Here is a 141,568-nt window from a genome sequence, read left to right on the forward strand (position 1 = left end):
CCCGCGCTGCACAGGGGGCGGGGGAGGCTGCTCGCTCTACTTCCCTTTGGGGGCTTTTTATTTTTTTTGTAATTTTGGCTATTTCGTTTACTTTTTTTTTCTTTTTTTGCTGCTTTCCGCCTTTCCCCCGGGGCTACGCCGCCTGCTGCCGATCCTCGCCCTAACCTTTCGGGGCCTGACCTCCAGCCATCTTTGATTTCCGACTATCTAAAAATAACCGCGGCCCGCGGGAGGGTGCCGGCCGGGGCCCGGGTGGCGGGGGCAGGGTCACCCCCGTCGGAGCGCACCCTCGCTGCTTTACATATGTATATATATTTATTTATTTTGCTCGGATCCTTCGGGCGGCACCGCTCAGCACACGCCCCGGAGGTGAAAGGGGAGAGGTCGGGCTGCGGTTGACCCGGCCCGCGCCTCTGCGAAGTTCAGGACCTCGGCGCGGCCGTGAGCTGCGGGCGAGCACCTTCCCAACCGGCCTCCAGCAGCCCCTCACCCCGGCCCGCCGGACTGTCGCCGGAGAAATTGGGAACGTGGGGGAGGGGGTCCCCCGGGCCTCCCGCCCGACTCCAGCTCTCCGCGCTTGGTGGGCGGTGCGCGGTAGCGGCGGACTCTGCGCGCTCAGCTCGGGACGCTCCCGCTTTCCCGGGACTGCGGTCCTAGTCTTCCGCAACTTCCCGGGTCTATCAAGAGCTCAGTGGCCCTCCACCGTAATGTATTATTTCCCCTCAGGGCAAATGGAAGGTCGTTACTTGGTCCGGGGAGCGGATGTGAGTTTTGGGGCGTCGGAGCATCCCACATCATAGGGCTCTTTGTGCCTAGGCCAGGGGAGCTGGTGTGTGTGTGTGTGGGTGTTGGGGGGGTGAGCCGCGGAGAGGCTGGGTCGCCTGGTCCACCTGGAACAAAAGGGTTAACCCTAAGCCCGCCTGCTTCCTCGGGAGAGGAGGGGCGAGCTCCCGGCCCTGACCCCTCCCCTGGTCCTGTGCTGACCTCCCATCCCCCTCCATTTGGGGTGAGCGCACACTGGTGTGGATTTTTGTTTTTAGACGGTGGTTGACTTTCTCGAGGGCGTGGAGGGGGTAGCATGTTAAAGAAGGGCTTCCGAAATCTCCGCTGCCTGGAGTCGCACTATAACCTGGCTGCGCCCTGACGCCGCTGGGCGCGCGCTGCCACCGCGGTTTGGGAAGCGTTTTCTGCGGATCACCCGCGGTCCGAGCCGGGCTAAGCGCGCTGGCGCCCTCTGGAGACGGGTCATGTGCGGACCCGGGCACACACCTGGTGAGTGAGGCAAGCTGGGCCCGGAGATCCGCACTGGGGGGAATCTCTGCAGGGTTCCCACCTTCCCCATCGCCATTTGTGCGTGGGAGTCTGCGCCAAGAATTCTTAGAATATGTTTGCGGAGTCCTCACTTGTGGCCTTTGGGAAGAACTTTTTTTTTTTTTTTTTTAAGTGACTGTATTTTGGGATCAGTCCCAGTATGGATAGATGATGGTTAGAGTCTTTATCGCGAAGCGTTTGGATCCCTCTTGATCAGTCCGTTGGAGAATGCAGTTTTTGAGCTAGGAAAATGAAATCCGGGCAATAATTAGCAGATCAAAAAATCCGCAGGTGGTCGAGGAGAGGGGGCTCACAGTACTTAAAGGAAAATTAGCATTTTCTCAAAAGAGTTCCAAATGCCCTTTGTGCTAAACTGGATTACAACCTTCAGCTATTACGATTCCCAGGTTTTGAGTAATTTAGCTCCCGTTTCCAGCCTCTATTGACCTGCCTGTGCTGGCTTTAGTTAAGGTTTCAAGCGAATTTAGAGTTTCCCCAAAGGGGTGGGGGCTGTAATTTGCACACGACCTTTTTTATTCATTAAATTGCATGTAAAATGCATTCCCTCACCCTCAGTGGTGCTCAGCCGCCAGTAAACGATACTTTTGTCATTGATGGGCGTGTTTAGCAGGCTCCCATCTAAGTAGGGTTCTGGGGGACCATTTTCGGCGACTGAGGCATGGTTAGTTTCTCGAATTTCTGCCTTTTGGATGTAAAGTGTCAAATGAGAGTTTGGGGAAAAGGATTTTGGCAAGATTTGGTAAGAGGATCAGCAGTACATTCCGGGTGTAAGGTGGTGGATTATCCCCCCCATTCAGCTTTGGGTACTTGTGTACACTGGCATTGAAAACGTGTCCTATAGGAGCATGTTGTACATTGGGAGTGTGATTGGTAACTTTGTTCAAGCTGTTTTTACTAGTTCCAGACATAGGAACATGCTGTGTGCCAGACCCCGGGCTTGGACCTTTTGAGACCTTATCGTTAATTCTCACAACCCAAGTAGGTTTGGAATTTTATTTACCGGAAAGTTAATGGATGCTCCCCGGTGACATGGCCTGGTCCATTTCCCTCCAACTTGACTTTACCCTCCTTGAATCCATGGGGTGTTTGTTGATGGTCCTAGAGCTGTCAGTGATGTTCTCCTTTGTAAGAGGCAGCCGTGGTTGGTGCTTGAAGCTGATTTGGTTTGGTCATTTTCCTTTTTATTTTTCCTCCCACAGGGTCTGTGTGTGTGGCCATGGCAGCTTTTTACCATAACCATCCCAGCCTCCAATGTTTCCATGCTCATGTCTCTGCCTCCAGCTGCTGGGATTGGAAGCATCTGCCAGCATAGCCAGCCCCACTTTTGAGTTTTTCAAATTGTCTTTGGAAGCTGTGGGTGATGGGATCCTGGGAAACAACTCAGAACTAAAATAATTTCAGTTCATTTCTGGGGAGGGAGCACCTGATTTGAAACAAAATGAGTAGGAAATGCATTCAGGATGTTACTAACCATTATCACTTTAATCTGCACTTTTTTTTTTTTTTAAACAAACACACCTGAACATGTTAAAGTCTTGAGACAGGCTGGAGACAGTGAGAAGAGAGCTCTGCCGTGTCTTGGAGTATGCAAGCTTATTCCAGTTGAGGCAAGAGGTGACAGGGCATCCCTTACTTAGACAAGGCTTATTCTGAGCCTTTTGCCCTTCAAATTGATTTTTTTTTTTTTTTAATTTCATGTGCTGCCACAATGTGCATGTGGAGGTCAGAAGCTCTAGCTCAGATGTGGTGGCAAGCATCTTTTACCCACTGAGCCCTTCTGCTCGGTCTCCTTTTCACCCTTTCAAAAACCTTTTCCACGGGGCCCCTGAACTTTGATCCATGACTTTTACTTTTTGTGGGTTTTTTGGTTAAGGAGAGGCTTAATATCAGGTCAAATTTGACCTTTACAGGTAGATTTCAAGGTTTGATATATGAAACTGGTTAAAAAAAAAAAAACAAGCCCTTACAGCTGGGTCAATAATACCAGAAACATAATTCCTTTTTGTTTTTTGGTAAGCACTTATCCTGGAGGTAGGGATGGGCCTAAGATACTGTGTGCCTTAGGTAAGCTGTTCATTGTCATTCTCTTAATACAGGGCCAGTTACAGATAAGCAAAGCCTGAGTCGCCAGGCTTTTATCGAGATATACAGATTTTATTTTATTTTTTAAGTGTTTGAGTGTCTCCGGCTAGGGATTGGCCTCCTGGCTTGATTAGCTTTCTTCCTATACAATAGTAAGCGTGTTTTCCATCCATCTGGCCGAGATTGAATCTAAGACCCCTGCTGGGTTTACTGCATTCTTCCAACTTACTGGATAACTAGATGCTGAAGAGATAACATTCCTAAAATTCGGGGTGGGGGATGGAGGCCCTGCTTGCTGGCGCTATCCCTGTGGACTTTGGCTTTCCTTCCCTTCGGGCTAACTTAAGCATAGCCAGCAATTGTTCTTAACAGGGTCTTCTTACTCCTTGGCAAATACTGGTTCCATTATTTGCCGATGGTGGTGTGGATGAGGTAGTTTTTTTTTTTTTTTTTACTGCCTAAGCAAACAGTGGCTGCAGTTTTAAGTGGGATGTTGCTGGTGCATGAGCAGCCAGGCTGGAAGGAGAGAGGCTGGCTTTGGGGCTTGTGTATACAGTGAAGGCAGTTGGCATCCTGGCTGTAAATCACTTGGAACTGGTGGATCCTTCTGGAGCAGAGGTGCTTAACCTTTTGCGCCATAGATCCCTCCTCTGTCGAATGCTGAGAGTGCACAGAATTCTAGGGAACAAAGTACAGTGACCAGCAAACATTTAGTCCTCCTTATCTTCCCCCAATCCCCCAAGGCTCTTGAAAAATGACAAAGATGAGCCGTGCTGGCCATTGTTTCTGGCAATTTCGCCCCTAAACAATGCAGTCTGAGAACTATTTACATAGTATTTGCATTGCATGTGGGTTTGCTAAATCCCGGAGATTAAAGTTTGGGGGTTGGAGATACCGCTCAGTGGGAGAGCCCTTTCCTAGCTGGTGTGAGGGCTTGGGCTCAATACCCAATGTGGGGGTGGGGGTGATACTAGAGGGTGAACTGCTAATAACAGGAGCCCTCTGAGACTGCAGGGTCCAACACCTTTGCTAGGGGGATATTGATGAAAATGGCAGGTCTGGTATCCTGTCTGCCAGTCAACTGCTCCAATTATCCAGAAAGTAGAAGAGCCATAGCCATAGCACTCCACATAACAGTTGTAGTTTCTGCTGTGAATGTTATTATGTAACATGTCCCTTACATGCCTGGCGTAAATCTTTGGTAAGTTTAATGGATTGCAGGTTAAGACTGCCTTAGAGTCAGTCTGCCAGTACTTGGGAAGCTGAGGCAGGAAGGAGGCTTGCCAGGAATTTGGGGTCAGCCTAAGCTACTTAATGAGTTTGAAGACAGCCAAGGCTACATAACTAGACCTTGTATCAAAACAAAATTTAAGATTGCCTGGTTGAGAATTGGAAGAGTTTGGTTCTTGCTATGTACAAGGTCACTTGATGCTAACATTTCGTGAGGGATGAAGCAATTAAGTGAGAAGAGGAGGAACTCCTGAACCATTTTAAGGAATAACTCTGATTACTTAATTCTTCCTAAGCCTTAGTTCAGTATCTGCATCTGGGAAATGGGTTCAAAGGTACTTTAATTGCCTGACCTCAAAGGAGCCTAGTCAAGTAGTATATGTATAGTGTGCTGTGGGTGGGGTGGTTGGAGAATGCCGTGGCTCTTTTATTTGTTTATATTTTTCCTGAGATAGGGTTTCTCTATAACATTTCTGGCTGTCCTGGAACTCAATTTGTAGCCTAGGCTGCCCTCAAACTCAGAGGTCCCCCGTCTCTGCCTCCCGAGTGTTAGGATCAAAGGTGTGAGCCTTTGGCCTTTAAAGACAGGTGGGATGCGGTCAAATTGGTGGAGTGTTTGCCCAGCATGCATGAGGCTAAGCTTGCGGCCCGTCTTCAGCCCTTCAGAACACTTAACTAGATAGATGTGGTGTAGTTGCTTTCATTCTAGCTTAGCACGAGGGGGCTGGAAGCTGGAGGTCTGGCACGGTCGTCAGGACACAGCTTTGGAGGGCAGACTCGGCCACTTGACTGGGCCTCGGGAGAAGTGTGGTTTCCAGAGTGGGTGAGGTGTGAAGACAGAATGGACACCAACTTTGCTGGAAGCGCGCTTGCACCCAAATTGGTGCCAATTTCAAAGGGACATCCTGGCAGTCGTGCCCAACACCCTTAACCCCAGCACTCAGGAGGCAGACCCAGACCAGACCCAGACCCAGACCCAGACCCAGACCCAGCCCAGACCCAGACCCAGACCGCAGGCAGGGATCTCTGAGTTCCAGGACAGCCAGGTTACACAGTTTCCTATCCCAGGCTCTCAGACCCTGTGTAGGAGGCAATAGTTTCACTTCCCTGTAGACGTTTATGTCTTTACACACCCACACTCTGCCCAGCCTGTTTCCTGCCTTTCATAAAATTCCTTTCTCCTAAAAATTCTTGGGCAAAGGCTGAAATACTCTTATAATCCTGTTTGAGGCCTCCTGGGCTACAGTGAAATCAGGGCCTCCGTGGCCTGTGAGACTCCAGTTCAAACAGCAGTAAAAAGTCTGGTGTAGCCAGGCACTCAGTAGTCAGGGGCAGGTAGATGGGTCTCTGAGGCCAGCCTGGTCTTCAGACTGAGTTCCAAGGCAGCCAGGGCTACTTTTTTTTTTTTTTTTTTTTTTGAAAACTCTTTATTAGTTCTTTGGGTAGCTTTTTCTCTGGTGGTATGGAAGAGTGAGTCTAAACTGTTTTGTTGTTTTTGTTTGTTTGTTTGTTTGTTTGTTTTTTTTTTTTGGTGTACTTTTTATGTAATCGGATTCTTGGTAGACCAAGAGCTGTTGGTGTCGCTGTGTCCAAACACTGGAGTTGCTGAGGCGGAGGGTGCAGTTTAGATAGGCAACGTGCAGGGAAGCTGTGTGTGCCTTCCCATGCGGTTATCCTCCTCCCTGGAAGTGTTCTTCCCAGAGGAGGTTTCTGTTTTAATTATTTATTTGTATTTTATATACAATGGTGTTTTGCCCACATGTGTGAGAGTGTGGGATCCCCTGGAACTAGAGTTACAGACAGCTGTGAGCTGCCATGTGGTTGCTGGGAATTGAACCCAGATCCTCTGGAAGAACAGCCAGTGCTCTTAAGCACTGAACCATCTCTCCAGACCCCCAGAGGAAGTTTTTAAAAAGATTTTTACTTTTTTTTTTTTTTTTTTTCCTGAGATGGGATTCTCCGTGACACAAGGCACAATTTAGCACTTCGTTAGTTTTTCCTTTCATACTGGGTGTCCTGTATCTGGGGCCACCTCACTTTGTAGCCAACAATGACCCTGAACTTCTGTCCTCTGCCTCTTCGGTGTTGGTATTCCAGGAGTGTAGTCACATGACTTTTACTTTGTGCTGGGCTCCTTGTAACCCCCACCCCCAATGCCAACTAAGCCACACTCCAGACCTTTGTTTCCCTCCTTACACTTAGAGAGAGAGAGAGAGACCAGTGTCTCTCTACGTGGCCTTTACTGGCCTGGTGGGCTGGACCTTACAGATGGACCTGCCCCTGCCTATCTTGTTCTGAACTAAAGTGTTGTTGTTCCATGGCTTCCTAGTCAGCAGGAGTCTTTGTCTCCTAGACTTCCCTGTGTGGCTGAAAGAAAAGGGTGTTGCCGTCACGGGACATGCAGGTACCAGGGAAAGACCTAACAGGCAGGGGCGCCGCAGTGCCCCCTTCCCGGGGAAATGGGAACTGCTGAGTCATGCTTGCTTGACTTCAAGTCACTGGTCTGAGGGCCTAGTAGCATCACAGTTTTAAGGGCTTCCTCACACATACGTGTGTATCTATCATGTCCACGCAGTGCCCGAAGGTGGGAGGAGATCCCGGAACTGGAGGTGTAGACAGTTGTGAGCCATCATGTGGGTGCTGGGAATCGAACTTGGGTCCAGTGCTCTTAGCCAATGAGCCATTTCATCAGGCTGGCCTATTTGAGACTCTCAGAAAACAATATTGAAGAGATCCAGTCTAGGCCTGTAGGTTAAGATGCAGTTGACAATGTTCAGTCTCTGGAACCCAGCAGATGGAGGAGAGAACCAACTCGACCTCCCTCAAGTTGTCCTGACCTTTTGAACATGGGGTTACACTAGCAAACCCAAGCATGTGACCACCGATAAATAAGAAAGGACAGACCAAGTAGAGCAGTCCTAACTCCCGAGTCTTCTGAATTTAAATGTCTTGGGCGGAGCCGATTGGTAGCAGATGGAGGAGTAGTGAGGTGTTGGATTCCCATTTCTTTTTTTGGTTTTTCTTTTGTTTGTTTGTTTCTTTTTGTTTTTTTTGAGACAGGGTTTCTCTATATTGTTTTGGAGCCTGTCCTGGAACTGGCTCTGTAGACCAGGTTGGCCTGGAACTCACAGAGATCCGCCTGCCTCTGCCTCCTGAGTGCTGGGATTAAAGGCGTGCGCCACCAACACCCTGCCCTTTTTGGTTTCTTTGTGTAACCTTGGCTGTCTGGACCTTGCTCTGTAGACCAGACTGGATTGATGCCTTGGTGGCACCTTTAAAACTTGGTTCTCTGGGATGGATTAATGTTGTTTTTAAACTTGTCACCCCTGGGTGACAGATACGCATCACCTGGGTTGAATGTGATTTATGATATTCCATTTTGCTTAGGTCATGGAGATCAGGTAAAATTTGACCCAATTCCAATGTCCTTGGCATTGGCTGCCCTCTGGCCTTCATGTCGATCAGTGGGGGCTGCTTTAAAGAACTATCTAGTAGTGGCTCATGGCTATAATCCTAGCACTTGGGAAGCCCAGGTGTGAATTAATTGCTAACCTGGACTACAAAGTAAAATTCTATAATAAAATGAATTGCTGTTTATCCTATATTTCTGCAAATAACTACTACAAGTTGGATAATAGCAGTTGATTGGTTTGCACAGCTGTGGAAGGTCTGAGTTTAGGTGACAGGGTTCCTCATGGAGGCTCTGGGAAACTGATGAGGTTCCCGTGGTTGGTTTTAGCAGATCTTGGTAAAGCCCTTTGACTCCATCTCTGCCTTGGCCTTCAGAAGGCCCCGTTCTCTTGTGACTTGTGTGTCTCACTGGTTTCTGTTCTTCCTCTTAGAGTGATACTAAAGTTTAAGACCCAGCCTAACTTTTGCCAAAGACCCTGTCCAAGCTAGTAACAGACTCCACTAATCTGGAAGTTGAGGCAAGGAGGGTTAGGAGTTCAAAGCCACACTCAGCTACAAAGCGGCCTTAGGGCTGCCTGAGCTAAGTGATGCTCTTTAAGAGACTCCAGGCAAAGTCGTGGGCAAGGCAGGCATAAGTTATGAGGCTTGGTGGTGGATAGTTATAATTCAGGCTGTAGGGACTTTATGTCCCTTACACAGCCTTCTTGAATCAGGACTGGTGTAATGGGGACCTGTCAGTCAGAGTGCTTACCTTTTCCTCTCCTTGCACAGGTGCTCCAGTGAACTCCCCAGGGAATGGCGATGAAGTGACAGAGGACATGGCCCTGGTAAAGCGCCCTCGGCGGGAGGAGACTCACATCTGCGAGAAGTGTTGTGCTGAGTTCTTCAGTCTCTCTGAGTTCGTGGAACACAAGAAAAGTTGCACTAAAAATCCTCCTGTCCTCATTATGAACGACAGTGAGGGGCCAGTGCCTTCAGAGGACTTCCCCAGAGCTGTCCTGAGCCACCAGCCTGACAGCCCAAGCAATAAGGACAGTCACCAGGACAACAGTGGCGGCTCAGGGAGCTCAAAGGAAAAGCTGGGCATGGACTCTATCCTTTACTTAAAGACAGAGGCTTCCCTGCCACCCACATCCCAGAACATAAGCTACTTACCCAAAGGCAAAGTGGCCAACACCAATGTGACTCTGCAGGCGCTCCGTGGCACCAAGGTGGCAGTGAACCAGCGGAGTGTGGATGCCCCTGCAGCCCCTATGTCAGTTGCCCACACTATCCCATGGGTCCTAGAGCAGATTCTATGTCTGCAGCAGCAGCAGCTCCAGCAGATCCAACTCACCGAACAAATCCGTGTCCAGGTGAACTTGTGGGCGGCACACGCCCTCCACTCTGGTATGGCAGGTGCAGACACTCTAAAGGCCTTAAGCAACCATGTGTCTCAGCAGGTGTCCATATCCCAGCAGGTGTCCGCTGCTGTGGCTCTGCTCAACCAGAAGTCCTCAAACCCAGCTCTGTCTCTAGATGCCTTGAAACAAACCAAGCTACCTCATGCCAATGCCCCCTCTACAACAGGCTCACTGTCCTCGGGGTTTACGCCCTTCACCTTGAAGCCTGATGGGACTCGGGTTCTCCCCAACTTCATGTCTCGCCTCCCAAGTGCCCTGCTACCTCAGACCCCGGGCTCTGTGCTCCTTCAGAGTCCCTTCGCTTCTGCGGCACTTGACCCATCCAAGAAAGGGAAAGGGAAGCCCCCAAACGTCTCTGCGACTGCGTTGGATGTCAAGGTCAAGGATGAGACTGTCCTCGGCAAGCACAAGTGTAAGTACTGTAGCAAGGTTTTCGGGACAGATAGCTCTCTGCAGATCCACCTCCGCTCCCACACCGGAGAGAGACCTTACGTGTGCTCTGTCTGTGGTCACCGATTCACCACCAAGGGCAACCTCAAGGTACACTTCTATCGACACCCTCAGGTGAAGGCAAACCCCCAGCTGTTTGCCGAATTCCAGGACAAAGCAGCAGCAGGCACCGGCTCCCCCTATGCACCCTCTGCCCCCATCCCTGTAGATGAATCAAGTCTCTCTGTAGAAACCAAGCCTGCCCATGTCACGGGAACACCTTCCACAGGGCTACCTCAAAAGCTCACATCGGGTCCTAACCCCAAGGACCTCATGGGTGGCTACCTGCCCAACGACACGCAGCCAGGGCCTTCTCCAGAAAGTGAGGTGGGACTCCCACTCCTTGGGGGGGGGCTTGCGAATAATCCCCCAAGGGTTGGGGGCCTCCAGGGGAGTGGGACCCCGGAGTCAGGATCAGAGACCCTGAAACTGCAGCAGCTTGTGGAGAACATCGACAAGGCCACTGCCGACCCCAACGAGTGTTTCATCTGTCATCGAGTACTCAGCTGTCAGAGTTCCCTCAAGATGCATTACCGGACCCACACAGGGGAGAGACCGTACCAGTGCAAGATATGTGGCCGGGCCTTCTCCACCAAAGGCAACCTGAAGACGCACCTCGGGGTTCACCAAACCAACACGGCTGTAAAAACACAGCATTCATGCCCCATCTGTCAGAAGAAGTTCACCAATGCCGTCATGTTACAGCAACATATCCGAATGCACATGGGTGGCCAGATTCCTAACACACCCCTGCCAGAGAGCCCCTGTGACTTTACAGGTCCTGAGCCCATGGTTGTCAGCGAGAATGGCAGTGCCAATGCCGTCTGCCAGGAAGACTCGGTGGAAAGGATGGAAGCAGATGACATCTGCTCACGGGATGTTCCTGGTGGCTCCTCAAAGGTCTCCCAATCAGTTCCCGGTACCCACCTGGTGTCACCCATTCTGGACTTCTCTGTGATGGCTTCCCTGGATACTCAGGGGAAAGGGGCTCCTCCCCCTTTGGGCCTGCAGTGGCAGAGCAGCCGAGAAAATGGCTCAGTAGAGAGGGACAACTGCCTAGTCAATGACTTGTCCTCACTCATGGGTGACCAAGAGTGTCGGAGCCAAAGCCTAGATGGCGAGGAATCCATGTGCTTACAGGCAGTGTCCCCTGCCAATAGCCAAGCAGAAAGTGTCAAGTCCCGGTCTCCTGATGTGAACAAGGCCGAGGGCATCAAGGCCGAGGGCATCAAGGCCGAGGGCATCAAGGCCGAGGGCATCAAGGCCGAGGGCATCAAGGCCGAGGGCGTGGAGAGCTGCCGCATTGACATGGAAGGTGATGAAGCTTTGGATTTCACTTAATGTCCCCTTTGGGCTCAAGGTCACCAGAAAAGGAGCCTGGGTTGAACTTGAGTGTGACTTGAAGCAGTTTCTGTAGGGCAACTAGCTAATTCTGTGCTTGTGTGTAGAGGAAGCTGATAACTGCCTATATGTCCTAAGTACTTGGTAGACTTTCTATTTATCATGGGTCATGCAGGTTGAGTGTGGGTGTTGGTTTTTTTTTTTTTTTTCAAGAATCTTTATTCTCTCTCACACACCTGTTTTTTGTTTTTTATTTGGCCCCATGAGTAGGTAAGTGTGATGGGAAGTAGGCACTGTTTGGGCCACAAAAATCAAGCAATAGTTGCTTGGAACTGAGGTCCTGCTATGAAACATAGTGTTCACATCTGAAAGACAATACCTTATGTTAGATGTATCGATTTGAGCTGTCCACGGCTCCAGAATACCTCGTTAGAATCACAGAAAATGCCTAGGTATGGCGCAAAGGTGACTTTATTGTGGTACTTTTTCTTTTGATAGGGTCTCACTATGTAGACCAGGTTAACTTCAAACTTGATCAGCCTGCCTCCTCACCCCTTAGGTTCTGGGATTGAAGGTGTGTATCACTCACCATATCTGGCTATTTTCCAGGTGGCTGGGGAGGATACCGGCCTGAGTTCATTCTACACGATCCTTGATCTCTCTAGGATCCTCCTGCCTCTACCTCCCAAAGAAGTAGATGATAAGCCTGAACCCTGATGGCGATGAGACGTGGATGTTATGTGCACACATTTCTATGCTACCTGTACTCTAAACCATAAAAAGGCAAATTTTCCTAAGTGTTCAAATTTTATTTTCTGTGTAAAGAAGAACTCAAAGAGATGAGGTTGGTGATTAAACACCTACCTTGTATGTACTCACAATCTGAGTTCAGGTCTCCATGGAAAAGCAGGCATGCGGGAGTGTGCTTGTAACTGGTGTTGGCTGATGGGAGACAGACAGATCTCTAAGCTCTGGCCAGTAGCCTAGCCCACTTGCTGATGATATATCCATGAGAGGACCCACCCCCCCCAAGAGGCAGTTGGTAACAGGTATTCTTCTGGAAGCTACTATTGTTGTGGAGAAATGATTTGCTTCAGACAGTGAGTTGGGTGTTAGATGATAAAAGTTGGTCTCTTTCCCTCCACACTAGCTCGCACTGGCATCCCATCAACATACAGTCATGCACAGCCCACCTACGTCAAAGTCGAAGTTCCTGGCACCTTTGTGGGACCCTCCAGCATGTCCTCAAGCACGACACCTTTGGTGGCAGCACAGCCACGCCGCCAGGCCAAGCAACACTGCTGTACACGGTGTGGAAAGAACTTCTCGTCTGCCAGCGCCGTTCAGATCCATGAGCGGACGCACACGGGAGAAAAGCCTTTTGTCTGCAACGTATGTGGTCGAGCCTTCACCACTAAAGGCAATCTGAAGGTGGGTTCTGATGGGTGTTGATGGCTACTGATTGATTGCTGTGTGGACAGAAAACATCCATCTGTTTATATGGTGTTCTGGAGCTTTGAAGCTCGGCAGTCCCAGGGGTAGAAAGAAGCAGGGGGATTCTCTTGAGTTGGAGGCTGGTTTAAATAGTAAGTTCCAGGCCAACTAAGGCTACATAGAGAGACCCTGTCTCACGGAAAAGGCTGGGCATCTAGGGTGCAGCTAGAGTGTTGGGTTAACACAGGGCTCCAGCCACAGTACCACTAAAAAAGTCCTGCCTTTATACTCCAAGCACCAGGGAGGCAGAGGTAAGTGGATCTTTGAGGCCAGACTAGTCTACACAATGGATCCAAGACAGCCAGGCCTACACAAATCCAGGACTTGCCGCAAAAAAAAAAAAACCTGAAAAGAAGAAGAATCAGAGTTCAATATCTCAGCTAGCTCTTGAAGCTTTTTTTTTGAGACAGGGTTTCTCTCTGTAGACCAGACTGGCCTTGAATATGGAGATTCTCCTGTCTCTGCTGGGATTACAGGCATGCACCACCATGCCCAATGGTTTTGTGTCTCACGTAGCTTAGGCTGGCTTAAGCTGAGAATTCTTCTGACTGCTGGGATTATGGGTGTGAGCCACCTTACCTAGCTCTCTTTTGTGGGTACCAGTGTTTTGCCTGCATGTACATCATCAAGTCTGTGCCTTGTACTAAATGAAGATCAGAGAACATCATCAATCGGGTAATTGATATTTCTGAGCTCCCGTGTGGGTTCTGGAGTCGAACTCAGGCTCTGCAAGGGTAGCAAGTGCTCCTAACCACTCTGCCATCTCTCTAGTCCCAAACTGATGCTTGTGGTCAAATGTGAGTCACAGCTATAATCCCAATACTGTAGATAGCTCAGGGCTAAAGAGCATTTGCTGTTCATGCAGTGAACCCAAGTTTAACTCTCAACACCACTTGGTATTGGAGACACTGGTTTCATTCAGGGGTCTCTGTTTATCTACCAAAAAAGCTCAAGACTTGACTCATTGGTGCTGGGGTGTGGCAACTCTGGAGTGCTTGCCTAGTGTTCACAAAGCTCTTGGGGGGGTCCCTAGTCCCTTCCAAACCAGGCTTGGTGTTTCCAGTTCTTGGGAGATGAGGGTATAGGGGCAGGGAGGGTGAGTATTTAGTATTCAGTGGCAGTCTGAGCTAGAAGAGATTCTGTCTCTTCTGTTACTGTTTTGTTATTTGTGTTTTTTCAGACAGGGTTTCTCTGGCTGTCCTGGAACTCCTTCTGTAGACCAGGCTAGGCTTGATCTGCCCACCTCTGCCTTCCAAGCACTGGGATTAAAGGCGTGTACCACCAAGTCCTTCAAAAAAAATAAATCTTTTGTTTTTTGAGACAGGGTTTCTTTGTGTATCCTTGGTTGTCCTGGAACTTGATCTGTAAACCAGGCTGCTCTGGTATTCAAGATCCACCTACTGCTGCCTCCCTAGTCCTGGGATTAAAGGCATGTGCCCCCACGGCCTGGTTTAAAAGAAATCTTAAAATCACCCAGGTAGAAGAAGCAACAGGTTGCTTAGCATCTTTCTATCAATAGATTCAGTTGGCTCAGTTTTCTCTTTACAGCCTCCAGTGTCTTTGCTAATGAGTTTATTTTTCCTTCAGCTGGGCATCACATTGCCCTATGAAAGCTGAGGCAGGGGAATGGATCTTAAGCTTGCTCAGCAGGGAAAGAAGAAATGGCTGCACCAAGAAAAAGTCTGGCTCGGGGCTGGAGAGATAGCTCAGAGGTTAAGAGCACTGACTAGTCTTCCATGGTTCCTGAGTTCAATTCCCAGCAACCACATGGCAGCTCAGAGCCATCTATAATGAGATCTCATACCCTCTTCTGGAGTGCATAATTAAGTCTTTTTTTCGAGACAGGGTTTCTCTGTGGCTTTGGAGGCTGTCCTGGAACTAGCTCTTGTAGACCAGGCTGGTCTCAAACTCACAGAAATCCACTTGCCTCTGCCTCCCGAGTGCTGGGATTAAAGGCGTGCGCCACCAACGCCCGGCTGCATAATAAGTCTTTAAAAAAAAAAAAAAAAAAAAAAAGTCAGGCTCCTTAACAGTGCTTGCTGGGTATTTATACCAGTCCCCAGCAAGGCAGCAACTCATGTTCCAAAGTCACTTTTGAGGCTGGAGATGGTACATGTGTCCAGCATACTCAAAGCCCCAGCACTACACAAAAAGAAATCACTTGTATGGGGTGTGTATCGGGTACGTATGTGTGTAGAGATAAGCCATGGAGATCAAAAGTTGATGTTGGAATCTTTTCAATACTCTCCACTTTTGTTTATCAAGGCAAGGCCTCTCCAAACACAAGAGCTTGCCTTGCCAACTACTTTTAGTTGAGCTTAGTCTAGCTGACCATATGACCGCTACCTCATGAGTGCTGAGGTCACGGCTGGGCCATCAGACCTGCCCAGCATGTATGTGAGTGCTGACAGGACCACGGGTTGACGAAAGCCCTTTATGTAATGAGCCATCCTTACCCTTTTTGTTGGTTTTTCAAGGCAGTTTTTTTTTTTTTTTTTTTTTTTTGTTCCGTTGTTGAGACAGGGTTTCTCTGTGTAGCCTGGCTGTCCTGGAACTGGCTTTGTAGACCATGCTGGCTTTGAATTCAGAGATCCACCTGCCTCTGCCTCCCAAGTGCTGGGATTGGGTCTAAAGGCATGCGCCACCACTGCCCAGCCTAAATTACCTTTCAAGTAAATGTTTCCATTTGCGTATTTGTGAGATTGACAGGTAGTGAGAAGTACACACCTCCTTTTCCTCACAGTAAGGTTTATAAAAGTAAAAGTAATATGGGGGTGAGAATCTCAGCGTGGACAGTCTGTTTGCTGTTTCACTGGTCTTCAGGGAAGTGTGACATTGTGGCCTGTAACAGGTGAATGCAATGATGTCTGATGTGTCCTAGGCGTTTATGTAAATACGCCCACGAATGGCTAGGTGGATGCTGCTGAAAGAGCAGCCTTTACCCTTATTGACATTAGGGATGTTGGCCAAAGATGGCCAGACTGTCCCCTCTCCTCTCCTCCTTCCCCAATACACCTACAAACATGCTCTCAAATAGTCCCAACACCTGAATTGATTCTTTTCTGGCTTATTGGCACAAGCTCTCACAATGTAGCCTAGGCTACCCTTGAACTCAAGGCCTTGCTACCTCTCCTGAGCTTGTGCATCACCCCAGGTCCAATTTCTAAGAAAAAGGGTGCTTATGAAGGTTGGATGGTGCGCGCCCTTGTGGAGGCAGGAGATTGTGATGACACTCTTTTTGCTGTCCCTGCACAGGTACACTACATGACGCATGGGGCCAACAACAATGCCGCCCGCAGGGGCAGGAAGCTGGCCATGGAGAACCCCATGGCCATCCTGAGTGCAGAGGGAAAGAGAGTGTCTGAGGCCTTTCCCAAGGAACTCCTGTCCCCCACGGTGAGCGTGGACCCCACCACCTGGAACCAGTACACCAGCGTTCTCAATGGGGGTCTGGCCATGAAGACCAATGAGATCTCTGTGATCCAGAGTGGAGGCATCCCCACACTGCCGATGTCCCTGGGGGCCAGCTCTGTCGTGAGCAACGCCACACTTTCCAAGCTCGAAAGTTCTCAGTCTGCTGTGAGCGGGAACATGGAGAAGCCTGCTGTTCCTGACGGTGTGGCCAAGCACCAGTTCCCCCACTTTCTGGAGGAAAACAAGATTGCAGTCAGCTAAGGAGGAAGAGAGGAGTGCAACTGGAGTGAAATCTACTCCATCATTTAGCTTTCTTAACAGTCTCCTGCTCTTTCTCTTCCTTAAACGCAAGTGAACAGAGCCTTGGGCAGTCCTACAATCTTGATTGTTGCTATGCTGCTTTCCAAGAAAATGAAAACAAAGGAAAATAAAAACAAAACAAAACAAAAAACCAAAAAACAAGCAAAAAAAAAAAGCAAAAAAAATCCAAAACAGACTTTGTGGAAAGAAGCGGGTTTTGTTACTTGGGACAAACAGTACACTAGAGGCTTTGTGTGACCTCCTGGCTGTTTCCAAAGACTGTCACCTGTTTCAAAGTGAAACAGTTGGCAAATTGGACCACAGTGGAAGTGACAACTACTTACCTCAATCCAGGGGTGAGGGTACTGTATACTCCCTGGTGACTTTATGCGGGTCAGTGGACATCTTTGTAGGGACCTGGTTTATGCCTTCCGACCCTGTGTTCATCTTCTGTTTTTGAATGTACCTTAAGAGAAAGGAAGAAAAGAAACCTCAGAAAACTAAGGTGGTCCAATCAGCCTACTTCCTTAAACCTCAGATCCTTTGTAGGATGCCCACAAACTGACCCTGGTCCCTAGGGAGCCCACCACTTACCCTGATGCTCATTTAAATGGTTTGGAGCCCCAAAACTGCCACCTGCCCCCCTCCCCCCATCTCCCACAAACCACTTTCTTCACAGACCCTGGAGTGGACGGGCAGCGGAGCTGGTATCTCAGGTGATTTCACCTGGTTCTGCAGTGTTCCCTGCATTGTTGAACTGCGTGCTCCTCCCTAGGGAGAAACTCCTAGCAGGGCCAGGCGAGACTCATTATTGCCGCTCCGAATGTTAAGTGATGTTACCTTCCTGTTGTTACTTCAATTTCCTTATCCCCGAGTGAAGATTTTCACACCACCCTCTGCCATTATGAAGGTTATAGTGTTGAGACAGGCAGGTCTTGGATGTGAGGGCTTATTTATCTACCTCATTTATTTTTATTTTTGTAGCCGCCCCTCCCCCCAAAAAAAGTCTCTATTTTGCTATTTTGTGACCGCAAAGTATTCCCAGGTCTTAAATTTAGGAGTTAATGTGGTGAGAAGGGCCAGATGTTCAAGATATCTCCATGGTTGGTTCTGTGCTTTTTTTCTTTTTTTCTTTTTTCTTTTTTTTTTTTTTTTGATTATGTTTTTGTATGTGTAATCATTTTGAGCAGCTGTTGTAACAGTGTTCTGATGGTTTAATGAGGGAGGAGGGACATACTTCTAGCGCCTGTGTAGAAGATTTCTTCCTGCCCCGTGGGATGCCATTGCCAAAAATGAGGATGGGAACTCATCCACCACTTTCCTTCCTCTTTCTTGTTGCACCTGATTTTAGGATCCAAAACTTTCTTTTTTCTGCCGAGTTGTGCCTTTCCTTCTGGGATTGTAAATGAGCCCTGTGATAAAGTGTTTGCTGGTTTGCCTGTTCAGCTGTTTACACTGTGAAGTGGATATTGTTACAGAGAACACACCAGCCGTGGCTTTTTCACACCCTGTGAATGAATGTGTGAACTACACTGTAGTTTTACCTGCTGATACTGTCTGTCCTAAAATAAACTTTGAATGTTTTTTTTTTTTCCCCCACCAGGTTTGTGTGTAGAAGTTTTTCTGGTATGTTCCGTTTGCATAGCATTCTCCTGCTTCTTAACAGTCAAATACATGTGGTTAGGTCCATCCTGGACCAGGGTGGTGGTGGTGGTGGTGGTGGTGGTGGTGGGGGGGGCTGTTGCTTGGTGCCTTCTTTTCATGGGTGTGTGTGAACCTCCGTTGTCGTTCTTCAGTTACTGTTACCTTGGGTGTAAGTATTCCTTTTGCATTTTGTGTTTGCGTACAAGTGTGTTTGTGGGGGCTGAAATGCCAATTGCCAGTACTCTCTCCATACACTAGTGGGATTGAACTCAGGTCATGAGACTTGTCTTGAATCCATTCTGGCCTAGAACTCAGTAAGTAGGGCCACATTTAGGGTGGTTTTGTTTTTTGAGACAGGGTCTCTTGTAGCACAGATTGGAGGATGATTCGTGATGTATTGATACTTAACTCTTCATCCTGATGGGGAAACCCCTGGTTTTCAGAGCTTTGCAGTCACCCAGTCTAACTTTAAAAGACCTATAGGTGGTGCGCTTTGTGCTTTCTGGATGAATGACGGTTTCGCAGAAGTGAATAAAGCCAGTGAATTGAAGCTTATCCAGGAGGATGGGCAGCTGCTACTTTCTGTTATGAATAAGGTTCTGGGAAAAAGTAGCCCCCAGCATAGCAAACAACAGCAAAGATCTAAAATACTGAAATCTTCATTCTAATGCTAAAATGGGTTTGACCTTTTTTGGGTGAAAAATGAACTTCCCAACTAATGGGACTGGACTAGCCTCTGCCTTATCTCCGGCCCCCACCCTACAGCCCTTAGGCTAAGAACTCTCAAACTGCAGGCTATCTGATATGTTGAAATGAATTTACAGACTGATGAAAAACATAGTTAATATCCACAGGGCCAGCCCTCAGCCGGTGGGGACATCTGCATTTCCATTATGGTCCTTTATATTGTTTAGACAGCTCAAAGCTAATTCAGGTCTAGGTTACCCTGAGGCGTGGATTAGAGCCATATCCAGTCATCTCTCAAGGTCTCCAGTGACCTTCCAAAAGGTCCCCTCCAACAAGCAGTCTGTGTCATGTTGACTAGTATCTCATATCTCAGTTCTTGGACTGTTCAAGCCCTTAGAACTAGTGAGATGGGATCTTCTTTGGTTTCCCTTGCACTTCCTGGAACGTTTCCTGGAAACAGCAATATTACATGCAAGTTTAAAGCCAGGTGTGGGCCCACACCCATAACCCTGGCACTTGGAACTGAAGGGAAAGGATAAATTCAGGGTCAGTCTGGGCTGCGTGATAGCTTTCCATAGTTTTACATGGTGTGGCCCTAGGAAACACTGCTGGGAAAGGGATTGGGTTATTAAAGTTAGATTGACCCTGGGTGTGTTCCAAACCTCAGATCATAGCACTGGGCAAATAGAGACAGAAAGATCAGGAGTTGGAGGCCAACATGGGACCCTGTTTAAAAGAGCCATTCAACCTGGCAGTGGTGCTGCATGAAGAAGCAGGTCTCTGAGCTACACAGAGAAACCAAGAAATAAAAAGAGACATGGCTAGTTTCACCAAGCCTGAGGACCTGAGCTCAATCTCCAGGGTCTACATGGCCTGAGAATCAGCTGCCTTGATTTTTCTCTGAACTGCTCACACACTCCCTCCGATACTCTCAAACAATAAGTGCAACTTATTAAAATGTGGGCTAGGCTTGATGGTGCATGCCTTTAATCCCAGGTTTAGGAGGCAGGCAGATCTCTGAGTTCCAGGGTTACAGCTTGGTGGCAAAGGCCTTTAATTGCTGAGCCATCTAGCCAGCCATCATTTCTATGTTTGTGCATGGGGCGGGTCAGAGGGTACCTTTGCGGAGTCCATTCTCTCAGTCCCACCTTTCTGTGGGCTTGATACGGAATGGCTGCACTCATGTAACCACTAATCCCTTTACCGCAGAGCCTTCTCACCAGCCCACTCCAAAGACTTGATTCTGAGTGCCATCTCCCTGTCTCCTCACACTTAGCTATGCCCAAGCCCCTGATTGGCCAGCACTGCTTATAGAGCTGTAAGCAGCCCACAGCTCAAGGCCCACTGTGAACTTGAGGTCCTGTGGCCTGAACCAATAAACTCGGTATAGTGTGGCCCACACGTGTTTGTATCCACGGAAGATGTCATGTGAACCCCATCATCTGGGTTTCTGGTTTCTGCAAAGTGGGATCTGGGCTGGCTAGGTTGCCTTATTCCAACATCTTTCTAGGCACTCTGGAGTCAAGGGCCTCCTGCACCCAAGTCCTGTTGTATGGATAAGGCTGTCTTGGATCCCCAAAAGGGCTGTGGTGAGAAGGCAGAGCTGGGCCAAGAATGTCCTGTGCTCCTGAAGTGAACCCCAGTACAAGCTACCCACGGCCCTGTGCCGTGATGCTCTCTACCTCTCCCTTAGAAGCTTGGGCCCATTCTGAACATACCAGGGTATATAAAAAGGCTCTCGGGGGATGGGGCTGTAGCTCGCTGGTGTGCCAACCTAGCACGCAGGAACCCAGGGTGGCATCGGCCGTAGTGCATAAGCTAGGCCTGGTGGCACACGCCTGAAAGCCCCGTTAGAAGTAGAAGGACCAGAAGTTCAAGATTGTCTTTAGCTACATCGAAAGTTCAAGACCAGCCTGAGATACGTGAGACCCTGTCTCAAAAAAAACAAAACAAAACAACCCCCCCAACCAAAACAATAAACCCCCCCAAAACAAAAAGCAATCCTGATGTCTATAACCAATCTCTACTTCCTTTTTTTTTTTTTTTTTTTTTTTTTTTGGTTTTTTGAGACAGAGACAGGGTTTCTCTGTGGCTTTGGAGGCTGTCCTGGAACTTGCTCCTGTAGACCAGGCTGGTCTCGCTCGAACTCACAGAGATTCGCCTGCCTCTGCTTCCCAAGTGCTTGGACTAAAGGCGTGCGCCACCAACACCCGCTCCAGTCTCTGCTTCTATGACATGTAGTTATGTGTATTATATGTTTTATATTCTACTGACTGCCTGGAGGATGTCACGGGTTTACTCCTGTCTCATGGAATCATGTGCTCTCTTAAGAGCTAAAAGGCTTTTTGTAGTTATTAGGATAGTTTTTGTTTTTTGAGACAGGGTTTCCACATGTAGCTAAGAATAACCTCCAACTTATGGCAAGCCTCCTGAGTGGGCGTCTTGTGTGCCTACACCACTAGGACCAGTTGATACAGACTTTAAATGTCTTTCTCCATGAGAAATTGTCTTATTGGAAGGAAGCTTTAAAAAAAAAGTGTCTTTTAGGCCAGGCTTGTACTTAATTTCATCAGGAAGATTGGGAATTTGAGGCCAGCCTGGGCTACCTATGGAGACTGTATTTCTTTCTCTTTTTTTAAAGATGTATTATGTATGCAGTATTCTACCTGCACGTATGCCTGCAGGCCAGAAGTGGGCACCAGATCTCCTTATAGATGGTTGTGAGCCACCATGTGGTTACTGGGAATTGAACTCAGGACCTCTGGAAGAGCAGCCAACGCTCTTAACCTCAGCCATTTCTCCAGCCCGCCCCCCCCCTTTTTTTTTAATGGCTCAAACTGTGCTCAAGCTTTAAGAGAAGCACCCTGAGCTGAGGCAGAAAGCTGGAGACTGTATTTCAAACACACCAATACCCCATTGCTGCCTTGAAGCCTTGCCACACAGAGCTTCTGGGTGCACACTGGCCCTTCGAATGCTGCAAGTCAAGTCCTTCCAACACTCCCTGAGGCCTGAACTGCCCTGAGCTCTGTTACAGACAAGGAAATCCATCCCCCCCCACCCTCCAGTGTGGAGCTTGCCAGAAGTTTCTGGGCTGGAAACCCTACAGGATCCTGGATGACCAGCTGTTTTCACTCAGTGCCAGTCCAGGTGGGGGCAGCCATAGGCAGCTCCAGGAAGTCAGGAGAGCTTGAGTGTATGTTGCACCCGAGTGCCTGGCGCTGGTTCTGCTGTAGCCAGAGGCTCTGTGCGTTTCCTGATTGTTCTGAGTGTGAAAGGCCCGGCCTTGGAACCCAGCCCTCCCTGGTGACCTCATGGTTTTGTGCTGGCTACTCTTGTGTTTCTCTACCTCACTCACGAAACGGGTTTAGTGGGCGGGGCTGCTGGGATTCCTGCAAGCTTTAGGCTGTAGCTACAATCAACTAGAAGTCACTTTGGCTGGGTATGGTAGTATAGGTAGTACCTATAATCCCAGCACTCCGGAGGCAGAGGCAGGTGATCTCTGTGTGAGAGTGAGTGAGACCTTGTCTGAGGAGGTGGGGACCTATGGGAAGCAGGATTTGCTCTTTTGTAATGGGTCCACCTAGAAGCACTTACTGAGCCCCAACTTGCCATGCCATATATGGTGTGTGTGTGTGTGTGTGTGTGTGTGTGTGTCTGTCTGTCTGTCTGTCTGTCTGTCTGTCTGTCTGTCTCTCTGTCTGTCTCTCTGTCTCTGGGGATGGAACCTAGGACCTCTTTCTGAAGTACCATTCTGGAAGAGAGCAGGCAGCACAGGACAGGTAGGTCAGTTGGCAGAACAATGCTGTTTCCTCCTCAAAGGTTCTGAGGGACTTGTCTTTGGGACCTTAGTCACCTGTTTTGGTTGGTATCTTCCTGGCTGCTCTTTGCCCAGACACAGAGACATTTGGTGACTCCCTACTGGCCAGAGACAATAATGTAAAAGGCTGGGAGGCCCTGACAGGAAACACCAGTGGGAACTGCTCCTCATATTGTTCTCTAGAGCATAGTGGGTTTATGCTAGTTACATGGTGCTACATCTTGAGGGGCTTGAGACACAGGCTCATTCTTTAAAAAAAAGAAAATGTATTTTTAGTCCATGTGTATGTCTGATCTACATGCAGTACTGACAATGACCAGAAGAGGGCATCAGTTTTCCCTGGACCGGACTACAGACACCGCGCGACGTGGGTGCTGGGAATCGAACCCAGGTAGGTCCTTCGCACGCTCTCTTAACCACTGAACTGCCTCCCCAACTCCCTATATGCTGATCTTTTTTTTTTTCCTTAATTTTTTTTTTTTTGACACTAGGTTTCTCTGTGTAACCCTGGCTGTCCTAGAACTGGCTCTGCAGACAGGCTGGCCTCGAACTCAAATCGCCTGCCTCTGCCTCCAGAGAGGTGGGATTAAAGGAGTGTGCCACCAAGCCTGGCTCCTATATGCCGGTTTTTAAAGAAGGTTTGTTTTTATGATGTTTTAAGTAGCATATGCCTATGTGCGTGTATGCCAGGTGTGTGCAGGTGCCCTGGCAGGCCAGAGAGGGGGTTGGATCCCCTGGGGCCCAAGGGGCAGGTGGGTCGAGCAGCTGTGGCTGCTTTTAAATGCTGAGCCTGTCTCTGCAGCCCTGGGTTTCTTATTTTCACAACCACCTTCTAGAGAGGCAGAGACAGACACACAGACTGACAGACACCCTGTGCGGGCATCAGTGATGGAGCCCGACTGTGTCTGGGGATCTGGCCCGGGCGCACCTTTACGTCTGCGGGATTGAGATGGCAGGAACGCGGGTAGAGAGAGGGGCGTGGGTGGCACCAGAGGGTGTGTATGGGGTGTGTGTCTGACACCCTGTACCTCCTCCGCCCCCGCGGGCCCGAGACCCGGGGGACCCGAGTGCGAGCCGCAGGGTGAAGCCGGGGAGGAGGCCGGCTGTGCGCGCCGGTGGCCGCGGCGTGGAGGTGGGGTGAGCGGGGCGGGGTGTGTGTGTGTGTGCACACGGCTCGGAGCCGGCTGGAGAGAATGCCCGGGTGGGGTGAGTGCGGGCGGGGGGGGGGGGAGGTGTTGCGCGCGCGGGCACGGGCACGGGCGGGCGCGAGCGGGCGGGGGGTGGGCGCGCGGCCGGGTGGGCGCGCGTGGTGGCGGTGGGGCGCGCGCGGCGCGGCGCGGCGGGCCGGGGCGGGGACACTGCGGCGGCCCCGGGGCGGGCGGGCGGGGCGAGCGGGCGCGCGCGCGTGGGCTCGGCGCGGAGCGGGGCCCATGGTGCGGCCGTGTCCGTCGGTCGGGCCGCGCGGGCGCTCCGCGCGTGGCCCGGCGCTCGCGACCTCGCCCCTGCGCTGCGGGCCCGGCCCGCCCGCTGCCGGCGCCTCCTCCCCTGCCCCGGGGTGGCGCGGAGGCCGCGGGGAGCGCAGGGGGCGCGGCGGGCGGCGACATGACGGACAGCATCCCGCTGCAGCCGGTGCGCCACAAGAAGCGGGTGGACAGCAGGCCGCGCGCGGGGTGAGTGGCCGGGCCGCGGGCCGGGAGAGCCAGCTCGGGACGCGGGGGACCCCGGGGCTGCCGGCCCGGGCGGGGCGCGACCCCCCCCCCCCCGGGGACAAGGGTCGCGCCGGTGAGAACGCAGAGCCCCCTGGCCGCGCCGCGACCCGCCAATCGGAGCCCCCGGGGGTGGGACCTGCGAGGTGCGTTGCGTTTCCAGGGGCCGCGCAGGTGAAGCGATGCGGCTGGGCGGGGCCTGCGGCGCCCTCTCCGGGGTTCCCGGTGGCTCGCCCGCCCGCTCGCCCGCTCGCCCGCCGCCCGCGCTGGGTGGGGCTGCTGACCAGGTGTCAGTGTGATCGGGAGACATGCCAGCTGCCATCTTGTGGGCCTTTGTGCCCGGCTTCCCTGAGGCCTCGAGACTGAGGCCCTATTCGGTTTTTACGGAGTGGGAAACGGAAACGGAAGGCGGGGGGGGGGGGAAGGTGCTGGAACGGGGTTCCCATACTTCCTGCCCCACGCTTCCTGCTGGGGGGGTGTTGGTGTTTGTTGGCTTTCTTATTGTTTGGGGGTTTGGTGGTGCTAGGGATCAAACGCAGGTCCTCCAGCCTGCTAGGCAGTCACTGTCCCTGAGCCACACCCCCAGCCCCCCCCCCGAAATGGGTGTTTTCATGAGGACAGTTCCTTAGACCTCTACCTGGACACCCCCAGCCCGCGCCCTCCACAGTAAATATCTTAACGAAGTAGATTAGCAGACTGTAACCTGCAGTGGTTGATTTGTGCAGGGGCTGTACCTCAAATAAACAAGATCTGCCTAATGCGGGCTTCTAGACGGGGCAGGTGCGGGGGTGGGAAGGGGTGGGGGGGCTGGGAAAAGGTAACGCCCATTTAAGACTTTGAAGTGAGAATCTGGGGTCTGCACAGTGGCCACTGTGTCCCCAGGTGCAGCCACCTGCTGATTGATGAAAACATGAAGAATGGAAGTCCCCTGTGTCCTGAACATGTCAGCATGTCCTCCATGGTCCGACGTGGTCCTTCATAGTGTGTTCATCGTGTTGGGCAACCTAGGGAATATAGAGGAGGATGCTATGGGCTCCGGGAATGCCTGAGCACCCTCAGTTCCGATACACTAGAGCTAGCTGTCTGTCTGTCTGTCTGTCTGTCTGTCTCTGTCTTTGTTTCTCAGCAGGCTGGGCTGGGCTCAGGCTCAGCTCTAACACACAGCCTTATATTTGAGTAGGGAACTCACTGAGATTCTCCTCTTGGTTGTGAATGCACCCTGAGCCCAGGAAGAAGTTAAAACTTGTAATGCTTCTCCCTCAGCCACCCTAGTAGATTAGTTGGGATGACAGCTCTGTGCTACCAGGCCTGACTTTTGTGTTTTTTTCAAAGGCCCTCTACGTTTTAAATGGAAGTCCTTGTTGAGAGACCCTGGGTCAGTGCATAACAGAAGAATTCAAGTAGTAATTTAAGAGTCGTAGTTCACAGGATAGAAATATGTTCTGACTTTCAGAGGTCTAGAGGGAGCAGGGCAGGCAATTTTATATTTTACAAAATCAGTTGAGCTGGATGGTGGTGGCAAGCACCTTTAATACCAGCATTTGGGAGGCAGAGGCAGAGGAATCTCTGTGAGTTCGAGGCCAGCCTAGTCTATAGAGCGAGTTCCAGGACAGACAGCCAAGTCTACACAGAGAAACCCTGTCTTAAAAAAAAAAAAAAATCAGTTGGGTGTGATGGCACATGTCTATAACCCCAGCAGAGACAGAGACAAGCAGATCTCTTGTGAGTTCCAGACCAGCCAGGACTGGGTAGTGACACCCAGTGGAGATGGCTCAGCAGGGATTGGCGATTGCTACTGAGCCTGGTGGCCTGAGCTTGACCTCTGTGACATGCAGGTAGGCAAAGAGAACCACCTCCAGCAGGCTGTTCCCTGTCTTCTGTATGCACACTTTGGTGTTACTCTACAACACAGACACAAAGTAAATTGTTTACTTTTTTGTTTTATTTAAAGACTGATTTAGGGGCTAAAGAGACGTCTCAGTGGTTAAGAGCACTTGTTCTTGCAGAGTACCCAGGTTGGAGTCCAATCACCTACATGGTGGTTCACTACTCCATACATAACTCCAGTTCCAGGGGATCTGAAGTCTTTCCCAGACTTCTGTGGGTACTGGGCACATACATACATGCAGGAAAAACATTTGTACACACATACATACACACACATAAAAAAATAAAGATTGAGCCGGGCGTTGGTGGCGCATGCCTTTGATCCCAGCACTCGGGAGGCAGAGGCAGGCAGATCTCTGTGAGTTCGAGACCAGCCTGGTCTACAAGAGCTAGTTCCAGGACAGCCTCCAAAGCCACAGAGAAACCCTGTCTCGAAAAACCAAAAATAAAAAATAAAAAAAGATTGATTTATTTTTATTTTACATGTATGGGTGTTCTGTCTGCATGTATGTATGTGCACTAAGTGTGTGCAGTGCTCTGAGAGGTCAGCAGAGGGCGTCAGATCCCATGGAAGTGGAGTTAGTGATGGCTACGAGCCAGCATATGAGTGCTGGGGATCGAACCTGAGACCCGAGGAAGAGCAATTAGTGCTCTTTACCACTGAGACATCTCTCTAGTTCCCCAAGTAAACAGTCATTAAAGAGTTCACTTGAGTGTGGGATTCCAAGCTGTGGAGTTCATTCACATCTTTGTTCTGTTTTGTTTTTCAAGACACGGTTACTCTATGTAGCTTTGTAGGCCAGGCTAGCCTTGAACTCAGAGATCCATCTGCTTCTGCCTTCCAAGTGCTGGAATTAAAGGCATGTGCTTGTAACATAGATTCAGAGTTGAGTCTTGAATCTGAAAGGCCTTGTGCTGGCATTTTGGGCAGTAGCAATGTCAAGATGAGAATTTTAAGATTTATCTTATCTTAGCATGGCAGTCCATACCTTTAATCCCAGCATTCACAAGGCAGAGGCAAGCAGATCTTTGTGAGTTCCAGGACAGCCAGGTCTCAAAGATTTTTAATTTTTTTTTTTTTTATTTTATGAGTGTTTTCTTGCCTGTATGTATGTGTACAGTGCCTGTGGAGGCCAGGAGATGGCATCAGATTGTCTATAGCTGGAGTTACAGACAATTGTGAGCCACTATGTGGGTGCTGGGGAATTGAACCCTGCTCCTTTGCAAGAGCAGCCAGTGCTCTTACCATTGAGTCATCTCTCCAGCCTAAGGTGAGAATTTTGGTATTTGGAATACTCAGGAAATACAGAGAGACATGACCCCCTAAATCATGACTGGACAGTGGGGTAAGCAGAGAGGAAGCTGATGGGCAGTGGTGACCCCAGTTTCTGCTGGGCCTTGTCTTAACCCCCACAAAAGTGTGCAATTGGGGCCAGAGAGAAGACGGCTCACTGCTTTTGAGTTTGAGGCCTGCCTGGGCTACATGAGACCTTGTCTCAAACAAAGACAGAAACAAGGTGATGGGTCGTAGTGATTTCCCTTGCTTGCTGAGCTTCCGGCGGCCCCAGAGCGATCCTTTCACTGTTAATCACATTCTCAGAAGGGCAAGACTGTTGAAACGGACTAGTCAGGCAACAGGCATTTGCACCATGTGGCTGGAAACCATTTGATGACATCATCACCCTAACTTCTGGTTGAGCAGCATTCCCTTCTAGGTCAAACATGATTGATAGATACCTGGACTCTGGAGTGTAGGAGCTGGATTTACAGCACTTCCCAGCTGTGTGATCTTGGAAAAACTGCTCTAAATTCTCCAGGTCTAGGTTTTTCATCTTTAAAGTGGAGATAGCAAAAATTAAGCCAGGGTGGCGGTGGCACTAGCCTGTAATCCCAGCACTCAGGAGGCAGAGGCAGGCAGATGTCTGTGAGTTTGAGGCCAGCCTGGTCTACAAAGCAAGTTCTAGGGAGATGTTACACCTGTCTCAAAACCAAAACACAAACAACAAAACAAAAAGTATCCGTTGTTGGTTTGTTTTGAGACTTAAGCCATGGAAAGTTTCTAACCATAAGCCCTCAAAAGACTTCAGCTATTGCCTGGATCTGATGGTAGCACACAGGAGTTTGCATGAAGTTTACCTTGGTGTGGCATGTTCAGGACACTCTTCTGACTTATTTATTTATTTATTTATTTATTTATTTATTTATTTATTTATTAATTTTGAGACAGGATCTTACTGTGTAGCTCCACCTGCCCTGGAACTCACTATGTAGAACAGGCTGGTCTTGAAATCACAGAGATTTGCCTGCCTCTGTCTCCCGAGTGCTGGGACTAAAGGTGTGTGCTACTCTTTATGGGGTACTGGAGATGGAGTCCAGGGTTTCCTGCCTGCTAAGCAAACTGAGTTGCATCCCCAGTGTACTGGATGTTCTTTTGAGAGGAGAAGGGGCTTTGATTGTGGGAAATGTAGAAATATGTGGCTTCATTTTTTTAAAAAGATTTATTTATTATGTGTAGTGTTCTGGATGCATGTGTCTGCAGGCCAGATCTCATTATAGATGGTTGTGAGCCACCATGTGGGTGCTGGGAATTGAACTCAGGACCTCTGGAAGAGCAGCCAGTGTTCTTAACCTCCGAGCCATCTCTCCAGCCCCATGACCTCGTTGTTGATATATAAATGTGTCCCATCAGAGAGAGGCCGCATGTGAGAGGAGCTTGGCTCCTGCTAACCTAAGACTGGCTTTGATATTTGAGTATGATTTTGGAGACTAGGATGTTCTGGGTGTGAACTGGTTAAAAAGAAAGGATGATGATACAAATATGCGTGTATTTTATATATATGTATATATTCTAACAGATTTTTTTTTATTTGAAAAAATGAACAGCTGAGGATTTGGCTCGACAGCATACGGGAGGCCTTGGGTTTAGTCCTAGCACCGAATTAAACCGGATATGATGGAGAATGTGAGCAAACAAGCTCTCCGGGAGACAGAGGCAGGAGGATAAATCCAAGGTTATCTTCGGCTATTTAGGGAGTCCTAGATTAGGCCAGGATATAGAGTAAGAGTTCTTTCTCTCCTTCTTTCTTTCTTTTTTTTTTTTTTTTTTCCTTCGAGACAGGGTTTCTCTGAGACTGTCCTGGAACTCTCTTTGAAGACCAGGCTGGCCTCGAATTCACAGAGATCTGCCTGCCTCTGCCTCCCCAGTGCTGGGATTAAAGGTGTGCACCACCAACGCCTGGCTAGAATAAGATTTCTTGTCTCAGAAAATGGGTTGGGGGGCACCCTGTGGCGGTAGCACAGTTGGTGTGGAGTCCCCTAGCATCCATGAAGGCCTGGGTTCCACCCCCAACATTGCATAAAATGAGGCATAGTGGCACACGCCTGTCATCTCAGTGCTCAGAGACTTCAGACAGAAGGACCCGGAGGCTGTCACCTCATCTGTATTGTAGTCTGGGCTATGTGAGACCCTGTGTTTCAGACCCTATGTGGGGTGAGGCTTCAGAGATGGTGCAGAAGTTAAGAGTGTTTGCTGCTCTTCAGATGGCCGGAGTTGAGTTTCCGGGGCCCATGGCAGGTGGCTCACGATGGTCTGTGACTCTGTTGACTCCCACAGGCACCTGCACTAACGTGTACATGGCCTCAGACATACACACGCAATTAAAAAGAAATACAAATTTTAAAAGTAAGCAAGGGTGTGCTGGGCAATTTTTATGTTAACTTGACACAAGCTAGAATTATCCCAGAGGAGGGAGCCTCAATTGAGAAAATGCCTCCATAAGATCTGGTTGTAAGGTATTTTCTTAAAGATTGAGGAGCGTGGGCCCAGCCACAGTGGGCAGAACCATCCCTTGGCTGTGGTTCTGGGTTCTATAAGAAAGCAGGCTGAGCAAGCCATGGAGAGTAAGCCAGTAGGTAGCACCCCTCCATGGCTCCTGTTTCCAGGTTCCTGCTCTGCTTGAGCTCCTGCTCTGACTTCCTTCAATGATGGACTGAGATCTGGAAGTGTGAGCAGAATACACCCTTTCCTCCCCAAGTTGTTTTGGTCATGGTGTTTCATTCATCACAGCAATAGAAACTCCAACTCAGAGAGAGGGGCCCCGTGAGATGGCTCAGGCACTTGCTGCCAAGCCTGACGACCTAAGTGTGAGTCCATGGCCCACGTGACAGATGGAGAGACCTGACTCCCTCCACTCATGCATGCACCTTGGTACAAATTAAACACTTTCTTTTATTATTTATTATCATTATCATTATCATTATTATTATTATTTCAAGACAGGGTTTCTCTTAGTAGCTTTGGCTGTCCTGGAACTCTCTTTGTAGACCATATTGGCCTCCAACTCACAGAGATCCACCGCTCAGCCAAATGCTTCCTTTTGAAGGTTGCTTTGATCAAGATAGAAACAATAGAACAATAGAAAACAATAGAACACAATAGAACAACAATAGAAAAGTAACTAAGGCAGTCATTTAAAGAAAAAAATTAAGTTAAAATAAAAAAAAGATGCTGAGTGGCTATCTTGTAATAAGGGGCCAGGAGTTGGTTGGTGCAGGAGGCCTCTAGAAGCTGGGCAATGAAGCCTCTGGAGCTTTCAGGAAGGCAGCATACACCTGACTTTAGTCTCCATTGGACCCCTCTTGGGCTTCGGACCTTCAGGGATATAAGGAAGTAAATAGGTGTGCATCGTGTGAGCCGCTCATGCCTGGGAAGTTGATTGCAGCCACAGAGCAAAGCTAAGAGACCTTGGGCAGTCTGGGGGAGGGTGCCCATTCTTGTGGTGCTGCTGGGGTCTAGATGGAGGGCTCTGCTGGGGGTGAGTGCCTCAGGGCGTCTGTTGGCTCAGGCTCTGCGACAGGAGAGCAGAGAGATTCGAACCACCTGTTTGGAGCTCACTATGGTGGGGTGGGTGTGACAGATGTTTATTAAGACCAAGAGGTGCCCAGAACTGGTCTCTTTCTCCAGCACAGCGACCTTTGGTGTTTATGGAAAAGATAAGTAATTACAGCCAAGGCCAAGGTGAGGTCTCCGACAATCCTGACCGAGAGGAGCGCTGGGGGCCAGCCTGCAAGCGCCCAGAGGCCTTTTCACACCGCTCTGCCCCTCAGAGTGCAGGTTCCTCTGGTTTTTTGTTTTTCTGTTTTTTTTTTTTTTTGGAGACAGGGTCTCATGTACCTCAGTTTGATTTTGAACTTGTTCCGTAGCCAGGGATGGCCTTGAATTCCCAGTCCTCCCATTGCAAACTCCAATCCCTTGAAACACTGAGATTACAGGTATTCACCACTGTACCCTGTGGAACCTGTGCTGGGACCTATGCATATTAGCTGAGCACTCTGCCAACTGAACTATGCCTCCAGCATTTGAAAAAGATATAATGCTTTTTTCTTTCTTTCTTTCTTTTTGGTTTTTTGAGATAGGGTTTCTCTGTGGCTTTGGAGGCGGTCTTGGAACTAGCTCTTTGTAGACCAGGCTGGTCTCGATCTCTGTGAGTTCGAGGCCAGCTTGGTCTACAGAGTGAGTTTCAGAGTAAAAAAACAAAACAAAACAAAAACCCATATTTAACTAGCTTACTATTTTTGTTGTTTGTTTTGCGCTATTTTGGTTTTTGGGTCTTTGGGTCCTTCCTTTCTTCCTCCCCCACCACCCCCACTATGTAGCCATGGCTGACCTGGAAATCACTACCAAAGCCAGTCTGCCTCTGCCTCCCAAGTGCTGGGACTAAAGATACCACTCACCCAAAGGATCTCTGTGTGTGTTTGTGTGCGTGCTCGCTTGCCCAAGAGTGCACAGGTACCTGCAGAGAACCCTCAGTGGAGATGGAGATAGAGTTCCAGGCTGTCGTGAGCCTCTGACGTGGGCGCTAGTACTGTCTAACCACTGTAATGTCTCTCCAGCCAGTGTTGTGGCCTTCTTTTGAGACAGGTCTCTTGTAGCCCAGGCTGGCTTCAAACTGCAGTGCTGCTGAGTGTTGGGTTTGCAGCTGTGGGCCATCACACCCACAGCGTGTTCAATAGGCTCCTTTGTTCAGTGTGAAGAGCGTGGCCGTCATGCCTAGAGTTGAGGGCTGTGTTTGGGGTGGAGTCTGATGCGTGAGGTCTAGAGCCACCTTCCCTTCCTGTCACCTTCTCCCATTCTGGTTGAGGTGTCTCTGGAAGGGCTCGGTGCGTTCTTGGGTACAAATAGTGGGGAGAAGTCTTGGCAGTGTGCCATCAGGAAATAATCTGGGTGCCCTCTGCCAGCTCCTTGTACCATCCGCTGCCAGCCACAGAGCCCTGCCCGCTGGCACTCAAGGAGACCGGATGCGCCTGTCCCCGTGGAGACCAGAGAATGTGTGACTGCCAGCCCAGGTAGGGCCCCAGGGGAGGGCTAAGGGGAAGTCCTTGGTGCCAGTCCCTAAGGAGAGGAGCCGCTGCAGTTTGACATCGACCAGAGCCATGGTTGTACGGAGTCGGGTGCCGAGCAGCCTGTGTTTGGACCTTTGGCTGCTCTGATAACACCGAGTTCTCGTCGCATCTACTCAAGCGCAGTCATGGACAGGAAGTGCCTTCTGCTTCCAGTGAGGTGGACTTTGGTGTGTGGGAGCTGTTTGTTTTGTAGCAGGGTCTTCTCAGCACTGGGCGGGGCGGGGGTGGGGGGTGGGGGGGATTCACGATCTTCCTCCACCTCCACCTCGTGAGTACTAGCATTGCAGGTGTGTGTCACTGGAGTCTGTTTTGAGTGGTGCCAGGGATTGAACGGGGTCTCGTACATGCCAGGCAAGTGCTATACTAGTGAGCTGTATTCCCGCACCAGGAGATTGGTTCAGCTTTTATTGTTGTTTGATTTCTGAGACAGACTTTCTCTGTGTAGCCCTGGCTGTTCTTGAACTCTCTTTGTAGACCAGGCTGGCCTTGAAGTCAGAGGTCCGCCTGCCTCTGCCTCCCGAGTGCTGAGATTTAAGGTGTGTGCCACAATACCCAGCTTTGATTTAGTTTTGAAAGGAAGAGTTTTAACCAGGCAGGTGGTGCACCTCTATAATCCCAGCACTGGGGAGCTGGAGGCAGCAGGATTAAGAATTCTAGGCCAGCCTTAGCTATATAGTGAGTTTGAGGCTAGCCTTGGCTGCATAAGACCTCATCTTAGGGTCTGGAGAGATGACTCGGGATCTGGCACCCATGCACATAAAATACAATTAATAAATTAGTTTAAAAAGGCCTCATCTTTAAAAAGGATTGGTTGTATTTTTTTTATTTATTTCTATTTTATGTGCATTGGTGTTTGCCATGGGTGTTGGGGTCCTTGGAACTGGAGTTACAGACAGTTGTGAGCTGCCATGTGGGTGCTGGGAATTGAACCAGGATCCTCTGGAAGAACAGCCAGTGCTCTTAACCATTGAGCCATCTCTCCAGCCTTGATTGTAATGTTTTTATGGATTACTGCTAGTTTTTAATAGCCAGTGTCTGTTCTGTGATTTGTGTGAATTGATAAGCTCAGTACATATGTGTGAAGACTGGCTCTGGGAAACCCTGAGCTATTCATGTGGTGCCTCTGGCTGTGCCCGGTGACGTTTGTTTTCTCTTTGTACTGGTGGCAGGAAGTCTCCTTTTACAAAAGTAAAAACAAGGGTCATTTGAAAGAAAGCTAGGAGGCTGTCCAAATGCTGGGAGCCATGGCTGGTGTTCAAGGGGCAGTGCGGCGGCTCTCACCAAACATGTTATGTTCAAGCCACAGGTCCTGGAAGGAAATGAGATAATCTGACTATGCCCAGGGACTCAATATATCTGTATTCTGAGAAAGGATCCATTGTGTATGTGTGTGTGTGTGTGTGTGTGTGTGTGAGAGAGAGAGAGAGAGAGAGAGAGAGAGAGAGAGAGAGAGAGAGAGAGAGAGACAGAGACACAGAGACACAGAGAGTCTCAGGTATCCTAGGCCTCCAGTTCGGTATGTAGCCTGCATGGTCTTGAACCCCTGACCCTCTGCCTCCACATTATCCCTATGTGTTGGGGTTCCAGGTATGCCTTAGCACACTTGGTTTATTTGGTGCTAGGGATATAGGCAGCCTACCATCTGGACTACATCCCAAGCTGGGAATCTTTTATTATCTAAAAGTTTTAACTTTGTGTATGTGTGTGCCTGCATGAGTTCATGTGTCATCACCTGTGTGCAGGAGTCTTCGGAGGTCACAACACAGCATCAGATCCCTGAAGCTGGAGTTAAAGGAGGTTGTGAGCAGCCATGGGGTTCTGGGATTGAACCCCAGTCCTCTGGGGTAACAGGAAGTGCTCTTAACTGCGGAGCTGTCTTTCCAGCCCTAAGCTGGGAATCTTAATGTTGCTTTTATTTCTGTCTTAACAGAATTGGAGGGGGTTAAGGGAGAGGAGCTGGCTGGGTGGTGTCAGTGCACCCCTCTAATTCCAGCACTCGGGAGGCAGGGGCTGGAGGATCTCTGTGAGTTCAAGGCCGGCCTGGTCTATAGAGCGAGTTACAGGACAGCAAGGACTATTACACAGAAAAACCCTGTCTTGGAAAACAGAGAGAAAGGGGAGGGAAGGAAGGAGGGAGGGAGGGAAGGAGAGAGAGAGAAAGAGAGAGAGAGAGAGAGAGAGAGAGAGAGAGAGAGAGAGAGAGTCACATTGGGTGAGAGGAGGCTTCCACTGAGGTCTGGAAAGGTGACTGCAGAGTCACAGAGCCTCTTAGTTAGCTCTCAGAGACCAGCCCTTGGCTGCTCTCCCTAAGAAGCAGTGACAATAGGACAATAGCACCCTGCTTAGGGCAGGGTCTGGCAGCAGGTGCCCCTGTGGGCAGGTTGTGTTGATGAGAGATGAAGTCAGGTTTGGCCAGGGTGGGCTGCTGCGTGTTTATCCTCAGCAGTGCTGGTGTGACTGTGGTGTAGATGATGGTCCCTTTCCTCGTGGCTCTGCCCATGGGATGCCAGGACCACTCCGCCCCTACACTGATAGCCAACACTGTTTCCAGGCATTGCTAAGTGGCTTTTAGTGCAGCACGGTTGCTCTGGGCTCATGCAGCTGGCGCTCTCTCTGAGTGGCGCTGTTCCTGTTGTTGTTTTAAAGCCTCATCCTATCTTCAAACCACACCTTGTGGACTTATGTCTGAGCCATTGTTTTCCACAGTGAGATCAGCTTTTTAATTTAGAATTGGTAGGAACTTTTTATTTTGCTTTCTTGTTACAGTATTGGGCATTGAACCTAGCACCAGACACACATAGACCAGCTCTCTGCCTCTGAACTGTGTCCCCAGGCCTCTTCATTCATTCATTCATTCATTTGCTTTGCTTTTTTTTTTTTTTTTTTTTTTGAGACAGGGTTTCTGTGTGTAGACCTGGCTCTTCTGGAATTTGCTCTGTACGAGGCTGCCCTTGAACTCACAGAAATCTGCTTACCTCTGCCTCACAAGTGCTGGGATTACCACCATGCCCTGCCCCAGGTTTCTTAATTTTAACACTAGGTCTCTTTAGATTGTCCATGCTTGCCTTTGTAGATGAGGCTAGCTTTGAACTTGTGATCCTCCTGCTTTGGCCTCCAGAGTAGCTGGGATGACAGGCCTGTGCCTGCAGGTCTGGCTGGCTCCCAGGTGCACTGAGCTATTAGTAGGGTGTATTGAGAAGTGGTATGAATTATATTGTATTTCCCTCCCCATATTACCATATAGAAACTCTAACTTTGGATGTGACTATTTGCAAGGCCTTTGAAGAAGTGATTAAGAGCCAGACGGTAGCAGTTTACGCCTTTAGTCCCAACACTGGGGAGGCAGAGGCAGGATGATCTCTGATTTCGAGGCCAACCTGGTCTATAGAGCAAGTACCAGGACAGCCAAGGATACACACAGAGAGACCCTGTCTTAAAAAAAGTAAAAACAACAACAACAAAAACAGTGATTAAGATAAAACACGATAGCCGGGCATTGGTGGCGCACGCCTTTAATCCCAGCATTCAGGAGGCAGAAGCAGGGGGATCTCTGTGAGTTCGAGGCCAGCCTGGTCTCCAGAGCGAGTGCCAGGTTAGGCTCCAAAGCTACACAGAGAAACCCTGTCTCGTAAAACCAAAAAAAAAAAAAAAAAAAAAAAGATAAAACATGATAAAGCTTGGGCAAAATACACTGTATTATTTAATGTCTAGACTTTTGTTACAACACAGAAAAGTCATAGAGGAAATACGGGCTGTAGTGTTGGCAGGAGTTCTACCTCACATCTATTAATAAAATTTATTTTAAACTGATACTGAGTTTAGCCCAGTTTAAGAGCTTCCTGTACTTATGTTGTAGGGGCTGGTGAGATGGCTCAGCACGTGAAAGTGCTTGCTGCCAAGCCCGACGGTTTTGAGTTTGATCCCCAGGACCCCTATGATGGTAGGAGAGGACCAAGTTCCTGAAGTTGTCCTCTGATTTCTTGTGCTCCATGATATCCATGCTCCCTTCCGCCACCCCACACAAAATAAATAAGTAAAACACATGTGGCCAGGCGTTGGTGGGCACACCTTTAATCCCAGCACTCAAGAGGCAGAGGCAGGTGGATCTCTGAGTTCGAGGCCAGTCTGGTCTCCAGAGTGAGTTTCAGGACAGGCTCCAAAGCAATACAGAGAAATCTTGTCTCAAAAAACCAAACCAAACCAAAACAAACAAACAAAACAAACCCCGTAATGTGAAGGCATAATTTTCTGTTCCACCAGCTAGCTCCCAACTAACCACACAGAGACTTCTTATTAATTATAAATGTTCAGCTCATAGCTTAGGCTTGTTACTGACTTGCTCTTACAATTTAAATGAACCCATATTTCTCATCTACGCTCTACCACATGGCTCAGTACCTTTTCTCAGCCTGGCATGCTCATCTTACCTCCCTCGGGGTCTCTGGCAACTCCACTGTCCTCCTTCACCCCAGTACTCTCTCCCTGTCTGCAAGTCCGGCCGGCCCTCTCCTGGCCTCGCTGTTGTCCATTTAACTCTTTACTAAAACAATGAGAGCAGCAACACATCTTCACAGCGCACAGTGGTAATGAACTTCTGACCATACTGCTCCCGCCTGCTGAGGGCTGGGATCACAGACCCACACCACCTCACCTCTGCTGGAATTGCTGGGTAAGCACTCACTCTTCTGACTGAAACACACCCTCAGCTCAGGCTGACCTGATAACACCAACTACTTCACCTCACCCAGAAGTGGTTTCTGTTTTCAGACTTAGTATTGATCTGCATGCCATGAGTGATCTGTCAATGAAAGAGAAAGTATAGAATACTTCAGTGTTCATTCTCAATCTGATCTTTTTTAAAATTGATAAGCTATTTTGACTCTGTGCCAGAGGAGGCAGGCTGATCCCCAGCAAATGGAGTTAGAGATGGTTGTGAGCCATCATGTGGGTGCTGAGATCTGAACCCTGGTCCTGGGCAAGAGTAGCCAGGGTAACTCTCCAGTCCCTATTCTCACCCTTTAAAAGAAATAATTGACTTGGAACACACTTTAGATTGTTTTGTTTTTCAAGACAGGGTTTCTCTTTGTCACAGCCCTGGCTGTCTTGGAACTCACTCTGTAGATCTGGAACTCACAGAGATCCACCTGCCTCTGCCTCCAGAGTGCTGTGCCACCACCGCCTGGTTTGAGACAGGATCTTACTCCATAGCCCAGACTGGCCTTGAAATTATGGTAAACCTCCTGCCTTAGCCTCCAGAGAATTGGGATTACAGACGTGAGCCACCATTCCCTGTAGCAAATGCCTCAAATTTAGAGCAGTCCTCCTGCCCCTGCCTCAGACGGCTGGGATTCCAAGTGCACACATCACACCTGGCACACATAACATTTGGAACTGCGTTTGTAGAGGCTGTGGGCGTGGCTCAGTGGTAGAGCATGTGCTTAGCCAAGAACCAAGCCTTGAGTCCAGCCCAGGGACTGAACAGAAAAGAAAAGAAAAAAGGCTGGTGTTTCTGATTTGTGGAAGCAGAATGTTGCATTTTTTTCCCCCAGGTTGGCTGTGGCTTTGGTTCTGAATGTTATGGTCTAAAGCTCAGTGATCCTCCCCAGTTCTGTACACCATTTCACAGAAGGCCAGCCAAGGTGTTCCAGTCTGTTCCTTCTGCACATCCACCCAAAAGCCAACTGAAATTTACAGCATAGCATTCAGACTAAAATTAGCCCCATGACTCAGGCATTCATGTACTTTGTAAATATTTACTGCGCACCGACTCCATGGCTGGCAACACCGGTTCTGGGGACACCAGAGGCAGAGCCCTGGCAGCAGCAGCTTGGTGTGCACTGAGACACATCATGTGACCGGGGAAGGCTGCGGTGAACTTGGAGTCTTAGGTGCCAGTGTCCCTGTCCTGGGTGTGTAAGGCTTGTGTAGGGACCCACAAGGGGTCCTGCTGCAAGGTCCCAGGCTTGCAGAGCTCAGAGAATCAGCCCGAGGTCTCCCAGTACTGTTTCCTTTCTCCCTCTGTTTTCCCCCTTTTCCTTTCTTCCCCCACCCTACCCCCATTCTATAGCCCTTGTTTCTAGGCATGTGTGCAGGTTGCCAGTGGCATCTCAGAGGCCTGGGTCACAGACTGAGCTCACACCTGCCTGATGACCGAGGTGCCCTCCCGACCACTCCTCTGCAGTCCCTAACCCAATGCTGAGCCTTGGGGACATAGTCACAGATGTCCCTCCTGAGTAGCAGTGGGTGCTAGAATGAGAGTCTGGGGGACCAGAACCGCGACAAGAGAGAGCCCTGCATGGTGAAGCCACAGAGGAGCCGTGGGATCAGGAAGACTTTGTACACCATACCCCAAAACTGTACTGGGAACCCCCAACTCTAGGGCCCCACTGGGGTGTTTGCTTTAAGACAGGGCTTCCAAAAGCTACACAGAGAAACCCTGTCTCAAAAAAAAAAAAAGACAGGGCTTCATGTAGCCCAGGCTGGCCTCACCCCAGTCCTCATATCACAGGAACTGTTTTTAAATAGTAACCCTCTGCTTGCTAAGTCATCATTAAAGTGATCATTCCTGCTAAAGAAAAGGCTAATCCCAGCACTCGGGTGGCAGAGGCAGGTGGATCTCTGTGAGTTCAAGGACAGCTTGATCTACAGATGGATTTCCAGGACAGCCAAGGTTGTTACACAGAGAAACCCTGTCTCAAAAAACAAAAACAAACGAAACCCCACAAAACAAGTGTATATTATGTTAGGTGTGGTGGTATACACCTTTAATCCTGGTACTTAGGAGGTAGCAGCTGGCAGAGTTTGAGGCCAGCCTGGGATACACAGTAAGACCTTGTCTAAATAAATAAAAATTTTGTTACTGTTGTGGTGTGGTGGATCAGGTGTATACAGAAGTAAGTGTTCATGTGCGGGTCACGGGACAGCTTTGTGGTATTGGTTCTCTCCTTCCACCCACACAGGTGCTGGGATTGGACCAGTCATCAGACATCGTGGCAAATGCCTCTACTTGCTAAGCCATCTCGGAGAGCCTTGTCTTTGGGGGATCTTTATTGGTCATATTCTCAAGTCACTAGATGCTCAAGGGGTCTGTGTTTTATTATGTGGGTTTCTAGAAGGTTCTGCAAAAGCCTGAATTTCTCCATGTTTGAGGGTTAGTGTTGTAATTTAAAAATGCCACATGACAGAGCTTGGCTGGAGGAGGGTTTTTTTTGTTTTTGTTTTTGTTTTTTTTGGTTTTGTTTTTTCGAGACAGGGTTTCTGTGTGGCTTTGGAGGCTGTCCTGGAACTAGCTCTTGTAGACCAGGCTGGTCTCAAACTCACAGAGATCCACCTGCCTCTGCCTCCCTAGTGCTGGGATTAAAGGCGTGCGCCACCAACGCCTGGCTGGCTGGAGTTTTAATTGGGTTAAAGCGAATGGAAAAGGGGCAGGGCGCGGGGGGGGGGACCTCTGGGGACGGGAATGGCAGAAGAGAAGGGGGGATGAGGGAGAGGAGGAGAGAGGCAGGCAGAGAGGGAGAGAGAGATGGGAGGTGGGCGGGGCCCTTTTAAAAGGGAACGTAGTGAGTGCACACAGATGGTGCTCTTAGTGGCTGCAGCTCAGGGTGTATCCTGTCAGAACCCCAAGGACAGGCCAGCACAGACGCCTGAACACTAATAGACTTGTGTCCTAACCCTTCTTCAGCAGGCATTTGATGAGTGCTCTGTAGACCAGTTGGGTGAGCTTAGCTTGTGGCAGGTTGAATTTAGGAGCCTGACCATTCAGTATGTGTGTGTTGAGTGAGAATAACTAAGCTTTGTCTTGTCTTTTTGAGATAGGGTCTCACTATGTAGTCCAGACTGATCCCAAAGTCTCCATCAGGGTTGGGATGACAGGTGTGGGTGACAGTTTGTCACCAGAAACCGGTGTGGCTAAGAGGGCTGAGTATGGTCATATCTGGCTTGCCTGAAAAGGGGGGACTGTAGCATAGTTGGAACCCAGGGGCCAGTGTCCCTGGCAGCAGGAATGATAGCTTTCTGTTTGCTGAAGGTATCTGCGCACCAGGCTGGCTTTGTGCCCAAACCTGCGTGGCCTGACTCCCGGGAGCAACCTCCCTGGGGTTAGGCACAGCATTTCCATGCCCTTTATTTTGTTTTGAAATGTAGTGTGCAGCCAGAGGTGACCTTGAACTCCTGATCCTCCTGCCTCAGCCTCCTAAGTGCTGGGGTTAAGGGCATGCACCACCACCTACCTGATTGTACAGGGCTTTGGCAATCTTTCTGATGGCCTTGCTGAGAATTCTCTGTGCCAAGGCCCCGCCCATGGTGCAGCTGCTCTGTGACAGTGGCTTGCTGCTGGTCTCCATGGGAACGGCCGAAGGAGGAGGAAAGTTCACTGTGAGATGGCCATTTCCCGAGGCCCAACTGGCTTCAGGCACCACTTATTCAAACAAGGCTGTGTGTTTCAAGTTTGGGTGGTGCTGTCTATACCCATGACCTGGAGCAAGGGAGTTCCTCTCTGAGAAGTGGCTGAGGTTAACACTACTAGTGCTTTATGTTGTTTGGGATTTTTATTTACATAAAAATATGCAATAAAAAGATTTTCACTTATTTTTATTATGTGTGTGAGTGTTTTGCCTTCATGTATGTATGTGTTGCCACATACCTGGTGTCAGGGAGGTCAGGAGAATGAATCAGATCCCCGGGAACTGGGGCTGCAGAGATGGGGTATTCTGACAATGGTGAGTCATTGAACTCTAAGCCTCACAACAGCGCTGGGCCATCTCGCCAGTCTGTTTGGTTTTTTGAGATTGGACTCACTATGTAATGTAGCCCTAATTGGCCTGGAACTCACAGAGATCCTCCTGCCTCTGCCTCCTGGGTGTTAGAATTAAAGACTTTCCTCACCACACTGGCTGCTGTGTGTTTTTTTTTTTTTTTTTTTTTTTTTTGAGACCTGATTTCCCTTGACCTTGCAGTAATCTTCCTGCCTCAGCCTCCCTGTGCTGGTATGACAAGCAGCTGCTCATTTTTGTGAAGGAGTGGGAGACGGTGTGTATCGTCTGTGGACCTTGAAACGTGGCACCATGGATACACAGAAGTAGTGTTAATTCCTGTGGGGGGGGTGGGAGCTAGTGGGGCAGGACGGCTGCTGGGGAGTCCCTGTTGTGTCCTGCACCTGTCCTTAGGTTCCCTCTGAAGTTGTCAGCCTGGGAACGTGAAGGTGGCACTTTGAAGTGGGGTAGCATGGGGAAACTCTGGACCATAGCCTATCTGTGTCCTTCCCACTTTGGATCTTCTGGGAAATATTTCTCACAGGCAAGAAGGGTTGGCTGGAAGCCACACATGGCCGCTCAGAGACTGGGGGATGTTGCACGATAAATAAAAGGCCCAAAACTGATACCGGGGTTCAAACTTCAAGCTGAAGATCAGAACAGCAAAGTAGCCAGCCACTAGCTCTCACCTCTACCTCAGGCTGAATGGGCTGATCCTGCTGCCTCTCCTCAGCGTGGCTGGAGAATCCTGAGACTGAATGTCTTCCTATCTTCAGTGTGGCTGGAGAGTGAATGCCTGACACTGAGACGTTACTCCTGTCTTACATACCTCCCTAGTGATGGCATTAAAGGCGTGTGATCCCAGGTGCTGAGATCGTCTTTGTGTGAGCTGTTTCTCTTTAGGACTGGATCAGTCTTATGTAGATCTGGGTGGCCTTGGACTCACAGAAATCCGTCTACCTCTTAATCCTGAGTCCTAGGATTAAAGGTGTGTAGCACCACCTCCTAGTTTCTGGCTGCTGGCTTCTATGGTTTGTGGCTGACTTTGCTTTCTGAATCCTCAGGCAAGCTTTAATAAATCATAAATATATCACCACAGGAATACTCGCTGGTATGCATGGAGCGTGCACATACTAAGTGTATAGACTATGTTTTTATTGACTGTTTTGGTATCCACAGGTAAATGGATATCTTTTTTGTTGTTTTGTTTTGAGGCAGGGTCTTGTGCAGCCTAGACTAGCCTTGAACTTACCATGCAGTCTAGACTAGCCTTGAACTTACCATGCAGTCTAGACTGCCATGAACTCTTGATCCTCCTGCCTCTGCTGCCCACCTGTTGGGATCACAGTCTTGCTCCACCACCCTTGGCTGTTGTTGGCACTTTCTAGGCTCCTGCTGTGCCTAGTGCTGGTTGTGGGTTGCATGCTACACCTGTTTTACAGCCTGTGACCAAATGGCCTAGATCAAGGGGGAAGTAGAGTCTGTAGGAGGGACTACTCAATGCCCAGGGGCATGTGAAAGGCCTGGAAGAGTTAGCCAGCAGGCAGGACAGACATGCCTGGCACCCCACCATGGTGGAAGTGAGTGACCTGTGATCGTGTGGTGAGATGTGAGTGGTGGGCTTTGATTTATTTTGCAATACTGAGGACAAAACCTAGCAACCCGTACATGCCATGCAAGAGCTCTGCCACTAGACACCCCCTAGCTTCTTATTTATTTTTGTTTGTTTGTTTTAGTTTTTTCAAGACAGGGTTTCTCCATGTAGCTTTGGAGCCTATCCTGGCAGTGGCTCTGGAGACCAGGCTGGCCTCGAACTCACATAGATCTGCCTGCCTCTGCCTCCCAAGTGCTGGGATTAAAGGTGTGCGCCACCAATGCCCGGCTTCTTATTTATTCTTAAATTAATTTGTTTTTAAAGTAAATCACTTATTTTTTTTTTGTTTTTTGTTTTTTTGGTTTTTCGAGACAGGGTTTCTCTGTGGCTTTGGAGGCTGTCCTGGAACTAGCTCTTGTAGACCAGGCTGGTCTCGAACTCACAGAGATCTGCCTGCCTCTGCCTCCCGAGTGCTGGGATTAAAAGCATGCGCCACCAACACCCGGCTCACTTCTAATCATTTTCTAAAAACCACATATATTGTGTACATATGTATACACACACACACACACACACACACACACACACGCACATACAATTTTCTTGCTGCTCTGAGGTTAGAACTCCTGTCTTACACTGGACACGTGCTCTGTTTGGGCTGCACCCCCAATCCCACAGCAGATTTCTTTTTGTTTTGTTTTATGACAGGTTCTCTATGTAGCCTTGGTTTGCCTGGAACCTGCTATGGAGACCAGGCTGGCCTCAGGCTCAGAGATCTTCTTGCTTCTGCCTCCTGAGTGCTGGGATTCAAGATGTGTGCTACCCTGCTTGGCCCAGCTTTTATTTTTTTAAATAGTGTGTGTGTGTGTGTGTGTGTGTGTGTGTGTGTGTGTGTGTGTGTGTGTGTGTGTGTGTTTGTCAGCATCTGTCAGCATCCGTCAGTGTCCATCACTGTCTGGCAATTTGGCTGTTTGACTTTCCTTCATAGAAGGAGACTCCAGGGAGGACCCTGCACATCTAGCCATTTGTATGCAATTTTGCCCCAACTGGACTTGGCCTCTTGGGGAGGGGCTGGAGTATTTATACGCTGAGGAAGATTAATTGAGGTGGGGAATATAGGATCCACGCCGAGCGCAGACCGTTCAGTGTGACTGTTTTGGGACCACCCATGTTCCTGTCATAATCTCTCACCCATGCTCTATATGCTAGCCGATATAGAGCTATCACTGATTCCTCAGAGCGAGCTCTGCTGGAGTCATGTTCTGGTTTGTGGTTGGGACTAGAGGAGGAGGGATAGTCCTTGTTGGCATCTTCCTAGGGACATGTTTGGTAGTGGGACAGGAGTTTGGTACTCCCAGGACCTGGAATATGCCTTTTTTTTTTTTTTTTTAGACAAAGACAGGGTCTTGCCTAAGCTCAGACCAACCTTGAACTTGCTATTCTCTGTGGCCTCCTGTGTGTTAGGTTACAGTGTGGCAGTCTGGGCTGCATGAGTACTTTGTATTGGATGGGCTTCCTCAGTGGGTGGATCCTTACTATAATGGATTTAACTGGAAAAACAAAACAAACCATTTAGTCTCCTAGCTGATACCTACACAAAGTTAAGAACAATGAATGAAGGGTGTCCAAGTCTTTCCCTGGCCTGGGACATGGCAACAAAGTTAGGCTGGCTGGTTGGGAGGCCCCAGCAATCTACCTGTCTTGGCTGCCCCTTGCTGAGATAATATGCAGACCGTCATGCTTGGGTATTTTTTGGATGGAAGGAAGGAAGGAAGGGAAGAAGGAAGGGAGGGTTTGTTCTGCTTATGGTTCAAGGGTGCAGCCTGTCTGTCGTGGTGTTGGGAACATTGCATCCTCAGTCAGGAAGCTGAGAGGGTGAACAGCCATCCCTGGCCTTGAGTTCTGGGGATTAAGCCAAGGTCCCCATGCCTGCAAGGCCTTCCTGGCTGGACCATCTTCCCAGCTCTACTGCTTTGCTTCTAAGCACAAATTGGTGATGGAGTCATTCACGTTTGAAGCTCTCAAGACTGTCGGGAAGTCCATTTTATTAATAATTTCTAGAAACTCAGCCAGTTTCCCCTGAGGAATGAATGGTTGTCTTTGCTTCTGGTGTTTGGCTTACAGTATGAATGCTGTGGTGAACATCTTGGTTCTTTGTGCGCATTTGTGCATGCACGCACGCACGTGCACACACTCACACATGCACACACATGTCTATAGGTGACGAAGGAATAACAATCTTACTATTTAATATGTGGAACTTTTTGCCAAAACAAAACAAAAAACACAAAACTTGTAGCAACAAACAAACTGTGGTTCTTTTAGTTTGTTTCCGTCTCCCTTTAGATGAGGTGGTACACGTTTTCTATTGATTTACCTGTTTTTATCCTGTTGTTTGTCTGCGTACGGCATGAATGTGGGAGTCGGAGGACAGCTCTCAGGAGGAAGTTCGCCGTGGGTTCTGGGATCTGAAGTGAGACCACTGTGCTTGTGTAAAATGCTTTATACCCTCTTAGCCACCTCACCAGCTCTTAGAGACAGTGTGAAGGATTCTGGGAGAGCAAGAAGTATCAGGAATCTCTACATGTAAAGTGGTCTGCGGCCGTGAATTGAATCTTCTCCCTGCACCCACTGTCCACCCCTCCATCCCCCCACCTTCCTTGCTTCTAACACTCAGGTCACACAGCTCCAGCTAGTGTCCCCTCATGGCTAGTGTGGTGACTGTACCCGAGAGCAGGCCTGTGAGGAAGGTGGAGTCCTCGGGGCTTCTTGTATGGCTTCTGGCCCTAAAACAACCCAGTGGCCCGCAGCGGTTACTGGCTATGGCACCTGTCTGTATCCCAGCATGCTCCACCCAGCTGAGTTTACTGGAATGAGGGTGCTATTTTTAAGAAAGAGCATTGTGTTTCATCATGAGAATTTTGGGCTTCTGAGCAGGCAGCTCGCCGGCTGGCTCCGCCTTGGGACCCTGCTACACATGGATTCCATGGGCTTAGCTCTGAACCCAAGCATCCCACCCAGACCCGACCTGCAGGAGGAAAGGGGAAAGGAGGGTCCACAGCGGACCGGGCATTATGTGAGTCGTAGCAGCTGTATCTGGCTGGTTTTACTTTGCTTGGTGACATCGCAGGGGCTGGCAGCCTGGGGATTTCCTCCTCCCAGCCTGTGCATACAGGAGCAGAGAGTGAGCATCAAACATAGATGTGGCGGTTTCACTGTTGCCTTAGGGGGTTTGTGATGGTCAAGTTCCCTGTTTACAAGCTCTGCTAAGCAGGTTCTCACAGTGGCTTTACTGTGCTGGTGGTAGAGCTCCATGTGTCCCTTGGCTTGTGTGAGGTGACTGGGAGCCAGGAACAGGGTGCTTGCCGGAGGGTTGGTGCCATGACAGTGCTTTGGGAAGAGCTGGACAGGGAGTGGCACTCGGGTCCTTCCTCTTGCAGCCGGCACTGGCCCATCTCCAGGTTCTCTAGGCACAGAGAAACGGCCTCTCTGCCTTGTGCCTTCCTTTCACATGTACTAAAAAGAGAATGGCTGGGGCGGAGAGAAGATCCCTCACCCTCCTTTATGTAATAGTCTTGATGGAGCAGGGACCCACACAGGTCAAGGGCAGAGCTGGCTGTGGCTCATATCTGGGCTTATGGGCTTCATTCTGCACCCCCTGCACTCATCTGTAAAATGTGCAAAAACCAATGTAATTCTTCCTGAGTCTATGAAGTTTCTTAGCTTAAATATTTTTTTTTATAATAAATGCTTTTTTGAGATAGTTTTGGGTTTCGGGATTGCATCAGTTACACTTCTGTATGGTGTGATTAAACATCTAACAAAGCAGCTTTCAGAGGAAGGCTTACAGTCAGTCCATCAAGGTGGGGAAGCCATCGCCACCCGAGTAAGGCAGCTGGTCACACTGCGTCCATAGTCAGGAAGCAGAGAGCAGAGAATGCTGGGGTTCAGCTGGATTTCTCCCATGCTGCTGCTGTCCACATGCTGCTCCTGGTACTGCACACATTTAGGGTGACTCTTCCACCTTTATCCACCCGATCTTGACGCTCCCTCAAGGGCTTGTTTCTGTGGTGATTCTGAATCTTCTCAAGTAACTATCACGGGGACAGAGCACCTTCTCTTTGGACCACTGTGTCTTAGGCCAGTGGAAGTTGGTTGTTATCCCAGATTGGATGGCTGTGGCCCTTCCCTGACCAGGAACTTTAAAGAAAGGCATTATGAGGAGAGCAACAGATGTGGGTGTGGCTTTGGCGGTGTGGGTGTGGCCTTGATGTGACTCTCTGGTATGCGCACATGTGGGCATGACTTACTTATGTGGGTATAGTCTTGATGATGTGGGTGTGGCTTAGATATAGTATGGCCTGATGACAGGGGCGTGGCCTTGATAGAATGTGGGCATGGCCTTGATCTTGTGGGCTTATTTTTTCCATAGGTGCTGTGAGTGGCTAAGATGCTGCGGTGGAGGGGATCCCAGACCCCGAACTGTCTGGTTGGGACACCCCGAGAAGAGGGACCAGCGGTACCCTCGAAATGTCATCAACAACCAGAAGTACAATTTCTTCACGTTTCTTCCCGGGGTAAGTGCAGACGCAGTGTTCTCTTCCCACCTTGACTTTATGCCACAGTTCTGGTTCCTGTGGTAGACCATGGCAGACCATGGTTCCTGTGGTAGATTTTGTGAGCATGTCTCTGTGCTGCCTTTACCACTGACCCTCATCTTCCCTGACTGAGAGGGGCTGCAGTCAGGGATGCCCACCGTCTCCCAGACCATGTGTTCCATCTGACTGATAGAATAACTTCATGCTTATTGGGTGTTTTGGAGACTTAACATTATAATCAAAATGCCAAAACAGATCATCAGTGGTGCTAAGTTGTTGACTTGTGCCACTGCAATGTAGGGGACCAGGCCCAGGAGGATTGGGGACTAAAAGCACAGAGAGAAAAGTCTAGTAAGTTTAATCTTACCATCTAGAGAATGAATTTATATTTTAATAAATGTTTCAGGAGGGTCGGGGAGTGGCTCATTTGGGACAGTACTTGGTGCAAACATAAGGGCTTGAGTTTGGATTCCTAGCACTCACATAAGCCTGGGCATGGGGACACACAACGGGCATTCAGGGAACCCAGCTGGTGGCACACAGCTGTAATCCCAGCATTCAGGGAGCAGAGCCGGGGGTTCCTGGGGTTTGATGGCTGGCTTGTCCAGCCAGTCAGTGAGCTACAGAGCCAGTGAGAGACCCTTCTCAAAATGAAGGTGGAGCGAGCGAGTGAAGAGACACCAACGTTGAGCACTGGCCTCTGTGCACACTCATACACACACATGTGCACATACATGGCAACATGTAAACACGTGTGTACAAATGTTCCTAGAGCCTAACACTTCCCCTTGATCACGCTCACCCTCACTCCCATTGATGAGCACGCTCAGTTGCTTTAGGGCAGGCAGCAGCCAGCTGCAGCTCAGGAAAGAGGGGAAGTGACAGTGGTGGGCACTGAGCGTGAGAACAGAGGTGCATGCATGTGGGCACTGAGTGCGCGCACACACACACACACGCACACACACATCACACACACACACACACACACACACACACACACACACACGAGCACACACCCACCCACACCCACACCCACCCAAGCAGATTCAAGTTTCCAGATGTACTTCTAAAATACAGTTCAAGAAATAAAACATAGTCTTTTGTCACGTGGCACAGGCCTCTAATCCTGGCAGTTGGAGGCAGAGGCAGGCAGAACTCTGTGAGTTTGAGGCCAGCCTGGTCTACAGAGCGAGTTCTAGGCCAGCCAGGGCTACATAGAGAGACCCTGTCCCCAGAAACAAAACTAAAAGAGAAATAAGAGATGGACCGGGGAGATGGCTCAGTGGTCAAGCCATTTTCTGTCAAGTCTGAAGATCTTAGTTCTGTCCCTATGACCCTCGTGGTGGGCGGAGAGAGCTGATTCCTGTGCTCACAGGGTGATATGGAGAGGGAGAGGGAGGGAGAGAGAGGGCGAGAGAGCGCGCACCACAATAAAACCCTCAGAGTCTAACTGACACAGCAGTGCCCCGTGTGACCCTCCAGTAGCTGCTCTGCTCTGCAGCTTGCATTCACAGTTTGCATTTTGAGACAGGCTAGTCTTAACTTCCTAGGGAGCCAACGGTGACCCTCAACGTCTAGTCCTCCTCTTTTGTCTCCCTAGTGCTGACATTGCTGGCATGCGCCACCACACCGAGTTTATACTGTGCTGGGCTTGGAACCCAGGATGTCATGCATGCCAGGAGGGGCGCAGGTGGGGACTGCCCCCGAGCCACACCTCCAGCTCCTGCAGCTGCTATTTCTCGGGCCACATAGCCTTCCTATGGCACACGGGCCTGTGTAGGTCTACTTGGGGCAGAATGTCAGCTGCTTGCTCAGCAGGAGTGCTTTGCCCTCTGTCCCCCTCCCCGAGTGTCCCCCTCACTCCCCCCCCCCCCCGAGTGACGCTGATGCCCCCTGCTCGCCATTCCAGGTGCTGTTCAGCCAGTTCCGGTACTTCTTCAACTTCTACTTCCTGCTTCTCGCCTGCTCCCAGTTCGTCCCCGAGATGAGACTCGGTGCCCTCTACACCTACTGGGTTCCGCTGGTGAGTAGGTCGGCTGCAGGTTTGCGGACAGAAAGTTCTTTATCTGTGTCCCCTGGGCATCTGGGCCCGCACAGTGGCCTTTTAAGAGACACGTTGATTTAAGCCAACGTGCCGGGCATCTCACTTTTAGTTTTTAGGCTGCAGGCCAGGCACCATCAGGACCAAACTGCAGCAGAGCCCAGTCAGGGCTCCCAGACACTCACTCAGCTGGCAGCTCCACCACTGCCTCTCTCAGCAAGGCCCTTCTTGAATGCTTGCTTTTGGTGGTGTGGTTCTAGATTTGAGCCACAGAGCGAGGAGAAACTCTTGGTCCTCACAGATGGCAGTTGGCTTGTTTATCTTTCTTTGTCTGCCCCAAGTGTCAGGAGAATATAATTGGTCCCAGCAGGGCTCACCTCCATCGCTTCTTACTGCAGGGCTTCGTGCTGGCTGTCACCATTGTCCGAGAGGCAGTAGAGGAGATCCGATGCTACATGCGTGACAAGGAGGTCAACTCCCAGGTCTACAGCCGGCTCACGTCACGAGGTCAGCCTCCGGGCAGTGCTTATGACTTAGTCACTTGCTGCAGACGGTTGGGGGAACAGAGTTTTGGTCTGACCTTGGGATGGTTGTTCAGACACTAGAGGACAAGCTCAGGCCACTGTCACTGTGCTCTGAGAATTAGCCCTGTCAGTTAACTCGGGCTACATCTGGCTCACAGGCTCACCTTTCCCTTCCCTTTGCTGCCTGAGGAGGAGGGAGCAGCCTGTTCATGTGATGCTGAACAGCATTATTTTAATATTTTCATGTTTATTGATTGTGCATGTGCGTGTGTCCGTGTGTCCGTGTCCGTGTCCGTGTCCGTGTGTGTGTGTGTGTGTGTGTGTGTGTGTGTGTGTGTAGAGTATGACTGTCTTACACATGCATATGGAGGTCATAGAAAGGCTTGCAGAAGCCATTTCTCTATTTCTACCATGTGGGTCCCCGGGACCAGACTCAGGTTGTTAGACTTGGTGTCAAGCACCTTTACCTGCTGAGCCATCTTGATGGCCCCAGAACAACCTTTGAAAACATCTTTTAGGAGCTGGGGAAATAGTTAAGTCAATAAAGTGCTTGCCTCACAGGCAAGAGGGCCAGAGTTTGACCCCTAAAGCCCCTGTGAAAATCCAGGAGTGATGGCATGTGCTTGTGATCCCAGCATCAGGGAGGCAGGGACAGGTGCGGCTCTGGGCCTTACTGCCCCGATGGCCTTGCTGAATAGATGGTCTAGGCCAGTGAGAGATTCTGTCTCAAAATGCAGGGTGGGGGCTGGAGAGATGGCCCCGAAGTTAAAACAATGCTTTTGCATAGAACCCAGGTTCTGTTCCCAGAACCTGTGTGGCATCTCACAATCACCTGCCACTTTGGTTACAGGGAATCTGTATGCACTGTATGCACACAGTGTGCACACACACACAGGCAAACACTCATACATATAAAAACAAAGAAACAAATAAAGATGGACAGCTCCTGAGGAGCAACACTCAGAGCTGTTCTCTGGCTCACACACACACACACACACACACACACACACACACACACACAGAGAGGAAATGACAACTTTCAAAGCTCGCATTCAACAGAAACTGCTTATAGTCAAGCATTACATCCTAAGATTTTACAAAGGCAGCAACTTTATACAAACCCTGCATCTGTGCACACATCTTTGAAGGAGCCATAAAGCATAAAGGACACCCTCCATCTGGGAGCATTGCCAAGGTGTAGTCTTAATACACAGAGCAGTCATCAGGCAGCCTCTCCTCACAGCCTCCATCATATTTTAAATGGAAGGACTTTTATTATATATTTAAATTTTTATCTAACTTAAAGTTTTGTGTGTTTTGGTCTGCATATATGTCTGTGCATACAGTGCTCTTAACTTCTGAGCTTGTGGGCTGCTGTGTGGGTGCAGTGGATTGAACCTGGTCCTCTGTAAGAGCGGCCAGGACTCTCAAACTCTGAGCCACCTTTCCAGTCCCAACTTTATTAAATTTAAAAGCCATTCTTTGTATATATATGTGTGTGTGTGTGTGTGTGTGTGTGTGTGTGTGTGTGTGTGTGTGGTCGGAGGATAAGTTGCAGGAGTCTGTTCTCTCCTTCCACCGTGTTGGCTCCAGGCTGGAGGTCGTTGGGATGGGTAGCCAGGTATCTTTACCCACTGAGCCATTTCACTCATGCTTAAATGATAGAACTTTAAAACCCCACCCACATTCACACTTGGGGAAGCCTGGCCTTGACTGTAGCCAGTGGCCCTGCCACAGCAGGTTCAGGTGTGCACTGGCATGTGGTGTTGGTAAACTTAGCTGGCAGCAGGAGCAGTTAAGTGCCCTGAGGTCACTGACCTTCTCAGCAAGGATTGTTATTTTAGGAGAGACCCAGAGTCCAAAGGGTCTTGTTTTTGGGAAATTGGGAGCTGAGAAAGAGATGAACTGAATGCCCAAGAGACTGGCAGGTGCTTAGCATGGTGGGCTTGGCAGGCAGTCCATCTCTGGAGTCAGAGTTCCCAGGAGAATTCCCTCTGGGGGAAGCTCATTGGTGTGACACGCTTAGGAAATGTTCTGTTTTGTTTGAAGGCGTTTTCAGGGTTGGTAGTCTGAAAACCGCATGTCTTTGGAATAAGGAGAGCTTTGAATTATATTGCTAACGCCTTTGTACTGAGCAGATACTATATTTTGGACAAAGGTCTTTACAGGGGCAGGGGCTTGGGACCTTTCACATGTCAAGCTGGAAGACGTTCTGCAGGGTGTACTTTGGGGTTGTGTAATTAAAGGAAATTATGTTAAATCCCATCTTAATAACATATTTTTATTGTGACGTTAAGACACTTGGCAACAGACAAAAGCCACATCAGTGATAAGTGGTGGCTTTGCTCAGGGCACATGCAAAGCCGTTTGTGGGTTCCATTCAGACAGCCAGCTGGCTCCTGATCGCGAGCACGCGCGCGCGCGCGCGCGCGCGGGCGTGTGTGTGTGTGTGTGTATGAGTGTGTGTGTGAGTGTGTGTGAGTGTGTGAGTGTGTGTGTGTGTGTGTGTGTGTGTGTGTGTGAGGGGGGAAAGAGGGAGGGAGTATGTGTGTATTTATATGTATTTATATGTGTTTATATGTATTTATATGTGTGTACATGTTGGTTTGTGTAGAGGCCAGATGCTGACATTAGATATCTTCCTCAGTTGCTCTCCACCTTACTATTGAGATGGGGCTCTGACTGAACCTGAGCTTGCTGATTTGACTAGATTGACTGTCTAGCAAGCCCCAGGGTCCTTCTGTCCTTTGGTCTCTTCTTCCCAGCCCTGGGATTACAGACACATGCCACAGCTCCCCAGATTACAGACAGACACATGACACAGCCCCCAGATTACAGACACATGACACAGCCCCGATTTTTCTGTGGGTGATGGGATCCAAAGTCACATGCTTGTGCTTGCAATAACTGATCCACCTCTCCAGCCCCCTGCTCTTTTTTATTTTATTATTTTGTTTTGTTTTGTTTTTCGAGACAGGGTTTCTCTGTGGCTTTGGAGCCTGTCCTGGAACTAGCTCTTGTAGACCAGGCTGGTCTCGAACTCACAGAGATCTGCCTGCTTCTGCCTCCCAAGTGCTGGGATTAAAGGCGTGCGCCACCAACGCCCAGCTTCTTTTTTATTTTTTGAATCAGGGTCTTATGTAGTTCTAGTTGGGCTGAAAACTATTGTGTACATCAGGCTGGCCAACAATTCACAGAGATCACTTGCTTCTGCCTCCCAAATGCTGGGATTAAAGCATGTACTATTACATCTGCTGTTTTAGTTATTGTTCTGTTGCTATGAGTGAGACACCATGACCAGGCAATTTATAAAAGAAAGCATTTAATTGGAGGCTTGCTTACAGTTTCAGAGGTTAATCTGTGAACATCATGGTTGGGAGTAGGGCAGCTGGTTGGCAGGTGTGGGCACTTAGAGCTCACGTGATCTGCAAGACTGGGCTCATGTGGACTTTTGAAACCTCAAAGCCAACCCTAATGACACATTTCCTCCATCAAGGCCACACCTCCTCCAACAAGGCCACACCCACAACCCTTCCCAAATAGTTCTACCAAGTGGGGACCAAGCATTCAAAGTTTTAGCCAGGCATGGTGGCATACACCTTTAATTCCAGCATTTGGGAGGCAGAGGTAGGTAGAGGTCTGAGTTTGAGGCCACCCTGATATGAGTTCCAAGCCATCCAAAGCCATATAGTAAATCCCTGTCTCTAGAGAAAAAAAAGAAACAAAACAAAAAAGTGTGTATGTGTGTGTGTCGGGAGTAGGGGTGGGGTGGGGGGTGAGGCTCATAGGCAGGTGTATTGGTGGTCTTTCTGTTGTTCTGACCGAATTATCTGATAGAGACAATTTAATAAATGAAAGAATCACTCTGGCCAGCTTAGAGTTTCAGAGGGGCTCAGTCCACCTTGGCGGGAAAGGATTTCAGGCTCCATGAGCACATGGTGGGTCTGTTTGCATCTTTACGTCCACTGGGACCAGGATGAGAACAGGAGGCTGTTGGAACCAGGGGTGGACGTCACCTTCCAAGAGCAGCCTCTAGTGATGCTTCCTCCTAGGCCCCACCTCCAAGATAGTGCCACGCTCTGGAGAATAAGCATTCGGGAACACAAGCCTGTGGGGGAGAGTGCAGAGGCAAACCATGTGACAGGTGTGATGTGCACACCTGAGGCAAACCCACAGACAGATGTTTGCACATCTATAGCCCTAGCTACCTAGGAGGCTGAGGCAGGGTTCCTTGAGCTCAGGTGTTCAAGACCAGTTGGAGTGACATAGGAAGACCTTGACTTTAAGAGCAAAGCTGGAGCCAGGAGGTGGTGGCGCACACCTTTAATCCCAGCACTCGGGAGGCAGAGGCAGGCGGATCTCTGTGAGTTTGAGGCCAGCCTGTGCTACAAGAGGTTCCAGGACAGCCTCCAAAGCCACAGAGAAACCCTATCTTGAAAAACCACAAAAAAAAAAAAAAAAGGACCAAGCTGGGTCTGGGTGTGTGGGTGTGGTGGTCCACGGGATAACCCCGGGGCTCTCAGGAGCTGGAAGCCGGAGCATCAGACTTTGTTTAAGGCCCAAAGCATGATATTCTGTCTCACCCATCCCCCCAATCCCTGGAAAAAAAAAAAGGAATGGTTCTAGTGGAGTATCGGACTAAGTACTCGACCTTCTGGACATGTATCCCATGTCTGCTGTACCCGATGGATGCTCAGCTAGCCCTGGCAAAGAATTCCCCCAAAGCCACATGTGGTGGTATAAGCCTTTGTCCCCAGCACTCAGGTGGATCTCTGTGAGTTTGAGGCCACCCTGGTCTACATATTGAGCTCCAGGGCTGCAGAGTTAGACTCTGTCTCAAAAACCAAAAGAAAAGAGTTCTACGTAAATAACAACAGGTTGAGTGTAGGGCAGAGCCGGTGAGGCCCAGAGTCCCTGGGAAGGTTGGTTCTGTGATCTGGGAGCTTACACACACGGGGTGGCACATGGAAAGGGACATGGGCTGGGGAAAGTGTTGTCCAGATTGGGAATGGACAGGACACAGGGGGACTGCCTGCCCAAGGCCAGCCAGGCACCAGTACAGACCTTGCCAGCTGTTCTGAATGACTCCAAGGAGGGAGCTGTGGCAGGTGGGTGGGTGGGTGGGGAGGGAGGGAGGGTAGAGTTTCCTTTTTTAACCCTTTGCTCAGGCTGTGACTGATAATAAAGGAAAGCATAGTGTCTGAGAGGACAGATTTGAGGTGAGGGCAGGCCTTCCTGACTGTAAGGCTTCGTCCAGATCAGGCGCCCTGGGTGTGGGAGTTGGGAGCCTTAGTGTATATGATAAGCTCGGCTGCTCCTGTGTGCGCAGCCCTAACTAACACTGGCGCGCACAGGGCTCCTGACCTCAGGCTTTAAGAGGAAGACAGGATTTCACTGTATAGACCAGGCTGGCCTTGGACTCAAATAGATCTGCCTGCATCTGTGTCCCAGGTGCTGGGATTAACGCTTCTTCACTCAGCTAAATTTTTGTTTTGTTTTGTCTGTGGGTGTGTTGCTTGCATGCACATCTGTGCAGCATGTACACCAAGTGTACACCAGTGTGGAGGCCAGAAGAGGGCATCAGACCACCTGGAAACAATTGCAGGTGGCTGCAAACCACCACGTGGGCGCTGGGAATCATACTGGGTTCTCTGCAAGAGCAGCCAGGGCTCTAACCCTCTGAACCACGCCTGTGTCCCATGTTTGTATGTCTTTCCTAAGGAGAGAATTACAGTCATGGGCTTTAAAACTTCTCCTCCCAGCTTTAGTTATCGTGTCTGTTGTGTGGGGGATGGGGACTCAAACTCAGCACATCAGCTTGCATGGTGAGTGCTTTACCACTTGAGCCATGTTGCTCGCCCTAGCGATGGACTTCCTGATCTTAAAGTATTAAAACTCTTGCAGAAATCCTCCAGGACAGGGCTTAAGACAGACTGACCACAGACTTTCTCATGAGGTCTGACAGATGCAAAGTGATGCTTCACTTTTTCTTTGCTAATATTTGATCCTTATTTTATTCAGTGGCACATGGATCCGTTGTTCAGTGAAAAGAAACTGAACAATATCTCACATTAAAATTGTAGACTTAGCCAGGTGTGGTGGCGCACGCCTTTAATCCCAGAACTCTGGAGGAAGAGGTGGGAGGATCTCTGTGAGTTTGAGGCCAGCCTGGTCTACAGAGCGAGTTCCAGGACAGCCAGGGCTACACAGAGAGAACCTGTCTTGGAAAAAAAAAAATTGTACAGCTAATCTTTTCAGAGTCCGTACGTTTATTTATTGTGTGCGTGGTGTGTGTGAGTGCCTGGCACACTTGTGGGAGTCAGGACTGCACAGGGGAGTTCGCATCTTTCACCGTGGTGGTCCTGAGAATTGAGCTCAAGTCAGGTATGGCAACAAGTGCCTCCCTCAGCCTGCTGAGCCCCTCCTCACCCCCTGCCCTGCTAATTCCCCAGAACTGCTTCCTGTTCTCAGGCTGTTAGCCTATTTGTCATTTTGGGACAAATGACAGTTGATATATTTATTGAAAAGTCTCTATAACTTGAGTATAAACTTAGTGTAAACCAGTCTTCTGTTTTTTTTTTTTTTTTTCTTTTTATTCCTGACTGATTTAACCAGAGGCGCTTTATGGCTGCACTTTTCAACCTTGGCTTGTTTTTCAAGTGAGTCTCTCCCTGGGCTTTGGAACTGCTGATACTTGGATATGAAAACTTCACCTTTAGGCCTCTGAACTCTGGGCCTGTGGAGGTGTTTTGGTGTCAGCCCCAGGAAATGTACACATGAGTGGAATTTACAGCTCGTCTCTGCCACAGTTAGGTTTGAGAGTAATCCATTAGCCGGCCAATGAGGCCGGGTCCACCACAGCAGCCGTGTCCTGCACTCGCCATGAAAAATAGAATTGTAACTTGAGGTGTTCAGGGTCAAAAAACTGGCCCCCATGGACCAGTGCCCTGGAATTTGTTTAAGGGTGGTTTTCCCGCTTTGTGGGGGAGGGATGGAGTGTGTGCAGTCTTTTACTTGCTGCAGCCCAAGGAAACATCTGGCGTCTCCCTGCCACAGAGACAGACGGTTCTTATTCTGGAGCTGTCATCCATGTAAGGTGGGCTTGGGCCGCTGGTTGGTTTGCTTATGAAAAGCTTGGGGTCCAGGGCTGTAGAAATAAACAGCTGTGCCCATTGGTTGCCGTCTGCTCTTGTAAAGTGCCTCCAAGCCTGCTGGAGTGACGTGAGTGGGGGGGGTGGATCTATGAAAAGCTGGGTAAGGATCTGAGATGTGTCTGGAGAATTTCCACATCATATTTGTAAGAATCTCATTCCAACTTCTATTGAGTCTCCACCAGTACACTAAAAAAAGCCTCAGAGCCTTGGGGCTGATAAGATGGCTCGGTGAGTAAAGACACTTGCTGCCAAGCCTGATAACTCCAATTCGATCTCCTGAATCCACTTTGTGGAAGGAAAGAACCAGGGCCTTTTGTTCTCTGACCTCCACAGTCATGGTGTGACACACAAGTCCCTGTGCATACACTCAGTGAATGCATACATCAATAAAACACATGAGATGCATATGTGGAGAAGTCTCAGAGCTAGCAATGGATGCTGGGTACAGCATCCCAGAAGGGGAAATGGCAGGTAATGGGTCCTCACTTCTCAGGCCACTTCCTGAGGACAGTGCTTTGGCATTTTGTCGTCTTGAGCTAGCTGTAGAGTATGCAGGGCTCAATACAAAACAAACTGCAGCTCCTGTGTTAAATTAAAGAATAAAAAAGTGTGTGTGTGTGTCTGTGTGTGTGTGTGTGTGTGTTTGTCTGTGTGTGTGTGTGTGAGTGTATGTATGTGTGTGTATGTCTCTGTGTGTGTGTGTGTGTGTGTGTGTGTGTATGTGTGTGTGTGTGCACGCGTGCTGAGGTCAGAGCAAAACTTTTAGGGGTTTGTTCTCTCCTACTGTGTGGGTCCCCAGGATTGAACTCTGGTCAAGACTTGGACTTGGCTGCAGGCTCTTTACTCATGGAGCCATCTCCTTGACCCGTGTTGAAGGACTTCAGGCCTCTCCCCCGTCTGCTCCCATGCTTCCTGCCTGTTTCTACTCTTCCTGCCCCACCCTCCTCCTGCTGCTCTTCTCTCTGCCTTCTCCTCTTTTATGAACATTTTGGAAGACAGTGACTGATACACACTTAGGAGTTATGGGCTCTAAGTAGTCTTTCATTCTGGGAGTCGGTCCCGGCCACTGAAGACTGGCCTACTCCTCTTACTTCAGTGGCTCACAAAATAGGGCTGGTGAGGCAACTCAGTGAGTAAAGGCTCTTGTCCCCATGCTTGACAGATTGAGTCCCCTCCCCAGGGTTCATACTCAGAAGCAGAAAACCAATCCTGAAAAAATTGTCACCCGGCCCCCACACATGTGAACATACGTGTGCACACACACACACACAGCACCATGTATGAGGTGGGAAGTCCCAAGTTTTATGCTTGAAACCCACACTAGTGTAACAGGTGTGGGTCTAGGGAATCTTTTAATTTATTTTTTATATTTTTAATTTATGTGTATGAGTGTTTTGCCTGCTTGTATGTGTGTGCACCCCATGTGTGCAGAACCTGTGGAGGCTGGAAGAGGGCGTTGGATTCCCCCAGAACTGGAGTTAACAGCTGGCTGTGAGTCACCATCTGGGTGCTGGGAATAGAACCTCCTCAAATAGTCCTCTGGAAAAGCAGTCAGTGCTCTTAACCATTAACCCATCTCTCCTGTCTTGGGGTCTCTCTTGAAGCTGTTGACCTGGGCTAGCCCCCCCCCAAAAAAAAACAACAACAACAAAACAACAAAATACTTGTTACAATCCCTGGTTAAACAGTACACGTGTCCTGGCCATGCATGAGTCTTGTGGTCCTCTTGAGATCTTGCTGCTGGGCCAGGAATTGTTTGCATGAAGGATTAACCTGCCAGGAAGACCTAGTAACTGCAGACTGGCTGAATGAAAGGGGGTTTGCTGAGGTAGAGTAGATGGACTGGTGGAGACAGAGTTTGAATCAGAGTTTGAATGAATTGGCTGTAAGTCAGAATTGGGTGTGGAAGGAAAAGAATGTGGCCCTGGGCATTTAAAAAAATTAGTTTATATGTTTGTTTCTAGTTATATTGTATATAATTGTCTCTAGTTGGAAAAGCAGCCTCCCTCATGCTTATTGAAGAAAGAAAAAGTGTGAAGGATTTATAACTAAACCCCAGTGTTGGTAGAGTGAATCCCTGTCAAGTGTGTGAGAGCCCCATCCTGTTTTCCGTCAGGCTCACAAGCACACAGATCCATGGCTGACAGCAGTAACTTAGGCTTCACCATTGGTGGCTAAGATCGAGTTAGGTCACTGGCATACATTTTGGTAATGAACCGAAGACAATGTAAATTTAAGTTTGGTAAAGTTGGAACCAGGGCCTAAGGAAAAGTTCACTGGGGCCACGGGTGGGGCCGGACTTAAGGGTTGACACTGCAGCTCTACCCACCCCCACTCCCCCACTAGAGCATGGGCGCCCAGGCCCACAGCAAAGGGCTTCTGTCGCTGGTGCCCCCTAGTGGAGGAGGAAGAGTGGGTCAGGCTTTTTTCTCCTCAAATTTCCCTGGGCCCGGTAAGTGCAATTTAGTCATCTCCGGAATGGTCTAACCCTGGATCAAAAGGATGTGCTATTTTTGTTTATTTTGAGACAGGATCTCGCTGTGTAGCCCAGGTTGGCCTTGAACTCACAGAGATTTGCTGCCTTCACCTCCCAAGTGCTGGAGTTAAAGTTGGGTACCACCATTCCTGGCCTTTGTTGTTGTTGTTTTTAAAGAACTGTTGCATTTATGTGTGTGTATGTGTGTGGACTATGACAACTTGAGGGAGCGGGGACCAGGTTCTCCTCTCTGTGGATCTCGAGCTAGAACTTGGGTGGCCGGTGATACATTGTTGCTGGTAGGGACCACAGTGTATCCACTCTGAGAGTCCAGTGGTTACTTTTGTATTAAACAGGGTTGATCTTGCCTTCCTCCAAGCAACACGGGATAGCTACGTGCGTCCTTTGTGTTGTGTCAGGGTTTAGAAGTTGTGCAGAGAGGTAGCTCTGTCTGGGGTTAGTGTTGGTGAAGATACGGGGGAGGTGAGCTCTGGATAGTATTTGGTGAGCATGTGCAGGAACAAAGCCTGGTCTGCTCTCCCTCTGCCCGATTCTCCTGAACCTAGAGCTGGCTGATGAGCGAGCCCTGGGGTCAGCTCCTGTCACCACCCCTCTCCCAGTACAAGAATGTCATACCTGTTTTCTGTTGTTGTTTTAGGTTTTATTTTTTATTTGTGTGCATGCATGTGTGATCTGTGTGTAGGTACTGGAAGAGGCCAGAAGAGGACACCCTATCCCCCGGGACCTGGGATGATAGGCAGTTATGAGCCATGCGTGCTAGGAACTCTGGGGAACAGCACCTGCTCTTAGTGGCAGACCACCTCTCCGGCTTTGACGTAGGTTTTAGGGATGGATCTTGGGTCCTCTTGTCTATGTGGCAAGGACTCTACCCATTGAGCTCTCTCCCCAGCCCTGTGCCTTTTGTCTTGATGATTTATGAATTTACTGGTGAATAGTAACTGTGCTGTGGCACTGGTTGGTGTAGAAACGAGCAGCTCTGGCAGGGCAGCCTGTTTCTCCTGAAGGGCTCAATTCTCCTGGTGTCTGTGAAGCAGAGACTGGGTTTCTGGAGCCACTGTGCCCTAGGCAGACGCCCTCCTGGTGAGGCGGAAGTGGGAGGTGGGCGCTTGTGTGTCTTACGACCTGGCAGAATCTACATCAGAGGTTCTCAGCCTTCCTGAGAATACAGTTCCTCATGCTGTGCGGAGTCCCCAACCATAACATTATTTTTGCTGCTACTCCATAACTAATTTTGCTACTGTTATGAATTATGATGTAAATGTATGTGTTTTATGATGGTCTTTGGCAACCCCTGAGAAAGAGTTATTCAGCCCTGAAGGGGTCGCCACCCACAGGTTGGGAACCGCTGATCTAGATCGTTAAAGACAATGATGAGGTGTGTGTTCATCTGTTGCTTTGCAGGGACCGTGAAGGTGAAGAGTTCGAACATCCAGGTGGGGGATCTCATCCTTGTGGAAAAGGTGAGTGGACTATTGAAGCTTCTCAAGGACTGGGTGTGCTGGGAGCCAGAGCATGGGGAGTCGACGGTGGACAGAGTCCTGCCTGTGCTCTGTGCCTCTGGTGGACCGATGAAAGAAACCTTCTGGGACCTTGGGGAGAAAACCTTCTATCCCATGAGACGGACACAAGATTTCCCCAGTGACTAGGGAGCCGGGAGCCCTGCTTATAATTATAAGCAGAGCATGCATTTGGGTTTCTGCTTGGTATAGTTGTTTTGGGGGGTTCAAAAAGATCCCCACTTAACCATGATGTCTTTTCTATTAGTCAGCTTGCCACGCTGACACTTAAAAGTATTTATTGAATTCACCTTTGTTGAACTGTTAATCTCCAAGTTCTGATTCATGGAGCCTGCCAGCAGCTTTATGGGTAGTAGGGGTGCAAAGTAACAAGAATAGTAAAAAGTCTGTGTTAACGTTCATCACGACATGTCTGTTTACTGTGAGTCTTTGGAAGGCATGAGGTTTGTGGGATGGGTCTAGAGCCTGGGGATCATATTTGGTCAGAAAAAAAGATCCTGTCTTACCCTGTGTCTTAGTTAGGGTTCCTATTGCTGTGAAGAGACACCATGATCACAGCAACTCTTATAAAGGAAAACCTTTAATTGGGGCTGGCTTACAGTTCAGAGGTTTAGTCCATTACTGTCTGGCAGGAAGTAAGGCAGCAGCAGACTGACATGGTGCTGGAGAAGGAGCTGGGAGTTGTACATCTTTGACTCACAGGCAACAGGAAGTAGTCTGCCCCCTGGGTGTGGCTTGAGCATCTAGGAAACCTTAAAGCCCGCTCCACAGTGACACACTTCCTCCAAGAAGTCTGCACCTACTCCAGCAAGGCCACACCTCCTAATAGTGCCTTTGGGGTCCATTTTCTTTCACAGCACCACACCCTGTTTCTGTAGGAACTGAGTCGCACCACTTGTTAGAGGGTTAGGTCTAAAGCACTCAAGGTTAATTTAAGAGAAACAGAGACACCTAGGGTCAGAGTCCCTGTCTATTGTCATATTCCTTCTTGCTACAGCCCCCCCATGTATGTATGTATGTATTTATGTATGTATGTATGTCTTGTTTCTGAAACAAGGTCTCACTGTGTAGACTGGGAGCCCACAGATGTGCCAGCCCCTGCTGGGATTAAAGGCCTGCACACCTCAGTTGACCTTCCCTCTTTAAGAATGGCTTTATTTCCTTCTCTCTACTTTACTTCCTCACACCCTACTGCAAGGCGGGGCTGGGCTAGTCAGCAAAGTGCTGGCCACTCGAGAATGAGGACCCAAGTTTGGTCCCCTACTTCCATGTAAAAAAAGTGGTGCGTCCCAGTACTGGGGAGGCAGAAGCAGGTAGATCCCTGGGCATCCCTCACTGGCCAGTAATTGGAACGTACTTGGCCAGTGATAGATCCTGTCTCAGGGAAGCAAGGACCTCTGTCCTCCATGCAAACACACGCACATTGCAAATCACACAACACTCTCATGCACACACACACACACACACACACACACACACACACACAGAAGAGACAAGCCCAGTGTGGAGTGGGGCAGAGGCAGCAGAGAGAGCTTGTGGGTCTTGCCTTCAGTGCCTGTAGCTGGGCAGGGGGGTGGGGTGGGGTAGGGGTGGGGGTACAGGTTCCATAAGTGAAGGCGGGGCTCAGGAGTCCAGGTTCCCTCTTCCAGATGACTTGTTGGGGAAGTTAGTGAAGTGTTGGGAGTGTAGGAGACCCTGCAGGTCCCAGGCAAAGCAACCAACCCCGGGCTTAGCTACAGTGGAGGCTGGGGCGAAACACAACCTGTGACAGTTCACAGTAATGCACAGCTCCCTCTTGTTTCCCAGAACCAGCGGGTCCCTGCTGACATGATCTTCCTGAGGACATCAGAGAAAAACGGTAAGCATCTGATGGATGGAGCGTGACCACTGGCCTTCCCAGTGATAACTTGGCACTATCATCATTTGAAAATGTCTCTGTAGAGGGGTCCTTCACAATTAAAAGAGTTTTGGGTGCTTTGTAAGTCCACACATTTTGGTCACGTAGCTCTAGCTGTCCAGGAACTCACTCTGTAGACCAGGCTGGCCTTGAACTCACAGAGATCCGCCTGCTTGTGTCTCCTGAGTGCTGGGGTTAAAGGCGTGCGCCATCAAGTATCACACATTTTAAACCCAGCATTTGGGAGGCAGAGGCAGACAGATCTCTGTGAGTTCAAGGCCTGATTCTGAGAAAACAAGTTTCAGGTCATTGGGAGGGCTACATAGTGAGACTCTGTGGAGAGATCAGTCAGCAGTCAATAGGGCCAAGGTTTCTTTATTCGGATACACCAGCCAAGCGCAGGCCAAAGCGTGCCAGGGCGGCAAGGCAGCCAGGCCAGAGCGAGGAGGAAGGAGCAGGGAGAACGGCAAGAAGGGAAGGTCCACGTGTCCTCGGTCCCTTAAGAAGCCTTCCTACGTCACCTTAGACTTGCCCTCACCACGCCCTCACGGTCATGTCCCAGCACACCTGTCTGGGCTACTAGGGGGCGGGGCTACAGTGTCTCCCTACAAGACTCTGTCTCAAAAAATCTAACGAAATACCAAAACACAGAAAATTTGTGTGGTGTCATGGCTCAGCAGGTAAGGCATTTGTCTCCAAGCCTGGTAACCTGATCTCAGTCTCTGGGAGCCATATGGTGGACGGAAAGAACCAGTTCCTCCAGGTTGTGCTCCTCTGACATCTTCACATGCCTGTGCTGTGTGAGTAACACCCTCCCACGAGACAAAGCAAAATAAGTAAATAGATGTAATAAATATTTAAGAAAAAACAGCACGCTGAGGGTGGTGGCACACATCTTAATCTCAACACTCAGGAGGCAGAGGCAGACTGATTTCTGTGAGTCTGTGGCTAATTTGGTCTACAAAGAGAGTTCCGGTATAGCTAGGAGCTCGGAGGAACCCTGTCTCAAAAAAAAACAAAAAACAAAAAAACAAAAAAACAAAAACAAAAACAAAAAAAAACAAAAAAGAAAAAACAGCATACTAATAGAAAAAAGCTGGCATACTAATTCATGCCTGTAATCCCAATACTCAATAGACTGAGGCAGGAGGATTACATGGAGTTGGAGGCCAGCCTGGCTCCATAGTGAGACCTTATTTCAAAATGCCTGCACGCACACACACACACACACACACACACACACACACACACACACACACTCTTATGTGATTATCTGTGTTCTGCCTTAATGCTTGGACTCCTGGGGATTTTGAACTCCTGGGGATTCTCCTGTCTCAGCTTCCATTCTTGAAGTAAGATAATAAAATGCCTGCCCTACCACATCCCATTTTAAGTGGGTTCTGGATCCTGAACTTGGGTCTTCCCAGCCCTAGTGCTCAGAAGTGTGACTTGTACTCACTCCTTATCTGGTTCACTGTCACAGAGCTTATGACACGACTGAGGTATATGTCCCTAAAATGTGCAAGCCTGTCTTCTTCAGTGTTCCTTATGGGTCCAGAAGTGTCTTGGACTTGTGATTGTATACCTGAAACAAAACTTCATTGTGTAGGGTTTTTCTTGTGGAATTTGTATCGTTAAGGAGTTTTAGGGATGTGACTCAGTTTGTAGAGTGTTTGCCCAGCATGCTCAAGGCCCTGGGTTCCATCCCCAGCTCTGCATAAAGCATGGTGGCACAGCTGCCAACCCAGCACTCAGGGAGGGGAGGCAGGAGGATCAGAAGTTCAGGGTCATCCTTGGTTACATAAGTGAGTTCAAGGACATCTGGGGTATTTGAGACCCTGTCTCTGAATCAATCAGTTGTCAATCAATCATGTTGAATTGTGGATTTGGGGGTTCTGTGTTAGTGGAGTCACCCTGCAGCAAGAGCAGGCCCTGGCATGGTTCTTTACAGTAGCCATGTCCTGAGCCCATGGTTCAGCTCTTTAGCCCTTGTAACACCCCTGGAGGGGGCGCTCTTACTGTCTGCATTCCTACACACAGGGAACCTGAGGCTCAGAGATACCAAGCCAGTAAGTGACAAACCTTGGATCCAAATCCATGTGGTCCCGAGGAGGGGTCTGCCTACGGGTGGTTACAGGAGTGACTGTCTTATGCTGGCCGCTGTCCTGTCACCCTGCTGGATTGTTACAGCAGGCTACATGTCTCTTCTTTTTACACATAAAGGCAGATGACGGCTCAGCCAAGTCAGGGTCTAACCCTAGTCCTATGAGTGGGTGGTTGAGGATTTGGAGAGGGGGTGGTGAGTTGCTGGCCACTGATGGGCCATTTCTTCAAGGACAAGAGCAGGCATTGCCAAGACCTGCTGAGGGAAGCACGCTTGGATTACAGACATCAGACAGTATCCAAATCTCTCTGCAGGATCTTGCTTCTTGCGCACGGACCAGCTGGATGGAGAGACAGACTGGAAGCTTCGGCTGCCTGTGGCCTGCACACAGAGGCTCCCCACAGCCGCCGTGAGTAGCTTTTCTGAAAGAATTGTATGCTGACCACTAAGTCACAGCCTGGTTCTCACACTCAGATGTACTTGGAGGCCAGGGGCACCCGTGGTGTGTGATGTGGGCCTGGTGGGGAACTGGAGAACCTTGAACTGAGTTGGTTCCACTTACCTAGTTGTACCAAAGACAGCCCCACCCCCCACATGAGGAGGGGTGACAGCTTCCTGGGCTATAAGGGAAGGCCCAATATGTGGTCTTCCTGCTAAGATCGTCTAGACAGTGGTTCTCAACCTTCCTAACGATGCAACCCCTTAATACAGTTCCTCATGCTGTGGTGACCCCCAACTATGCAATTATTTTCATTGCTACTTCATAACTGTAATTTTGGGACTGTTATGAATCATAGTGTAAACATGTGATATGCAGGATATCTGATATACAACCTCTGTCATAGCTAGAGGCTGCTCATCATACTGAGATCCTGTTCCGCAGTGTGGTGGTTTGAATGAGAGAGGCCCCCACAGGCCCATACACTTGACTGCTTAGGCACCAGGGAGTGGCACTACTTGAGGAGGATTAGGAGGTGTGGCCTCACTGGAGACAGTGAGTCACTGGGAGTGGGCTTTGCGGTTTCAAAAGCCCACGCTAGGCCCAGTCTCTCTTTCTCGGCCTCAGTGGTACTGCCACCTCACTGTGACGACAGTGGGTAAGCCTCGGGAACTGTAAGCTGCCCCAATTTAATGCCTTCATTTTATGACTTGCTTTGGTCCCGGTGCCCCTTCACAGCGGTAGAACAGTGACTAAGGCTGCAGCAGGCCTTGCCATTGTCCTCGGCCACAGGCACGCACTGTCTCTGCTCTGACTGCAGTGGCTGCCCATCTGACCCCTGGCCCCTTGCTCCAGTGTGTGGCTGCCTTGGATTGTTCTTGTTCCTTCCTCTAGAGAGATGCTCTTTCTCAGGGGTCAGCTCGGCGGGCCTGTCACACAGGCTCCGTGAGAGAGTGTCTCTTTAGCCCCCAGGGGCCTATATTGACTTTGGTTTTGCCTGGTGTTGGTTTTGTTTGTTTGTTTTTGTTTGTGCTAGGGATTGAACCCAGAACCTTGAGTGCTAATATATTGTGTTACCACTGAGCTACAGCCCACATTTCTGGTCACCCTCACCTGGCATTCCCTCTCTACCCGCATCCAGGCAGGATCCCTTCCAGTAGCCACCGACTAGCGTGTGTCCTGCTGTGCTCTAGTACGTAGAATGAGGTGGCCACAGGGTATAGCCTCTGTCTAGAGGTCTGGCTCAGCAGCTGGCTGATTTTATTTTTAGTTTTTATTTATTCAGTGTGTGTATGTGTGTGTAGGTCCACATGCCACAGCACGCGTATGGAAGTCGAATGACAAGTTGTGGGAGTCAGTCCTCACTTTCCTCCCAGTGGGTCCTAGGAATCAAACTCATTGTCAGGAAGGGACACGAGCGCCTTTACCTATCGAGCCACCTCACTGCCCCATGCCAAGGACGGTATCGGTGCCCACGGAGCAGCTTTCCCACACGCATTCTGCAGTGGCTAAGTGGAACGCCACCCTTGCTGGGCTTGGAGTGGAGAGAAGGCATGGGCAGGTGTAAATGCCGTGTCTCAGTGGTGTCAGTGTGATGATCATTGAGGCCCTGGAGCAAGTGCTGCACCTCAGGGGCTTCAGTGTGGTGATGATCGTTGTGACTCATGGTTGGTCAGAAATGTCCTTTTCAGAGTTTGCTTTAAACGAGAAACTCCAGAGCGAGTTTCTAGCCGTGGTCCTCCAGGAGCCCTGGCAACTGCTCTGCCCGTGGGAGAGTTCATCTGAGGATGGGGCTCTGCTTTTATCTCACGGGGCCTGTGTTTATTTCCTGGTAGGAGTTCCCCAGAGAAAGGACTCTGATCCTCAGGATGATTGGGAGGTTTTGGTGCTTGAGTCGGAAGCGAAGATGCCAGAGTGTTCCTTCCGCCCACGGCCTCAGATCAGAAGAGTCTCATGCTCCAATAGACACTCACTCTGCCCTTGTCCAGAATAGATACGATGCTGCTGGCTCTGCTGTCAGGGAAACAATTGCCTCACTGGCCTTCAGGGATCAAGAGGAGCAGTGTTTTTGTGTTTTTTTTTTTTTTTTTTTTTTTTTTTTTTTTTTTTGAGTGAAAGAATTCTATCAGGGACAAAGAAATCTTCTGGGGCAATCTTCTCTGGTAACCCATTAGTCCATCCCTGATTAAAACAAATCTGCTGTGTGGGAAACAGCAGATGGAAGACAGTGAGAGGTCCCAATCCCCAGCTCCTGCCCTAGATCGTATCTTCCCTCTGGAGCCTTTGTGAAGTACGTATGCATTGATCTTGCTGATCTTTCCAGACCTTTCTCAGCCCTCTTAGAGATGTATAACTTAGGACACCTGGGTGATGGTTTTCTGGAGACAGGACCAGACCTTCCTGCCACTCTGACTCTTCCCAGTTCTGTGTGCAGGGAAATGTCTGGTGCCTTTCCTTATCAGTACTGGGGTGCACAGTGCCTTCCAGGTGGTGCATGACCTGCCCGAGGGGTGGCCAGTGGCTTGCACTAGTCACCAGGTCCTACCCATTGCTGTTTGTCTGCCCCAGTCTGCTTGATGGCCTGATTGATTGTGGAACTATTTACTTATGTACCTTTTTTTACTGTTTTGAGACAGGATTGTAATCTGTAGCCCAGGCCAGCCTAAAACTCATGACCCTTCTGCCTCGGCCTCCTAAGTGCTGGGATGACAGTGTGTGTGTGTGTGTGTGTGTGTGTGTGTGTGTGTGTGAGTGTGTGTGTGTGTGTGTGTGTGTGTGTGTGTGTGTGTGTGTGTGTGTGTGTGTGTGTGTGTGTGTGTGTGAGTGTGTGTGTGTGTGTGAGTGTGTGTGTGTGTGAGTGTGTGTGTGTGTGTGTGAGTAGTAGTAGTAGTAGTAGTAGTAGGGCTTGAACTCAGGTCCCTGAACATTCCAGGCAGCTCTGCCTGTTTAATTGTTTGTAACTTAGTTGACCCCAGGGCCTCACATGTGCTAGGTGAGCTCTCTGCCACTGCTCTGTATTCCAAGTGCACCTTTGTTTAAGGTAAGGGTTATTGGGCTGGGGTTGTGCTTGCTAGACTGCTCACCTGGCAGGCATGAAGTCCCGGCTTGATCCCCGGCACCACAGAAGCTAGGCATGCTGGCACACACCTCAGTTTCACTCAGGCTGAAGGTCAGGTCATCCTTGGCCTAAATAGTGAGCTGAGGGTCAGCCTGGGCTACATGAGGTCCTGTCTGTAAATACATAGGCCAACAAATAAGATTTATTTGGTAAGAGAACCCTTGCTTCTCCTTTCCTTATAAACGCTTTTGTGTTCCCTTGAAATAGCAAGTGGGAGGCCCGTAGGAAGCTTTCCAAGGGGCGAGAGTAGGTAACCCTGAGTGGAATGCCCTAGCCCTGGCCCCCAGCACCACAAACATAGAAATTAACATAGTATCTCTGGCTCTCTGGGGGCGGAGCTCAGTGTCTTAGTCTAGTTTAAAGACTTGTTGAAATGAGGAAGTTGGGGACAGTGAGATGTCTCAGCAGGTAAAGGCACTTGCTGCCAAGCGTGAAGACCTGAGTTCCATCCCAGGGATCCACGTGGTAGGAGAGAACCAACTCCCACAAGTTGACCTCCAAAAACATACTGTGGCTTAATGTTCTCAAGGTTCCCCTGTCTGTAGTGTGTGACAGGATTGCTTCCGTTTTTGAGTGGAGTAACGCCCTGCAGAGAGAATGTGTGATGTTGTCTCTATACGCTCCTCTGTGATGGACATCGGGTTGTTTATTCCTCTCAGCTTTCCTGAACACTTGTCTCTCTGAGTGTGTCTGCCTTTGACTCTTTTGGTCGTATAAACAGAAATGGAGTTCCGGAAGCCTGTGGTAATTTTCTGTGGAATTCCTTGAGGAAGCACCAAGCTGTTCTCCACACCAGCTGTGCTGTGTTTCTTACTGACTGGGTTCCAGCCTCTGCATCCTTGCCAGCACTTTTCTGCCTGTCTGTTGTTGACCCCCTAGAGGACACGAGGCTCTCCTGATTTCCTTTTCCGCCCTTCCCAGGGCCTCACACAGGAGATACTTAGTTTCATTTTTGTTAAGTGGGAGCAACTGTTGCCACTGAGATGAGACGCAGTGCAGTTGGGGGTGAGTCAGCCCCGGGCTGTCCACCCGGACTGTTCTCTGCAGTGTAATTTGTGCTTGTTGGACATGTTAGCAGGTGTCCTCGGTGAGCTTTGTACATGGCAAGACCTACACCTGCTTCAGGGAGGATTTCTCCCTTCTGTTGCTCTATATTTGGAGGGTCTATTTGGGAAATACAATGCTTTTGCTTTTGAAATCTTGGTTCAGGGCTCCTGTTTTTAATGGGTGTTTTCCCTCTGGAACAGGACCTCCTGCAGATCCGGTCTTACGTGTATGCTGAAGAGCCTAACATCGACATTCACAACTTCCTGGGGACTTTCACCAGGGTGAGTGGACCAGAGTCCAGTCTTGAGCGTGTGCAGCCATGATGGCACCCGAGGCTGCACACTGCTGTGCCTGTCTGAGGTTCCTTCCCAAAGCCCCACCTGAAGGCTACAGATGGAATGTTCTCCCAGCTCTGAGCTTGGGTTCTAGAGCAGCAGATGTTGTCTTCTGCTTTAGCTCTGATGTCAACACAATCCTAGGGCCCTCTTTTTCTTGAAGATCCTCTGTGCAGCAAGGTGTGTCAACACATCCCTGCGACTCCAGCACTCAGGAGGCTGAGGCAGGAGGACTGCTGTGAGTTCATGGCCAACCTCTCAAAACAGACAAACCAAAAACCACAAAGAAATCAAGCTTTGTGTGCCAGCTTTTATTTTAAGTGGTTTTCATATCTTTCATAATAGAAAGTAAATTTGTTATTTTTAGAATATAAGATTAAAAGTCACATATGGAGCAGCAGGTAAATGGCCTGTGCCCCTCCGCACCCTCTTTCTGAGACAGGGTCTCACCATGTAGCCCTGGCTGGCCTGGAACTTTCCGTGTAGACCAGGGTGGCCTCAAACTCACAGAGATCCATGTTTCTTTTTTGTTGTTGTTGTTGTTTTGTTTTTCGAGACAGGGTTTCTTTGTGGCTTTGGAGGCTGTCCAGGCTGGCCTCGAACTCACAGAGATCTGCCTGCCTCTGCCTCCCAAGTGCTGGGATTAAAGGCGTGCGCCACCAACACCCAGGGAGATCCATGTTTCTGTGGCTCAGTGCTACAGTGCTTGCTGAACACTCTGCGTGTTAGTTCCATGCAAAAAAGTGGCTTTTTCTGGTGCTGGGAATCAAACCCAGTTCTCTAGTGTTCAGCAAGCACTGTACCACTGAGCCATACCCTCAACCACAAGATCCTGCCTTTTCTTTTTTGTTTTTTGAGGCAAGGTCTTGTTAGATAGTACAGGGTGGCCTTGAACTCAGGACCCTCCTGCCTCAGCCTCTCACGTGCTGAGATTATAAACCAGCATGCCACTGTGCCAGGCGAAGCTGCTATTTAAGTGTGTGTGTGTGTGTGTGTGTGTGTGTGTGTGTGTTGCATTTGTGTGATTCTAAACATGAAACCCAGGGTCTTGTGTGTGTCAGGCAAGCCTCTGTCACCCCCACCCCAAATCTGCCATTTTGTAGAAAGGATTTGAGCATTGTTAGACTTCAGCGTCTTCCGGGGTACTGGGCCTCACCCCCATGGAAAGTGAGGGATGACTGTCAGTGTGTACATGTGTGTTTGGTCTTTTCAGGAAGACAGTGACCCTCCAATCAGTGAGAGTCTGAGCATCGAGAACACGCTGTGGGCTGGCACCGTCATAGCATCAGGTGAGACCTGGCCAAGGAATATGAGAGCAGTTTGAACAGGGAAGCCAGTTCTTCTGGAACTAGAAACACCTTTCATCTGGGAAATGAACTTTAGGTCAGATGGAGTTACCCACTTGCTCCAGCATCTCTGGGGACCTAGACTGACATCTGATTGTGGCTCGGACACTTGCAGACACATGTGACCCACGGGCCTTCTGCAGCATTGGCACTGGGAGTGGCCCATAATTGTCACTTCAGTTGATGTCATAGTACCAGAAATTGAAGTGGTGTGGATGTCCTGGTTGGAAGCCATGTCCATGGGGACTGTCCTCTTTGCAGGGGCAGAGGCAGGAGAGTATCAGGAAGGTTGAGAACACCAGATGGAGGTTTTACAGTATGAAACAAAGACATTCCGTGGACCGAGGAACTGAATCTCAGAGTAGGCAAGCTTCTTGCTTGGGGTCACACAGCTTTAGAGCGCCATCTCCTGGGAAGAGTGTAGACAACTGGAATCTTGTAGGTGATACAGATTTTGAGCAGTTCATGGGAAACACGTTTGTGGGGAGGGTTTGGAGGGATATGACCTGGACATTTCCCATGTTCCTTGTCAGCCTCAGTTTCTCTGCATGTCACCCAGTAGACAGTTAAACTGTATTCAGATTGTAGGGTGAACACAGAACTGACTGCAGAGCTATTTCCTTGTGACACTCAACTCAGTCAGTCTGCAGGGACTCTTAACATGTTCCTTGTAGAAACTACCTCCTGAGACTGGTCAGCCCACCGTTACCCAGTGCAAGTTTAAAGAATGGAAGAAAGCTCTGGGGCTGGAGAGATGCATCAGATGTTAGGAGCACTGGTTGTTCTTACAGAGGTTCTGAGTTCAATTCCCAACATCCACATGGTGGCTCACAACCATCTACAATGAGATCTGATGCCCTCTTCTGGCACGCAGGCATACATGCAGGCAGAACTCTGTAAACATAAAAGTAATTAAAAAATAAAAAAAGAATAAGAAAGCTTGCCAGGCTGCACTGAAGGCCAGCTGCCTTAGCTAGCACCCATCTGTAGAGGATGCAGTTGCCATGACAACCCAATATATGCTGCCGGGTGATGGAAGTGGAAAGTGTTGGAGAGACTCGGGGCTGTGCAGCACCTGTGCTGGCCTTTGTGCTCTAGGCCCTGAGTTCTGGCTGGTGGCTTCTCAGTCTGGGTAGCAAAGGGCTAGTTTTCCTTGGTTGTTCCTCGAGTCTGCGGTGTGGTCTTGCCCTGGCACATGGCCAGCACACAGTTACTCGTGGACACTGTGCCATGTGACTGATAATGCCTGTCTGGTCTACAGTCTGGCTCCTGTGCTCTGCCCCCAGACCTGTGGTGGGCACCGCAGCAGTGCTGAGCTGTCATGAATATTCCTGGGAGCCACCTTTTAGAGGTTCTGCATGTGTCTGGTTGGGTGGAATAAATGGGTTACAATTAACCCAGCAAACCAGGCAGGGTGACTCCCTTCTGGGAGCTCAGTGGAGCAAGGGGTGGGCTGGGGAGGTGTCAGCAGGATCACTGACTACAGGCTGCAAGGAGAGCAATGAGCAGGAAGAGAAAGGGAGGGCCCAGAGAGGTCAGAATTGGATCACGCTCAGGGCACTTGCACAAGTGGGTTGTGCTGAACAGCTATGGCCATGGACTTGGTGCTGGGGCGTGGCTCTGTCAGTAGAGCACTTGCCTAGCAAGCATGAAAGCCTGGGTTTGATACCCGGCATCGCAGCCAGCAGTTGTGGTGGTGCAGGCCTGTAGTCCCAGCACTCAGGAAGTAGAGGACGGAAGATCAGGAGTTCAAGGTCATCCTTAGCTATGTAGTGAGTTTGAGGTCTCTGCCCGAGCTACATGAGGTCTCATCTCGGAAACTCTTTAAAAAACATGACTAACTCTTAAGTCTTGAAGGCAGGCTGTGGACCCGGTGGGTGCACAGCAGTGGCCTCTTGAGTGTTCCTCTTTCCTGGGTGGCAGCCACACAGTACTCAAAGCTGGGGTTCAAGTCTCTGGGAATAGATCTTTGGTGCCAAGACAGTGGAAGCATTGAGTGATTCGGGCCATTTTGGTGACACCCGTGTGGCTGGGCTGAAGTGAGGCCTGTGCTCTTTGGGAGCTGCTCATCTTTACCACACTCTCTCCTTTGCATGGGGGTCCAGGCAGGGCTGCGTTGTATAAGAGAGGAGGAGGAGGGGCTCTCGGCCACCTTTGCTTAGCCCAGGCTGGGGTCCCGCTGTCTAACCACCTGCTCCAGCCACAGGGTGAGGGTGGGGTGCCCTCATTCCCCAAAGCCGGCCATCTGCTGAGCACCATGCCAGAGTGCCCCTGCTCTGCCATCTGCTTCCACGCTAGCAAGCTGAGCTAGCGAGCCTCATTGTGTGTTCACTGCAGGCGTGGCCAAGCACTTTAGACTCAGGCCTTTGTCCTGGTGCAGCCCTGCCGTGGTGGGCCTTCCTCACAGACATCTTTAAACCCCTTTGCAGCGGTGGTCCTGAGTGGAAGGGGGAGGGAAGGGAGGGTAGGAGCTTGTCTCTCTCAGCAGGGAACACGATGCTCATTTTCAGATTTTCCCAGCAGGGCCTGCCTCCTCCATCTTAGACTGTCACCTGAGGGCCCTCAGCTGACAAGGCACACAGTGCCCTCCTCTCTCCCACACCCTTCATGTGCTGGGTTTTATGTGACATCCTCCACTTGCCTCGATGGAGATGGTTCTTCCCCTGCTTATCACCTGGCTCCCTGCATTGAGCATTTTCACACACGGGAAAAGGGAGAGTTACACTTTGATAGTACTGTTAAATTTCCATCAAAATAGATGGTACCGCTTTACAAGCTAGCCACCACGGAGGAGGTTGTTTTCCCTCTTTCTGGTTGACACCAGATGATGTCAGCCTTTCAAAGCGATGTCAGTGTAGGGAAAATCGGTTTTGACACTTGAGTGTTTTTTCTACACACCTTGCTGTTTTCATTTCTTCTTTAAAGCGTTTTCTCTTAGAGGGAGTGATACCTTTGCTCCAAGTGCCTGGAGGAGGGAGAAAAGGAGGAGGGGGAGGGATGTTCTGAGGAGGCTGCATTTCCTTCAAAGGGCCAAGTTAGGTGGCCTTGCAGAAAGCAGTCGCTCAGGAAGATGGGCCAAGGACAGAAGGGAGGCAGTGTTTAGCGTCCATGTAGATGGGAAGGTTCTGGGTATTTCCGGATGCTTGTAAGACAAGGTCTACCCATGACTCCTGCTCTCCTCCTTCTCTCCGTCCCTCCCTCTCCCTGCTCCCTTTCCAGCTCATTTGGACTTGGTTTCTTGTTCCAGGCACTGTTGTAGGTGTTGTTCTTTACACGGGCAGAGAACTGCGAAGTGTGATGAATACTTCTGACCCCAGGAGTAAGGTGAGACTTCCGGCCGCCCCGCCCCTGTGGATCTGAATTGATGAGGGCACTGGTGGCGAGGAACTGGGTTCTAAATCTGCCTTGCACTAGCTGATTGTCAGGTGTGTGTGTGTGTGTGTGTGTGTGTGTGTGTGAGAGAGAGAGAGAGAGAGAGAGAGAGAGAGAGAGAGAGAGAGAATGTGTGTGTGTGAGAGAGAGAGAGGGGGAGAGACAGAGTGTGTATGAGAGAGAGAGAGCATGTGTGTGTGTGAGAGAGAGAGAGCGAGAGCATGTGTGTGTGAGAGAGAGAGGAAGAGAGAGAGGGGGAGAGAGAGCTTGAGAGCGAGCATGTGTGTGTGTGTGTGAGAGAGAGAGAGCTTGAGAGCGAGCGTGTGAGAGAGAGAGAGGGGGAGAGAGAGAGAGAGAGCATGTGTGTGAGAGAGCAAGAGAGTGAGCATGTGTGTGTGTAATAGAGAGAGCGTGTGAGAGAGAGAGCATGAGAGGGAGCACGTGTGTGTGTGTGTGTGTGTGTGTGTGCGCGCGTGTGCGTGTGTGCGCGTGAGAGAGCGCCTCTGAATGTGCAGTGCAGCCACAGCAGGTGTATAACCCATCAGCATTGCACCTCATTTCTTTCTTGCACACCATGGCTCTCCCAGCCCCCTTCTGTCTCTATCTTTTCAGTCAGAATGTTGCAGTCTCGATGTGGTACTGCATACCCACTGTAGATGGAAGTTACTGTTCCGCCTGGTCCTGGAGCCCATCAGCCCCAAATAAACACACAGAGACTTAATTTATAAACTGTTTGGCCGATGGCTCAGGCTTCTTACTGGCTAGCTCTCTCTTAATTCTTAACCCGTAACTATTAATCTGTGTCTTACCCTTAATCCAGCATGTTACAGAGAGAGTTCAAGGCCAGCCTGTGTTACTAGAGGCAGGAGTCTGTTTATAAAGCAAAAGGAAAGAGTACTGTGAGTAGCACAGTGGAAACTGCTTCCCAGGCTCAAGCCACGTTCACCCAGCACTGACCTTATCCTTAAACCTGTTGTTAAGTTGAAGTTTGAGCCTTTTCCAGTGACATTACAGGTTTGGTATCCTTATTGCATTTTGAGACTCATGAAAACACAGAAGTTTGGTGTCTTTCGGCTGGAATCCTGCGCATTGTACATGTTGGCCCAGCACTCTACCACTGCGTTATACCCCAGCCCCCAAGCACAAGGTGTTAAAATGACCACTGTCTACACTGGCTCATGGAAGTCAGCCCCCTAGCTGTGTAGAACTTTTGGGGTGTGCTGTGGGGCTGAGAGTGTAGGACTGAAGCAAGGCCTCAGTGTAGCATGGTAGGGGCTGTGCGTGTAGAGCCCAGCCCAGCCCAGGGGGCCACTGGCTTTGTGTTTCTGAGTCTAAGTCCTCAGTTAGCTGAGACATTGATGGAGAGGAATCTCAGAGGGCCCCGAGGTTTGTAGGATCTCGGCTGTAGCGCCCGCTCTTAGAGCACAGCCATAAGATCTCCTGCCTCACTGGGCTGGGGCCTGGGTGCGGGTGTGGAGACCCTCTTTCCATCCAGGCTGTGGCTGCACCCCGACCCTCTGCACCCTGTGCTCTGTCCCCAGATTGGCCTGTTTGACCTGGAGGTGAACTGCCTCACCAAGATCCTCTTCGGTGCGCTGGTGGTGGTGTCGCTGGTCATGGTGGCCCTGCAGCACTTTGCTGGCCGATGGTACCTACAGATCATCCGCTTTCTGCTCCTGTTCTCCAACATCATTCCCATCAGGTGAGCTGAGGATGGTGTCAGCGTGCAAGAGTCTCTCTCGACTCACGATAACAGGGCAACAGGGCGTTATACTCTGTGGTAGACTGCTTTTCCTGGCATAGGCAAGGCCCTAGGCACCTTTATCCCTGGGCTGTCTCACTTGTTCAAGGACCAGTAATTAGAAAGGGGACACTTCCTTTTTCTGTACACTAAGTGACTCTAGTCCCTGCAGGATAGCTGAGTGGCCTGTGATGTCCCCTGCTTCTGGGTGGGGATCTGACTCCATGTTCCCGGCACACGTGGGCAGTCTGTGTGGTTTATAATGTCTCGGTAACCCTTTCTCTGTTTCCTGCCTAGCTTGCGTGTGAACTTGGACATGGGCAAGATGGTGTACAGCTGGGTGATACGAAGGGATTCCAAAATCCCCGGGACCGTAGTCCGCTCCAGCACAATCCCCGAGCAGCTCGGCAGGATTTCATACTTGCTCACAGATAAGACAGGTGAACACCCCTGCAGGGGCAGAGGGGATCTGGGGTGGGGTTCCAGGTGAACACCCCTGCAGGGGCAGAGGGGGGCTGAGTGGGGCTCGTTCTCTCCCTCCCTCCCTCCCTCCCTTCCTCCCTCCCTCCCTCCCTCCCTCTCTCCCTCCCTCTCACTATTGGACGAAGAGGGAGTGTTTGGTTTGGTGACAGGGCTGATGTCAGCAGACACCTGTGTGGGATTGCTGACAGGCAAAGAATGCTCCTCAGTGCATTCCCGCACCAGCCATGTTACAGGCAGGGCTGGGAACAGAGGGACAAAGTGTCTGTCAGAGGCACAGAGCTGGCCTGAGCAGAAGAGTGGGTCCCTCTCCTGTCCCCTCTGTCAGGGAAGTACCACAGCCAGCACGTGATGCTGACTCAGGGAACGGAAGGAACGCTTGTGTCTCTTGTGTTCTAGGGACCCTGACCCAGAATGAGATGGTGTTCAAACGGCTGCATCTGGGCACGGTGGCCTATGGCCTGGACTCCATGGACGAAGTACAGAGTCACATCTTCAGTATTTACACCCAGGTAAAGCTGTGCTTTTAACATGTCACTCACTGGCTGTATATTTTAATTAATTACTTTTAGCCCAGGCTGACCACAAACTCACTGCATAGCCATGGATGATCTTGAATTTCTGATCCCCCATCTACACATCCCGAATGTTGGGATTAAAGGCCTGTACCACCACATCTGGATTATGTTATGCTGGGGAATTGAACTCAGGACTTTGTGTATTCTGGGCAAGTCCTCTGCCAACTGAGCTATAGCCTCAGATCTCCTGAACACTGAAACAAAACAAAACAAAAACCAGTGTATATTTTCTCCGGCCTTTCACTTTATTTATTTATTTATTATTTATTTGAGACAAGGACTCACTGTGTAGCTCTGACTATTCTGGAACTCACTCTGTAGACCACACTGACTTCAAACTCACAGAGAACCTCCTGCCTCTGCCTCTTTAGTGCTGGGATCAAAGCCATATGCCACCACTACCCCGTCCACGCTGGAGTTTTAAATAACTACTGAGATATACTTTATACACCAAAGAATTTAGTCATGTTGAAGGTACAATTCAGTGACTTTCGGTAAACTTACAAGTCACCAGAACTGGCTGACTGTGCGGATCTCTTGTTTGTCTCGAAGCAGGGGCTTGCCCAGTTTTGTTTTACCTGTTGAGAAAAGACCTCACTGTGTCTTTGGATGCCTGGAACTCACTGTGTAGACCAGGCAAGCCCTGAACATGCTTTGATTCTCTTTGTGATGTTTTGTTTTGTTTTGTTTTTAATGTTCACCCAGTGAGCCACTTCCTTGGCCTCCTTAGTCTTCAAGGGTTGCATTTGTAGTCCCAGACCATATGACGGGGTCAGGGCTGGCAGCCTTGGTTGTTGCCCCACACCTGTTTCAGCAGGTGAACCTAGTGGTCCCACAGGACACAGCAGCCGCCATGAGTACTGCTGGACGGGGTGAGGCTCGTCCCTGCTCTTGTCCCCTTGCTCTCAAGAGCTTTGGTGTGCAATCTGCAGGCCCCAAGGCAGCGTTCACAAGAGGACACACAGGGCACAGGGAGAGAAGAGCACCGTGCTTGCATGACATCACACCTCCCAGACTAACACAACCCTGACCTCTCCCCTAAGAACTGTGAGCTTGACCTTAGAACCTCCGGGGAATCTATCAGACGCGCGTTTGTCAGGTGCGGCCCATGACACACCCTGCAGAAGAAGCCAGAATTCTGTCTTTGTTTATCTTCTGTGTGTCCAAGTGCAGACCAAGGTTTATGAGCACCCAGGTGACCTGTGTAAAGAGTGTGATCGTAACTAAAGTGGCCTCGTAAGGAGAACAGTGATCTCAAACATTCTGGAAGGGAAACTAGATTATTAATACAAGGCCAAGACAAACAGTAAGAAAATGACCAGTTTATCCTGAGGTAAAGCTCCTACCAGGATAAGGGGTAGGAGGAAGTCCCCTGGCTTGATGATTAATCATCTAGCCCTTTGAAAAATTTTCTAAACATTTATATTTTTGTGTGAAGGTGTGCACATGGAAGTCAAGGGTAATATGCAAGGGTCAATTCAGTTCTCTCTGTCTACCATGTCAGTTTTAGGGATCAAACTGAGGTTGTCCAGGCTTGGCAACCCTACCTTTTCCCACTGAGCCATCTTGCCAGCCCATCCAATCGTTTAAAAACATATATTTTAAATGCACACAGGCATACACATGGGAACTAAGGTGTTCACAGAGGCATGAGCACCGCCTTTTCCTTCTCTTAGGACAACCAGGACCAGGGAGTTTTCTCCAGGGTAAAAACAAACCCTCGCCCTTCTCTGGGTGCTACATCTGGGTTTGTTTTGCCCTTGTTATTTTTTAAGTAAGAAGAAGTATGCATGGGTTAAAGAGTTTGTGAGGCTGAAGCTGATACAGGTAGGTGGACATGGTGTCAGGTGAGTAAAGCTTTTCCATAGGAACGTGCGGCTGTCACAGGCCTGGTCAGCTTCAGAGGCTCTTAAGTGCTCTCTCTCTCTCTCTCTCTCTCTCACACACACACACACACACATACACACACACACACACACACACACACACACACTGAGGCTGATGATGACTCAGGCTGGTAAAGACTTTTGCCACTAAGTCTGATGACCTGAGTTCCATCCCAGGGATCCACATGGTAGGAGAGAACCACAAGTTGTTCTCTGACCTCCACATGCATACTGTAGTATGTACACTCATGCCTCCCTTCTCAAAAAAAAGAGAAAATAATAATAATAATAATAATAATAATAATAACTTTTAGCTAACCATAACCTTGAACTTCTGATCCTCTGCCTCCACCTCCTGAGTGCTGGGACGACAGGTGTGCACATCTGTCTTTGTGGTACTGGGGATGGATCCCAGGACTTCATGTGAGCTAGGCAGGTGCTCCCCAGCCGAACCCCCTCACTTGCAGGCACCATAGACTGAACAATTGAAAGAGAGAGTCTCAGAATTCACGGCCATTTCCTCTCTACCCTGAGATACCACATCAGGAAAGTGGTGAAGACATTGCTGTAGGAAGTAGAGGTGACACGTGAAGCCGGTCACTGCCATCCCCTTCTTCTGATTGCCTGAGGCGTGGCTTTCCTGGTTGGAGAATGTGGCCTTTGTGGGCCTGCAGCTGGCCTGGCTCTCTTGGCCTGGCTGGGAAGGTGTTTCTCCCGGATCACAAACCGCCGCAGCTGTGGGCTGGCCCCTGTCCCAGAGCCTAGCAGAAGCATTGGCCCTAATGTACACAGAGTCCCATTTGCTTCAGTCTTACCTTACTGACTGAGTTAGCTCGGCACCCCAAAACCTGGTAAGTTCCCCTCCGGAAGTTGTCCCTGGAGGTGCTCTCTGCTCAGCGTCACTCTTCAGCCTGTGGCTACTCACACTCTCCAGTCCCAGCAATTGCCTTGTGGAGGCTTCCTTGTTGACCCCGGTCTTAAATAATGATTCAGTCCAGCTGCTGATCGGTGTGGGCAAAAAATGAAAACATGTCCTGGTGGCGCCATCACGGACATGGAATAGAACATAAATTACAGACCACTAGAAAGTGTCATCTCTCCAGCAGAGGGAACTTCTCTTAAACCTCAGTCCCCTGTATAATTTTAAAGTTAAATCTCCATAATTAAAAGCATTTGACTAATGAGCCGTCGAGGTTGAGTTCTGATCCCTCACTCTAATTATTGTTACCATGTTGTGCCCTTTGACCTGGAAGTGCAGCTTGCATGCTTTTGACACCAGAGGCTAACAGAGCAGGAAGCCAGGGCCCTGTGTGTCCCCACAGTGACTAGAATAACTCAGTAATTGTTTAATCACCCAAGGAGCCTAATGCCACTACTAAAAATAGTATTAAAATTTAATGAATGCCATTTTCTTGTTTCTCAGGCCATATGTTCTCTGTTTGGGCCAGCCATGTGTCATAGGTGTTAAGTATAATGCTTGGCAAAGTCTCACATGGCTTTTCTCCTCCCGGGTGTACACAGTTTCAATGGAATATGGGCTCTAGGAGCCCCATAAACATCTCTAGCTCCCTACATAGCTGTGGCAGGCACCCTTTGTCCACGACAGAGGCTCTGAGCTCCAGTCAGCTCCCGTGACTTCTTATCTGCTTGTTTACACGCTCCCCTTTGTGTGTGCACACATGTGCCCAGGCTCACATGTGGAGGTCGGAGGACAACTTTCAGGAGTCCTTCCTCTGCTCTCTGTGGGTCCTGGGGATCAAACCTGATTTGTCAGACTTGGTGTCAAGTGCCTTAACCCACTGAGCTGTCTTGCCAGGCTTTAATACTTATTTTTCTTAGAAATAGAGGAAAAACATGTTGAGAAAACCCCTACCACTACTTAGGGAATTGTTTGCTTATTATTTGCATACTGAGATTGGGTCTCATGTAGCCTAGGCTAGCCCCCTTGAACTTCTGATCCTTCCATCTCTCCTTCTCCAGTGATGGGGTGACAGGTGTGTCATGTCATATTTTATGGATTCTAGGAACGGAACTCAGGGCTTTGTGCTTGCTTGCCTTGCTCCTGCCAGGCACTGCTCTGGCTGCTAGGAATACCGTGATGAGTGATGCACACTGACAGCTTGTGTTCTTGGGGGTCTGTGGGGACAAAGTTGCCACATGAACAAGCTGGGTTTAGGTAATGAAGACATCGAGACATAGGGAGGGGCAAGCCTGAGTTGCTGTGAGGGGGGAACTGAAAGGGTTAGGGGCTTCAGAGGCCTCTCTGAGTTTACCTTCAAATGGAGACCTGTGTGGTGAGACCCAGCCAACCATTCCTGCAGGAATCCCAAGGGACTGGGATCCCAGGCAGTGAGAGTGGGAACCTGGGGAGATGGGCGGTGTCCTGTCCAGTGGCCCTATACTGAGGAAGAGGACTTGGATTTTACTGAACACTGAGCCAAGGACCCATGTGATGTGTGTGTTGACATCGGGTGTCTCCTTTGATTGCTTTCCGCCTTACTTTTTTTTTTCTGTTGTTTTCTATTGGTGATTAACTCAGGCCCTTGAGCATGGATAAGCTGGGAGTCCTGCATGCTGAACCACAGGAAGAAAACACTAACCGCCATTACCATGACATGATATTCAGACCCCGGTCTTTCTGCTCATCTCCTCTTCATTTTCCTTTCCTTTAGCAGTCCCAGGAGCCACCGACTCAGAAGGGTCCCACGGTCACTACCAAGGTGCGAAGGACCATGAGCAGCCGTGTGCATGAGGCTGTGAAGGCCATTGCGCTGTGCCACAACGTGACACCTGTGTATGAGTCCAATGGTGTGACAGACCAGGCCGAGGCTGAGAAGCAGTTTGAGGACTCGTGCCGTGTGTACCAGGCATCCAGCCCAGATGAGGTAACCCACCCCTGGGAGGGCGCAGCCATACTGTCATTCCCAGACTTGACAAGGGTCAGGTACAGTTCTGTGTGGCCCGAACTGTCTACATTCTAGACTTTCCCTTCTTCATTCCCTCTCTCCTGTCCACTAAACTTGGTGTCTGGTTATAGAAACAGTTTTTGTTTTTTGGGACAGTGTCTCACATAGCCTAGGCTAATGGCTTCAAAGTACCAGGACTCTGTGGCCCATGGTGGCTGGGATATGGCGCTGTGTAAGCCTTTTCCGAGATCATAGGTAAAGGGGATACCAGGGTCTCCCCATTCCAGACCTGTCTCTTTTCCTTTTTTTTGAGAAGAATTGTCTCCTGGGGGAGACTTCCTTGTTAATGGTGTGGTGCTGACCGAAAGCCCTGGTCAGCCATGGCCACTGATAGTCAAGACAGGTGTTTTAGGAGTGGACCATGGCCACTCCTCACTTGTGCTCGGGGACCCTGTGTAAGTGGAATGAGTAGACAGGACGCAGGGCTGGGCTCTGCTTTGCTGTGGTAATTTTACGCATCATTTCATCTTCGGCTCACCAGGGTTAGTCCGTTACATCCTGCTTTCTTTCAGGAATGGAACTGGGAACCTTCAGGGTTTGGGCTCTGAGAAAGGATGGTATTTTTTCTTGGTAGTTAATGACTGGGGACCAGGAGCACGTGTGGATGTCTGATGACATTGGATCCCGCCTGGCCACTTCCTCTCAACTGAGTCTCAGTGTATCTGTTTTGGGGCCTCATGTGTGTATGCGTGTGCGTGTGCATGTGCGTGTGCGTGTGCGTGTGCGTCTGTGTCTGTGTCTGTGTTCCGTGGTTTGGTCTGTGTCTGTCTGTGTCTGTGTTCTGTGGTTTGGTCTTTCACAGATACTGCAGTTTAGGGCCTTCCTCAAATAGGGAGGATGCTTTATTTCATCATCTCTTCTAAATGGGATTCACATTGTCCTGTTTTTCTAAGTCTAATTTGTGGTTAAAAAACAACAAAAGGGATGTTTTTTCTTGTCTCTGGAGTCTTCCACAGTCTAGGAGGATCTGGTGCTTAAAAAGTTTTTTTCTTTTCTTTTTTTTTTGCATTTATTTATTTCTATGTGTGTGTAATCAGAGGACAATTTTCAAGGTTAATTTTTTTCTTCTACCATGTGGGTTCTGGGGCTCAAACTCAGCCTGTCAACCTTGGCAGCCAACACCTTTATCTGCCGAACCATCTCCCTAGCCTTCCCTTTTTTAAAAATTCAAATCCTTTTTATTATTTGTGTATCTTTATGATATGTGTGTTAGCCACGGTGTACTTGTGAGTTCAGAAGGTCACCTCTGGGAATTGTTTTCTCTCCTCCTACAGTGGATTCTAATAATTAGACTCGGACGGCCAGGCTTTACCCAGAGACGCTTTAACATTGAGCCTCTTACTGGCCCCCCTTATACCCCTTCTTAAAAAACAACTTTATTAATTTTTAAATGCAACTTGTTTCTTTAGTATAATATATGTAAGAAGAGAAAAATAATCTGTAATCCACAAAGGCTGTAGCCACTGATACTACTGTGTAGATCTGGCCTCTACATGAAATACCAACATGTTTTATAAACACACCACATGACAGGAAGAAGGCTTACTGCACAAGTGAGACCTTCAAGAAAGTCGGACTGTTCTAAATCCCTGGGGGATTCCATTTGAACTTGGTGGGCGGGGGGAGAGGATCCCATGACCCTTTTGAAATTCACTGTGAAGTAAGTCTTGAAGAAGCCCAAGGTTAGCTCACTGGAGCACTGGGGAGCACCAGGAGCAGGCTCCTGGACCGCTGGAGCGCTTCTTCCTGTCGAGCATGGTCAGCCCTGGACACCTGGACATGTCTGCATTCAGTTATGGGTTATGCCTCAGGGTATGGGCCCTCCCTGCCCGCTACAGTAAATCCGGAATTAGGAAAATAAAACAGTCCACCTCTTTTATGTTCCCTTCCCAGCTCAGTGGCCTTTTCTCTTTTCAGTATATGTGGCAACCCTGGGGGTGTGGGGGGGGAGGAGCATGGCAAGGACACAACTTGCTTTTTTTTGAGAAAGGGTCTCACTGGTGTAGCCTGAAACAACTCACTTTGTAGATCAGGGTGGCCTTGAACTCACAGAGATCCACCTGCCTCTGCACCACATTAAGTGATGACATAATTTTTAAAGTGTCATTTTTTAGTCTTCAAGGTCATGGAGTGCTGTTGTTGTAGCATCTGCAGTCATTCTGACTTTTCCGAGCAGCCCAAGGGACTATGGCCCAGGTCGGGTCCAGCTAGCTGTCCACATACCTGTTTCTCATTGGCCTTCTTGAGCCTTCTGTCTCTGTGACTATATCTCAAGGACAGCCAGGGCTATACAGAGAAACCCTGGCTGGGGAGGGGCGTGGGGAGAGAGGGAGGGAGGGAGAGAGAACATGTTTGGGAGGTGGCTCAGTGGTTTAGGGGCTTGCTACGCAAGCAAGAGGACCAGAGTTCAGATCCCCAGAGCAGGGTGGGAGTGGCAGCCACCTGTCATCCAGCCTAGGAAGGCTGGGACAGGAGGGGCTAGCTAGGGATAGTCTCATCAGCGAGCTCTGAGTTTGATTGCAACACCCACTTGAGACAGGGCCCAGTGTAAGGAAGGATGTAAATCCCGCCTTTCCTTCCAGTTTGTGAATCACACCTCGGAATATGTACTTATGTAATTAAAAGTAACTGTAAGTGCATCCAAGTATCTCATCTGTCCAGAGGGCAGTGAAGGCTGCATCCCCCCCCCCCCCCTGAGCCTTCACTCTGGACAGTGGTTCTCAATCTTCCTAACGCCACCCTTTAATACAGTTCCTCATGTGGTGACCCCAACTATGACATTATAGCTGTAATTTTACTGCTGTTATGAATAATATTATAAATATGTTTTCCAGTGGTCTTTGGGGTTGTTATAATTACATATATATATATATATATATATGTATATATATATGGTTTATTAGAATAGCTTACAGGCCATGCATGTCTAACATGCTAGTCCAACAATGTCTGTCTTGGGCCTACAGAAGGTCCAAGAGTCCAGTAATTGTTCAGCCTATGAGGCTGCATGTCTAGTTGGTCTTCAGTAGACTCTGGAATCCTGAAGAGGTGGCTTTAGTGCCAGCAAAGAAGTGAACTTGGCCAGTGAGAATGAGAGCAAGCTTCTCTCTTCCACATCCGTTATATAGACCGCCAGCAGAAGGTGTGACCTAGATAAAAGGTGGATTCTTCCCACCTCAAAAGATCCAGATTAGAATTGAGTCTTCTTATTGCAAATGATTTAATTAAGAAAAAAATATTCCGCAGCCAGGCAGTGGTGGCACACACCTTTGATCCCAGCACTCAGAGCCTGAGGCAGGAGAGTTTGCGGCCAGCCTGGTCTACAGAGTGAGTTCCAGGACAGCCAGGACTACACAGAAAAACCCTGTCTCTGAAACACAAACAAACAAATTCTTCACAGGTGTGCTGAACCCTTTTGGTTTTAGTTAATCCAGATGTTGACCACCAAGAATTGCCCTCATCTGTACTTCCTTGGTTGCTGGCTCCCTCCCCATCTTAAAAGTCCCCAGTGTCAGCTGAGCTCAGTCCTTGGCCACAGCCTGAGAAGCTCCTTGCGGGTCACCTGGGAGAACCTCCCTGTGAACTCTTACTCTTAATCCCACCTGTGCTGTCCATACCATGGGGACCAGGACTAGGGCCTCATCGTCCTGTCAACTTTCTAATGGTAACAGTGGGTCCCAGTGACACAGGCTTCTGCGATTCAGGCAGGCCTGGCTTCTGACTGGCCTGACATTGGCATTCTCCCTTGGACCTCTTATGAGTCTGCTAAGGTGGATCCGGCTTGCCTGAGGCTGGGGGAGACCTGGATGGCCCTCCAGAAATAGAGCACCCTGGACCTTTGACCCAGGCAGATGCGATTGCCTCCTGGCCTGGCCCCGCCACATCTCAGCTCCATCACTGGTGGGCAGTTCCGCGAGCCTCTGGAAGTCTGTGTTTCTGGCTGGTGGACCTTCCTCATTGGCTCTGTCCTCGTGGGGCTGTGCTGTGCAGTGTAATCACTGGCAGGCGCCCTGGGCTGTTCTTCCAGGGTGTCAGCAGCATCCTTCCTGTTTGCAGTAGCCACAAATGCCCCAATGTTGCTGCAAGCCCCTTCCCTTCCCATCCCACTGGGGGTGGGGCGGGTTGCCAAATCACCCGTTAAAGACTAGACGATGTATCACGGAGAGTGCCTAGCTAAGGGAGAGCCAGGGGTGACGAGCCCCGAGTGCCCTGCCCTTTCTTGCTTGGTGCAAACCCGTCAGAGCTAACTGTGGTCGCAGGATCTCTGCCACGTGCCTGTGGTGTGCAGTCTTCGGTATCTGATGCCCCACACTTCATTTCCTCCAGGTGGCCCTGGTCCAGTGGACAGAAAGTGTGGGATTGACCTTGGTGGGCCGCGACCAGTCCTCCATGCAGCTGAGGACCCCTGGCGACCAGATCTTGAACCTCACCATCCTGCAGGTCTTCCCTTTCACCTACGAGAGCAAGCGCATGGGCGTCATTGTCAGGGTGAGTGGGCCCCTGCCCGCCCCGCCCGCCCCCGCCCCTCCGCGTCCTCCCCTGCCCTGTCCTGCAGAGTGTGCATCCGGGGTCTCATTACTGTCATCCAGATTAGTAAGGGAGTGTGACTCCCTGAGCAGGAAGGAAATGACCTCTGCCTGTGGACACACCCACTTCAGCCAGCAGGGTGTGGTGAGCCTGGCTTTGAGGCAGTGACTTTTTGTCAGAGAGCTCTTAGTGGATCGTTTCTCTTTCTCATGCTCTTAAAAATTACATTTTTATTTATTTAGCATATGTGAGCAGGAGTAGGGAAGTAACATGCTAGTGTGTGTGTGTGTGTGTGTGTGTGTGTCTGTGTGTGTGTGTATGTCAGAGAGTCGGTTCTCTCCTACTATGTAGATCCCAGGTCCCAGACTCCTTACCCCGCTGAGCCATCTTGCTGGCCCTCTCACTTTTCTCTTCATCTTTCCTCTCTCTCTCTCTCTCTCTCTCTCTCTCTGTGTGTGTGTGTGTGTGTGTGTGTGTGTCTTTCTTTGTGAGTGTATGCCCATGTGTGCAGGTGCCCATGGAGGCTAGAAGGTGTCAGATCCCCTGGAGGTGGAGTTACAGGTGGGCATAAGCTGCCTGGCATGGGTGCTGGGATCTGGAAAAAGCAAGAAATGTTCGTAACTGCCAAGCCATTCCTCTGCCTGCCACCTGTATTTCATAGATAAAATTCCCATAGCAGTCAGGTGTGGTGGCTCATACTTGCTCTCTCAGTGCTTAGGAGGCTTAACAGGGAGGTCACTGTAAGTTCAAGGCTAGCCTATGCTACAGAGCAAGACCCTGTCTCCAAAGAACAAAAATGCAATAAAAAAATTCACAAAACATAGAATAGTCATTAATTTTTTTTTTTTTTTTTAAGAGCCACTGTGCTGTACCTCACAGGCTCCTGAACCTGAACACTAGGCTCCCCCTGGTGGTGGACGCAGATGCTTGTGGGACCTTTAGGAGATGGAGCCTCGCTGGGGGAAGTGGGTCCCTGGGGGCAGGTTTGAGAGTCATAGCCCAGCCCTACTTCCTCTTCACTTGGGTTCCTGAGTGTGGAGGCGATGTGACCAGTTGCCTCTCTTTCCTGTCACCATGCCTTCCCCCACCATGGTGGGCCGTATCCCTTAAACTGTGAACCAGAAGCCCACCCCCACCCCACCCCCAGTTGCTTCTTCTCAGGGGTCTGGCTGTCTTCTCAGGGGTCTAGACAGCTGTAGCAAAGAGAAGAGTGACTAATATAAAAGTGATGACCTGGGCTGGTTCCAGCCTCGTTTGCTGACTTCCAGTGCTGTGTAGACTCTGTGTTCATCACAGCTAAAGACGACTCTTCAGGGCCGGTGAGATGGCTCAGTGGGCAAAATGCTTGCCACCTAGTGCAAGGACCAGAGTTTGACCTCAGGACCCACACTGGGTAAAGAGAGGACAGACTCTGAACTCCACACACGTGCGGTGACATGTGCACTCGAGCATATACATACAAAACAAGGGAAGATGTGATTGAAAAGAACAGGCGGGAGAGGTGGTTCAGTGGTTCTGGAGAACCCAGGCTCAGCTCCCGGCTCCCAGCCATTTGGAATTCCAGTTCCAGGGGATCTAGTGCCCTCTTCTGGCCTCTGAGGACATTGCATGCATGGGGTGCACAGACACACAGGGAAAAACACCACACACATGAAGTAAAACTAAACAAATCTTTAAAAAAGAATCAAACTTCTGCAATTATTAAGCCACCTAACCCTCCCCAGCTCCTTGCTGTCACAAGTCTAATTATTGCCCCAGCAGATTTGCCTGTTCTAGACACTTCTATAAAAGGAATGTAGTATGTGGTCTTTTGATTTCTTCCTGCTAACAGATTTGAAGGTGCATTTGTGTTACTGTGTATACCAGTCTTTCCTTCCTTTTTGTGGCTGTGTAGTATCCCTTTGTATGTCTGTAGGGGTTGGAACATATGCAAATCCTAACACGACGTTCATACACAGCAGCCTGAAGGCAATTTTTTTAAAAGATTTTATTTATTTATTATGTGTACAACATTTTGCTTCCATGTATATCTGCACACCAGAAGAGGGTACCAGGTCTCATAACTGATGGTTGTGAGCCATCATGTGGTTGCTGGGAATTGAACTCAGGACCTCTGGAAGAGCAGTCAGTGCTCTTAACCTCTGAGCTATCTCTCCAGCCCCAACCTGAAGGCAATTTTAAGCCATGTTTTTAGTGTCATTTTATTTTGACTATAAGCAGAGTCGGGCGTGGGATTTCTCTTTTTCTTTCTTTTCTTTTGGTTTATTTTTTTTTGTTTTCAAGACAGGGTTTCTCCATGTAGCCCTAGCTGTCCTGGAACTCACTATGTAGACCAGGCCGGCCTCAGACTTGGAGATCCACCAGAATTCTGAAGCTTGGAGGCTAGGGGCTGGCTCAGTAGGCAAAGCACTGGTTGGACAAGCACAGAGATCTGAGTTTGAACCCCAGAACCCACATGAAAAGGCAGTCCCCGTGCTAGGGAGGCAGAGGTGAGGGGCTCTCAGCATCTTGCAGGAGTTGGTGACAGTCAGTGACGGAAGGCATGGCTGCCAGTGAAGTGTGGTCCCGAACAGGGAGGGCGGTTCCTACAATGAGGTAGCCGTGGTGAGAGCACCATCAGTAATGGCCATGGGTAACAGGCAGGGCTGGTGCTGTGTCAGTGGCTGTCCTCAGTGATTGGCATAAGCTGACGAGAATCTTACCTACCAGAGGCTCACAAGTTAGCGGTGTGGTGTTCATTTGCCAGAGAAGGACATGGAGGCACAGAAAGACTGAAGGACCACACCTGAGTTCACACAGGGAGGTGGTGGCTTTGAGATTCACCACCAGGCTAAGGCTAAGTTGGGGCAGGGAGGACATGGAAAGCCCATGGCCCTGGGTCTGTGTTGGGGTGCTGTATTAATTATTCATTGCTAATGGATTACCCCATGTAGTGCTTTAAAACCATGATGCTTGTGTTTGTTCTCTAGCAGTTTCTATGGACCAGGAATCTGGGTGTAGTTTGGGTGAAGGGGTTCTTCTGCTTCAGTGTCTCAAAGGACTTGGCCAGGTCACTGTCTTTTCAGGATCTCCTGGGACAGCTTCAGTGGGCTGCAGGACAGCTAGACAGAGGCCACCCTCAGCTACTGCTCTGTGGGGTCTCTCCCTGGGCTAGCCTCGTGTCAGCTGGCTTCACTTTAGTGAGAGTATGAATAAGCCGGAAGCCACCTTTGGGAACCAGTCTCAGAGGAGACAGGACAAATTAGCCCTGTTCTGTTGTCAGGAGCGAGTTGTTGGGTCCAGCACATCTCCAGGGGGTCGGGATAAGGCTCCCTCCATCCAGGGACTGTGGCAGTGGCTCTGAAGACACAGTGACAGGCTGTGACTGTGCTCTGAAACATCCCATCTGAGTTGACTTAGATCCCAGTTGGGACTTTGTGACCCTGTGGGGACACATGTCCTTGGCAGTTGTCAAGTGGGAGGGAACCTCTCCCTCCCACACAGCTGTGGCTTTTCCTACGGGCTGCACCTGGCCTGACCTTTGGCTTTAGCCAGTCCGGGGCACATGTGAGCTCAAGGCTGTCAGCGACATAACTCCCTCGGGTGGGAGTTTCCTGGAGTTAGTCAGCATCATCCGCAGAATTACTCTCACTTGGTTCCAGCCATTATTTGTCAAGTTCTAGGGCCGTGGACTCTGCTGAGGTCATTTGGGAGTTGAATCATCAGAGAGTCCCCAAGGCCCAGCTTTGAGAATGAAGGAGCCGTACACACCACCCTTCCTTTAGCCATGAAGGGATCTCGTTCCCAGACATTCGTCAGATTTTGTGAGAAGTGACTCTGCATCTTCCCACGCAAGGTGGCTGGTGTACAGAGTGCTGTTGGCTTAGTGAGTCTGCTCTCACTTAAGGAGGGCACGCCCCTACCCTGCCTAGTTTTTTTTTATTATTATTATTGTAATCAACATTCAGCTTTTAAAAGACTCAGCTTTCACAGTCAAGAGTCATAAAAAGGGAAACCAAGCCTGGCCTGGTGGCTCACACCAGTGATATAGCACTTCAGAGACTGGGGCAGGAGGATTTCCATGACTTGGGGGCCAGCTGTTTGCCACGACAAGGACCTGTATTTCAGTCTTTTTTTTCTAAGCATATGGGTATAAATATACATACACATTTTATAAACTTAGCCTCTAACTTCATTTCAAGCTAGCTTCCCCCTCCTTACTGAAGGGTATGAGTGGGTGTGGGTGTGGGTGTGGGTGTGTGGGTGGGTGCGTGCACTCACTCGGCATGCGTGCCTGCCTGCCTATGTGTATATACACAGGGGAAGTTTTCTTAAACCATCAAGTCATGGGTTTGCTGATTCTAATGTGTATATAGTGTTCTGATGGGAATAAACCCCATTTTATTCACTTCTTTTGCTTTTTTAAAATTACATGTATGCATGCATGTGTTCTAGAGTCTTTAAAAATTTTAAAAAGATATATATATGCATATATATATACATATATGAATGCTTTGCTTGTATATATGTAATATATACCACATGCCTGGTCCCTCGGAGCCTATGAGATGTCATTGGATCCTCTGGACTGGAGTTAGACAGTTGTGAGCTACAGTGTGGGAATTAAACCTGGGTCTTCTGGAAGAGCAGCCAGTGTTCTTAATCCTTGAGCCATCTCTCCAGTCTGTGTTCTATCCTTAACTGTGAATATTGATTCTTTTAAAACTTCATGGCGCACCTCTGAAGGTCAGAGGCCAGTTTGTGGGAACTGGTCCCTTCTTTTCCCCATGTGGGTTTCAGGGCTCAAACTCATCAGACATGGTGGCAAGCACCTGTACCCACTGAGCCATCTTTCAACTTCTCAGGGCTGCCTAAGGTGTTTGGGAAATACCGCTAGTGAGCTAATTTCCACCCCTGCCTGCCTGCCCTCTGTCTCTGGTTTGTCCTGGGCTTTGGATGACTTTTTCGCTTTGCACCAACCTCACCACACTTACCCAGCTCAGCAACCCTCACTGTGACATTAGGAAGTCGGGACCTCCATTGCTGTCACAATCTGAGAATGGAAATGCCCCTGGGACAGACAGTCTGACCATGAGTGTGTGTGCTGTACAGAACCTGAGAAGCCGTGTTCTCCTGTGCTGCAGTGATAGGCCTGTGGTATGCAGGTGTCTGTCACCTCTCCTGTTGCCCGTGTGGATAGGTTTCTTTCAGTTCTTTGGCTTTGCGTCTTTCCCAGCGGGAGGAGGGTACTTGAGACAAGCTGTCAAACTGGAACCCTGGCACTCCCAGCAGCCTTCTGGCATCAGCCTCCCACCTCTAAGTGCTGGGCTTACAGGCATGAGCTATTGCACGCCGCCTCTGACTGGGTTTAGCTCTTGCTGTCTGTCCTCTCAGTAGACTGTACCCAGTCTTTCAGATTGGTGTGAGTGAGCTTACAGTATGCTCATAGCCTTTTCCCAACCCACCCCCCCACCCCCCAGCCCCTTTCCTTCTCTGGCTGAGAGCCTGTCCCCTCAGGGGTCATGTGAGGTCAGAGAAGCCTGTTGCCCCAGGACGTCTGTGCACGTCTTTCTGAAAGAACTGTGTGTCTCACGTTGTACAAGATGTCCCATCAGGCTCCCTGCTTCCCATGTGGAGTAGTGCAATTGGATCACCAATAGGGACCACGCCATTGTCATTGAATTAATGAGGCCTGTGATCAAGTGCCAGAACAGATTACAAGGGGACAAGGCAACATGACTTGACCAGTCCATCTCTGTATGTTTACGGTGTCACGTCACATAATATGGGAACACAGTAAACTGGGGATGAACTGGGTGGGAGGAAATGACTCACACAGAGGAGATAATGGCTGCAGTATTTATATTGGATCGGATGATGGAGCTGGCCAGAGCGCCTCTGGTAAAGGAAGCGTGGGGGGGGGCAACCCTTCCTGCAGCCTTGGTATTTAGCCCCACTTTCGGGAAGGGGCAGGGGTCAAAACCCATGATGCTTTTATGCTCTTTTGGCCCGAGGGCTGTCCTTCTGGGCAGAGTGTGCAGTTGACCTTGTCCAAAATGTAGGTCCCTCTGCTTGGCCAGGGGAAAAAGTGAGTCAGTGTGTTGCTCCTATAGCTGAACGGTGGTTGAACCATACGTACCCTTAGTTAAGTTTGGGTTGCTCATCGTGTGTGTGTGTGTGTGTGTGTGTGAGTGAGTGTGTGTGTGTGTGTGTGAGTGAGTGTGTGTGTGTGTGAGTGTGTGTGTGTATGTGAGTGTGTGTGTGAGTGTGTGTGCGCGTGTGAGTGTGTGTGTGAGTGTGTGTGCGCGTGTGAGTGTGTGTGTGTGAGTGTGTGTGTGAGTGTGTGTGTATGTGAGTGTGTGTGTGTGCGTGTGTGAGTGTGTGTGTGTGTGTGTGAGTGTGTGTGTGTGTGAGTGTGTGTGTGTGAGTGTGTGTGAGTGTGTGTGTGAGTGTGTGTGTGTGTGTACACGCGTGTACATACGTGTACACATTCATGTGGAGGCCGGAGACTGATGATGTTCAGCATCTTCTTCATTTGCTCTCTACCTTATTTTTTGAGACAGAGTCTCTTGCTGATCCTCGAACTCATTATTTCAATTCAGTAGACTGACAGCAGGCTGCAGATGCTGTCTGTGCCTTCCTAGTGCTGGGATTGCAGACACACACTGTCATGTTCAACCATATATATATATAATATATACATACATACATACATACATACATACATACATACATATAAATCATGTAGTGGGGATCTGAACTCTGGTCCAGTCCTCGTGGTTGTGGCAAGCCCTTTACCCACTGAGCCATCTCTCAGCTCCTCTAACCATAGAAGGAGGCAACTTTCTGGGCAATTCTTTGGGGCTTTCCAGAGTGGGAAAATACATGCACAAAGTATTGACTGCCCTGGCCCATGCTCTTTTCATCAATGTCACCTCCCTTCTCTTTGGCGGCTTGAGGAGCCGCTGCCCTCCAGTATCCCTCAGAGCCTGGGTCTCAGCCTCTGAACTGCCGAGGGATGGAGCCCAGTGATGAATTCTTTCTTGGTGGCCATCTGGGTATTCTGGGATACATGGTGGCACCCATGGCCTCTCTGCAGCCTCTTCTCAGAGATGCAGCAGCTGGCAGTGTCTGTCAGTGTTGCCCATTGCAAATCTGGGGCTGAGCCTTCTCTCTCCCAACAGAGCAGGACAGGGGGACTTAGGGTACAGCCTAACCATCAGGAACACTGTCACAAGCACCGGGTTCCATGCAAGGCCGAGTTCCTTTCCAGGCCTCCTGCCATGCACCAGTGATCTTGCTTCATCCACGGGTGTCAGTACATAGGAACGTGCAGCACTTTCTGCTTGACATATGAGAAAACTGAGGCAGAGAAAGGGAAACCATTTGCCCAGTGTTCCTGATTAAGAACTGGTACCAGGCTGTGTGTTTGATGCCTATCAAGTTAGAGGAACCAAAATAGGAGAGGCCATTTAGTACCCATTTACACCTTCTCATGCAGGACCCAGTGGTGATGCAGGTGTGTCCTGCCGGTGGCCCCTGGGCCACACAAGTCTCAGGTTAGCTAAGAATGTTGCCTGATACATCCTTGGGAAGATTGCATGTCTCCCCAGAGGACATCTACTAGTGTCCAGAGAGATTTTGTGGGCTGTCACCATGGGGCCACTCTTGGCGTCTGGTGGGTAGAGGCCCCATCATTATTTAGTGTCCTACAAGAGACAGGGTGGCCCTGCACAGAGTATCAGGCCCCAAATGTGAGCAGTGCTGAGATGCAGAGGGTCCCAAACTCTGTGTTGCTGTCTTCCTGTTGTTTATGGAGCACACTTGGCCACCACTGCACAGCCCATGGGCACAATTGAAACAAGCCGGCTGCGTGCGGGCAGTTCCAGTTGGAATGGCAACAACTTCCCAAACAAAAGTCTTGGCTCTTTGATCTTGCTTTATCATTTAACAATTTTCCAAATGCTCCTAACTGAGCTTTCTTCTGCCTTCTGTGGCCTTTGCCCCAGAGTGAGCCACCCCCGCTATGTTTTATCTTTGGCCAAGTGTAAAAGTGCTAGGAGGCTGGAGAGATGGCGCAGCAGTTAAGAACACTGGCTTGTCTTCCAGAGGACACAGGTTCAACTCCCAGCACCTTCTTGTAGCTCACAACCATCTATAACTCCAGTTCCAGGGGATCTAGTGCCCTCTTCTGGTCTCTAAGGGCACCAGGCATATATGCAGTACTCAAACATACATGCAGGCAGAACATGAGTACATATGATATAAATATATTGTATATATAAAGTTTAAAAGCACTGGGCTCCTCCAAGCACTTTGCTGCCTGTCACAGGAGCGAGTCAGGCCTGGGGACTGGTGTTCCCCTCATGGTCATCACTTCCTATCCCTTTTTCTAGGATGAGTCCACGGGAGAAATCACATTCTACATGAAGGGAGCGGATGTTGTCATGGCAGGCATTGTCCAGTACAATGACTGGCTGGAGGAAGAGGTGAGCCTGGGGTAGTGAGTTGGGGGGGTCCTGAGGGTCTGCACTGCAGAGGCCTGGGGTAGTGAGTTGGAGGGGTCCTGAGGGTCTGCACTGCAGAGGCCTGGGGTAGTGAGTTGGAGGGGTCCTGAGGGTCTGCACTACAGAGGCCTAGGGTGGTGAGTTGGGGGGTCCTGAGGGTCTGCACTGCAGAGGCCTGGGGTAGTGAGTTGGGGGGGTCCTGAGGGTCTGCACTGCAGAGGCCTGGGGTAGTGAGTTGGAGGGGTCCTGAGGGTCTGCACTGCAGAGGCCTGGGGTAGTGAGTTGGAGGGGTCCTGAGGGTCTGCACTGCAGAGGCCTGGGGTAGTGAGTTGGGGGGGTCCTGAGGGTCTGCACTGCAGAGGCCTGGGGTAGTGAGTTGGAGGGGTCCTGAGGGTCTGCACTGCAGAGGCCTGGGGTAGTGAGTTGGAGGGGTCCTGAGGGTCTGCACTGCAGAGGCCTGGGGTAGTGAGTTGGGGGGTCCTGAGGGTCTGCACTGCAGAGGCCTGGGGTGATTAGTTGGGGGGTCCTGAGAGTCTGCACTGCAGAGGCCTAGGGTGGTGAGTTGGAGGGGTCCTGAGAGTCTGCACTGCAGAGGCCTGGGGTAGTGAGTTGGAGGGGTCCTGAGGGTCTGCACTACAGAGGCCTAGGGTGGTGAGTTGGGGGGTCCTGAGGGTCTGCACTGCAGAGGCCTGGGGTAGTGAGTTGGGGGGGTCCTGAGGGTCTGCACTGCAGAGGCCTGGGGTAGTGAGTTGGAGGGGTCCTGAGGGTCTGCACTGCAGAGGCCTGGGGTAGTGAGTTGGGGGGTCCTGAGGGTCTGCACTGCAGAGGCCTGGGGTGATTAGTTGGGGGGTCCTGAGAGTCTGCACTGCAGAGGCCTGGGGTGGTGAGTTGGAGGGGTCCTGAGAGTCTGCACTGCAGAGGCCTGGGGTGGTGAGTTGGGGGGGTCCTGAGAGTCTGCACTGCAGAGGCCTGGGGTGGTGAGTTGGGGGGTCCTGAGAGTCTGCACTGCAGAGGCAGGCTGGCCTCGCAGCGGGAGTGAGTGGGTCTTGGTGCTCGCTTGTTAGCTGTGGCTCTGGCACTGACTACCATAAAACTGCAGAGTACTACCTATTGCAAAACTTAGTTGCTTGAGCAGCATGTGTTTTGTTCTCACCGTGTGTGGGGTTAGGGTCTGGGTGTGGCTCAGCTGGGGTGTCCATGAGGCTGCATGTCAGCTGAAGACCCAGCTGTGATGGGGGTGTTCTTTGAGCTCAGTCTTTGCTTGGTGCTCAGTGCTTGGTGCTCCATTGTTGGTGCAGACAGTGCCCAGCTCCTTAGGGCTATAGTCCAAAGTCATGGGTTTCTGTCAGCTGTCACCCTTTGTCTCTTGTCCTGTGGGTTCCTTCATGGGCACCCCCAATGTGACAGCTGTCTTCAAGATGGAAGTCTCCATTTCTGGTGACCTGATCCCAGAAACAGGGCCCCCCTTTTCACAAGGTCCAGCCCACACTTGAGGGGAAGGTGACTGTGCAGGGGAGTTACAGGAGGTGACGATCTTGGGGGCCACAGCTAGAGGGAGGAGTGCTGGGTGATGTTGGCTGGCCAGACCTCAGGCAGGTGAAAGTCACATCAGCATTCAGCTCCCTCCTGGGGGATGGCAAATCAGAGACCCACAGGGCCAGGCTCGGCTCACAGGTGAATGGCAGGCCTGGGTGTGTCTTCCTCGTGGGGTTGCACTTTGGCAGTTCAACCTGTTGAAATGTTCTGTGGCACCCATGTTTGGAGGCGCACCCAGGAGCAGTGGCTACATACCCATGGTGGATGAGCACACCCAGGTTTGTTCACTGAGCCAGCCACCCATGCTTGCTTGTAACTTTACAGCCTGGGTTCAGGCTTTGGAACACACTGTGCTAGCCAGAGAAGACTTAGTTTGCCCCTTGGTGCTCCAGCTCGAAGCTTGGCTCTGGGGACCATAGCTCTAGGGGAAAGCAGTCTCCTAATCTGCCATTCTCCCTGACCCCTTGGCTTCGGCTGGGGCAGTCTCAGACTTGGGCCTGAGCATAGCTCCCCATTGATCTTTGTCTGCCTTGCAGTGTGGCAACATGGCCCGGGAGGGACTGCGGGTGCTCGTGGTGGCCAAGAAGTCCCTCACAGAGGAGCAGTACCAAGACTTTGAAGTAAGTGGCCCATGACCTTTGCCTTGCATCCCTGATCCAACTTCTCAGTCACCTGTCCGGGGACACACCTTGCTCATTCCCCTCTGGCCATCCTGGCCTTTGGAGCACACTGGCCTCCCTGTTAGCGCAGGGCCTTTGCACTTGCTGTTTGCTCTGCCCGGCGCTCGCTCCAGTGCCCCTCCTTCTCACTTCATGTTCCAGTGTTTCCTCTCCAGGAAGTCCTCCCACACTCCGTTACTTCCCGCTCATCTCCCGCGTGATTTACCTTCTTTGCCACCTACTTGAGGAGGATTTGAGAGAAATCACTTGTGTTCTAGACCCTTGCTCCATCTTTCTCCCTCAGTCCCTGTCTTGTTGCTGCTTTGAGACAAGGTTTTGCTTGTAACCCAAGCTTGCCTGGAATCCTCCTGCCTCAGCTTCCTGAGTTCCGTGGACTGACATGAGAGCCACCCAAGTAGTTCTGAGCTACAGAGTAGGTTAGAGTTGTGGCCCATCTCCGATCTACCCGTGCTTCTATCATCCCTTCGATAGTGTTCCCGACCGCAGGACCTTGTCTGGCCAGTGTCTGTGTCCCTGGCACCTGTCACAAGGCTGACATGCACAAGTGCAGGGTGCATGCAGTTTAGGGACAGGTTTCTGGGGTCCTTGCCAGTCTCCCAGCAGTTGACTTGGCCCTGTCCCTCAGAAGTGCCCCATGTGTTTGTAAGACTTTAGGGATCAGTTTTCATCCATGGGTGCCTGTGGTGACTGTCTATGCGATTCCTCCAGGGGAATCCAGGCTTTCCTTAAGTTTCACTGCCAAGATAAAGAGGGAATAAATAGGTCGGGTTGGAGTCAGTCATCAGAAGCGGGGTTTGTGGGGTTCAGGAGGCCCAGCTGATATGGACAGTGTGGTGGGGTGATGGCCTTACCTCATCCCTCCACCCCCTGACATGTCTCTGTCACTCCCCAGGCCCGCTATGTCCAGGCCAAGCTGAGTGTGCATGACCGTTCACTCAAGGTGGCCACGGTGATTGAGAGCCTGGAGATGGAGATGGAGCTGCTGTGTTTGACCGGTGTGGAGGACCAGCTGCAGGCTGATGTCAGGCCCACACTGGAGACGCTGCGCAATGCCGGCATCAAGGTAGGGCTGCCAGAGAGACAGAGCCTGGCCAGTGACCTGACAGCAATGTTAAAACGACCTCCAGGGAGACATTGACAGTGGAAGGCTGGGTGTGGTGCCCCGAGTTTGTAATCTTGGCATGTGGGAGTCAGTGATAAGATCTCAAGTTCAGGGCCAGCCTGGGACATAGTGAGAGCCTGGTCAAAAAAGGAAGAGATGAAAGGAGAGAATAAATGGAAGTCAGAAGGGGTAAAGGGAAACCAGTGTCCCACTCGATAGCCTGGCTTCGGACACCTTAAGTGGCTCTGCTTCTCCCCACAGGACAAGCTCCCTGAAGGTCAGGGGCCTGTGTCTCCCAGTCACGCAGAGCAGTGTGATTCCATTGAGTGACTGACTAGTGGCTGTCAGTTGCTCTGGTCCAGTGAGAAAGGGACAACCACCCCACGTGTGTGTGGCTGTGTGTGTGTGGGGGCGGGGAGGAGGTGTAGAGAAACTTCTGTATTAATCTGCTGTTGGGGGTGGAAACAATCCAGGCGGCGACTCTGTAGGGCCAGAAGAGGGCGTCTCAGGCCAGAGAGACTCTTGATTCTGAAGTGCTGTCCTAAACTCCTGATCTTCCTGCTGTCATCCCCTGAGTGCTGTGTTTCTGTTTTTTTTTTTTTTTTTTATGTGGTGCTAGGGATGGGACCCAGAGCTCTGTGCATGCCAGGCAAGTGTTCTCTACCACTGAGCATACCCTGTTCTTTCTTTTTAATGTGCGTGTGTGTGTGTGTGTGTGTGTGTGTGTGTGTGTGTGTGTGTGTGTAGACAGAGGAGGACGTCAGGTGTCTTTCTCTGTCACTTTCCACCCTATTCCCTTGAGACAGGGTCTCTCACTGAATCTGGAGTGAGGCTGGCTGCCAGCAAGCCCAGCCCCCCTCCTGTCTGTGCCGCTCCCCGGACCCCAGCACTAAGGTTATAGCGTGCACTGGCTACACATGGCTTCCTATGTTGGCGCTGCAGATTGAAACTCAGGTGTTCATGCTGATGCAGCAAGTGCCCTTACCCGCTTAGCTGTCTCCTCAGCCTGTCAGGACACACAGCACAGGACACGGATGAGGCTACCACCTCTGGCTACACAGTCAACTTTCTGTGAAGTAGGAGTGTGGTCTAACAGGGGCGAAGCATAGTACATAAGTGTGTGTTATTTCTTACATGTTCAATCAGTAAGTGCTATGTGCCATCTATGACTGACAGCAGTGGGCATGCCCACACAGGGCTAGCCACGCATTAGAGTGTGCTGGGTGCTAACATCACACTGGCGCCTGTGTTACTCGGTGTCAAGGGGTCTCAGCTTCGTTGTGATCTCAGGGGATCGCTGTCCTGTGTGGGGTCTGCCCGTCACACCACACTGCAGTGCGGCCACAGCTGTATTCACAGGCTCCCATTGACTGCTCCTGCAGGGGACCCAGGTTCAGTTCCTAGCAGCCACGTGGCAGTTTAACTTCAGTTCCAGGGAACTTGCTTTGGCCCCCATGGGCACCAGGCATGCACATAGTGCGTAGACCCACACACAGGCAAAATACTCACCCACGTAAAATAAAAATAAATCTTTAGAAGAGGGAAAGGTAAGGAGATGGCAGAGCCCCACAATAGCAAGTGAACAGAGGATGGCAGGCAGGCCTCACATGGTGTGGGGCATTGAGGAATACAAATGGAATCAGAGATAGGTTGTTAATCTGCAGTTTGTCAGGGGACATACTCACACGAGGGAACCAGTCACCAGGTTGGCACTCTGAGCAGGTTGGATCCAGAATGCTTCCCTGTGCTGGCTTAGCCCAGAGAGAGAGGGTGCGGGGGAGAGGGGAGGGGAGGGGAGGAGAGAGGAAGAGGAGGAGAGGGGAGGAGAGGATAGGAGAGGGAGGAGAGGGAGGGAGAGGGAGGAGAGGAGAGGGGAGGGAGAGGAGGAGAGGAGAGGGGAGAAGAGGGGAGGGGAGGAGAGGAGGGGAGGGGAGGAGAGGAGGGAGGGGAGGGGAGGAGGGAGAGGGGAGAGGGAGGGAGGGGAGGAGAGAGAGGAGAGGGAGGAGAGGAGAGGAGAGGGGAGGAGAGAGAGAGGGGAGGGAGGAGAGGAGAGGAGAGGGAGGGGAGGTGAGGGGAGGCGGGAGGAGGGAGAGGGGAGGGGAGGGAGGAGAGGGAGGAGGAGAGAGGAGGGGAGGGGAGGAGAGGGAGAGAGAGAGAGAGGGAGGAGAGGGGAGGGGAGGGAGGAGAGAGGAGGGAGGAGGGAGGGAGGGAGGAGAGGGAGGGAGGAGGAGGGAGGAGAGGAGAGGGAGGAGAGGAGAGGAGAGGGGAGGGGAGGAGAGGAGAGGGGAGGGGAGGAGAGGAGAGGAGAGGAGAGGACGGGATGGTCAGCAGTACCTGTGATCAGGCTCTCTCCCTGCAGTGTGTCTCCCTGTGGATCAGCACCTGTGCACCTGCTTGCAGGTTCATCAGAAGGAAGTGGCCCACAGGGCCATTTGGGGCCCTGTGGCAGGCCTGTTATTGCCACACTGGGGTGTCTAAGCCCTGCTCTTCCAGGACTGTGGAGTTCTGCTTTATGTGGTTATATTTGCCCCCAGGTTCTCCTCGTTGACACGGTCCTATCTCCAGCATGGGTCTTGTTGGTACGGTGTGGACGGGTTTCCCTGTCCTGCTCCTATTAGAGGCAAGAAGAGGGAAGAGGGGCCAGGCAGCCTCTTTGGTCACTGAGGTCTGGGGTGCAGGCCTACTCCAGCCTTTGGACAGACACAGAAACTGAGCCCAAAATGCTGGTCACACTTTTCAGGCTGTCACCCTGTGAGGTGAAGCAGCTGGCACTGGAGCTTCAGGGTCTTAGGTACCATCTCTGGGTCCCTTTTGTCATTCCGTGAGAGATACAGGCTCTGTGGGGCACAGAGCCTGTTATCTGTCTGTGGCTTCCAGAACTTAAGTCTCTGTGCTCATTGTGCACTGTCTGTTCTTTTACTGGCACCAAGCCAGTCACTATGTAGCATGTTGCTTCATGTGTTTTGCTTTTTGAGGTAGTATCTTGAAGTGTAGCACAGGTTGGTCTCTGTCTCCTAACCCTACTGCCTCAGTACTGACTGCTGGGATTACAGGCATGCACCACTGAATCTACTTATAGTTCATTTTTATTTTACTGTTTCTATTTTTTATTTTCTTTATTTTTTTGGTTTTTCGAGACAGGGTTTATCTGTGGCTTTAGAGGCTGCCCTGGAACTAGCTCTTGTAGACCAGGTTGGTCTTGAACTCACAGAGATTCGCCTGCCTCTGCCTCCCAAGTGCTGGGATTAAAGGCGTGAGCCACCAACACCCAGCCTGTTTTTTATTTTTTGGGTGATCTTGATATCATAACAACATGTAGCCTAGGCTAGCCCCAAATTCACAGCAGTCTTCCTGCTCCTGCCTACAGTTGTGCCCCACCATACCCCATTGAGACTGACTTTGTCTCTGGTGAACAGTCGACTGTTGTTCCCACTATTAGTAGCCACTAAGCCCCGTGCTGGGCTATCCCGGGGAATCACAGGGACTCTGAGTCTCAGGAGGTTTGATGTTCTTGAGAGCCTCACTGCCCCAAGGAATAGGCCATCTTCAGAGTCCAGCACTCAGGACGGTTTCCCTGCTGTGATTTCAGGTTTGGATGCTGACAGGGGACAAACTGGAGACAGCCACGTGCACAGCCAAGAATGCACATCTGGTGACCAGGAACCAAGACATTCATGTTTTCCGGCTGGTAAAGCATTGTCTTGGGGCCATGTGGGGAGGTGCTTGAGTTTGTCCTGTAACCCATAACCTAGAATGGGCCTCTAAAGGGAGGAGGGGCAGCCAGTGGTGGCCTCAGGTGGTTGCATAGGGCTAGGGGACCCAGTCGAGCATCCCTTCAACCAGTGTCAAGGAACGCCACCACACGGCCTTGAACTCATGCTGTGCTCTGGCCCTTTAGGGTGGCTGTGATCCCCTTTGGGGATCAGAAGAAAGTTAGGCACTGTGGCTGCTTTTGGCACTGCCAACAGCCAAGTATGGCACACAGAACCTATAGCAGCACCTGCAGAGAAAGGTGCCATAGATGCCCGGTCCCCAGGCTGCCCTCTGGGCTCTCTGCTCCAGGCTAACGAGCCCCTGCCAGCTTCTGTCTCCTGGGGTGCATTATTGCGAGTGGGTGTGAGAGGTCCTCTTGGTGCCTGTCCCATCCTGACTGTGCCGGCTTTAGTCCTTGGGAAGCGGAAAGGGATGGATGTCATACACACAGTCTTCTGGGCCCACAGCATCCTTCATTCAGCTTAAGGCTGGTGTCTACACAAGCTCCAGGAGGCCAGTGTTCAGCATGCTGCCTGCCATTTCCTGAGAGCCAGGTCTTCTCCATGCCTGTCCCCTTTCAGGTTACCAACCGTGGGGAGGCCCACCTTGAGCTGAATGCCTTCCGCAGGAAGCATGATTGTGCCCTGGTCATCTCTGGAGACTCTCTGGAGGTCAGTGCTAGGGCACCTCCTCTTTCGGTGGGTGGGTTGCAGGGAGGCCGTGGCATTGGCTGACACTGCCCGCCTCCCCCGCCCCCTGCCCCAGGTCTGCCTCAAGTACTATGAGTATGAGTTCATGGAGCTGGCCTGCCAGTGCCCGGCTGTGGTGTGCTGCCGCTGCGCTCCCACGCAGAAGGCCCAGATCGTGCGGCTGCTCCAGGAACGCACCGGGAAGCTCACCTGCGCAGTAGGTAAGCTTGGTGGGTGGAAGAAGGAGCCGCTGGGCATTGGTCAGGCCGGCTTGGGTGTTAGCAGTCCCCGTCCTCTGGCCCTGTCTGCTTGCATTCTGCCCTGCAGATGCGCTGAGCTGACTTCACAAGGGCCTCTGAGTTCTGCTGCTGTGTGTTGAGACTCCCAGGCCTCAGGCCTGTGGATGCTGGCTTCTCCTCTGTTCCTACTATTCATATGTCCCTTGAGAGAGAGGAGACAAGCATGCCGACAGGGAAGTGTCTTTTCTTCCTGGCATGTGACTGATGGCCATGGCATTCCAGAGCGGTGGAGACCCTGTGCTGAGGTTCAGATCTGGGATCAAATCTCTCAACCCAATGGTCACTGACGTCATCGTGGGCGTCTCTCTTTCCCTCTTGGGCCTTCATTTGCACCTCAGCAGTTGGGGACCATGGTGTTGGCTTCCTCACCTAGGCGTCCAATGAGTAAAGTATGAGGTATGCTGACCACAGGTCACAGTGTACTGAGGACGTCCATGCCCTGCAAGGGCTGTTGCCACTGGCAGCAGCTGTGCATACACATCTTGAGAGGAGGTTGTAGATGCTGGCCACTGCCACAGCTCAGCATTTGACCCTGGCAAACCACCTGGTCTCCAACACTCACCAGCTACCTCTTTTGAGGGTGGCTGGATGGGTTGGGTGGGACAGAGTCCACACCTAGTGAAAGATACGACATGGATTTCTGCCCTGAGAATGCCATGTGTGAGCCACCTCTGTCATGTCTCCACATTCCGACCTCTCTTCTCTGGTCTGCGTGCTCCACAGGTGACGGGGGCAACGATGTTAGCATGATCCAGGAATCTGACTGCGGCGTGGGCGTGGAGGGCAAGGTAAGTGAGTGTGTGCGCGTGCGCGCAGCTCCACGCTTCTAGCTCGAGTTTCTAGTTCTGTTTCTCTCTCTCTCTCTCTCTCTCTCTCTCTCTCTCTCTCTCTCTCTCTCTCTCTCGTCTCCTCTCTCCTCCCCTCTCCTCTCTACTCTCCTTTTCCTCTCTCCTCTCTTGCCTCATGTTTCCCAGGCAGGTCTGGAACTTGATTGACAGCTGAGAATGCCCCCCCCCCCAACTCCTGATCCTCCTGCCTTCTTGAGGCCTGTGCCACCACACTGGCTATGCATGTGGTTCATGGGTGAGACTTTGTATCCAGAATCTATGCAAATCCCTTTAAGTTCAGGCTTTAAGAAACACAGTTGAGCCAGCTGTGGTGACTCAGGTCTTTAATTCCAGCGCTCATGAAGTAGACACAAGAGGATTGTGTCGTTCCAGCCAGCCACAGCTCACAGAGCAAGACCCTGCCTCAGAAACCAAAACAGTGGTGGGGGTTGTGGGAGGCGTGGACTAGAGGTGCTCAGTGGATCCAAGTGTGCTGCTGTTGCAGGAGACTGGAGTTTGGTTCCCAGCACCCACATCCAGCAGCTCACCCCCACAGCCACTTGTAACTCAAGCTCCAGGGGACCCAGAGCCCTCTTCTGGCCTCATGGGCACACGCATTTTCGTGTACATACCCAGTCCCGTACATAGACATACAGAATTAAAGAGAAAACAAATCTTTTAGGAAAGTTTAACAGAATCCTTTTTATGGGTTGCTATATATAAATAAGACATTTTTCCTTCTGTTAAAAATTATGTCATGATTCCTTTGGGTTTTAGCACATAAAAGTAGTAAGTGCTCACCACAACAAAAATAATTTAAGTTACGCCCACTCCTGCCTCTTAGTTGTACCAAACTAGTAAAACTGGGTAGTCTTCCAAAGTTATTTTCTGTGCGTTATGGTTATGGGTATGTGTGCTTTTGTTGCAGATACTGCCTACACATATTTTACCAGTGTATATGTATTATTTTCATGTATACTTTGAAATTAAAAACACACCACACACACTGTCATGCAGCTTGCTTAAATCTGTTACATCTTGGATTTCTTTCTCCATCAGAGACAGGGACAGCTGTCACTTCTAACCTCCATCTAATTTATTTTTTGAAATCGCTTATTACCCATGTTTTTAAATCATCGACGCCACTCTTAGAACCAACCTTGTTATCAAGGCCGTCGTCTCTTTGAATGATCCTCAGCACTCATTACTTCAGAACTCATACTGAACAGCAAGGACTGCCTTTTGTGCCCCACTTTAAGTCTCTGCCTCCAGTTCGGCAAAAACACAAGCACTGTGACTTTTTATTTTGAAAAAAAAAAATGTCATCTTGAACTAGGGATATGGCTCTATGGGTGAGAGAGCTTGTGTTGCAAGCATGAGGACCTGAGTTCAAATCCCGAGTACCCACCGTGGTTAAATGCACCAGTGTCTCTAACCTTGGGGGATGGAGACAGGTGGATCCCGAGAGTTCACTGGACCACCAGCCTCGCTTAACCTGCAAATTCTGGGTCAGTACTATGGGGAGGAAGAGAGGAAGGTGCCCAGTGTCCTGCTGTGGGCAGACCATGTACATGCGCAGGCATGAGAGCTGCAGACTTAAACAAACGCACATGCGCGTGTGCGTGCACAGACACACGGGCACAGGTGCACACATGTACACACACATGTACACACACACACGTACACATGCAGTCTTCAGTGAGCTCTGTTGACCTTGTCTTCCTCTCGCCTGCTGACTTCCGCTCTCTCCCTCTGGGCACACACTTCATGTCAAATACCTCTCAGGGGCTTTGAGAAGCAGTGATCCCCCTGCATCGGCACAGCAGCTGGACCCCCTCCTCCCGGCCCACATGTAATGCTGACCTAATGATTCATGGGCATTTTGCCCGATTGTCCCCAAAATGTCTTTGTAGCTTAAGAACAAAAGAAGCCCCAGGAAATAATCAAGGACCCCGAATTTCCCCTATTAGCGTTCGTTCATGTCTTCTTTAATCTTCTGTAATGTAAAACACTTCTCTGATCTTTTTTTTTTTTTTAAGGAGTGTTTAGTATTTATGCCGTTGATATATATTACATTTATTTACTTATTTGAATGTGAGTCTGTAAGTCATGGCCCAGTGCTCATGGGGGAGTCAGAGGACACTTTGTGAGAATCAGTTCTCTCCTTGCATCATGTGGGACCTGGGGCTTGAACTCAGATCATCAGCCTTGGCAGCAGGCACTTTTACCTGCTGAGCCATCTTACTGGCCCTCCATTGATATTATTGAAATATTCAGAATGTCCGTGAGTCCTTGGATCAGTGCACCCTGAGTGGCCTGTGTGTCAAGAGTGTTAGAGGGGGATTTGTATTCTCCAGGTCACATCATTAGGCACGGATGTCCCTCTTTCCTTTTAAGACATGAACGCCACAGTGTGGGTGCAGTGTGAGCTGTCTCCACACCCATGAACACGCAGGACATTCAGGAATGAATGTTTTACCACTGTGATTGGCATCCAGCTCCCCCGTGTTTAACGCTTCACGGCCCTAAATGTTATAAAGCGCCTATTGAATGATTTCTTTTCTTCTCAAACACACTGGGGGTGGGGAGAACTTAATACCAGCTTCATCTTACCTCCAAATTACAACTATCTGTGATTTAGTATGTTTTTTATTTAAGTAAATTCCTCTTGTAAAATCAAATTTGACTTGGACCACCAACTGTGTGTAGCCTGAAACCAAAGTCTCATTATTGAATGTCTTCAAAGGTCTCCTTGTCGCGTCTTGTTGTTTCAATTAAAAAGAGAAACGCACCCTGACCTCTGTGTGCGGATTACAGGAAGGAAAGCAGGCCTCCCTGGCAGCGGACTTCTCCATCACCCAGTTCAAGCATCTCGGCCGCTTGCTCATGGTGCATGGTCGGAACAGCTACAAGCGCTCGGCAGCCCTCAGCCAGTTTGTGATCCACAGGAGCCTCTGCATCAGTACCATGCAGGTGTGCAGCTGCGGGAACCTCTCAGAGTCACCTCTCCATAGGCAGAGGGCGGGCACGTCTTCACAGGTCACACAGACACACTGCCCAGGTGGGCGGTAGCTGGTACCTTTACACATGGGTGTGACACCCAGGTAGGCAAGCAGCAGGTACCTCTCACAGGTGCAGACAGACATACTGCCCAGGTGGGCGGCAGCAGGTGCCTCTCATAGGTGCACAGGTGGGTGGCAGCTGACATTTACAGATGCATGTGGGTAAGGCAGGCAACTGGCCCTTCCTCACAGGTGCACATAGGCACACCGTGCAGGTGGGTGGCAGCTAGCATCTCTCACAGGGCCACATGGGCATGGCAGGAAGTTGCAACCCCTTCATGGGTGCACACAGGTACACTGTCCAGGTGAGCAAGCAGCTAGTACCTTTTATGCGTGCACCTGGGCATGCTGCCCAGGTGGGTGGGCAGCTGGCACCTCTGCATTGGTATAAGCGGGCATGTTGCCCAGGTGGGTGAGCAGTTAGCCCTGTGCCCAGGTGTTTATGACAATCATTGTCATGGAAAATCCCAGCAGGTGGACAGTGCTTTACAGCTGTGGCTGCACCTGGCCAGTTTAAATCTTCATCTGGCCACATCCCAGCTGACAACTAACTCCTAGCTAAGTCCTAGCATCTCATCATTGGTTCCCCAGAGGGAGAGACAGAGTTAGGTTCAAACACACACTACAGCTTCTGTTTTTTTGTGCAGAGATGGCCCTGAGGTGGCAACCACACCAGAGGAGTAAATGTATTGTATGAGACAGGTTCTTGCTAAGCAGTCCAGGCTAGTATGTGTGCAAGCATGTAACTGTCAAGTGCTGGGTATGCTACCACACCTGGTTCTAACTTACTTTTCTCAAGTGCATCCTAGACCCTGGCTATTGGCTAAATGTTTGTAATGTAGTCAGCATCGCCTGTCTTCCTCACACTAGCCTGAGCCCATTTTATAGGTGGAAGGCTGAGGTTGAGTCATCCCAGGGAAGTGCAGCATGGCCTGCCCATCAGATTCAAACCTGGCCGGAAAGGGGCTGAAGAGGTGTCAGCTTGCAGAAGGCAGTGTACACATGGCCCAGGCCTGGGGACTCTTTTTCCCATCCCAGCCCCTCCACAGGCCTCAGGGTGAAATACTTGAGTTTGATGACAAGAACATTTGATTCCTGTCTCCTTTGTCTATACCACTGAGGACCTGTGAAGCCCATGCGTACACTGTTCTGTGACTCCAGGCTAACTTTTCCAGCTATGAAATGAACTGGGGGGATCTGCCTTGACCTTGAACTTGGCACTTGAAAAACCAGATTTCAAGCTGAATGCATCTTCACCATCATCGGTAAAACCAAGCAGGACAGTTCATGAACAGAAGGCAGGATGGTGAGATGGCTGAGTGGCTGAAGGCTCTTGCTGCCAAGCCTGATGGCCCGAGTTCAGTTCCGTAACTCACATGGTAGGGGGAAAGAACTGACTCTCACAAGTTGCTTTCTGACCTCCATTCCAGTGCTGTAGAAAGCTCACAGGCACCTGTCCATGCGCACACACGCATGGATGTAAAATTTGTAGGAAAGGTGTGTGGCCATATGTTGAAGGCAGCTAGCTCACCGTGCAGAAGGCGCCTGTCCGGCCTCCCATGGGAGAGTTCCCCACTGGCCTCTCACTGGCCTGTTGGGGGGAGATGTTCTAAAGCTACACAGCTGCTGGAGATCATCAGGCTGCATCTGTACTTTTAATTTATGCTAATCCATCATCAGACCGTTATGCTAATTCACCAGTGGGGCCAGGCCATGCTGTGGTTTTAATCACTGGGATGGAGATTAATGATCTCGTCCCTGGGCACACACAAAAGCAGGCAGATGAGCTGCCATCTGCCTTCCCATTGGTATCTACTCAGAGGTTCCAGAAGGTTCTGGAGTGAGGCTGGCCCTGCTCCTTGTGCCTCTGAGGAGCTTTAGCCCCTGTCTATGACATTGCACCTTGACATGGCAATCTCTGCTGAACAAGACAAGTGTAGTCACTTCCTGTGAAGTACTCTGGTGTAGATGCTGCTTTATGACTGTGAAAAGAGGCCACTGTATGGGAAGGGGTTCTGATGCTGATTCGCAAAATAACCCCGATTGTGCACGCTTGTGCAGCTGGATGCGAGGCCACTGTGGGTGACTTTCCCCGTGGTGAGGCTGTGAAAGTGTCAGAAGAGCCAGGCTTCCTGTGTCTGTAGTGTTTCAAAGTGCTCTAGCAAGCTTGCTCTCAGCGTGGTGTGGGGAGAATCGAACTCCCTACCTAGCTAAGATTGACCTTGGATTCTTGATCTGCATACCTCCACTTCAGAAATACTGGTATCACAGGTGTGCTCCATCACACCTGGCTCAGCTAAGTTTTTACAAAAGGCCTTCACTCAGCACTCCCAGCATTCACGGGGGTGGGGAATGATGGGTGGGTGGGGGGCTGGAAGCCACAGTCCCTTCGTGAATTTGTAGATGTTAGGAATTGGGAAGCATCAGTCAGCTGTTGGCCTCCTCACCAGGCCTTCCCAGCATGCACTGTTTTCCAGCACAGACTCCAGTGAGAGCTGGTGAAACCCTTACTGCTTTTTCATTGAAACACTAGCTTGTCACACGTTTTGAAAAAAAAAAAAAAAAAAAAAACAACTCCCTGGGCAGTGGTGACTCATGGCTTTAGTCTCAGCACTCAGGAGGCAGAGGCAGGTGGATCTCTGAATTCAAGGCCAGGCTGGTCTACGGAGTGAGTTCAGGACAGCCAGGGCTACACAGAAAAACAAACTCAAACTTTTCCCCTCCCTCATGTATGGCCCAAGCGCATAGCTCAGTGGCAGCATGCTCACCCAGTAGGTACAAGGTCCTCAGTTTGATCCTGAAATTGGAAAAAAATTTCCTCCCCCAAATTCCAAACTGTAATGTCTTCTATCTTGGTCCCTTAGGTGGCCAATGTGGAAACACTGGTAGCTGTGTCCCTAGCTTGGTTTCCACACCTCCAGTGTGCTCTCAGGGTGCGCACCTGGCAAGGTAGAATTCTGAGCTATTGGCTCACACGATGAACGGTTCACAAAAAGAGGCTGAAGATGGCTGCGGACGCTCGCTACTTCTGGCCTTGTCATGATCGAGCTGTGTGGTCTCCAGCCAGCCGCTGACCCTCTCTCAATGTCCTTACTTACATCACAGAGATGATGGCCATAGTCCTAGGGCAGTTGTAAGGGCTTCAAGAATTCCTGTACAGGGCACATGACATTATATGGGCTGGGACTGTGCTGTGACACTGAGTGACATCCTCTCCTTCATGCAGGCCGTCTTCTCTTCGGTATTCTACTTTGCATCCGTTCCTCTCTACCAAGGGTTCCTGATCATTGGGTAAGTCACCACAAGCAAGCTGCTCATGTTTATGATGTCCTGAAAAACATCCCACAGGGAGGAAGGCCATCAAAGGTCTAGGTGGCACCCAACTTCTGGCCCCAAGGCAGGTTTTGAGCCTTCTTGAAGTAGCAAAGCTTTGACACACCCTCCCCAGATAGGGGAGGCATGGTCACCCCCTGTGCCTCAGCTTACACCGAAGATGAACAGACTCAACAGACTCAGAGAGTCTGAGACAGCTCTAGTGGGGTATTGGGAAAGGGGAAGCGTTTGCAGTCCGTCCTCTTGACTGCAGCTGAGCTCAGGAAGATTCTGGGGCCCAGGGCCTTACACAGAGTGCAAAACGTTGATGGCTGCCATTGGCCCCGCCTCTGTTCCTGGCTTGCGAGAGAGGGCCCGAGCTTTTTCTTACTTGGGCACGTGGTGGGTGGCTCCACAGAAGCCCAAGTACAGGGTTCCAGAGCCCACTTCTGCCTACAAAGGAACTGGAAGACAGATTGGCCAGACCAGGGACTGCAGCAAAGCCTTCTTTCTTGCTGTGTCTTGCTGGTTGGGCGTGCTGCAGAGTACACATTGGTTGCCACCTGTTCCCACTTTGAAAACAGGAAGTCCCTGTGTTCTGTGGGGCCTTCTACGATCTGACCCTTGTCACCCATAGCCCCATCCATCTGGTTGCGCGCTCTTCTTCATGAGACCTGCAGCCTCACCTCAGGGCCTTTGTACCGGTCATTGTATTTACCTGGTGTGGGCTTCCAGATTGGGCACAGCTGCTCTTTTTTGGGTGTCCATAGTCTGTGCCCCGCCCCATGTGCGTGTACACACACCCTTTTTCCCTCTTGCCTATTCTACCCTCTCTCCTTGGCACTGGTCTGCAACACTCCTTGACGTGGAGACTAGCACAAAAGCCCTTGAGGGCAGATGCTCACCTCTGTCTTTTATCTGTAGTCTTAGTGCTGAGAGGCAGGCAGATGCATGATGGGTACGGTAAACAGCTGGGCAGGAGGGAGGAGGGGCTGCAGAGGCCCAGATGTCGAGTAGTCCCTGACGGCAGCCATCCCCTCAGGTATTCTACCATCTATACCATGTTTCCTGTGTTCTCCCTGGTTCTGGACAAAGACGTGAAGTCGGAAGTTGCCATGTTGTATCCTGAGCTCTACAAGGACCTCCTCAAGGTTCTCTAGTCCTCCCCAACTTCCTCTCCGATACCCCACCTCTTCCTACTGCTTCTCCCTTCTTTGTCCCTTCATTTCGCACTGGCTTTCTTCCTTTGGGGGGAAGGTGAGGGGCTTATGCCTTCCTGTGGGGGTGGGAGATGGGAGGGTCATTGAAAACTTCAGTCAGCCGCTTCTGCCCTGCACCTGTGGCTGTGCCCTTGAAGGATCTCTGACCTCTGACACTGCACTGCCAAAGGCAGGGGCTTTCTGTCTGCATGTGTGGGGTTCCCCTTTTGCTGGTTTTGTTTTGTATAAGCCTAAGCCTAGGGCCTTGTGCATGTTAAGCAAGCACTCTACCACTGAACTACATCCTGGGCTAGCCTGGAACTAGCACTATAAACTAGGCAGGCCTGAAACTCACAGAGATCTGCCTGCCTCTATCTCCTGAGTGCTGGAATTAAAGGCATGTGCTCTTGGATTTCTTTTCCTTTTTTATTTCCCAGTGGAATTACTAAGTTGTTCAGGCTAGCCTTGAACTAATTCTGAATCCCAGGCTAGCCCTGAATCCACCATCCTCCTACCTTAGTGTCCTCAGAGTAGCTGAAAAGACAGGCATATGTCAACTCTGGGTTCTCTTCGAAGGATGGTGTTTTTATTCCACATTCAGATGTGTGGGGCCCCTTTGTGGATGTTTGTGATAAAACCTGGCAGTGGTCAGTGGAAAGAGTCCCAACAAGGCTGATAGCAGTGGGCCTCCAGCCTCCACAGTAACGCCTGCTCTTTTCCTTTCCCATCTAGGGGCGGCCACTCTCCTACAAGACGTTCTTAATTTGGGTGTTAATCAGTATCTATCAAGGTGAGGTTGGGGTGGGGGAAAGGCCTGCTCCTCCTTTGCTTTAACCTTAACCTTTGTGGGAGGCGGGCAGGGAAGAGGTCACCCAGAGAGACACTAGAATCTGAGATCTTCAGGGGGTGTAACGGGTGGCCTGAAGCACCACAGCACAGCTGGGTTCTACAGTGTGGCTTGGTTGTTTCTTGGGTTGGCAAAGAGAGAAGCCTAGGCAGTTTAGGTCCACTGTTCCTAATGGGAAACGTTCAAAACCACAAAAGGTTTTGAGTCCTGACCTGGTGGGACACAGAGCACCGGGTCACTAATGACATGGTGTAAATGACCTTAGGGTAAGCATGTGTGTGTTGTGTAAGATAATGGACATCCTGTATAGACTTGGGGCCCAAGACACCTCGTATCCATATGCAGAGGCTAAGATGCCCCAGGAATTGCCCAGGTGACGAATGGGCAGCAAGTGTGCCCTGCCTCAGGTGTCCTGTTTCTGTGCTTGCAGGGAGCACCATCATGTACGGGGCATTGCTGCTGTTCGAGTCGGAGTTCGTGCACATTGTGGCCATCTCCTTCACGTCACTCATCCTCACCGAGCTGCTGATGGTGGCGCTCACCATCCAGACGTGGCACTGGCTCATGACGGTGGCCGAGCTGCTCAGCCTGGCCTGCTACATTGCCTCCCTGGTGTTCCTCCACGAATTCATTGGTAAGACCTCGAGCCCTAGCCCCAGGACACAAGTGTCCTCTCTGTTTTATTTTATTTGCGACAGAGTCTCACTGTGTAGAGCAGGCTGGCCTTGAGCTATAGAGATCCATGTGCCCATCTCTCCAGTGCTGGGATTAAAAGGCTTGCACTGCCCCATCTGGCAGATGTCTGTTTGTAAATCCCGCAGCGCTGGCTGGCTGAGGAAGGGGGGTCCTTCATGAATTCATCAAGCTCAGTGAGCTGCCCTCTCTGTGGACTCCATGCCTCCAGATTTAACTAACTGCTCACCCAAAGTATTTGAATGAGAAGGTGTCTGTGTCAGATACGCAGAGACTTGCTCAGCAGCAAAATCTAGCAAATATGTGCATAGTGCTTACTGCCTCCTGTCTCTCGGGCCACTGGAGGTGTCGTCATGTATAGAGCCCATGCACAGGCTTAGGGAAAGGAGACTGATTTCTTCATTAGGACTCGAGCGTTAGTGGGTGTCTATTTGCTGAGAGCCTGGGCATTGCCCCCTTCCCAGGTATGAAAAGGTGCAGTGTTTGCTGGTCTTCTCCAGTGACCAGCCTGAGATATGGAACATCTTCAGGAATAAATAATTAGGCAGTTTCCTGGTACAAGCCTTGTGGCCAAGCCAGACTTTGCAAAGTTTTATTAATTTCTTCCATGTTTTTTGGGGGTCATTCTGACTGACAATCTCAGTCAGAAGTTCAGTCTGTGAGTATGAGTGCATTGTGGTCCATCAGCACCCAGGAATCCGGGCTGACCCAGTCAACTCCCCTCTGCCCTGTAGTCCCGATCTGCTTCCTTAGGGACCATCATAGGCTCCATGAGAACTACTGTGACTACTGTTTGTCACAGCTGACAGTCTCCCAGCAGTGGGCACTGGCTCATTTGGTAGAGCACGAGTGCCTGTCCTGGGCCAGGATGGCAGGGAGTTGACCCTTCTGGTCAGAGGGTGCAGGAAGCATATGGAAACACCCTTTGAGTGCAGGAGGCTGATGGGACCAAAGCTGCAGACAGAGAACCAAGGTGAGGTGAGAGGGGCCCAGGCAGACCCATGTAAGCCATACTACAGGACAGCATGGGGGCTGGGGGAAGGGACACAGCATGGGGCCAGGGACTGGGTGAAGCAGACAACGGGGAGAAGAGGACCAGAGAGAGAGATCCAGAGAGAGAGAGAGATCCAGAGAGAGAGAGATCGTAGTTGATGTGTTGGGAAGCAGGGACAGCGTGGGGCAGTGTGGGCCGTGGAGGGGCAGGGGGACTTCTCCATCCAGCCATAGGCATGAGTTTGAGTGTGTGTGTCCGAGTCTGTCTCCAGGGCAGCCTGTGTTTGTCCCTATACTGTACTCACACTTGCAATGACGCATCAGGGAGTCACATCAACTTAGCTGGCCCTTCCCCGTGGGTGGCTAGCTGCCAGGCTAACTCTGTTCTGGCCCAGACCTGTTTGTAGCTCCCCTTCCAGACACTTCTAAAACGAACCCTTTTCCAGTGGATCTCCCTGTCACTCTGACCCTGGTTTCCACAGCCCAGGGGAGACTCAAGCCTCTGAGCGTCAAGTCCCTGGAGCCTGTGCCATCCTAGGAGCCAGTAGAGAGAGCATTCTAGATGGGCTGCAGTAAGACAGTGAGGCTTCTGTGTTTGAATGGACTCAGATGTCCTCTGCTGAGTCTGCCAATGTGGGGGTGTGATGTGGCAGGGGTGGGGGACAACAGCGTGGCCCCCAGGCTGCTTCCCTGCCCTTCACTCCTGCAATCCAGACGGCAGGTCCACTCCTGCAGAGACTTCCAGTTGGGTACAGAGGCAGTTGACGCGGGTTGGGGGGGGGGCGCTGCAGGAGGCCAGTGGCTTTTGAGAGGGCCATGTAAAACACCACCACTAGGGCAGTGAAATGGTGGTCATACCTTGGCGGGTATGAGCTGATCCATGCATAAAACATCACGGTGTCCTCCACAGGCACAGCTAACGTAACATTGAAGGAGGCAGACCAGAGGAAGCAGTCTTCCAAGGTTCCTTAGCGGGCACTCATGAGACACTGACTATCCAGGGATGCCTTTGGTCCAGGCTCCTTTTCCCAACCTCACTAGCTCCTGTGAAGCCACCAGTGAAGATGAAAGCGGGACATTAGTTTACACTGGTGTCCTTTCAGAGAGGTTTTGTGAGCATCTGCTGTGTGCCCAGGGGCCTGGGTCTGGGGACATGCAGAGGTGTGGTCCCTGGCTGGGGAGACCCAGCGTGGTGGAAGGTACAGAAGCAGGGCCTGAGCCTAGCACATAGTAGGTGCTTCATTGGTGGCGTCCTCCTTTCCATACTGTGCTCATAACTGGGAAGGGCTTATGCCCAGTCCACAGCTGCCCTCCCTCCTAGGCTTCCCAAAGACTCTGGCTTCACCATCCCCAGCCCAGGACAGAGCGCCCTAACCCCAAGTTTAAGCCTGATCCTGACAAGCTGTCTCTTCTCCCTTTGCCCTGTGGCTGTGGGTCCCTCTCTTGGCTTTGTGTGGATGTCACTGGGTCTGAACAGCCACTGAGAATCAGAGCCATACATTGAATGTCACTCTCTGTGCTCTGTGGCTCAGAAGAAAACCGAATTGTCAATTAGAATCAAAAACAACTGTGGGAATATTTTCCGGAAGGTTCTTTTCCTAGTTGTTGAAAGTAACATTTCACCAAACGTGGGGGCAGGCTAGAGGGGGGAGGGGAAATGAGGGCCGTGTGCACGGCCAGCTCACGGCGTGCTCTCTGCCGAAGAGAGTGGGGAACAAGGAATAAAGAAGAACGCTCTCCCTTGGTGGCCCCAGGCACATCCTGTAGAAGGCTCCTGTCACGGCCATCTTCTCACTTACAGATGTCTACTTCATCGCCACCCTGTCGTTCCTGTGGAAGGTGTCTGTCATCACCCTGGTCAGTTGCCTCCCGCTCTATGTCCTCAAGTACCTGCGGAGGCGATTCTCCCCTCCCAGCTACTCGAAGCTCACATCGTAGGCGGCAGGGGGCGGCAGGGAAGACTGCGCTCTCCCCGGGGAAGGAATTCAAGTTCCATGTGCATGACCCCCTCCGGTGGACGTGGACAGTGGACGGTGCGGTCATGGCTGGCACAGGCAGCTCCACTGAGGCACACTGAAGGGTCAGGAGGGAGGGCCGAGAGGTGCACCTATTGGAACCTTGGGTGCTACGGTGAAGGTTTGGGGCCGGGTGGCTCAGCTGAGGTTTGTGTGGGTCACTGTGCAAGAAGCTTCCTTATGGCTTGAACCTGTTGTCATGTGATAAAAGTTTCTGTCTAGTTGAAGGTTGCCAAAGGCTTTTTCTTTTAAACAGTCTTATCACACATGCATTCCCCAAGTCTTTCTGGCTCTTAAAAAGGCACATACTTTTAATCCTAACTCTTGGGAAGCAGAGGCAGGCGGATCTCTGAGCTTAAGGCCAGTTCAAACAGAGTTCAGGGCCACATAGAACTCCGTCTCAAAAACTAATAATAAACCAACCAACAAAAAGGTGTTCTCAGAAAAATGTGAAGTTCTGAAGTTGGGTATGGTGCCTGCTTGGAATCCCAGTTCTCAGGAGGCTGAGACAGAGACCAGCCTTGACTGTTTAGGGAGTATCAGGCCAGTCAGGGTTCCTAGTAAGACTGCTGCAGCACGCATGCATGCACGAACGCCCGCCCGGGGAAATGAGAAAAAATACAGATCTGTCCCTGTGGAAGGAAGAGAATGTGACTTGAAGCGTTCAGATTCTCTTGATGGGGGGAGCTGAGGCTCTTTGTACAGCCCAGCCTGCGGAGCTGCGGGGACCCCAGGCTGAGGGAGCTGAGGCTGGAAGCTGCATGTTAGGCTTGATGCACTTTGACAGCTTGCAGCCACCCTTGCGTTGACTGTCCCTGCCACCTCATAAAACAGTCCCAGTGGTGTGACCCCACTGCTGACAGCCATGGCCATGGAGGCCAGCAGAGTCGCTCCAACTGGAAGTAGGAGGCTGACAGCCCTTTAATGTGTCAGCATCGTGATAAGAGCCCTGCTCATTGTTTAGACAACACGGCAGCTGTGACTCAGATAATCTGAAGCTGGGGCGGAGAGGTCAGGGCTCTGGGACCTTCTCTTCCCTGGCACAGCCCATTTCCTGAGAAGAGGAATTACCAAGGACCGAGCTGGCAGGCAGAGGCTTCTCATAGGCTTGTCCTTCGCGGACAGCAGCTCCCAGGAGGAGGCTGAGGGAAGCCAGGAGTGGAGGCCTCCCCTGCCAGGGTGGCCAGCTTCACCTTGGGGATGTGGCCTTGTGTCTTGCTGTTCCTTTAAAACCTCCTGTTGGATTTCCCTTCTATTGGGTTTTAAGATCCTGTGGTCTAGCCATGTTTCCTCCTCTGCTTCAGCCGTGTCTTCTGGAAGCTGAGGCAGGTGTCCAGGTAAGGTGGATCATGACGTGTGAGTGACAGTTCAGGTCATCCCCCCAGTGTTTCAGAGAGGTGGGGCCAACCCCAAGACTCAGGGTGGAGGAGGTCTTGCCCACTGTCTCAAGCCTATCTTTGTAGAAGTCACCCTGAAAAACTTGAGGCCTTAAGATAAATCCACTCTGTGTTTGCAAACCCCGAGCCCAGCCCTGCACACAGAAAGTGACAAACGTCTGAGAGTTGGAGAATGCTGGTGTCTGGTCTTCTTGACCATTTGGGTGGAGTCAGCACTCCCCATCCACCTGACGCCTCGGAGTGCCTGATACCTCAGGTACTGGACAGTGTCCCCCATGTGTCCCTTGTTCTCTGGGGGAGGTGGACAAGAACACACCCTGTGGGACTTCTCTGAACCAGCAGCTTGTCAACACTACCCCTGGAGTCCCTGAGTGACTGAGGACATGAAGACTTGGTGTCATATACATTCCTCAGAACACGAAAGTCAGGGGCTAGGACTGACCAAGAGACCATGACCCTTTCTTACACACATCAAACTGCCCTCTCAATGAAGAACCCAAAGTACTTGGGGACTCCAAGAGAGGTGATGGCCAGCCAGCAGGGATGGAGCCCCGGTTTGCAGCCTTTTAACAGTAGGATATGTTGACCTTTTCCTTGGTCTGTCCATGTGGAAACAGCTTGCGTCACATTCCACTGGCACCCTCACCTGGAAACTCCAAAGGACTCAACAAAGCATTTCACCTGAAGTCAGAGGTTCTCAGGGCATTGTCACCCCCCACCCCACACACACACCAACCGCTCCACCCCTGACAGCCCTAGCTGTTCCTCCGAGGAAGGGTTGCTTGTCTAGCTTTTGAAAATGGCCTCAGGCAGGGCAAACATGTTTGCCTTTATTTTCTCTCGTTTCCCCTTTCTCTTTTAAGATGTGATGAGCAGACAGCCCCTCCGTCCATCCCACGGCTGTGCATGAGTGGCTGTCGTGCTAGGTGAGCAGGGCGCCGTCTGCCTGGGGCACTGTTAGCATGGAGCAGACTGTCCCTAGCCCACTGGAGCGGGGATGAAGTGGGGGTGAAGGGGGTGGGTCGTCCACATTTGAGAGCTCCACAGGTCCCAGCCTCGCTCCCCACAAAGCAAAGCTCTCTTTGTGCTGGTGTTCCGCACACCTCTCTGTCTACACAGCCCTGAAATTTGGGGGCGTTGGAGATGCTTTTGAATGTGTTTTGAATTTTGTGCTCATTGGGAAGTAAGTTAATGCCTATGTTTTCCTCCACACTTTGGTCCTTCTGCTTTGCTTTGTCTCCTGGGGGACAGGAGGTAGGAGGAACCCCCCTCAAGGACAGCATCTTAAACTTTTGCCAAAATTTTAAATGGGACCCATGTATTTTTCTGCTTCATCCTGTTTTTGCAAAGATACCTACCAGGGCCAGAGAGATGGTTCAGCAGGTGAGGGCGCCTGCTGCCCCAGGCTTCATACCTGGGACCCACATCATGGAAGAAGGGAAACAACTCCTGAAGCTGTTCTCCCACCACGTGTGAACCACGGCACAATACACACGCACACACACACATTCACACATGCATGCATCCGCGTACTCCATAGCGATTTTTGTTTTTAACTATTTTTGGCATTTGACTTGAGTGGCTCACTGTTTCCAGTATTTACAGAAATATTTGCTTTTCTTTTTCAAAATTATTTTTAATTGTGTGTGTGTGTGTGTGTGTGTGTGTGCGTGTGTGTGTGCGTGTGTGTCCGTGCGCGCGCACACGTGCACGTGTGTGCTCGTGTGTGCAGGTGCATGGCAGAGGTCAGAGATACTCCATCCCTTGAAGCTGGAGTTACAGATGGTAGTGAGCTATGAGATATGGGAGCTGGGAAACAAACCTGGCTCCTCTGGAAAAGCAGTAAATGCCATCCCCCAAATACATGGTTTTCATTTCTTTAAAATTTCACCTCTGGCTGGGGAGATGGAGGAGTCAGCGTGAGACCTGAGTGTGAGCCACAGCACACAAGTCAGGCGTGGTGATGTGTGCTTGTGAGCCCAGAACTGGGGACAGCAGGGTCCCCAGCTCTCTGGCCCGCCAGCCTAACAGCCATGTTCCAGGGTCCAGTGAGAGAGACTGCCTCAAAAAGCTGGGTGGTCGGCACTGAGGTTGACCTCTGACCTCCACACAAAAGTGTATGGATCAGTGTACACAGTGCACCCCCATGAACATACATGGATTCCATCTCCCTCAGACCTCAGGGGAAAAAAGGAGGGAGCTTTATAAACACAGTGCGTTTTGTTTCTCACCTTTTTATTGTGAAGCTTTTTGCTGTTTTTCTATTCTTGGATTATTTTCAACAGTTATATCCATTTCTTTTTTTTATAGGGGGGAGGAAATTAATGTTTTTTTAACACTTTTTAGATTTATTTATTATGTATACAGTGTCTATCTGTATCCCTGCAGGCCAGAAAAGGGCACCAGATCTCATTACAGATGGTTGTGAGCCACCATGTGGTTGCTGGGAATTGAACTAAGGACCTCTGGAAGAGCGGCCAGTGCTCTTAACCACTGAGACATCTCTCCAGCCCCAGAAATTAGTGTTTATAGAGGGAAATTAAAGTCCTACCATCCCAACCTGGAGCCTCAGGGACATCGTGGGGCCTCACCTATGTGACTCCCCCACCCCACTCCTGCTGTTCCCCTGTGCTCAGAGCGGGTTTCTGAGTGCAGGCTGGGCTGTGTCAGTGCCCATTGTGTTTGTGGGTGAGGCGGGCATGTGGTACTTAGCAGCCGTGAGTGTGGGGATCACAGGCTCACTTACCCGGGAGCCTCACCCCTTCCTCGGTGGACTGCTGTGCATGCATGCGTGAGACAGAGACAGAGACAGAGAGACAGACGCTCACTCGGTGCTCACTAATGTTTGAGAGAGACAGACAGACAGACAGATGCTCACTTGGTGCTCACCAAGATTTGTGTGTGTGTGTGTGTGTGTGTGTGTGTGTGATGCTTGCCTGGAGCTCACCAGGACATTGCTTTCTGATTAGCATGGAGACACTTGAGCACAGCATGTTTTAATTTATTTAGCAGGAACGTCCAGATGCTTCGAATTCTCAGTTCTGTGATGACATGTGTGATTGGCTCAGTTTTGGGGCAATCCCTCTCCTTGTTTGCCAGCGTGGTCTGTTACCGCTGTCCAGTGAAGACTGGGTTTTCTCTGCCTTTGGGGGGGGGGCACATTTTACTGTATATGGGCGATGAAACACAGGCATGTATGACCATGCTTCTATTGTGTGCCTATTTCATGGCACATAACTTTCCCAGTTATAAGTTATCTGGGGGGCTGGGGACACAGCCTGAGTCAGTAAAGTACCTGCTGTGCAAGCTTGGGGACCTGATTTCAGATTCTAAGGGCCCGAGGGAGAGTTGTAGGTGTTTGTGTGCATCTCTAAGCCCTGACCTGGGGATCTGGAAATAGAGAGATTCCTGGGACTCACTGGCTAGCCAGTCTATGTGAATTAGTGAGCTCCATGTTCATGAGACACCCTGCATCAAAGAATAAAGTGAAGAGCAGGGAGGAAGGCAACCAATATCAACTCGTGGTCTCCACACACAGCTGCACACGCGCGCACACACACACATGTGCACACTTGTACATACATGCTCATATATTCTAGTGCTAGTGTGTACATGTAGCTGCACACGCATTATTTTGAATTCAGCAAAACAAAACAACCAAGTAGCATGTCCAAACCCTCCCCCCCTTTTTTGACCCGGGTCTCACTATATAGTCCTGGCTGCCCTGGAACCTGCTCTATAGACCAGGCTGACCTTGAACTCACAGAGATCCACCTGCATCTGCCTTTCTAGTGCTGAGATGAAAGGTGGGTGCCACCGTGCCCTGTGTGTATCTATTCTTACCCTATACTGTTAGTCAAAAATCTTGAACCTGATTGATAAAAATGGAGAGAAGGTCAAAGGCCTAACGTGTTAATGGGTGACATGAGGTTGTTTTTTTGTTTTGTTTGTTTTGATTTGTTTTTCCCAAAGGATGGACGCTTCAGGAACACATCTCCATTTTCATACATGGGAGGTTTGTAAACAAAGAATATGGTGTATTATTAGCTTAACCCAGTCTCTGCAGTCAGAGGAGACTATGTCCCTGGGAGATATGTGGCATTATCAGAAGACATCCTCCATTGTCTCAGCTGGTGAGCAGGGTTCCTGACTCCTGAGTGGACAGAGGTTGGGGTACACAGGGCACCCCATGCTAAGATGACTCCAGCTCCTATGACAAAGCTGCTGAACTTACTTGGCTTCATTTAATGGGCTCACGATAGCTTTCCACCTGTATTTCAGTGTGAAAGCCACCTGCGGAAGCAAGTTCTAACACCCAGCCGGCCAGACAGATTAATTGACATGACCCCGGGAAGGGCATTCTTCATGATGGATCCCATAGAAATGGTGACTTTGCTGTTGGCATGAACAGCAATGCCCTGGGCAAAGTGGTCACATGTACTTAAGGTGACCACAGTGGTAATTGTTACTTGGGTTTCAGAACTCCCTTGAAGGAGATACTATTACCCAGGCTGCCCCTGCACATCTCAGCCACCAGGGGGCACGTAAGGACCAAAAGTCACCGACACCCTGAGTGCAGCTAGCTGCCCAAGTTCCCGACGCTTCCTTCAGACTTCCAGAATTTATTTCGTGGACAAAGGCTGCGTTAAAAACAGACATTTCTTTTCATGTTATTGAGTAGAATATTTTACGGTGCTTAGAGTTTAAAAAAAAAAGATGGCTGGGAAGGGGAGGGATGAATATAGGAGATGAATATTAATTTGGCATTAGCCATTTGCATTTTTGAGCAACTGGCATCTGGCCGTGCCAACTCCCCGTTGGGGATGATTTGGTTTAGAGACGCGATGTTCCGATACCCTGAGTACTTCAGCTGTTTTTGTTATGAAACTTTGCAGGGTGACATGCGGCCCGGTGGTGTTTTCGAGGTGGCCTGGGAGTGATGGATTGGTTCACCTCAAAATAGAACTGTCGGGCTCCAGGGTTTCCAGAAGTCAGAATACAGTAACAGGATTCATTCAGGCCTCGCTAATTTCCGACTTTAAATGGGTTACATAACCTAGTGGGCCCCGCCTTCGCGCCTCTCAAAACTGCCCTAGAAGCCACGGGGAATCTATCATTAAAAGACAGAAATAACTCTGCTGGGCTCTGGGAAAAAGTTGAGTTGGTTTTTTTTTTTTTTTTTTCCCTTCTCTGATACCTCCCTTTACTTCCCCATTTTTTTTCACCCAAACATTGCATAATTTTTTTTTAAAAGTCAAATCTTTCCATAGGATCTCATCCTCGTGTGGCTGTGGTTGGGGCAGGGGCAGGGGGCTGGTAAATGTTTGGAGGATCACGAAGTCCCAGATCGGGTTCCCTCCAAAGCTCAGTGCTGGGGTTCCCCCCGCCCTGCTCCCCTCTTTTATGAGGGACCTGTTCCATAGCATCTTTGCACACTGTTGCCTACTGGAGAGATGCCAAGCTCTGCCCCCCTTCTCCACGTTGAGGTTCGATTCTGAAACAGAATCCCCTAGAACTCGGGGTAACTGAGTCACCATGAAGTCACCCACGACCTGTGCTTGGGCACAAGCCAGGTCCCTTTCTTAGTGTTTGGCTGTGGGCTCTGTCTGTCCATACAAAGAACTTGATGTTCCAAGTTAGGAGGAGAGTAAAGAGGAAAAGAGTCTCCCGTTGATCATCCACCCGGGCATCTTTCCTTTGAGGAAGATGGGGAGAAACATACTAACAGCATCCAGAAGGGCATCCCCCCTCAGGGAGCCTGGCCTAGACACAGTGGAGGAGGGCCAGAGGGCAGTGGATTATGCTCACATTTTCTACCCTGTGTGGATAACCATATGGAAGACAGGTCTAGGCAAAGGGTAGGGCAGGCATCAGGGTGGAAGGTGATGGGAGGCAGAGAAGGGAGCGGTGGAAAGCCCTACAGAGGAGGGCATTTGGGCAGTGATGTGCAAAGGTCCTGGGGTAGAAAGCCCCGGGCTTGTTGGAAAGGCCCCCAGTGGGGGAGCTGAGGTCAGGTGTTGGCAGGGCTCACAGAGCTTGGCCTTCAGGCTGAGGAGGCCTAGTGCATGAGAAGCTTAGCCTTCTGCTCTTAAGCTGTGTCTTGCTCTCCTACATCACTTCTTGTCCCATCTCCACCCCTGATCAGGGGTGCTCAGGTGAGACCACCCCTGTAGCCTGCCCTGCCCATGCTGAAATCAAGGGGTTGACATGCCTGCTTGCTTTCATCAGGCAAACAGCACAAAAGAGCCATGCTCAGCCTGTGGCCTGGGTGTCTGGGGACCAAGGTGACGTCTTTCTCAGTTCCCATGCAGAGCTCAGCCACTTGGCATTAAGACTGGTGTACAGGAAGAGCAGGCAGAGGAAAGCCCCACTATGTGTGCCCTCTGTTCCCACTCTGCTCATTTGGGTCAAGTTTCGAAGACAAAACCTTGTGCAGTCAGCATTGCGGCACCCAGACCATGTTCAGATCACTCCCTCCCTCCCCGGAAGAAAGTAAGAAGAGCGGGCTGCGGGAAGAATGCAGTGAGTGTCCTAAAGACAGGCAAAGAACGCGTCCTCGTTTGTCCTTATATATGAAACAGATTTGTAAAGAGGCAAATCGGAGCCGCTAATGACACCCAGAACCCTGTGGATTCCAAAGGGGCTGGGCTGGGCCTTCAGTTGGCCCCAAACAGCTCATCAGCCACAGACCGAGGTGAGTGATTATCCTGGAAATGAGGCAGGAATCCTTCAAAGATGCGGCTGGTAATTAGAATCTAAGATGCCACTCTGTATGCACATAACTTAGCATAATATTGTCCGGCAGCTCATCAGCAGGCACATTAGAGAAAATGGCCCAGGGCCTCTAAGAGCTGGGCCAGCACACAGAGCCACGGAGCCTCCTGCTCTTCTAGGGCAGCCCTGATGGAAGGAGAGCCAGCCAAAGCTCTGCCTTGGGGCTGGGGAGCTGGCTCAGTCTGCAAAGCGCTTGCTCTGCAAGCATAAGGATATGAGTTTGGATTCCCCAAACTACGCACAACGGCCCCAGAAATCAAGTAACCTCAATGGTGGAGGGCAGAGGGCGGAGGGGGCAGCCCCAAGGCTTGTTGGCCAGCCAGCATAGGAGAAGCAGCAATCTCCAGATTAAATGAGAGACCCTGTCTCAAATAAGCAGGTGGTGAGCTATTAAGGAAGGACACCGATGTTGACCTGTGGCCACCCAGAAGCACACACACACACACACACACACACACACACACACACACACACACACACACACTACACAGCTCTGTCTTGCTTTTTGCCAGATAGAACAGACATATAAAGGAAGTAAGTCAATGTCTGCAATGGGGTCAGAGGTCCGGTGGGCTTGAGGTAACCCCAGCTGGGAAGCCCCCCTGACCTCCTATCTGAGTGAGCTTCAGTTCCATGCCTGTTCTAAGATCAGCAATGAGGTGTCAAGGCTGAAGGGGCAGACTTGGCCAAGGTTCTTTTCTCTGGGAGCCTGAGGGGGAGGGACCTTGTCAAGGTCCTTGTCAGAACTGGCCCCAATCTGCCTGACACTTTGACCATCATTGGCCTTGCTCTCTGCAGGTTATTGAGCCTGTGGCCCAGTCTTTGCTCACCTCTGATATACTGGGCTGGCTGGGCACCCAGCTGGGCACACTCCCCTGCAGAGCTGAGGCCTGTGTGACCACAGAAGGAGTAAAGTTGCCTCTCCAAGAATCTGTGTACTCAGGGTTTTGGGAGAGACCGCATGGAAGTAATCAAACTGGAAAATGATTTTGAACTTTTTTTTTTACATTAAAACATTCATTAATAAAACAGAAGGCAGAGTTTGCTTGAGTTTAATAAATTCCAAAGCTTGAGAGGCGAGAGATGGGGAGGAATTGGCTGGTGCCCACATGAGGACAGTAGCTTTGTTCCTCCTGACTTCTGCTCCTGAAGCCCTTTGGGGACATCAGAAGAAGTTCCCAGGATTATCCTTAGCTCTAGTGTCTGGCCCAGGGCAGGGACTCAGTAAGCCTTCCTGACATTTGGGGGCCCCTCTTTTGTTTAGCTCAATGTTTATAAACTCTGGTAAAACATACATAGCGTGAAACCATTCAACTACTTCGAATCAAGCAATTGGGTGGGGCATTATGTCATAGAGCTGAGAGCAGGGTTTGGGGGACTCAGGAGCCTGGGTGGGTAAAGTGGCCCTGCCTTTTTGTCACCTCACATCTGCATCTCATAGGGCCAGTGTCCCAAGCACAGATGAGCAAGCAACACTGAGGATAAACAGGCTCGAATAGTATTAAGAAGATGGACCCAAGAGGAAGTTACCCGTTGTGACCTCCTGGAAAACCCCCTATTCACACTTAAATCAGATGGGGTTGTGCCCTGTGCTGCTTAGTTTTAATTGTCAGTTTGGCACAATCTAGAACCTCCTGGAAGAGGTTTGGTGAGAGATTGTTTAGGTCAGGTTGGCCTGTGGATATGTCTATGGGGGATTGTTTAGATTGTTAATTGATATGGGGAGACCCAGCCCATTATGGGTGGCACATTCCCTAGACCCTGAACTGTGTAAGTGAGGACAGAGCCAGTTGGGTAAAACATAGCAATGTGACTAGCTGCTTGAGTTCCTGCCTTGACCTCCCATTAATAATGAACTGTAACCCAGAACTGTCGGACAAACAAACCCTTTTCTCCTCCATGTTGCCTTTTGTCAAGGCGTCTTATCACAGCAACAGAAGTGACCCAGAACACTTCTTTTGTTATGCAAGAGAAGGCTGGGTTAGGAAGTCCAGGGAGCAGGGCAGGCTTGGGTTGTCATTGGAAACTGTCTTAGCGCTGTTACTGTGAGGGGACACCATGACCAAGGCAGTTTAGAGAAGAAAGCATTTAATGGGGGCTTGCTTACAGCTTCAGGGTTCTAGTCCATCATCAGCATGGCAGGACACACGCAGGCGGGCTTGGTGCTGGGGATGTAGCTGAGAGCTACATCCTGATCCTCAGGTAGCAGCCAGAGAGAGACTGGGCCTGGTGTGGGCTTTTGAAATCTCAGTGTCCACTCCCAGTAACACTTCTCCCAACAAAGCCACACCTCCCAATCCTTCCCAAAGAGTTCCACGCACAGGCGACAAAGCATTCAAATATATGAGCCTGTGGAGGCCATTCTCATTTAAGGCACTACAGAAACCAAAGCTGTGCCCCCAACCTCATGATCCAATACAACTGGAAAGTCTGAGCATCAGGAAGTAGGGGAAGAATATGGGTACTCTCTCAAGTGGGAACTTCCCAGATTCCCCCATAGGTCATTTTTGCTGACGTCTTGGTCAGACAACCCCATTGCTAAACCTAGATTATAGTAAGGTTGGGAGTGTGGCATTTTGCTCAGTCACACCATTTCTGAGGTCAGTAGGGATGGAAGGCAGGCAAACAGCAGTAGAGCAGGAGGATATGAAAGAAAGCTCAGGGAGTCTCGCCATACACCTGTCATTGCCTGTGAGCTTGAGGTGTCCACATACTGGAGAAATTAGAACGCACACGTTTGACCTAGTCAAAGACATTGCTACTTCCTCACTCTTTCTCAATTCATAATTCCATAACTTTTGACAAACACTTTTCAGTTTTTGAGAGCTGTTAACTGTGCATGGTACAGCCAAGTGTATATTCGGACCTAGGTCAGTCACACCCTTGGTGTTTCCATGCAGGTTACAGCATGGATCCACACTGGAGGACTTGGCTCGCCAATCTCCAGTGGGCCTTGCCCTGGTACCCACAGATGGATAAAGTAAAAAGGAGGTGACAAGTGTTGGCAAGGGCATGGAACAGTGAGGCTTCCCTCTCCAGGGTGTGAGATGCAGCCGTTACAAAACAGCTTGATAGCTTCAGAGATGTTCTAGAGTGCTTGGCTCACCACATGCCTCTGGGCTGGAGTGCAGAGATGGCCTGGCCACTGTGGAAATGGGTCTGTCAGAGTTTTAAAATAGCAGTTTCATTGAGATCAAAGTTCTACACCATGAAATAGGAAATACCTCAAATGGTTAAATTCAGAGTTGTATTGCCCTCACTGAGAAACTTATCATATCCACACAAAAAGTTTCATGCAGGCATCTACAATAGCAGTATCCGTAAGAGCTCCAGAGTGGGCACGATGCTGCTAGTCTCCACAACTAACAAAAGGGTAAACGTAACGTGGTTATGTCCAAACAAAGGTATACCATTCAGCGATGAAAAATAATGAGACATGGTGCGTGCCATAGTAGGCAGAAACCTTGAAAACACGAGAGTAAGTGAAGCTAGGCGCGGAGTAACACACTTGACATACATGGAGTGTCAGAAGAGGCAGAGCTGGGGGAGAAGCAGCTTGGTGGCGGTCAAGCGAATTGGATGTTTAGGGCTTGCTCGTGGACACTGAGTTTCCTTGGAGGTGACAATGATTGTACAAGTTTGTGAGCTTGCAGGAAACTACTGACTGAAGTTTACATGTGTGCCTCCAATGGCGTGTGGATGTGTATCTCAATACGGCTGCTTCGGAGACCCCTTGTTTCCACCCATCCCGACAGGTGTGTCCCTCAAGGAGGACGGTGCAGCATCTTCCACAGGCTCAGCCGAAGCCCATGTGGATTTTCCCTGATGTGTGTCCATTAAAAAAACACAACATTGTGAATGGACATGGCTGCCTGTGCCTGTTCCCTCAGCACCCGGAGACGGAGCCAGACAATCCCTGTCAAACAAAGAACAGCAAAACACAACAAAGCCCCAAGAACCAGGCTGTTTTCTTATGGTTGAGTGCCAACAGTTCTTTATTCTAGATCCCTGGTTCAGTCCCAATACCCACTGTAGCTGCATGAGTGGGCCTGCCTGCAGAGATGTTTGAAGAGGGCCCATGCTCTGTGAGATGCAGAGAGGTGCTCAAGAGAGCCGGGCTGGCTGCCAGTCTGTGGCCCATTGTCCACTGGCTGGTGACAGCAGCCACGTCACCCTCTGTCGTTCATGCCCTGATGGCATGTCTCGGGAGGCTGAGAAATTCCATCAGTGACATTGAAAGCTTCATTTCTCTGCCTCCCAGAATTCTCTGCGGACCATCCTTGCCTCCATCCCCGACATGGCTCTGGGGGCTGGAGGCTGCCACACTCTCTGGCTGCTGTCATTGTGGCTGTTTCCACCTTCTAATTATGGACATAACCAACCTCAGGACGGGGCGCAGGCCTCATACTGTGAGTCACCCCCGGGGAGGGGGTGTCGTCACTGGGGAGGACAGCCCCTGGGCTTGGCACTTACTCTATGAGTATTATTGAATGCTTCTGGATATAGAGAAGCTTCCAGACTCTGGGAATGTGAGGACTCCAGCCCCGCCCCCAGCGGGTAGAGCATCAATCCGAGGCATGAGGGCAGCAAGCCTCCCCCAGGTCTCTTCCCAGATGCCTCTCCTCAGAGTGGCCATCCCACCCCACTGGGCAGTCCCGTGACTTCCTCACCAACCTCCTTACTTGATTTTCCAAAGGGGCCCCTGGCATCAGACTCATTCATTGAGATGTGGAGATGGAGGTTTGAGAGACCTTTGTGACTCTGAGTGCCATGGGGGGGGGGAAGGGCGCATAGTGAGTCTTCAGTAGGTGTGACATCAAGATGAAAACAAACTAGGTAATAGCAATTGTACTGAAAGATCAAATCAGGGTGCACCCTGGGAGACTGACCCAAGTTGGGTATGGGGTTGGGTATGGGGGAGACCGTTTAAGACTTAGTGGCCATGGAAGACAACCCAGAGGAGGTAGCCACAAGATCAGAGGGGCTAACATTCACGGAAGTGAGGAAGGCACAGGGAAAGGGGAAAGCCTGTGCTAGCGTCCTGTGGCAGCAGAGCTCAGAGCACACACGAGCAGAAGGGCACAGTGGGATTGGTGCCGATGAGTGCGGGATGTCATCGCTGGATGTGGCTGGTCTCAGTTGTCAATGGGACACCTGGGAAGAGGGCGCCTCAACTTAAGAATTGCCTTCATTGATCTTTAATTGATGCAGGGAGACTCAGCCCACTGTGGGCGGCACCATCTCTAGACATCTGGGCCTGAGCTGTGTGAGAAAGGTAGCTAAGCAAGCCAGGGGAGTGACTTAGTAAACAGTGTCCCTTCGTGGTCACTGAATGCCTGGCACAGTTCACACATGTCATGTCTGAACCTGTCGAAGCTCTGGTTTCGTAAGGCAGAAACCTGCATCAGAGAACCCAACAGACAGGAACTTGGAGCTAAGGAGGAGAAGGCCATGAGGACCACTGGAGAAGTGGGTAGGGCTTCTCCCCACCCTACAGCCCTTTTGTTCCCTACTGGAATTGTTCATGTCAGAGTGTGAAAATCTTACAAGAGACTTGGGTCACATGACAGGGTGTTTTATTGATAGTTCCTCCTAGACCAGCTACCACAGGATAGAGGTCCTCAAAGAGCTCAGTTGCTTTCACCTGGGAGTGACGATGAGGGATACACAGGCCCACTGTGGTGATCACACTGGCTTTGCCAATGAGCTCCACAGCCGACTCTGTCCAAAGCAGTCCTTTGGGGTTTCAGGCCAGTGGCCCTCTAAATCCCGGGGAGCCTTTGGTAAAGGAGAGAGCATTCTTGCAAGCTGCTCCTTTGACTGCCTTTGAAAAAAAACTTTAAAATATGGAATTTTAAAGATGTAAATTTTTTTGTGTGTGTGGCTGCTTTGCCTGCATGCCTGTCTGTGCACCACATGTGTGCTGGTGCCTGCAGAAGTCAGAAGAGGGTGTCGGAACCCCTGGACCTGGAGTTACAGACATACGTGAATTGCTGTGTGGGTGCTGGTAATTGAAATTGGGTCCCCTGTAAGATGGCAGAGCCATCTTTCCAGCCCCTAGCTTTAAAAATGAAAACATTATTATTGTTTATTATTATTATTGTGTGTGATGTGGGTGCCGTGGTATGCCCGTGGAGGTCAGAAGACAACTGTGTGGAGTTGGTTATCTTTTTCTTAGTGGGATCCTGGAGGAACTGAACTCATGTTGCAAGGCTTAAGCAGAATCTGACCAGCCTGATTGAGTTTGAAAACTTAGAAGCCCTCTTACCACTAAGTGTTCAATGCTAGGATACAGAGCAATCAACACGGGCCTTAGTGCTCAGCTGTGTGAGAGTGTACAGGCGGCGGGGCACAAGAAACGAACTCTCAGCCCTCGGGTCTTGGGAATGGGAGTCCAGATGTCCAAGATCTTCATTCTAGACTATTCTTCATAGTTGCTGCTTCCTGTAGCCACAGTTCCATGGGGCAGCTGAAAGGGGCACCTCTCACCCAGCCAGGAAGCACAGCGGCCCATGATATTAAAATGAAAAGGTCTAAATAGAACTGTGGACCTAGAGACAAAAGTCATGCCAGGTGTTACTGCCGATAAATCCAGGAGGCTGTGGACACACCATGGCCATGAGGTGTTGGCTGAGGCAGGGCTTAATTATAGCAGCAGGTGAGCCGTGCTCATGTCCCCCTCACGTGTCACCCAGCTTCCCTTCCGTGGGGCCAACGGTTGCGTGGTTGGGCTTTGTTACTTGTGTCTAACCTGGCTCAACCACTCTTCTCCAGAATGGGGTAAGTAAATTTGAGGTGCTGAAAGAAATACTGTCATTGAAATAAGGTTCTCGGGAACATTCCTAGGCCGTGGAGTAAATTAACATCTCAGGGAGCTGGGGAAAGAAAGGCCCTTCTCTGAGCACACAAGCATACCTCTCAGAACCTCTCGTAGGCACCAAGGGTTTTAATGGCGGTGTAAATCAGTTTTTACAGGCCACAGATTTCAAGCATGGGGTTCATTAAATGTGTGAAATCTGACATTTGCTTCAGGGCGTGGTTAGGGTCCTGGGGAATGAATCACGATTGGGTAGGTCTTTTTCACAATCTTTTTCAACACGCTAACAGTCCAGGGAAGTTGCAAGAACAGGCAGGCGCTCTCCAAGCCTTCCTCGAAACCTATTGTCTGAAATTATCTGGTAGACTAGATTCCAGCCATGGCTGCACCTCCTCTAGGCAACCTGAGAAGCCTGGGGGTGCATTCCTGTCCTTGTTCCTGAGTCTCTCGTTTAAGCCTGTGGCTGTTTGATGATCACCTGCTTATGTGGGCTCTGCTGGCCCGAGTGATTTCTGGCCCAGTGGAGGGACACACGCAGATTACCTAATTTATGCACACAGGTGAATCCCCGGGGGCGGGGGGGGGGGTGTTCTGAGGTCTGGATATTTTCAGGAGACTTCACATTTCCTGGGCATGTCAGGAAGGGCTTTCTGGAAATGATAGAGATGGGAGACGGGGATGAGTAAGAGTTTGTAGTGTAGGAGTCTTATCTGGTGATCAGGCTGAGAACCAGCCCTGTCCACAGTTATGTGATATAGAAGCAACCAATGACCACCTGGTATACTGTGAATTAGCGTGAGCGCAGGGATGACGACTTAGAGTATCCATCAGCTGACATAAGCATACAGGCACCAGAAGGCCAGACTGGTGAGGGTTTATTAGGGTCTGGGCTTCAGGCTTGGCTGGATCCAGGGTGTCACTGTCTCCTGGCCTTGTGTTTATACCTGCTGCTTTTTTGGGTTGAATCTGCCTACCTAGCAGCCTCAGCAGCGTGGATCCTCCTGTCCCTCCCATTTCTGAGAGCAGCTGGAGCCTGCCTGTGTCTCAATGGTGTTGGCCAAGGTTCTAGGTTTGGATTCATGGGCCTCGTCCACACATCTCACCTCAGTCACCATGGGTGGCTTATACAGTGTCCTTGTTGGCCAGTTCCAGGCCATATGATATCGAGGAGCCAGGGAGAGATGCAGGTAGTTCCATCCCAGCCCCCAGGAGAAGAGAGACGGAGCAAGCCCTAGAGGGACATCAGGGTGCTGGCAAGCATAAACAATAGATGCCAGTAACTCAAAGTTTACCATTACAAGGAGACAGTAGGAGCCGCAGACGGTTGCTGAGCAGTGGGCAGAGGTCTCATGGTCAGAGCTGTAGCAAGAGGGAGGGTTGACCTGGAGTGCAGGAATGATACCCATGACAGGTGGAAATGTGATAGGGCACGGTGGCTTCCAGGGTAGAAGAGAGAGGTCCAGCAAGAAGCCAGTGCCCTGGGCAGGAGGTGGGAGGTCCTAGGAGTCTGCTGGCCCTCTGGCAGGCCTGAGCATAGAGTGCCCCCTCCCATCACCGGGAGAAGCTGGGCCTTTGGGAGAACAGAGGAGCCTCGCATTTGGGGGCCAGTTGGGAATGCGAGGCTGTGGTGCCCTGACTCAGTGGAGGGCGGGGCGGCCCTAGGAGCCAGTGCCATTTTCCACAAAGCCTTCCAGATGCCTCTTTGTTCATTTGCTTTATTTATTTATTTACTTTAAGTGGTAACAACAAAGGAAACTTAAAAAAAAAAAGAACAACAACAAAACAAAACAGAAGCCAGGAAGTGAAGACCCACGGGGAAGAGGGCCTGGGAAAGGCCAAGGAGCAGGAGGCGGGAGGTGGGAGGCAGGCACCTGCCCCAGGTGACCCCAGCTTCCTCCATGCTGTCTAAGGCTGGCTCTGCCCAGCCTGAGGGTGGGAGCCCTGTGTTCCGCTGCCTGCGATTTCTCCTTCCTCTGGACACATGGCTCAGCCGCCTTGGCCTCTGTCCTGCCTTCAGAGGCCCCCACGGGCTGCGGGCTTCGTGGGAAACCTCAGCATGGGAGAGTCAGGCTCTCTCGGGGTTCCTCTGGCCCAGGAGATCACTGCTGGGACTCTGGCTTTCAGGCAGCCTCTGTTTATTCACCTGTGAGGTCTGCCAAGAGCCAAGCCATATGGGTGGCCATGTGGACATTTCCTACTGTGGGGCTGGGCCCTGGATCTTTATTGCTGGGGCAGAGTCCTTGCTAACCAAAGAACTGATTTCACGAAGGACTGGGCCAGTCCAGGGAGTGCTGGAGCAAATTCCTGTCCCGAGCCAGAGGGTCTCTGGTCTATGGAGGCGGCAGAACCCTGGAAACCCCTATGCCTTTGCTGAAGGCCTGGGCTGGGCTTGAGTTCAGGTGAGTGGGAATTGGTCCAGACTGGCGGGAGCACCCTGTAAGACTCAGGGCGTCTGGAAGCTCATGTACACAGCGATGCATTTTTGTCAATGTTGATACCTTTCAAGCATTGCACGGATGTGCTTGTGCTGAGACTGTCACAGATCACCCATGTGAAGTGCCAAAGGTGGACAGGGGACGTTTTCAGCCTGGCGACAGGGCCCAGGCCTACAATATCAGGACTTGGCTGGTGACATGGCCTAGGACTATAATATCAGGACTTGGGAGTGGGAAGCAGGGCCGTCAACGTCATCCTGGGCTACACAGGAAGACCCTGTCTCAGTAAACAAGACAAACAAGCAAACCCCTCTGTGCAAAATGATCTTATACAGGATAAGGTGCTGCCCTAGTCCAGGGCTGATTTTTAATGGCTGGAGTCAGTCACTCTGGATGCTGATTGGCTAGGACTGAGGAGTCAGTCTTCCCTGAACTACATAAATATGGCCTCAGAAAGTCCTGGTTTCCTAGTAAACATGGGAGCAGGGGTTCTTGAAGGGGTGTGGGGTGGAAACAAAATCAGTGACTGTGAAGAGAGCCTTCCTCCAGAGGCCCTCAGCAGGTTTCTGTCAGGAAGATGGCCCCTTCAAGCCTGGACTTCCTCATTCTAGGCAGACAGCTGGGGGCTGTGGCTTCCTGAGGAGGCTCCCCTCTTGTGTTTTAGTTCATCTAGCTCTTTCGCAGGTTTATAGCATCTGCCACACACCAAGTGGGCACATGGCACAAAAGCCAGCGGGAGAACCTGGTTGCTAGGTTGCTCTGAAGTGATGGGGAGGGCATGGGGGTAAGAGAAGGGAAGGAGGAGGAAATGTTGCAGGTAGGTAAACAGAATTCCTGGCTTGTGACCCCCACAAACTGCTGCCTGGTCCCCTGCCCAGCACCCCTCTGCTTCCCAGCTCAGCCCATGGCTCTCAGTCACCAAAGGGTGGGCTCCAGATCCACATGTGGAATCACGTTAAATGGCTCCCAAATGGGACCATCGTGGGACGCTGCGGGAGGACTTGGATCTGCCCACATCTGTCCCCTGCTAGGAGAAGTGGCTGTCCACACATGGACTGGGGCCGGGCTGGTTTAGGAGGAGATTAAGAAGCTGGCATGGGTCAGCCCTAAAACCAGATGCATCTAAATGAGTTTTAAGCTCTCTGGAGCCAGGGGTCAGTGAGCGCTCTGTGAAGGGCCAGCTGGGAAGTGCTTGTTTCTGACCACATGGGCCCTGTTGCAACCTCTATTGTCCCACTCTGCTATTTCAGTATGAGAACAGCCATGGGCAGCCTGTGAACAAACACACAACCTGTGTTCTGACAAATGTAAATGCAGGTAGCGGGGCCAGAATCTGTAGCAGTCAATACCTGGATGGAAGAAATTGTAAGAAAGGTTAGGGGGATGGAGCTCACCTTAGAATCGCCCAGTGAGGGCCTGGGGCATGACTCAGTGGTAGGACATTAGCCTAGCATGTTGGACTTCCTGAGGTCCATCCTCAGCATAGCTAAACAAGAAAGAAATAATAAGGAATATTTAGTACCCCAAGACAGGGTGCTAGTATTCTAAAATACCAACTCTCCTAAACGCTAGTTCACAGATAATGTAACGGGCATTAAAAGTGTCTATGCCCTCCAGCCCTGCTGCCATCTCCAATGTAATGCCACCATCTGCTCCCACAGCCACCCTCTGCTGTTGGTCGCCACCTTCCCTGACAGCACAAGTCTGACTGCTCACAGTGTAGACGGTTTCAGGCTCTCACGAAATGGGCATGCTCAGTGCACACCCTGTGTCAGGGGCCACTGTTATGATGTGAAATGGCATTGGTGAGTTCCTGGTCACTTTGCCCTTCCAGAGGCAACAGAGGAGCCTGGTTCAGTGACTCATACAGAAGGAGCAGGATGTGCTGGGAAGGACTTCCATGATTGGCTGTTCTCTCTCTTCATTGAGAGACTGTTGCCATGCTGTGAACACACTCAAGCAGCTGGGAAGACAAGTAGGCTCTGAGGGTGAGAAGGCACGTTGGAGAGAACCCTCCAGGCATGCTTCGGAGGCCGTTGCTTGGCTGCCATCTTGACCCCATTGTAGCAAAGAACCTTCAGTTCAACCAAGTCATTCAGGGGCTGACTCACAGAGAGAATGAGAGTATTCACTGTTGCCTTGAGAAGCCAAGGTGAGCTGGGTGGTGGTGGTGCATGCCTTTAATTCTAGCACTTGGGAAGCAGAAGCAGGTGGATCTCTGTGAGTCTGAGGCCAGCCTGGTCTACAGAGTGAGTTCCAGGACAGCCAGGGCCACACAGAGAAACCCTGTCTTGAAAAAAAAAAACCAACCAACCAACCAACAACAACAAACCAAACAAAAAACAGAGAGTCCAGGGTAAGAGATTTACTATTTGGGATTGCTAACATGGTCACCAACACATGGGTTCAACTGTCCATCCGTTCATTACCCGCTCATCCATCCACCTGTGCACCCTCTCATCAACACGTCCTCTCACCACCCACCTGTCTACTCATTGACACATGCACTCACCTCCTATTTACCCACCCAGTCATCCGTCTAACCATCTGCCTATCCATCATTGCCATTTCCTCTCATCCACATCCACCTACCCATCCGCCAATCCATTGATCAAACCCATCCATTCATCCACCCACTCATTGACCTTTCATTTTATCCACTACCCACCATGTATCCATTCATTTATCATATCCATCCATCCATCCATCCACCTGCCCACCCACCCTTCTACCCATTGACTCTTTCATCCACTATCCACCTCCTCACCTATTTACCCACCCACTCACCTGTTCACCTATCCATCATCTGTCTACCCACTCATCTGTTCATCTCTTCACCCATCAATCCACCCAATCACCTACCCTACCCATCTATCCACTATCCATCAATCTACCCATCTATCCACTACCCATCAATCCACTCATCCATCCATCCACTCATCAGAAGGGAAGGAAATTATTTCCATGTCTGTTGCCCTGCAGGTCTTTGCTCCCACGGGGCAGAAACTAGTCCTTTTCTGTCAGGGAGTGCTGGGCTTGGGGCAAGATCTCAGCCCGCATCTGTATGAATTAACTGGTCAACCAGAGGCGTAGGCCAGGGTAACAGGTTTGGTTCTTACAAACCAGGGCACCCTGAATAGCAGGTCCTGATCCTGGGGCCTCATCAGACCAAGAGGCCCAGGGCTGGCCCTTGCAGACCCCACAGGGTTGAGAGCTGAGAGCCCAGACCAGCTGCAACCAGCTCAGCGGCTGAGCAGCCAGCTTGGGTTGGGGAAGGCTCTGTTTACCTTGGAAGGTTCTACATCTTTTGTAACAGTCACTCATTGTTGCTGGGAGCCCAAAAATACTTTCATTAATGGAAAAATAGGGTTGGCTTCACAAAACACTATTCTGCCAAGTGTAGAGGAGCTGGCAGGAGGTTCGGAGAACATCCTCAGGAAGCATGGCTTCTTATCTTCCAGAGGCCTGTGGGGAGGCAGCATGCTGCCCAGTGGGGTGCCTGCCCACCTCCATGTGTGCTCCCTTCTGTTAGACCACATAGGGGTGGTTTTCTGTAGAGTTGCCCAGTCCCAGTCTGTGCCCCACTCTGGACACGAGTGCCCCGGGGTTCTGGGTGGTCTCATTCAGAGTCACCTAGTTCAGTGTCCTCATTCTGGTGGAAACAAAGGTGTGGGCTGCCAGGATCCCACCAGTATCTGCTGAGAGTGGGGTTCAGAACAGGCTGGTCAGCTCCGTACTAAGAGGGTGTGGGTAACGAAGGCCTCACTCCCTGAGCTCCAGGTTGTGTTTGGGCAGGAAACAGCCTGGTGGTGGTAGTGTATATAGGTGTTCACGTGATGTGTACACGGGTGAGTATATCCATGTGTGTGCACATGAAGGTCAGAGGTCACTGTCAGGTGTCTTCCTCTATTGCTCCTCACCTCCCCCCCACTTTTTTTTGAGACTGGGTTTCCCACTGAACCTGGAGCTCACTGATTCAGCTGGATTGTCTGGCCAGGGGCTCCAGGGATGGGATCTGCCTGTCTTTGCCTCCCCAGTGTGGGGTAACAGACATGTGCAGCTACGCCTGCTTTTTTATGTGGGTGCCTGGGGGAGTTCTGAACTTGAGCCCTTGTACTTGCACAGCAAGTCCTTCACCACGGAGACCTCTCCTGGGCCAGCCTGTGCTATTTTAAGACCCATTGTGGATCCTCACTATGACTCTGAACCTGGAATTTTTGCTCTCCTGGCAGGGAAACTGAGGCACACACAAGTTAAATAGGCTCCAAAGCTAGGGAGAGGCAGAGTTGGGATTTGTACTCAGGCCAGCTGCCCCGGAGATAAACTCTTTTTTTTCTAAAGTTTGTTTTATGTGCGTTAGGGTAAGGATGTCAGATCCCCTGGAACTGGAGTTACAGACAGGTGTGAGCTGCCATGTGGGTGCTGGGAATAGAACCCAGGCCCTCTGGAAGAACAGCCAGTGCTCTTAACTACTGACCCATCTCTCCAGCCCGGAGATAGACTCTTAACCCTGACTCAGGATGCCTTCTTGACAACAGTGTGTCTGATTGTGTCACTCAATGACACTCTCCTTGGTGGCTCCCAGGAGCTCTTAAAATAAAATCCATGTTGGTGCGATCACAGATGTAATTGTCCTAGTCGAAGTTCCCAAATAGAAGGGGCCTAAAAAAAAAAAAAATCAGTTCTCTCTTACAACAGAATCTGGGCAGGAGACTTTGGGTTGCTATGGAGACCCATCATCACTAGAGGCCAAAGCACCTCTCTATGTGGCAACTCTGCCTGCCTTCACCAACTTTCTACTTTATGGTCCAAAATGGCTGCTTGAGCTCCTACCATCAAACCCTACTTCTCCAGGAAGAGTCATTGGAAAGTGAAGAATATGCCCACCTATTTAGGGGCTGGATTTCTGGTTCCTCTGCTATGTAACCTGGGACAAGTCGCTTGGCCCTTTTGGTTACCTCTTCTTTCAAAGGCTGTGAGGATTAGACAGGTTAATGTGTGCTAAACACTTAAAACAGGTCAAAGTACAGTGAGATTACTCAATAAACCTTGGTGGTTATTGCATTTGTGAAGATCACTGCACTGGCCCCCATAACCAAGCTGTGCACTGCCTACATGTTCTGAGGCTTCCCAAGCCTTCATCAGGCAGTTCAACCCTAGTTGGTGCAGCCAGCTGACCCCTCTCACCCACTGTGTGGAACGTGCCCAGAAGGCATGCCTTGTCTCTCTCAGGTTTGCACCAAGTTCAAGTTCAGGGACACAGCGGGTGTCCAGGGAACTGGTCCCATGCATGGAGGAAAGAACACTGCTCCTGATCCCATGCATGGAGGAACAAAGGCAGCTCCTGACCTCTGAGAGCGCCCTCATCCTCAGGCAACGTGCTCCCAGCAGTCTGCCTGGCCTCTGCCTGGCCTCACTCAGCAGTCCTCAGCTTGGCTTCGGTGACCCCTCCAGACCAAGACCACCCCTGTCTCAGCCGGTGCTGTCTGTCTTCTTGTTCCACTCTGAGCGTATTTCTGGGGCATAGCGGTGTCTTCAGTATTTGTGTGTTTCCTCTGGGTGAACCCCCTGGGTCTGCCAGCTCAACAGGGCCAAACCTTGGCCTCTGTTTTGCTCTCAGCCGCATCTCCAGGCTAGCCCATTGGATGCATGCCAGAATGTTTATTGAATGAAAAAACAAAAAAAGACACCATAGAACACTGAATATTTAAAAATAAAATTCCAGCTATGTGTGTCTCTGGGTTCTCCTTTAACAACAGGAGGTCTTGCTGGGCCTTGGGTTCAGCTGCTGGAGTGCTTTCCTATCACACATGACCTCCTGGGTTCGGTTCCCATCACTGCATAAACCAGGTGTGCTGACATGCCTGCAGTCCTAGTGCCGGGGAGGTGGAGGCAGCAGGATTTGCTCTAGGTAGCAATCTAGAGGCTAGCCTTGGCTAACATGAGGCCATGTCTCAAAAAAAAAATACTCTCCATATCTCTGCAAAGGAGATACCCCCAGTCTCCACTTTCTTCTGCCCACAGCAGGAGAGAGAAAGGCAAGCTGACCACGAGCCAGCTCCCTCTCCCTCCACGTCAGCTCTCCAGCTCTCCAGCTTCTAGGAAAATCTTCCCCATTTCTCAGAGGGGGAGCCCAGGGCATTCTGAGGGCTGCCGCTGCCCCTGGCGGGCTGTCCCAGCCCAGTTCTGCCGGCTGGAGCTTTGGAGGGGGAAACTCGCAGTCAGCAGCCCATGATCTGGCAGGGGCAGCCAGGCTCTCTCCAAGATCCTCAGCAACCTCTGGTTGGGTCACATTCCTGCCTGGGACCCTGGGACCAGTGGCTGATGGGGAGGTAGCAACATCCAACACTTGTGAGTTGGAAAAAGCGGCACTGAGGATTATTTTGGGAATAGCCAGGAGTTGCTCCAAGTACAGATTACAGAAGCTATTAAAAGCAAGACAATGCGCCCTGCAAAGAGTGGGCTGGGGAGACACCTCACTCATGGCCACAGCCACAGAACGGGGAGTTCTTTCCAGATGAGGTGAACCTTTCCATCCCACGACTTGGGGAAAGCCTCTCTATGGCCAGCCTCCGCCTGTTCCCTCTCCCTTGCCAGCCCCAGGAGCATTTACCCAGCCACACCTGGGCCATGGATGGCCGGGGTCCCCTACAGCCAACTGAGCAGGTGGCTGGCCACAAAGTTCTGCCTGACTGTCAGTTATTCAGTCAACAAATATCTACCGGACCTAGGAGTGTAATTCTGGAGCCATACCATGCTTGCCCATATTTTCATGGTCTACTGCTATTTGGTGACCTTAGGGCTCTGTACCTCAGTTTCTTCACTGGCAACAGATAGGTTATAGGAAGCTTCATCTGAGGGAGTTATGAGAGGCCCAAATGAGTTGTGTGTGGCAGGCTCCAGAAAGCTTGCCAGAGTTGCCAGAGGTAGACATGAGATAGGACTACAGAGTAGGGACCACCCGTTCTAGAAGTCTCGCCAAGCCCAGAGGAGGACACACAGGCCCCTATTTTCCTCGTCTAGTGGGAAGGTGACTCATGACCAGTAAACAAAACAGGCGAGACAAGCCGGCCCTCTGTCATTCACTCATCGAGCATTTTTGAGGCAGGCCATAGGCCAGGCCTCTCTCCCAGTGCTGAGGACACAGCTGGGCCCAGAAGCCAGGGCCCTGGCCTGGGGGAGCTGACATTTTGCGGGAAGGTGGGGCAGACAGACGAGACACAAGTGAATCTGGACTTGAAGCAAACAGTGCTGTAGAGACTCAACAGCACTGGGTGGAGCCCCGCAGGGATGGAGGGTGGGGGCTGCGCTGCAGCTCGGGGGACACATTTCAGAAAGGAGGGGTCATGGGAGAATGTCACAGAATAACACTGAAGCAGGGCGAGGTGGCACACATCTGTCATGCCAGTACTTGAGAGACTGTGAGAATCAGGAGTTCAAGGCCAGCCTGGACTTCATAGTGAGACTCTGTCTAAACCTCCCCAAATCATGGGATGACATTT

The 141,568-nt window shown here is 50.4% G+C and overlaps 2 protein-coding genes across 6 annotated transcripts in view; both read left to right on the forward strand.

Moving 5' to 3' along the window:
* The window catches only part of LOC100772712 (sal-like protein 4), a 17,115-nt gene extending 658 nt beyond the window's left edge, over window positions 1–16,457 (forward strand). The window contains exons 2-6 of one of the 5 annotated variants that reach the window (XM_035447016.1): window positions 872–876; window positions 8,827–11,141; window positions 11,211–11,262; window positions 12,439–12,719; window positions 16,038–16,457. In XM_035447016.1, coding sequence (XP_035302907.1) covers window positions 872–876; window positions 8,827–11,141; window positions 11,211–11,262; window positions 12,439–12,719; window positions 16,038–16,457 — 3,073 coding nt within the window. The remainder of the gene's footprint in view (window positions 1–871; window positions 877–8,826; window positions 11,142–11,210; window positions 11,263–12,438; window positions 12,720–16,037) is intronic. The other 4 variants (XM_035447018.1, XM_035447017.1, XM_035447019.1 and 1 more) reach the window with 4 other exon arrangements.
* Window positions 16,458–24,074: 7,617 nt separating this feature from the next.
* LOC100773673 (probable phospholipid-transporting ATPase IIA) lies at window positions 24,075–116,566 on the forward strand. Its single transcript, XM_027423321.2, has 28 exons — window positions 24,075–24,314; window positions 47,416–47,560; window positions 49,491–49,604; window positions 50,021–50,129; window positions 61,199–61,257; window positions 63,121–63,172; window positions 65,630–65,724; window positions 70,120–70,200; window positions 71,468–71,543; window positions 74,848–74,924; window positions 76,514–76,674; window positions 77,011–77,153; window positions 77,593–77,705; window positions 82,330–82,542; window positions 86,950–87,111; window positions 95,526–95,618; window positions 97,709–97,792; window positions 98,745–98,915; window positions 102,544–102,642; window positions 103,289–103,378; window positions 103,473–103,617; window positions 104,419–104,483; window positions 107,340–107,495; window positions 110,811–110,875; window positions 111,939–112,047; window positions 112,828–112,885; window positions 113,373–113,576; window positions 116,430–116,566. The coding sequence occupies exons 1-28, from the start codon at window positions 24,247–24,249 to the stop codon at window positions 116,564–116,566; spliced, it is 3,144 nt and encodes a 1,047-aa protein (XP_027279122.1). The 5' UTR covers window positions 24,075–24,246.
* Window positions 116,567–141,568: the final 25,002 nt, after the last annotated feature.

Source organism: Cricetulus griseus, chromosome 6, assembly GCF_003668045.3.
Source record: "Cricetulus griseus strain 17A/GY chromosome 6, alternate assembly CriGri-PICRH-1.0, whole genome shotgun sequence".
In the NCBI taxonomy this organism is placed as follows: domain Eukaryota; kingdom Metazoa; phylum Chordata; class Mammalia; order Rodentia; family Cricetidae; genus Cricetulus; species Cricetulus griseus.

What these genes read in the sequence shown, in the direction of transcription:
- LOC100773673 (XM_027423321.2), top strand. Translation starts at nt 24,247, where the DNA reads ATGACGGACAGCATCCCGCTGCAGCCGGTGCGCCACAAGAAGCGGGTG. An exon ending in CAGCCGGCTCACGTCACGAG is followed by an intron (nt 50,130 to 61,198) that starts GTCAGCCTCCGG and finishes GTTGCTTTGCAG; the next exon opens with GGACCGTGAAGGTGAAGAGT. An exon ending in TGCGCAATGCCGGCATCAAG is followed by an intron (nt 98,916 to 102,543) that starts GTAGGGCTGCCA and finishes CTGTGATTTCAG; the next exon opens with GTTTGGATGCTGACAGGGGA.